The 144,179-nt window shown below is 38.4% G+C and overlaps 3 protein-coding genes and 1 non-coding gene across 5 annotated transcripts in view; 3 read left to right on the forward strand and 1 right to left on the reverse strand.

Moving 5' to 3' along the window:
• The first annotated feature begins 30,233 nt into the window (after window positions 1-30,233).
• Window positions 30,234-110,232, forward strand: MAP3K1 (mitogen-activated protein kinase kinase kinase 1). The gene is made up of 20 exons (XM_017548689.2): window positions 30,234-30,734; window positions 73,252-73,402; window positions 76,603-76,803; window positions 81,744-81,944; window positions 82,340-82,456; window positions 82,831-82,979; window positions 87,941-88,062; window positions 88,661-88,742; window positions 88,850-89,033; window positions 90,995-91,273; window positions 94,735-94,856; window positions 96,473-96,564; window positions 96,840-97,029; window positions 97,326-98,607; window positions 99,276-99,428; window positions 100,370-100,532; window positions 101,632-101,763; window positions 103,027-103,169; window positions 103,863-103,994; window positions 107,760-110,232. Exons 1-20 carry the CDS (start codon window positions 30,253-30,255, stop codon window positions 107,907-107,909), a joined length of 4,527 nt encoding a protein of 1,508 aa, XP_017404178.1. The 5' UTR covers window positions 30,234-30,252; the 3' UTR covers window positions 107,910-110,232.
• Window positions 73,804-73,911, forward strand: LOC119474131. Its single transcript, XR_005203422.1, has one exon. It is a non-coding gene; the product is annotated as a small nucleolar RNA U13 (small nucleolar RNA).
• Window positions 110,233-124,964: 14,732 nt separating the features above from the next.
• Window positions 124,965-132,077, forward strand: SETD9 (SET domain containing 9). The gene is made up of 6 exons (XM_017548692.2): window positions 124,965-125,437; window positions 126,860-127,227; window positions 128,374-128,497; window positions 128,893-129,008; window positions 129,887-129,992; window positions 131,538-132,077. Exons 1-6 carry the CDS (start codon window positions 125,340-125,342, stop codon window positions 131,623-131,625), a joined length of 900 nt encoding a protein of 299 aa, XP_017404181.1. The 5' UTR covers window positions 124,965-125,339; the 3' UTR covers window positions 131,626-132,077.
• A 1,929-nt stretch (window positions 132,078-134,006) lies between these two features.
• MIER3 (MIER family member 3) overlaps window positions 134,007-144,179 on the reverse strand; it is a 36,574-nt gene continuing 26,401 nt past the window's right edge. The window contains exons 10-13 of one of the 2 annotated variants that reach the window (XM_017548691.2): window positions 142,986-143,077; window positions 138,313-138,440; window positions 138,089-138,231; window positions 134,007-137,980 (exon numbers count right to left, since the gene is read on the reverse strand). In XM_017548691.2, the coding sequence (XP_017404180.1) occupies window positions 137,523-137,980; window positions 138,089-138,231; window positions 138,313-138,440; window positions 142,986-143,077 (821 nt within the window). In that variant the 3' untranslated portion in view covers window positions 134,007-137,522. Of the gene's footprint in view, window positions 137,981-138,088; window positions 138,232-138,312; window positions 138,441-142,985; window positions 143,081-144,179 lie in introns of both variants that reach the window. The other variant, XM_017548690.2, reaches the window with a different exon arrangement.

Below are 144,179 nucleotides of genomic sequence, written 5' to 3' on the forward strand. Positions count from 1 at the left end.
AGAAGCACAGTAATGCTGAAATAGCCGATCTGATCAATGAGACAGTTACTAAGTGACTAACGGGCGGGCCTCTGCAGAGCGAAATGTCCCACATATCTCAAGCAGGATAGCTTGAGATTTCATCATGCTACTCAGAATGGCGTGCATGTGAAAATTTATGAATGGATTCTGGTATTTTTCATTTAATATTTTTGTGCTGCAGTTTACTGTGAATAAAAAACAGAAATCGAAAGCACAGAAGAGAAGGAACTACTGTATATGAAAAGAATCATGACAGTTATTAAGGGGAATACCAAAAAGTGAAAGTTATAGGTTTTGCCATTAGATTTGTAATTTGGTCAAGAAGAAATGCTTAAGTACCTTAAACATAAATTGTTTAAATTTATACATTTATAAACATAAATTGCAACATAGAAAAGCAACACAAAAACAGACAGAAGAAATGGATGACCAGCGGTCAAATCAGTAATATAAACACTAAGTAAACATAATGTGGCTGGGCACGGTGGCTCAGGCCTGTAATCCCTGCACTTTGGGAGGCTGAGGCAGGCAGATCTCTTGAGTTCAGAAGTTTGAGACCAGGCCAGGCAACGTGACAAAATCCCATTTCTACAAAAAATACAAAAATTAGCTGCGCATGGTGGCATGTGCCTATAGTCCCAGCTACTTGGGAGGTTGAGTTGGGAGGATTGCTTGAGCCCAGGAGGTCGAGGCTGCAGTGAGCAGAGATTGTGCCTCTGCATTCCAGCCTGGGTGACAGAGTAAGACCCTGTCTCAAAAACAAAGAAACAAAAATAATAATGCTTTCAGGAAAGAAATCATTGCAGAACAAAATCGTGTGTGTGAAAGTTTCATTATTTAACTAAGAAACACTGAAAGAGCCAAACACAGCAGCCTCACAACACTCTGGCAAGAGCCTTCCCTTGCTCCAAGCCTCCCCTTGCACCAAATTTGTAGGTCAAAACTATTGGTTATTTACATGTCTTTCAGATAGTGAACTAAGATCATCAAGTGAGGAATGATCTGGGTAAACAAGCTGTGCTTGAAAAACCGGAATGCAGAGAGTGCCTTGCAACACCTTCCTGAGAAGAGGAAATGGGAGGGAGAACAACAGAGATGAAAACCTGGAGCAGATTAAGGGGTGCATCAGAGGATCAGTTTCTGGGGAGACTTAAAATATCTATCATTTGAAATATTGATAATAGGGTGCCATTGAATTCAATGTTTAAAATTTATTTCCTCGCTTTTTAAATACAGGTGTCAAGAGCTGAGCTTATCATGCTCCTCAGCTCACTGCACAGTCCTCAGACTGTGGAGGAGCCCTTGTTCCTCTGTGTATTCATTACTTCTTCCCTTTTATCCCCATGCGTCACTCACTTTTCCCCCTTCCCTCAGAGACAGCCTTTCGGCCATGTTTAATGTGTATGGTGACATTTACATGTGTTCTTACAAAATGCATATTATAGTTTTGCCTGTATTTTTGTAGTGGCTTCATCAAGATATCATTAACATGCTATCTAATTCACTCATTTAAAGTGTACAGTTCAGGCCAGGCATTCTCATACCTGTAATCCCAGCACTATGGGATGCCAAGGTATGAGGATCACTTGAACCCAGGAGTTCAAGACCACCCTGGGCAAAAAAGCAAGCCACCATCTCTTAAAAAAAAAAAATAGCCAGGCATGGTGGTGGGTGCCTGTAGTCCCACATATTCAACAGGCTAAGGAGGGAAGATCCTTTGACTCCAAAAGGTCAAGGTTGCAGTGAGCTATGATTGAGCCACTGCACTCCAGCTGGGTAACAGAGTGAGACCCTGTCTTCAAAATAAAATTAAATTAAAAAGTGTACAATTCAGTGGTTTTAGTCTGCTCCCAGAATTGCAAAACCATCACCACAATCAATTTTACAATATTTATGTCATCACACACACACAAAAAAAAACCTATGCTCATTAAGGAGCCACAACCCATTCCTCCCTCTGCCTAAACTCTGGCAACCACTAATCTGCTTTCTGGCTGTATGGATTTGCTGATTCTGGACATTTCATATCAGTGGAATCATATTTTATGTGGCCTTTTCTGTTGTCTTCTTTCACTTAGCAGGTTTTCAAGGTTAATCCATGTTATAGCATTTATTAGTACTTCATTCCTTTCTATGGCTGAACAGTATTTCATTGTATATATCTATCGTATTTTACTTTATCTATTCATCAGTTAATGGACATCTGGGTTGTTCTACCTTTGGACAATTATGAATAATGCTTCTATTAACATTCATGTATGAGTTTTTGTTTTGACCTATGTTTTCAATTCTCATGGGTGTATACCTCAGAGTGGAATTTCTGGGCCATATGGTAACTCTACATTTAATAATCTGAGTAATTGTCAAACTGTTTTCCAAAGTGGCTAGATGATGTACACCAGCAATTTCTTTACAGTCTCACTGAGATGGACACTCACTATCTATCCATTTTATTCTAGCCATCATAGTGGGCGTGGAATGGTATTGCATTGTGCTTTCGGTTTGTATTTGCCTGATAGGTAACAATGTTGGGCATCTTTTCATGTGCTTCTTTCCACTTGTGTATCTTCTTTGGAAAAATGTCTATTTCAATCTTTTGCCCATTTATAAATTGAGTTTTGTCTTTTTATTATTGAGTTGTAAGAATTCTTCATCTATTCTTGATAGAAGTCTTTTATTAGGATTGTCTTTTCGATCTCCAAATAGTGTCCTTCAAAACACAATTATTAAAATTTTGATGAAGTCTAATTTGTCTGTTTTATTGTTGCTTGTGGCTTTAGTGTCATACATAGGTTTATTTTTGGATTCCCAATTCTGTTGATCTATATGTCTGTTTTGATGCCAAATACCAACTCTCTTAATTACTGCTTTGAAATATTGTAAGATTTGAAATCAGAAAGTACGAGTCTTCAACTTTTGTCCTCTTTTTCAAGATGGCTTGGGTGCATATATTTTTATTTCTAACATAATTCTCTTTTTGAGATAGAGTCTCGCCCTGTTGCCCAGGCTGGAGTACAATGGTGCGATCTTGGCTCACTGCAACTTCTGCCTCCCGGGTTCAAGCAAGTTTCCTGCCTCAGACTCCCAAGTAGCTGGGACTACAGGCGCATACCACCACACCCAGCTAATTTTTTTTATCTTTAGTAGAAACAGGAGTTTCACCATGTTGACATATTTCATTTTTTAACCACGTGTCCTTTTTATAGTTGATTCAAATCAAAGTCCCAGTAATAATTGTATATAGAAACTGCTTCTTCCTCTTTTTAGAGGTATTCTGCTCATTTTCTTTTTGGGATTGACGTAGACCCGAAGGCCCACTTGCTAGAACTGACTGAGGCAACCCTCTTGAACAAAGCCCTTTCTGTGATGGTGGCAGTTTTTCCTTCTTCCTCAAAGTCTGTTCTTAGACCGGGTCCCTTCTCTTGACATCGGTTTTGGTTTTTTTATTTATTTTTTTTTTTTATCTTAGAATTTTGTTAAACCTCTTGAGATCTTTGGGACAATTGCTCTGTCTCTGATCAGTCCCTTTGAACTGCTCAAACTGAAACTCAGTGAATGCCTTAATAATAGACTTTTTTGGAATATATTAAAATTATATGTATATATGGCCAGGCATGGTGGCTCATGACTGCAATCCCAGCACTTTGGGAGGCTGAGGCGGGCAAATCACTTGAGGCCAGGAGTTTGAGACCAGGAGGGGCAACACGGCAAAACCCCATCTTAGTAAAAATACAAAAATTAGCCAGGCATGATGGTGCTTACCTGTAATCCCAGCTATGGGGAGGCTGACGCACAAGAATTGCTTGAACCCAGGAGATGGAGGTTGCAGTGAGCTGAGATCACATCACTGTACTCCAGCCTGGGTGACAGAGAGAGACTCAGTCTCCAAAAAAAAAAAAAAAAATACATGCACACAGAGACAAGAGCACAAATCATAATGATATTGCTATGTACATATATATTTAATTTATGCAAATAATATTGTGAGAGACAGAAACATATATATGTGTGCATATCTGTTTTTCACATAAGTTTACACATACAACTCCTTTCATAACTGGCAAAATGTAAATTTGATTTGGATCCCCCACAGACTGTATATTTTAATTACAAACAATGCCTTGCCAGTTTTTTGGCACCAGGCTATCTCTGTTGACTATTTTTGCGTCTTGTGGAGCACAGGTTTCCTGGTGCCACCACAAGGGCTGTGCCACTAGCCCTGAGACTAGTGGCCAGCTATTGCCTGATGCCATTTGTGATTGTCAGCTCAAATTCTGAAAGCATAGTAATGTGTAGTGAGTGGATTTACCCAGAATGAGAGATTTTGTTATTTTCTAAAATTTTAAACTGTCCAACATATATCTCAAGAAATTATATTTTAAAAAACAGTAAAAAAATAACTTTCCAAAAGGCTGAAAAAAGTGAGTAACATTTTGCTCACATAAAAATCATGGTGTTTGGAGAGGAGCCCTCTGCCTATTTTGAACAGAGTTACAATGTCCATGCAAGTCACCTCTATCTTGGCTGAATGGGAGTGGCCAAGGCTCTTTAGATAACAGTGACAGAAACCTACATGACATGACAAACAGCCCAAACAAGAGAGCATACTATTTATGCCCATAATAAATCATTGGCTTTATATCGCTTATGAATGCCCTCTTAGTATTTTGGACATAAATTGAGGTATTCAGTTTTTATTAGTATAACATTGATATTTTTTACACGCTCACTAGATGAACACTGACCAAATTTTTAGATAATACCTGTTGGGAAAATGCTGAATTATTAGCATGCCTGAAAATCCCACACATTTCAATCCAAGATAACCTTATGCCAGTTTTCCATCTCCCATCAGAGGAGTTGCAAAAGGGTCAGAAGAAGTTTGGTTGGAGGGCTGGTGTGAACAGAAGCCGAGATTTTCAGAAGGTGGCCACTGTCATGGAAAGCAGTTGTTCCAGGCTTATGGAGGGGCCAAGAAGAGCACGTTCAAGGGGTTGTCTGATGTCAGGGCCATTGTGATTTGCAAACCACCCCGTAGGTTTCACCAGTGAACAAAAGAGGACATTTACAGATACAGATCACCTGGGAATTCTGAGCGTGCAAACGCACAGATGAAGTCACTAACTTACCTGACACTTTAGAACAGTGCAAAGCACCAGTCATTAATATTGGAAAGGAGATGTTATGATACAGGGGTAATCTTGATAAATACACATTCCCAAGAACAAACCTCCTGCTGTGTATAGAGGGGTTAGGAATAAACCCTGGGCTTCCAAGGAGTGAATTCATAACCACAGAGGAGCAGAACTTGTTGACGACATTTAGAAATTGAAAACAGCAATATAACAGCTAACACTTTAGGGGAAACAAAATTGTTTCATTGGATAAATAGTGCCCATAAACATGTAAATGCTGATTCCTTACACAACTCAAATTACAATTCATTCTACTGGGAGGATGGGGGTGTATCTTGAGGAGGGAGGAAGAAAAGGGAGCTGGATCCTCTTCTACTCTAGTGAGAAGACAACGGAGAATGTCTGGAATGAAATAATAAGTGGTGACACAGTACATTAATACATATGTAAAGATAAACATAAAAATAATCAGCCAAAGGAGAGGAGATGACAGCAGTTATCTCTTTAGTAGGGTGTGGGGCGGGAATGTGGGAAGGGAAGCAGAAGACCACTACTTTTTATAACAAAACTTACAGAACTATTTGAGCTCTTAAACCACTTATACTGATAAAACTTTTTAAAAGGAGGAGGCGGAAGAACAAGAGGAGAAGGGAGAGAAATTGAGACAATAAATGAGTAAACTGTCTCAATAATCCAGGAACAACTAAACTCTGGTAAAAGGATGGAAATGGGGAAAATAGAATTGAAAGGAGTTTCTTAGGAAACATGGAAAAGATTTAGTGCTTGAATGTGGAGAATACTGAGATACTGATACTGAGATGGTTGAAGTCTCAAGCCAGTGTACTGGGAGTATAGGATATGCTTAGACAAAAATAAACTAATATATTGCACACATTGTCAATCTCATGCAATTAGTGCAGTATATACTACATTGTTTTCTAATTGTGTAACTGTAGAATTTAGCACTTTATTTGCACAGGGCTATCAGTTTCATGAATTGCATCATAAACATGATCATTACGTAGTGTCCACAATTGGCGAATAGCACAGCATTCCACAATGGACAGTGTAGTTCAGAGGGAGAATGTGAATGGGATTAGAAAAGAGGGAAGGCATTATGAATGAAAATGGTTGGGAAATAATTCCAAAGGAAAGAGAAGATGAGCAGGCAATGGGTCTGTTTGTTATAACAGTCGATTTATCAAACAATCAATTTGCCAAATGACAAATTTGCTAAAATTTGTCAGAAAATTCATTTGCAGCTATGTCACCCCAAGAGACATCCACATAACCAGGAGCAGAAAAGGACACAGGTATCTGAACTGTGAGATTGGTAGCCCAAATTGATAGATATTTGACAAGTCTAACAAATCTCTAGCTACAGTGCTACAGTACAGCTTTAAGGAAACTAAAATGTGGGCGGAGTCTCCAGTTAATGTGATAAATTGATGCCTCAGCAAATCAGTTTTTGGAATCGATTTTTGGTGAACTGGCTTGTGGCAAACTCATTGCCAATGAATTGATTTTTGCTGTGTGGGCCTGCTTCAGCATCTAGAATTGAAATGTGTAAATATTGATTCCATTCTGCAGCCCCAACCCAATGATCTTGAATCCTTTTTTACTGCAACCTGCAGTAAGGAATACACTTTACACCATCACTACACACACATGCACACGCACACACACAAAACAAAAGACTCACATTGTCCTTACTCAGACATCAGACAATCCACTCTGATTTATTTTCTATCGTATTTCTTTTCTTAAAAAAAAAAAAAAAAAAAAAAGCTGGCCTAAACCTGAAGTTTAGAAAACCTTATAACAGCAAACCTGTTTAACCTTGATTATATAGTGCAAGGCCAATATTCCTATAGAACCAAACAAATATGTTTAACATATTTGGAGAAAATAATGATTGTAATTCCAGCTTCGTGTTGTGATACAATCCTCCACTGCAATGGGCTGTGCTGCTCTAAATCTGCTGTGGGACTGTGGGGAGATCTTGCAGCTCCAGATCCCTGGTATGTCTGTCATGGCCCGACGGGGGGCTGGTTAAGGAGCCAGAAGGGACATAACTTGATCCTAAGATACTCACTAATTGTCCCTTCCTTTTCTACCAAATCTGCCTGTTTCTCTCTCCATGGCTAGAACTTGCCATCTGCCACCTTTAGGAGCTGCTCTTTTCCTTATTGGACTAATAAACCAAACACCATCTTAAGCGCCTCACTTCCTTTCCTGTCCTGAAATCAAGTCACCAATCCTTTGAGGTTTCTTAAATTTTTTGCTGTATTTGCATTATCCTCTCCCCTCCTCCCCCCTCCGGGACCCTGGAGGAAAATACAGAACTGCACATGAGTTCTGGTGGTGGGTTTTCAAGTGCTATAAAGTTGATTCATCATCATTTCAAAAAAAAGCCAGACTTGGGCTATACTGACTTGGCTTTTGGGTCATCTAGCTAAAAACCACTATTTTATGATGTAATTTCTAATTCAGTGACAAGTGTCAAAGGGGAAAATTATTTTAAAAAACCATATGCCAAATGCTATTGTATATCTCTTCATTTCACCATGCATTTAAACAAATTAGATACTGATTATTCTTCAAGTATAAAATGCTGAAGGCCTATTCTGTCCTTTTGAGCTCAATTAAATTTTTAATTACTCAGTAAAAGGAGGCACATGGGAAAGGAGAGGTGCCATTTCACCAAGGACTTTTTCCAAAATTAAGAGTTGAAGAACAATGAGATTTTCATCTGCTACTGTTCACTAATGATGAAACAATGCTTTTTTATGAGCTCATTTTGTTCTCATATTTTTTCAGTTTTGACCATCTCCATTTGTCTATCTCCAATGGACTTGTATCAGCCCTACTGAAAACTAATAGCAAAGATTAGCATCAAAACCAAAGAATAAGTAAAACCCTTGCCTGTTTTCAGGTATTCACAATTTCTGGGATTATATCCTTTGCAGCTGGAGCTTTCCATATTGGAGTCAGCCCAAAATTTAATTTAGGGAGAAAGTTTGATTAACATTCCTTCAGTTACGAGTCCTTTATAAAGCAAAGTGTTTTCTTGGCACCTTTGTTAGATTTTTTTTCCTTCCTTATCCATGCAAGTATTTTTAGAAGAAGGAGGAGGAAAGGATGGAGCCAAACTTTGAAACAGACTTACTAAGAAGGTGAATGTAAAGAACTTAGTTTGCAAAGCTGAGAAAATATCAAAGTGAAAGCAGTATATCATTATTTGAGTACCCTGAATATCTACTATGCAAGTCGGATAATTTTAGTGAAATAGGTAAAAATCTGTGCTAAAACTCCAGTACCCTGTTAAAACATAATGCTAATGAGAAGAGATGGCAGTTATGGACCCTGTTTGAGTTATGCAGCATCATTCAAAGAAATTCACTTTTGCCACCAACTAACCTTTTAACCCTAGCAAACTGCTGGGAAATGTTGTGCTACTGCTCGAAATAGGACTGGTTGGGGACGGTGAGTGATTATTACACTATCGCTATGCAGAAGCCCTTCAATTGCATGGTACCTGATAGGCACTTGATAAATATTTATTGACTGATTAAGCGATGCCTGACTGTAGTACAAAGAATATATTTATTCCTCCTGGAAGCAGCAGTGTGTAGTGGAAAAAATACTGAATTTAGAGTTAGAAGCCAATCCTACCAATTTGCCAGCTAACTGATTTGGGAAAAATACTTTTAAAATCTAAGGTTCTATTTTCAAGTCTGTAAAATGGGAAGAATTATGTCTACCTTAAAGAAGGGTTGTGGGAGAATTAAATGGGGTGACAGTATGCAAAATGCCTGACACACAGGGGTTTCAGCAAATGCTAGTTGAATTGAATTCTAGATTACTTATTCTCTGGAAGGGGCTCGTCTCTAATTTTAGTCTTTCCACCAATAAGTTTGATACGTTTAGTTTGTTCTCTGGATTATTGAGTAGTCCTCCTCCCTTCAAAAATAATCAACTCATTTTGGGCAAAGTACAGAAGCAAGTAAGAATAAAAGGAATATTAAATATTGCAATGGAAATAAAAACAATTAAAATCTTTGTGATATGAATAAGCTCACAGAGCAGTCCAGGCTCTTTGGTGTACATTGTTAATGAAGGCAGTGAATCCAATAATGTTAATAACTTCCCTATGTAAGGGCAATTGCCGATTTTCACAGAGAACCCAACCCATTGTAATTTTATGTCATCCTCTTATTAAGAATGGCCTCTTGACAGTTACCTAAACTCATAGTATCATCCTTGATTAAATTAATATGAGAAGTATGAAAAGTGCTGAGATACTTCCTTTCAAATAAGATGAAAACAGCATCCAAGGAATAAGGAAGAAATACAAGCAAAGTGGCCAAAAATCAGCTGAGTTAGCAGAGGCCACTCTATACAGATGCTCAGCAGCTCAGGAGACTGACAGCTCCCCTGTATGTGATAGGCCAGCCAGTTTGGGAGCTGCCCCTTCCTTCTGCCAGACCAGATGATGATTAGCAACTGACATATGAATAGGAATAGCTGGGCCTGGGCCTGAAACTGCAGGGAGGGGCATTGGTCCCAGCCAACAAGCCTGCAAAGCAGTTGGAGAATAGAAAAATGCAAATGTCCTGAGTCTCCCAAGCCATCAATTCAGAATCTAAGTACCAGTATATAGTCAGCTGTTTCCGGAAGATAAAGAATTACTTTGAGAAGCCATTTAAAAATCAGCCTAGCATTGTTCTTATATTTCAGAAGATTTTTTATTTCCAAAAACATTCCTATAGAATATCACCCCTGAACATTTTAATATTTGAAAAAATTTTAAAAACCTAAATCTTCCTGGAATTAGGTTCTACTCAATTTGTCAATATCCTACTGCTAAAGGAGAAGGTGAATCATTAAGACGAAATTTTGGGAACCTCTGAGATATCAAAAGTGATTTAAAATAACATGAACAATTATATTTCCGTGGTCTTACTTTACCTAATCAATGGTTTCTTCCCTTTAAATGAGTTAGCATACCAATGGTTTCACATATACTAATGAGCTAACAACAATACTCATGTATTTTTATACTAATCTGTTTAGAAATAAAGAAGGTAGCCAGTGATTTCACCAGCATTTGAAGCACTCCACAAAGAAAAATCATTCTTAGTTTTATTTTGCCTCTCTCAGACTAGGATGGGATATGACTTGCTCTGTAGTCCACAAAACAGAGGGAAGAGCTTCTGTCTCAGCTTCCACAGATTACCATGTTCTACTACAGTTGGCCCAGCAGATTCTCTGCCCACTAAATCATCTGAAGCAACAGATGGGTCCCACAATTGCCAATAAATATTTGTGAAGGGGGAGGCTCTCTGCAGAGATTTCCTGTGTTTTAGAGCTTTTGCTACAATGACACTTTTCATTTTTCATCTTAGAAATTATTCTTCTTTGTAATTTGAGATGGAAGTCAATGATGAGAATCATCTCAGGATGTGCAGAGCAGTACTAAACTAAGTCTAAACACCAAGATTCTCTTATCTCATGAGTTGTTTTCAGTTTGTTTTTTTAGCTGAGCACCTCACATCCTGGTCTACCTTTTACTTCTTCTCTGGCTACAGCTCTATATGGCCCCACAGCATCTCACTCCAGCCCCACCCTGTTACCTCTCACTTCTGCCCCAGGCGAGGGTGCTGGTGGCAAGCCGATTACCTTCTGCACAGGCACAAAACTTGAAATGTGGAAGGGTAACACCTCCTGGCACAGCACTTGTCCAGTGAAGACATGAGTTGGTGGGTAAATGCTACTCTACCCTCTCCCACATCTCTGTGTGGAAGGTGTAATGCAAGGCACCTTCCACACAGCTCCCCAGAAGGGCCCAAAGGGACCGAGCCTCAACAATCCACGACGGTGGAAATCAACTGGATAAGGCCCCCCTGGCCTGGCTTTCCGCCTCCCTCACTCCTGTTTCCCCATCTCAGAATCTGCTTTCAAGGGGCACAGATTGAACTCCTACCAATGGTGACTGTTTCTTTTTGTCCTCAGCAATATCAGACATTATCCACTTTTTAAAATGTTTTCAGTCTGTCAGGAAATAAATCTCACTGTTTCAATTTGCACGTGTGATTATTAGTAAGTTGGAGATATCACATTTTTAAAAATCACAAGTAAACCACAATAAAAAATCAGTAATTTCTCTTAAAATTAAAACAAAACAAAACAAAAATTAAAACCAGCACTTCGTCGCCTCTTCAACCCTCCCTCCCCAGATGAAGGTATTACTTTCTGATTTTCACACCACAAATATGACGGCAAGGAAACAACATACCAGAAGCCTTTTCCTACTACTTTATAGCTCTTGAAATGGTAAGACAGAACCAGGAAATGATGGATATTATTTGAATTGGGGCCTTTGTCTATATGTGACAGACTTTCATAAATGGATAGAACTGGACTAGGTGCTAAATATCACCAAGAGGAGTATCCTGACTTAGAAAATGGAGATACTGACTCTAGCTCCAAGATGGCCAAATAGGAACAGCTCTGGAGTGCAGTTCCCAGTGAGAACAATGCAGAGGGTGAGTGAATACCACATTTGCAGGTGAGTTATTACTGCCCACAGACCAGGAGATTCCTGGGCTGAAAAGCACTATGAGTTTCCAGCATGGCTGTTTCAGTGGTGCAGTGGGTCTCCATGCAAAAACTCACACAAATCAGGGCAGCCGTTTCAACTGGTGCCTGGAATGCCTGGAAGACAGAACATCCCATTCAACTGAAAAAAAGGGAGCTGAAACAGGGATCCAGATGATCTGGCTCAGCAGGTCCCACCCCCCAAAGACCAGTAATCTGAACCTCTCTGGATTGAGAGTTTCACGGCAAGAGCAGCTGGACCCAGGATGGGCCAGCTCTGTTGGGGGAAGGGCATCAGCCATTACCAAGGCAGTCCACCATTACTGAGGCAGTCTGCCATTAACAAGGCAGTCCACCATTACAGAGTCAGATCATTACCGAGGCAGTTCTAACTATACCTCTATAAACAAAACCACAAGGAGGTTCACACAGCAGCTGGGCAGAGCACACGGCAGCTCAGCAACGCCTCTGCTGGCAGACCGTGACTAGGCTACCTCCTTGCTGGGCAGGGCAGCTCTGAAAAAAGGCAGCAGCATGTCAGGAACTTATAAATAAAGCTCCACCTTCCTAGGACAGAGCAGCTAGGAAAAAAGGCAGTTATGAGTTCCACTGCAGCTGACTTAAACATACCTGCCCAGCAGCTCTGAACAGAAGAACGGAGCTCACAGCTCAGCATTTGAGCTCTTATAAGGGACAGACTGTCTCCTCAAGCAGCTCCCTGACCCCCGTATATCCAAAGAGTCACCTCATAAAGGAGAGCTCAGGCTGACATCTGGCAGGTATCCTTCTGGGACAAAGATAAGAGAAGAAGAAACTGGCAGCAACCCTTACTGTTCTGCAGCCACTGCAGGTGATCCCCAGGCAAGCAGGATCTGGAGTGGACCTCCAGCAGCCCTACAGCAGAGGGGCCTGACTGTTAAAAGTAAAACTAAAAAGCAGAAAGAAATAACTTCATCATCAACAAAAAGGACATCCACTCAGAGACCCCATCCGAAATCACCAACTACAAAGACCACAGGTAGATAAATCCACAAAGATGGGAAGAAAGCAGTGCAAAAAGGATGAAAAAACCCAAAACCAGAACACCTCTCCTCCTCCAAGGGATCACAACTCCTCACCAGCAAAGGAACAAAGCTGGATGGAGAATGAGTCTGATGAATTGACAGAAACAGGCTTCAGAAGGTGGATAACAACAAACTTCTCTGAGCTAAAAGAACATGTTCTAACCCAATTCAAAGAAACTAAGAACCTTGAAAAAAGGTTTCATGAAATGCTAACGAGAATAAACAGCTCAGAGAAGAATATAAATGACTTAATGGAGCTGAAAAACACAACACAAGAACTTTGCAAAGCATATACAAGTTTCAATAGCCAAATTGACCAAGCAGAAGAAAGGATATCAGAGATTGAAGCTCAACTCAATGAAATAAAATGAGAAGGCAAGATTAGAGAAAAAAGTGTGAAAAGAAATGAACAAACCCTCCAAGAAATATGGGATTATGTGAAAAGACCCAATCTACATTTGATAGGTGTACCTGAATGTGATGGAGAGAATGAATCCAAGCTGGAAAACACTCTTCAGGACATTAGCCAGGAAAACTTCCCCTACCTAGCAAGGCAGGCCACTATTCAAGTCAAGGAAATACAGAGAACACCGCAAAGATATTCCTCAGGAAGAGCAACCTCAAGGCACATAATCATCAGATTGACCAGAGTTGCAATGAAGGAAAAAATGTTAAGGGCAGCCAGAAAGAAAGGTCAGATTACCTACAAAGGGGAGCCCATCAGACTCATAGCAGATCTCTCAGCAGAAACCCTACAAGCAAGAAGACAGTGGGGGCCAATATTCAGCATCCTTAAAGAAAAGAACTTTCAACCTAGAATTTCATATCCAGCCAAACTAAGCTTCATAAGTGAAGGAGAAATAAAATCCTTTATGAACAAGCAATTGCTGAGAGATTCTGTCACCACCAGGCCTGCCTTACAAGAGCTCCTGAAAGAAGCACTAAACATAGAAAGAAACAAGCAGTACCAGCCACTCCAAAAACGTATCAAATGGTAAAAAGCATTGACACAATGAAGAAACTGTGTCAACTAATGAGCAAAACAACCAGCTAGCATCAAAATGGCAGGATCAAATTCACACATAACAATTTTAATCTTAAATGTAAATGGGCTAAATGCCCCAATCAAAAGACACAGACTGGCAAATTGGATAAAAAGTCAAAACCCATCACTGTGCTGTATCCAGGAAACCCATCTCACATGCGAGGACACACATAGGCTCAAAACAAAGGGATGGAGGAAGATATACCAAGCAAATTGAGAGCAAAAAAAAAGCAGGAGTTGCAATCCTGGTCTCTAATAAAATAGACTTTAAACCAACAAAGATCAAAGGAGACAAAGAAGGACATTACATAATGGTAAAAGGATCAATGCAACAAGAAGAGCTAATGATCCTAAATATATACGCACACAATACAGGAGCACCCAGATACATAAAGAAAGTACTTAATGACCTACAAAGAGACTTAAACTCCCACATAATAATAGTGGGAGACCTTAACACTCCACTGTCAATATTAGATCAACGAGACAGAAAATTAACAAGGATATCCAGGACTTTAACACATATCTGGACGAAACAAACCTAATAGACATATACAGAACTCTCCGCCTCAAATCCACAGAATATACATTCTTCTCAGCACCACATCACACCTACTCTAAAATTGACTTCATAATTGGAAGTAAATCACTCCTCAGCAAATGCAAAAGAATGGAAATCATAACAGTCTCTCAGACCACAGTGCAATCAAATTAGAACTCAGGGTTAAAAAACTAACACAGAACTGGACAACTTCATGGAACCTGAACAACTGGCTCTTGAATGTTGACTGGATAAACGATGAAATGAAGGCAGAAATAAAGATGTTCTTCGAAACCAATGAGAATGAAGACACAACATACCAGAATCTCTGGGACACATTTAATGCAGTGTCGAGAAAAAAATTTATAGCAATAAATGCCCACATGAGAAGCAAGGAAAGATCTAAAATCAACGCCCTATCAACAAAATTGAAAGAACTAGAGGAGCAAAATCAAAAAAACTCAAAAGCCAGCAGAAGACAAGAAATGACTAAGATCAGAGCAGAAATGAAGGAGATAGAGACACAAAAAAACCTTCAAAAACTCAATAAATCCAGGAGCTGGTTTTTTGAAAAAATTGTCCATTTTGGACAGACCACCAGCCGGATTCATAAAAAAGAAAAGGGAGAAGAATCAAAAAGCAATAAAAAAAAGATAAAGGGGATATCACCACTGATTCCACAGAAATACAAACTACCATCAGAGATTACTACAAACAAATCTATGCACACAAACCAGTAAACCTGGAAGAAACTGATAAATTCCTGGACACTTGCACCCTCCCAAGCCTAAACCAGGAGGAAGTTGAAACCCTATAGACTAATAACAAGGGCTAAAGTTGAGGCAGCAATTAATAGCCTACCAACCAAAAAAAGCCCAGGTCAGATGGGTTCACAGCCCAATTCTACCAGACATACAAAGAGGAGCTGGTACCATTTCTTCTGAAACTATTCCAAACAATACAAAAAGAGGGAATTCTTCCCAAATCATTTTATGACACCAACAGCATCCTGATACCAAAACCCGGCAAAGACTCAACAAAAAATGAAAACTTCAGGCCAATATCCATGATGAACAGAGACGCAAAAATCTTCAATAAAGTACTGGCAAACTGATTGCAACAGCATATCAAAAAGCTTATCCATCATGATCAAGTAGGCTTCATCCTGGGGATGCAAGGCTGGTTCAACATATGTAAGTCTATAAACATAATCCACCACATAAACAGAACCAAAGACAAAAACCACATGATTATCTCAACAGATGTAGAGAGGGCCTTTGACAAAATTCAACAGCCCTTTATGCTAAAAACTCTGAATAAACTAGGTATCGACAGAACATATCTCAAACTAATAAAAGCTATTTATGACAAACTCACAGCCAATATCATACTGAATAGGCAAAAACTGGAAGCCTTCCCTTTGAAATCTGGCACTAGACAAGGATGTCCTCTCTCACCACTCCTATTCAATTTAGTATTGGAAGTTCTAGCCAGAGCAATCAGGCAAGAAAAAGAAATAAAGTGTATTCAGTTAGGAAAGGAGGAAGTCAAACTGTCTCTATTTGCAGACGACATGATTGTATATCTAGAAGACCCCATCATCTCAGCCCAAAATCTCCTGAAACTGAGAAGCAACTTCAGCAAAGTCTCAGGATACCAAATCAATGTACAGAAATCACAAGCATTCCTATACACCAATAACAGATGTAGAACCAAATCAGGAACGAACTGCCATTCACAATTGCTACCAAGATAATAAAATACCTAGGAACACAACTAACAAAGGATGTAAAGGACCTCTTCAAGGAGAACTACAAACCACTGCTCAAGGAAATAAGAGAGGACACAAACAGATGGAAAAACATTCCATGCTTATGGTTAGGAAGAATCAATATTGTGAAAATGGCCATACTGCCCAAAGTAATTTATAGATTCAATGCTATTCCCATGAAGCTACCTATGACCCTCTTCACAGAACTGGAAAAAAACACCTTTAACTTCATGTGGAACCAAAAGAGAGCCTGCATAGCCAAGTCAATTCTAAGCAAATAGAACAAAGCTGGAGGCATCACGCTACCTGAGTTCAAACTATACTACAAGTCTACAGTAATCAAAACAGCATGGTACTGGTACCAAAACAGAGATACAGACCAATGGAAAGGAACAGAGGTCTTGGAGGCAATGCCACACATCTACAACCATCTAATCTTTGACAAACCTGACAAAAACAAGCAATGGGGAAAGGATTCCCTGTTTAATAAATGGTGTTGGGAAAACTGGCTAGCCATGTGTAGTAAACAGAAACTAGACCCCTTTCTGACACCTTACACTAAAATTAATTCCAGATGGATTAAAGACTTAAACATAAGGCCTAACACCATGAAAACCTAGGCAAAACCATCCAGGACACAGGCATAGGCAAGGACTTCATGACCAAAACACCAAAAGCATTGGCAACAAAAGCCAAAATAGACAAATGGGATCTAATTAAACTCCAGTGCTTCTGCACAGCAAAAGAAACAGTCATTATAATGAACTGGCAACCAGCAGAATGGGAAAAAATTTTTGTAATCTACCCATCTGACAAAGGGCTAATATCCAGAATCTACAAAGAACTAAAACAGATGTACAAGAAAAACAAACAAACCCATTCAAAAGTGGGCAAAGGACATGAACAGACACTTTTCAAAAGAAGACATTTATGCGGCCAACAAACATATAACAAAGTGCTCATCATCATTGGTCATTAGAGAAATGCAAATCAAAACCACATTGAGATACCATCTCACGCCAGTTAGAATGGCGATTATTTAAAAATCTGGAAACAACAGATGCTGGAGAGGGTGTGGAGAAATAGGAACACTTTTACACTGTTGGTGGGAGTGTAAATTAGTTCAACCATTGTGGAAGACAGTGTGGTGATTCCTCAAGGACCTAGAAACAGAAATTCCATTTGACCCAACAATCCCATTACTGGGTATATATCCAAAGGATTATAAATCATTCTATTATAAAGACACATGCACATATACATTCATTGCAGCACTGTTCACAATGGCAAGTACCTGGAACCAACCCAAATGCCCATCAATGATAGACTGAACAAGGTAAATGTGACACATATACACCATGGAATACTATGCAGCCATAAAAAATGATGAGTTTGTGTCCTTTGCAGGGACATGGATGAATCTAGAAACCATCATTCTCAGCAAACTGACACAAGAACAGAAAATCAAACACTGCATGTTCTCACTCATAGGTGGGTGTTGAACAATGAGAATACACGGACACAGGGAGGGGAGCATCAAACACTGGGGTCTGTTGAGGGCAAATAGGGGAGGGACAGCAGGGGGTAGGGAGGTAGGGAGGTTGGGGAGGGTAACAGGGGGAGAAATGCCAGATATAGGTGATGGGGGGATGGAGGCAGCAAACCACATTGCCTTGTCTGCACCTATGCAACAATCCTGCGTGTTTTGCACAAGTATCCCAGAACCTAAAGTGCAATTTTATTTATATATATATATATATATATATATATATATATTTTTTTTTTTTTTTTTTAAAGAAAGAAAGAAAATGGAGACACTAAGACCCAGTGACGAGAAGTAATGGAGAGACCCGCCACCTGTGACACAGACAAGGGTAGCCCTGGCCTGGAACTGGTGACTCTTACTTTGGTAGTTTTCCTGCTAAATCATGCTGCCCTTTCTTCAGAAACTGATAATTTGGCTTTCCCAAAACATCCTCCTTCATGGTGTCTTATAAACGACATTTACTATTGAAATAAGAAATGTTGTAATTTCACTATAAAGGCATCACAAAGAACTATTTAAAAAAAAAAATTCAGAGACATGATATCTTTGTAGGAAACATTAAAATGGTGAGCTCCAGAGAGAGCTTTCTGAAGTGCCCCAGACTGCAATTTATTACTGGAATACTGGGATCCTAGTTCAAAAGTGACATAACATATGTGGTCGGCATGAGTGTCTAAACTACATAAAACAAAACTGACAGTTGCTATTGCAAAATCAAGACCAATAAATAGGCTGGGTGCAGTGGCTCATGCCTGTAATCCCAGCACTTTGGGAGGCTAAGGCGGCAGACCACTCGAGATCAGGAGTTCAAGGCCAGCTTGGCCAACATGGTAAAACCCCATCTCTACTAAAAATACAAAAATTAACTGGGTGTGGTGGCGCATGCTTGTAATCCCAACTACATGGGAGGCTGAGGCATGAGAATAGCTTGAACTCAGGAGGCAGAGACTGCAGTGAGCCAAAATCCTCCCACTGCATTCCAGCTTGGGTGACACAGTGAGACTCTGTCTCAAAACAAACAGACCAAAAAAAACAATTAATAAAAGTGTCAGAGATCTTAAAGTTTTTAGAAGCCTGTACCCACCAGCATAAGGGAGCCTGGAGATCTAGCTCTCACAAGAGTACATTCCAGAGTTAACTTCATCTCTTTGAATATGTTAGAGATTTACCTTAAGTTTTTACATGTATAGTTTTGATGTATTATAATAAAACTATTTAAAATAATGAAAGTTAAAAGTCATTAAAGGTGATTCGTATATTTAGAACAAGTGACTTTTAAATGCATAATTTAAATCCTTTTATAGTTAGCTAACCTATAATAACTCTGTTGAGTTTGTTTCAGCCATGTATTATTTCAGCTAGGGAAGAGCTAACATTTGCAAGGAACCTACTAAATTCTTTATTATTGTTGTTGTTATACATTAAGTTCTGGGGTTCCTGTGCAGAATGTGCAGGTTTGTTACATAGGTATACACATGCCACGAAGGTTTGCTGCATCCATCCCCCCATCATCTACATTAGGTATTTCTCCTAACGCTATCCCACCCCTAGCCCCCTACCCCCTGCTATCCTTCCCCTAGCCCCGTACTCCTCCCTGTGTCCATGTGTTCTCATCACTCAACATCCACTTGTGAGTGAGAACATGCGGTGTTTGGTTTTCTGTTCTTGTGTCAGTTTACTAAGAATGATGGTTTCCAGCTTTATCCACGTCCCTGCAAAGGACATGAAATCATCCTTTTTTTGGCTGCATAGTATTCCAAGGTGTCTATGTGTGGCATTTTCTTTATCCAGTCTATCGTTCATGGGCATTTGGGTTGGTTCCCAGTCTTTGCTATTGTGAACAGTGCTGCAATAAACATACGTGTGTATGTGTCTTTGTGACAGAATGACTTATAATCCTTTGGGTGTATACCCAGTAATGGGATTGCTGGGTCAAATGGTATTTCCAGTTCTAGATCCCTGAGGAATCACCACACTGTCTTCCACAATGGTTGAACTAATTTACACTCCCACCAACAGTGTCAAAGCATTCCAATTTCTCTACATCCTCTCCAGCATCTGTTGTCTCCTGATTTTTTAATAATCACCATTCTAACTGGCTTGAGATGGTATCTCAATGTGGTTTTGACTTGCATTTCTCTAATGACCAGTGATGATGAGCTTTTCTTCATATATTTGTTGGCTACATAAATGTCTTCTTTTGAGAAGTATCTGGAACCTACTAAATTCTATGCATTTTAGGTAATTTCAACTTTATTTATTGCTATCCCCTGTACTACTTTGAGTTCCTCCAAAAGAGGACCTTCAGATGGGATTCCAATTCAATTAGTTGATTCAGGAGGAGAAGGAAACTCTACAAGGGAGTGGAAAAGTGAGTCGGAAAAGCCGCCCAATAAAGGTGTTTTTCCAAACTGCCTAGTACTGTGGGCGATTAGAGCTTAACCCTTCTGGAAAATAAAATCCAGAAATCATGGTAGAATATACCCAAGTTATCCTACCCAGAGGGCAAGAGAGTTAGTATGTTGGTCAGTGTTTAGCAGCCAGCTCTGGGAGAATGGGAGAGCTTTGATTTGTAGCATTTGCCAATTTCTGTGGTGTAAATGCTCCCAGTGTGGCCAATTTGAAGCTACAGTGTACCAATGTGATATCACCGAACTAAGAGTTGAGAAGAGGTACACACTCTAGGCTCTCAAGTTGATGCAAGCCACCTCCAGCACGCCATCTGCAACTCGTGTCATTGGCTAAGGACTGCTTAGGATCAGGAGCAGAGCCACTTCCAGGCAGCTATATACTCAGCAAATTGAGCTTCACAGGCCAGACAGATACAAGTGCTGCCATAGAAATCTAGCTTACGTGCACCAAAGTAGTGGTAAGGTGAGAGGAAAAGGGCGAGGCCCCAACAGTGAATGCTATATCACTGTATTAATGATGATTAAAGTGTGTACAGCTTGCCCAAAGATCACACAGTCATGGACAAGTTGAGATTTAAACACAGACCTGGCTGATAGCAGACCTTTCTGGTCTATGTTACACTGTTCATCCTCTAGAAAGCTGTACATCTCACAATGCCTTAGTGAACAAATAAAACTGTACTGTATTACTTAGGGTCGATTAGTCTGCTCCAACAAGTAGATCTAAATATGCAATGGCTCAAGACAAAGGAATTATATTCCTGGGTGAGAACTCGAGTCGTCTAGGGGACTGTCCTCCATTCAGTCATTCAGGGACCCTTTCGCTCTGTTGCTTTGCCATCCTCTGGGCCATGATAGCCATCTGCATTCAGCTGTGCCATTTCTTGAAATCTGTGGATCACATGTTGTTGATGAGAACTAGTTGCATGGCCATACCTAGCTGCAAGGCAGGCTGGAAAACTTAGCCACTGGCTAGGCAAGTGCTTCCCCGCTACAGCTGTGTGGCAATGGATGGGGAGAAGAACTTTGGTTGGCAGCTAACCCTCTCGATCACAGTTTCCCATAGAGTCTTTAGGATACTATTGTTTTCCATTTCTCTGTATAATGAACTTAATATCTATAGTAATTAAAAGGTAAATTTGTTTTCTAGTTTACAAAGAATTTTCAAAAATAAGATTTGAAACAGCTTGGCACTTTGGGTTAAAAAAAATAATGCAGTGTGTGGTATCCCTTTCTCTATTCAAAGGGGTGTGTACTGGTGAGTGAAGATCTTCATGGTAACATTTTCACTTGAGAATCTTAAGGCATTAGAAAATGAAAGCTGTATTGAAACAAGAACACTGAAAGATCTCATAAATATGTTTCTCACTAAGAAAACAGCAGCTAACCACAGAAAAACAACAAAGATATTTTACATATGTTACGTTATCATAATGGATACACATTGCAGCTTTGAGGTTAAAAGAATGGGCAGTGGGCCCAGAGTGTCTAAGTTCAAATCTCACCCCCACTGCTTCTGAGTAGTCTTGGTTAGGTTACTTAACCTCTCTGCTTCAGTTTCTTCATCTGGAAAATGGAGATGACGACAGTGCCTACCTCACAGGGTTATTGTGTAGATTAAATAAGTTAACATATATGAAGCACTTATCACTGTATTGGCATATAGTAAATGTTTAATACATTTTAGATTTAATGATCATTTTAAACATCTTTTGCTCTCTAGAAACTTCCAGGATCCTCTTCTCCAAACCTTTGAGGTAAGTTTTGTGTTGCAGGTGGTACACACACCTAGAGACATTTTTCTTTCTTTTCATGGTCTTCTATCCAAATATTTAATGCCTTTTGATTGTATGACCCCCACAGTCTGCTTCTCAAAGTTCCACCTCCTCCCTCACTCTACCAACAATCCCTTCTCCTCACACAGGCCCCTGAAGTGCACTTCTAAGGCCTGAGTTTACTACCCCTCATTTTCCTTAAACTTTCCTGACTCTTCACTGCAAAACTTTCTGCTTCTTTTCTGCTATTCTATTTTTCTGCCTTTTAGATTCCCAGTTTCCCTGATCCCCCATCCCTGCCAATTGCTCCCACTAAGAGGCTCAGTGATTAGAATATATATAGAGAGATAACTTCTTACCTTTTTCTAAAATGAATGCACAATTAAATTCACAGATGAGGTGGTTTCATTTCAAGGAAAGGGAACTCCCTGTTAGGGAGGGAGTTTTGTGATTAAAGGTCAAATCCTAAGAACTCTTAGATAGTTGGAGTTTCCTAACCACCTAAATCAATTCCGGTTCACCGAGCATCTACGGCATGCAAGGCACTCAGGGACACTGGGAGGTGAGATGATGAAAACGAAATAGTCCTGCTCCAGGGTCTCATAGGAAGTAGGAAAAGTGCACACAGACACAAATGGCTCCAACGCAAAGCAGGCTTTGTAAATTTCCAGAGGAAAAGGGCATTGTGTCTTGTTTTCTCTACTCCCAGCACCTCTTATTTCTCCCAGAATAGGGCCAGCCCCTTAGCAGGTGCTTAGCAAGTACTTCCCTTGGACCTGGGCAGGAGACTACCTCTGGCCCTGTGTTTTAGGTTTTGTGTCACAAATTCGTAAAAAGAAATTGACTCAAGAACACCCAGCTGCCCTGATCACTGGGATCTAATGCACAGTGGTGGCTCCGCAAACATCTGCTCTGCCGAACAACGCCATTGAGCCCCAAGGAAGCGTAGCTTCATGTGCCTTGCCCCAAGCCTTCAAATATCAAGAAGTTTTGTAGATGTTAATGCTGCCACTGACGTTGGAAACAACATCACTTTGGACGCAGGGAGAACCTCACTGGTAGAAGCGTTCAGTAAAAGCAGAGACAAATGCACTAACTTGTCAAATCTCTTCCCTCACGTAACAGAAACGCAATGGATTCCTGGATAACACGGCACATCCTGGCTGTCTGAGAGTCCATGTTCTTGTTTCCCTTTGTGTTCCATTTCATGGATCCCTAACTGCTCACAATATGTGAGCAATATTAACGACATTTGCGCACAAACACTAAGGAATATTTTGCAATATGAAGCAATATGTGTGACTTAGATTTGTATTTATATAGATTTGACAAAACATTTAAAATATGTTGTCCATCCATTAGCAACTATGTCGATCTTGAATGCTAGAAGTTCAAATAGTTTTATTTTAATAAAATATTTGCTAATAATCAAATTTGCAAATTTTTAAAGTTCAGCTTTATTTGAATCATTTTTATTTAAAATTTTGATGTTTGTCAAATTTGTATTTTGAATTGATTCTTGGCTTTTGATAATAATAGATGATTGGATTGTTTCAAGTGACTAACCACAAATTCTGTGAAATATCTTATCATAAACAACAGAATTAATAATTTAGTTGAATTAAAGCTAGAAAATTAATTTCATAAAAAATATTTGCAAATGACGTGTCTTTATTCCTTATCCAAACATTGTCAGCCCATCAATGTGCTGCAATTAAAGACAACTGTCCTTGATATTTTGCCATAGCAGTCATATAAAAGCCATAACTTTACATATAATATTCAATTTTATCTTCATAAAAGTATACTTATCAAAGTAGGAACTTAGAACATATTTTACTTACTGCTGGCTTACATTTTAACTTTTAGCTTCTGGACTGGGGCACTTTCAGCCTGCTTGGTGCCAGGGGGCTGCCTACATTTTAACTTTTAAATAATTAAAAATGTTGTAAGGGGCCTCCATATTATCACCCTGGCCCTGCAAAGGTTAGGAAAGGAGTTAGCCCAGGGGTGGTGGTAGTGAGGGTTTTACAGGTGAAATGGATTTAAGGAAGTGTTTTTCAGGAGAAGAGGAAAGAGAGCATGACATATTCCTAACTAAGGGGAACAGATATTTGTGGCTGGAGCCCGGGCCTCAGGACAGGATGTACTATGGTGATAACTGAACTGTCAATGCTAAAAAGTAAGGGAGGTGATAGACTGGGAGTTCCATGAGGGTAGGAATCATACCTACTTTGATCTCTAGGGTATGCACAGTGTCTAGCACATAGGAGGTAATGCACTTGGTATTTGTTGAATGAATCAAAGAACGTGGATCCCATACTCTATGCAATGTGGAACCATTAAAGGGTTTGAGGAGAGAGGACAGAATCAGAACTGTAGTTGAGAAAGGTAACTCCAACAACGATGGCTAAAATGTATTTGGAAAGGTAACTACTAGAGGTGAAAAGGCTAATTTTCTTAGTTATGTGTTGCTGCAGTCATGCATCACTTAATGACCGGGATACATTTGATACATTCTGAGAAATGCATCATTAGGTGATTTTGTGAACATCAGAGAGTGTATGTACACAAATCTAGATAGTATAACCTACTACACACATAAGCTATATGGTATAGCCTATTGCTCCTAGGCTACAAACCTACATAGCATGTGACTGTACTGAATACTATAGGCAGTGTAACACAATGGTAGGTATTTGCGTATCCAAACATATGAAAACATAGAAAATGTACAGTAAAAATATGGCATTATAATCTTCTGGGACCCCATCATATACGTGGTCCTTCATGGACCGAAACATCATTATGCAGCGGATGGCTATAATTTACATCCATTGTGTTTTTCTTTATTTCCTAAACATACACATGTGGATTATTTTTCTTATATACTAATTCTGACCTAATCAAGCATTTAACAATCCATAATACTCATTGGTTTTAGGTACTATAGTTCTAGCTCTGCATTGTCCAATATGCTAGCTACCTGTGGCCTTTGAGCACTTGAAATGTGGCTAGTCTGAATTAAGATGTTAGAAATGTTCTGCAAGAGGAAAATACACACCAGATTTCAAAGATCTAGCACCATAAAAGAGAAACTATCTCATTCGTAATAATTGTACATTGATTGATTACCCATGGAAATAATTTTTGAATATGTTACATAAAATAAATTATTGAAATTAGTTTCACCTGGTTTCTAATGTGTCTACTAGAAAATTTAAAATTATGTACGTGGCTTGCACCATATTTTGTTAGACAGCATTCCTCTAGAGTATGACAATTTTTAAAAATTTTTATTTATTAGTTATTTATTTCTAGAGACAGAGTGTTGCTCTGTGGCCCAGGCAGGAAGTGCAGGGTTTGTGATTATGGCTCATTGCAGTCTCAATCTCCTGGGCATAATCCATCTTCCCATCTCAGCCTCCCGAGTAGCTGGGACTACAGGTATGTGCAACCATGCCCAGTTAATTTTTTTTTTTTTTAATTTTTATAGAGATGAAGGTCTCACTATGTCACCCAGGCTGGCCTCAAACTCCAGGCCTCAAGCAATCCTCCTGTCTTGGCGTTCTAAAGTACTGGGATTACAGGTGTGAGCCACATGCCCAACCCCACGCAACTTTTTATATCTCTTTATGGCAGCTTTGGCCCCAAAACAATGGAAACCGATTGCAAAGTGAAGGTGCAAATGTTGCAAAGGATGCAGAAGTGAACAGAGCCGATAAAAGTGGTCCTGAACTGCTCAGGTCACATGCAAAGTCTTATGAATGCAGGATTCAGCAGAGTGGGACCAGGAAGTTGGTAAAAGGAAGAAAAAACTGGCAAGGACACTAGTCTAAAGAAAGTAATTAGGGATTACAGGAGGACCTTGGGAAAATGTATGAACCCTTCAAATACTTTTTGCAAAGATGATAGCCCAGACTAAGCCACAAAGGTCAAATGGAAAAAGAATATCTCAGCATGCATCAAAAAAAACAGCAACCACGATGGCCATTCAAAGAATTCAAAGAATCAGTGCAGGATTGTAAAGTGAGAAGAATTTTGCTAACTCTTAGGCAGATTAAATTTAATAAGTTGTAGTTGTATTCTTAAATATAAAATCCCAATTCAAGTACTTTTCATTGTTTATTACAAAATTTAGTTTTTGATTTTAGGAACATGCAAAGACATGCAAAATTTTTAGAAGGTTTATTAATTAAAGGGAATCACATGTATCTCTTAAGTATTTTACCTTAGTTTAAAACATATAAACAACAGTATTTTGTTTTGGTTGGTTTGAGGATTTTTTGCCCAATATTTGGTTGTAGGGCCTTAGTCTTTTGAATGTGAGCCCACTGTTTATAGAGTTCCATGTATCTTTCGCACTGTCAACAATATTCTGTTTTAGTTTCTTTAAAGCAAAGTGAGTACTGACAGATAGCTGCAAAGCAAATTCTAGGCTTGAATGCTTTCTTCCCAATCTTTCACAGTGGTCATATCCACAACTAATCTGACAGATTTTTTTCAGTGCCTTGCCTCAAAGACTTCCTATTAACATATGGTAAAGGAAGAACACTCTTTTCAGTTAAACATGTCCTTTGATTATTTTTCTCCTAAAAAATCAGTATGTCCATATGCAAATGCATAACGACAACTTGAATATTCGCATAGGTGATTAAAATAAAAATGACTCAAAGCATCAAAAACTATTGGAAAGACCAGCACTTAGGTTTCCCCGTGGTGATATGTGGTGGCTGGGAGGAAGTTAGAGAAATGTAAGTAGTTGATTGTGCTGCACTGGGTACTGCCTCACTTTGATCCACAGTTTCATTTTCTCTTAAAGCATTTCACTTCATTTTCACTGGAACTTTCTTTTTGCACACACATACTCATGTTTTATTAATTTAATAATCGTGTCCTATTTAATTAAATTTCACAAGGAACATTGTAACAGGTGGAATCAAGTTTGGGAACAAGTACAGTGGATTCTCATGAGATCCATAACTCACCTACTGGGAACAGAAGTATGCAGGTGCACACCAGCTGCTGGCCTGAGCATTTATTGTGCTGTGTTACCCCTCTGCATGTTGTACACCACACAGTAATGGCTGGTATCTCTTACTGGATGAGTCAGCTAAACAGAGGCTGGTTAAGAGACCTTCTACTATAACATTTTCAGTGCCCTGGTAAGGGGCCAATTATCCCACTGATGACAGAATTTTCTGACTTAGAACATCTGAAAACACCTAGGAAGTGTGCTGTCTGGAAAGAGCATGCAGAACCAAATTATAGCCCCAGCACTCCTGCAAGTATTCCACAATAAATATTTATAAGCTTGAAAGAACACCAGCTTTTATCCTATTCTTAAGGTTACATTATTCTTTTATGTTTATCTAAGATATAGATCTCACAAACAGCTATGAATGTGTGAATAGATTCACATACTGATAGATCTGAAATTCTACCAATCAGCCTGATAAATACCCACGCAAAAAATATTTGTAGATTGGAATATTTTATTTATTCATTTTTGTAGAAATGGAAAACAACAAACAACATCCTCAGAGGAGAAAAATTCCTGCATGTGCACAGTAGGTGCTTAATAAATTTATGATGAATGATGTACAGACTGAAATATTTCTCCCAATGTATATTATGTCTGCTCATTCTAATATTTGTGATATTTATGCACAGCGAGGAAATGCCCAGTGTCAAAGTGGATCCTCAATGTGAATATGGTGTAGGAGCTGAAGTGTGATGCAGGCAGTTCCCAGAAGCACCATGTGGAAGCAGTGATCTGTAATGCACCAGTAAAAAGTTTACTAAAATTGTCATGAAATTGCAGGTGTGAAATCACTGCAAGGTTTATATCCCAGTGAGGACAGAAATAAAGAGCTTGGAAATAGGAACTGGAGCTTTCCATCTAGAAACAACCTTGGAAGGAATTCAGATCTCCTGTATGTCATTAAAGAAATCCTATTTAGACAATTCAGAGCCAATAGTACTTGATACTTGACATCCACCTCTCTGCAGTAACATAAAGCAGGATTGAACAGCACCAAAACCAGAGCTAGAGTCTTAATCACGCTTAAGACTCAGAAACTTTGGTAGCAATCCCATACAGTTAAATGTTCCTCAAAACTTCCATTAACATATGGCAGAAGGAGAATACTCTTTTCAGTTAAGCATGTCCTTTGATTCTCTTTAAGAAAGCATTGTGTCCATATGCAGATGCATAATGACAACCTAAATATTTACATAAACAATTAAAGGAAAAATATGATTCAAAACACCAAAAGCTATGGGGAAAGACCAACACTTAGTTTTCTCCATGGTAATATGCGGTGAATGGAGGAAGTTAGAGAATTGTAGCTAGTTGATAGTGTTGCACTGGGTCGTCCTCTCACTTTGATCCCCAGTTTTAACCACTGTACAGTCAAAAATCTAAGTTTTGCTGGAATCTCGTTTTTACTTTGCTACTCTGGCTAAAGTCTTCCACTTACTTTTCTCACTTACAGGTACCTGAATATGTGTGTGCAAATTTTTAAAAGTCTTTAGATCAAAATAGGAACAAGGAAAGTTGATCCCTTTCAGTTTAGGATTTGGTGGGTGTGGCAATCCGGGAAGACCTGGGAAATAACTACTGTTTGGTTTGGATGAGACATTTGACTGCCTTTAAAAGAGCATATAATTATAGCCTAAATGTAGACTTAATTTTTAACAGATTTATCTGAACTTTCAAAATTTGTACCGTTGGATGTAACGATCTAAAACTATCTTATGGGAGATGTTACAGCAGTTTTCAAAACATTAAGCTGATATGAAATCTGGACTTTTAAAAACCCCTCTAGTCTAACCTGGTTACGCAGTTAACATTGTATCTGGCAAAGGGGCTTTCATTTTACCTACTCTCAAGAAGTCAATGGAATTATTCTGTAAATAGTTCAGGCTTTTGTCTAAATATATGAAGACTGACAAGATTATCTCCGTGAGAATCTGCACCCCTCCCCAAGCCTCCCCTCTCCTTAATCAGGTTTCACGAAGTAAATGTGTAGACGCTGCTCCTGGGTTTTGGGAGATTCCCAATCCTAAACAAACCGGCTGGAGGAAAGGAAAGGAAGAAAGAAATTAACACAACACAGAAGGTCTCCTTGGTTGACAAAAGGTCGAAAATCAGTAAGGTGTAAATGTTGCTTTTTCCATCCCAAAGCACCATCTCACGTAGGAGTACAGGGAGTAGGAGGACTCGGAACGCCGCGAGGGGCAGCCGGGCCCTGCAGGGGTGGGGACAGAGGGAACCCGGCTGGTGGCCCGACCCTGCGGGGAAGAAGGACGTGCGGCGTGAAGCATCGGATTCGGGGAGGGCCAGGACCTGGCCGAGGGTGACATTACCGAGCACTTCCAGGCACAGCGCTGGTTCCCTCCCCAGTCGCGCTCTATGTAATCCTATACAGGACTGTCTTTCCCAAAGTCAGCCAAAGAAAAACTCCAGCTCGAAGGGGACACCCGCCTCCCTTCCTCGCCCCCACGGTTTCTCAGAGGCTGTGGGGACTTGGTGCCGGCAGGGGGTGGCTGTCCCTAATCAACAGCTTCAGGATGTAAGGTATTACAGAAAACTTTGAAGTTTTGTTATTCGTAGCACAGGGATAGGGGTGGGACAACAGAGAAGGAATGTTTTCTTTTCAAAAGAAAACAAAAACAAAACTTTATTTTCCTGCTCTGCGGCAGCCTGTCTGCTGAACGTTCACTTGCTTTCGGTTTGCTGCAGGCGACGGTCCCGGGCGCCACCTGCGCGTCGGTGGGAGGCTGCTGGTCCGCGCCGAGTCCCCCGACGCCCGCTGCAAAGGGCAGTGCGAATGACAGACAGTAAATCCTCTCGCCTACGTCCCCTTTAGGCACCAGAAACCCAAGTTGGAACTAATTCTTTCTTTCAGAAGCGGCAACTCCCCTTCGGCGAGCTCCCGCGGAGCCGGGCGGAGATTGCGGAGAGGAAGCGGCGCAGCGCTGCTGCCGAGGCTCTTCCTTTCGCCGGTGCGGCCGGGACTACCTGGCAGCGCGGCGCGTGCAGCGCGCAGAGTCCAGAGCGCCCCCGCGCCCGCCATCCCCCAGTCCACCTCTCCAGGGCGACAGCACAGCCCACTGCCTCCCACCTGCGGCCCCCTGGGCGCCCTCCGCCCACGCCTCCGCCGCAGACCGGACCCAGCGCGCCCGGCCGTCTGTGGGTCCAGGCCCGGCGCCCAGCGGGCCCCGCTCACGCAGTTGGCGCAGGAGGCCTTACGCTGGCGGCGCAGTGCCCGCCCCCTGCGCTCTCCCCGCCCCCTCCCTCCCTCGCAGGGGCCGAGCGAATGTAGCCCGCGAGAGAAAATGGCGGCGGCGGCGGGGAATCGCGCCTCGTCGTCGGGATTCCCGGGCGCCGCGGCTGCGAGCCCTGAGGCGGGCGGCGGCGTAGGGGCCCTCAAGGCGAGCAGTGCGCCCTCGGCGGCCGCGGGACTGCTGCGGGAGGCGAGCAGCGGGGACCGCGAGCGGGCGGACTGGAGGCGGCGGCAGCTGCGCAAAGTGCGGAGTGTGGAGCTGGACCAGCTACCGGAGCCACCGCTCTTCCTCGCCGCCTCGCCGCCGTCCTCCTCGACTTCCCCGTCGCCGGAGCCCGCGGACGCTGCGGGGAGTGGGACCGGCTTCCAGCCTGTGGCGGTGCCGCCGCCCCACGGAGCCGCTAGCCGCGGCGGCGCACACCCTACCGAGCCGGTGGCCGCGCCGGACAGCGGCGCCTCGAGTCCCGCAGCGGCCGAGCCCGGGGAGAAGCGGGCGCCCGCCGCCGAGCCACCTCCTGCAGCGGCCCCCGCCGGGTGAGCAGCGCGGCCGGGGGCACTGCGGGGACTTGGGGGGCGGGCAGAGGGCAATGAATGAATGCCGGGCTCCGTGCACGGCGTCCCGGGGCTCAGCGCGGCGAGACTACGCGCCGCTCCCCGGGACCCGCGCCCCTGAGCACCCCCCGACCTCTCCGGAGTCGGGCGGCGCCCCGGATCCAGCCTGGGGGACCGGACGGGGACGTGCAGAAGAGTTTGTTATTGTTTGTAGACATGTGACAGGCGTGCGAGCCGCTCTGCGGGGACCCGTGGCGAAAAGATGTGGGGGGCCACGGCTAGCTTTGTGGGACTCCCGGAATAGGGGCTCTCCTAGGAGCCGGGGGGCGGGGCACGGCCCTGCGGCGGCGCCCCCGGACGGGTGTACCCGGGGCCGGGGCACTGGGGGGCGAGGCCCGAGCCTGCGGCGGGCGGTGGTCGGAAAAGGGGCGGGTGGAAGGGGAGCCCGAGGTCGAGTGGGGAACGTAGAGGGCCGAAGAGAAAGCAGCAGGTCCCCGCGGCCGTGACAGGCAGAGCTCCTCGGCCCGCCCGTGGCTCTAGTCCCTAGGCAGGTACCGGGGGCCGGGCCCGGACGTAGGCGGCGCGCCCCCAGCGCCGGTTGCAGGGCTCTGGGCAGACGGCTCCGTAACGCCTGTCAAAGCGGTGCGGCGGGAGGCTGCACTCTCGCGGGGGCTTGCAGTCTTTTAGGAAGTGCGGTTTGTCTAATTGCGGCCCCCAAGGGGCTCCGACTGTTCCTGGGAATGCGAACTGCACTGCTAAGACTTGAGTGACTTCTGCTTGGAGTTTGAATTTGGCCTTTGAAGTTTGCATTTGGCGGAGTGGTGTAAGAGCCAGGACCGGATGTGTCAGCCATTCAGTTTCAAAGCAGTGGCGGCTGCTCCCCTCAGCCCCTCCGGCTTGGCCCTGGGAGCGCGGCGCGGGTGCGGTGCTTCCTGCTCGGTGCCACGGGGTGGGCCGCCCGCTGAATTCCAGGGGCCACACAGCGCGGTGGGCTTCGGCTCAGATGCGTCTTCTGATGCATATGAAGTACAGTATGTGTAAGGTAATTTAGACCAGCGGGTCATTGACCTCGCCCGTTTTTGGCTACTGGAAATTTTTATGTTAAAGGAAATTCTTTTAGGTGTGACAGCTACGTCCTGGTTTGTTTGTTTGTTTGTTTTTTTTTTTAACATCTGATTAACATATGCAAAGCACAAAGTCTTGATGGTATTTTGAGTTGCTGGAAATGTTTTTGTGATAGTCCCTTGTTGCCCTGTAGAATTCCCTGACCTTTAGTATGGGAATAAAGTGTGTCATTTTGTGAGAAGAATTTGACAGGAGTCCTTGGTTTGGATTAATTATCTAAAGTGATCTGGCATATTTTGTGCACTTGGTTATTTGCTTACAATCACGAACCGTTTATTATTTGGAAGTCCCCTTCCTCCCCCAGCAAGAACTAAAAAATATGCTCTGCACTGTACCATGGCACTACTAATAGGAAAGGAGATTTGTGACTGACGATAGTTTTGTGTGGGCTTGTACATGTAATTTATTCTTACTAGAGTTGTGTACCTCTACAGTTTCCTGTTTCTGTGCAGATTGTATTAAAACTTAACTGGAATAATTATTTGAAGGATACTGAACTGAACTTCAAATGAACTGGATACAAATTTTTAACCCCAAATATTGAGAAATTAATTGTATCCTTATGAGACCTAACTTTGTGGATACAGTAAATAATTTAGCAAACGTCAGCAATTTAGTCCTCTTAATGAGCTGTGAATATAGAAGAGCATGCACTGTAAAAATAATATACAGAAATTGTTTAGTGTTGTCTCTTGACACAAAATAAGAGGACTAAGGTGAAGGCAGATAGAATGTAGGGACTAAGTAATCCATGCTTAATATTTGCGTTTTATAACCGAGGTTTTTTCCCCTTTGCTTAAGGTGTGGATTATAATTGCACAGTATAAGAAAATAATAGGCTGATAAGGATAATCATTTTTAAAAAATTATTTTTAGTAGCCAGAATACTGTTGGCTTATCCCAAATATTATATGTAAAGATTTCATTTATAGTAAAACTTTGATTCCCTAACCTTATGAAATAGAGTGATTTTTTTTTTCCCTTAACAGTGGGGTTGAAATTCATTTGAATCGGTTGGTATAAGACTGTGGGAAAAGGGCTTGTGTCTCATTTGTGTATGTGTATTTTATGCTGCATGTTGGTTATGATACATAATTACCTCTAAATTAAAACTTTAGAAAAAAACGTTGATTATAGCCAACTCAATAAAATATCAGTTGAACTTTATGTTTTCCTTTTTTTTTTTTTTTTTGACAATTGTTAAGTTACATTCATACTTCTAAGAGGAAAATCTGAGATTTTGAAATAATTGAGAGTTCTGTGATTTTTTTTTTAAATTTTAGAATTTCCGTCTGATATTTGGATGTAGAAAATACACTTGTGGATTAGAAATTATATAAATAATACTCATATTAAAATGGAAGATTTTAAGTTTGTTCCTCTTGTTCAGGTTAATAGCTGAAATCGGTGAAAGTGCCTGTAAGTGGCGCCCAAGGGTTTGGAATTTTTCCTTATATTACAGAATTTAGGGGCTTTTTCTTCCTATTTACTGACTTTGAAGAAAAATTACAGTGTTACTCTCCATTGAACAGGCTATTGTGAGTTTGGTAGATATAATTACCCCATCCTATTTTTGTAACTTAAAAAAACCAAACTATCAATTTGCTGGTCCCATGAAAGGACAAGATATGCTGTACTTGTTAATGTTAGTTTTTGTTTAAAACTAAAGATATTTCACAGGCTGCTTTTATATCCTCATATAACTCTCAGATTTCACTTCCTTTTTAAAACTATTAGGCTAAAAATATAATTTAGTAACCTTTTACTAAAGAGGAGGTATAAGAGCATTATTACCTAAAAATTACTCTTAAAATATTAAGTTAGTGACTTTATTTAAAAAAAATAGAGGTGGTCACATAAGTTAGTCTTCCATGATTTTGTACGTTTTTAGTTAGGAATGGTCTTAGTTTCATTTTAAATCAGGTAAGAAAATTAATGCATTCTTCAAAGATTAACCTTATTAAATATTCTAGAAGAGAAATATCAGAGCTAGAATTGTTGCCAACTTTTCTTTTCATATCTGATTTTGGCAAGAGTGACTGGTTAACCAACATTCCTTAATATATGATTTCCAATACACTGTAATAACTCCATTTTGTTAGATACGAAAAACAGGAAGTATCCCTGTTCATTGATATTCTTTTATGACTTCCATGGCACCTCAAGCATAACATGTTGTATGTTTTAGAAATGGCCACTGACTTGTCAACTTGCGAATTTCAAAATGTGGGAAGAAAGGAGTGTTCTTTTGCTTTCAACAAGAGCCAAAAAAAACCAGCTACAGCTTGCCTAGGCTGGTTGGCTAATCAGTCCTTGACACTAGCAGTGTGCATTCCAAAGGTAGAAATGATCGGGTGGCAAGGTAGTTAATGGGGAATGGATTACCTTGAGGAAAAGTATGGGGCATTCAGAAGTGCTCTCAGGTAGAAAGCACCACTTTTGCGTTTTTTACCCAAGTTATCTTCTTGGGTTGAGGGCTATCTCTTACACAGATGGCAATGGGAAAATGTGTCATGGAAGAGTAATAGTCTCTTAGTGGCTGCTTGGGAACTGCAGTTACACCTCCAATCTTGGAATTCTTTGCTTCTATCGGATATATCAAATATATTCCTTAGACTTGGTTGTTTTCCTTAGTTCTGGCCTCTTTTTATATCCTAAGTCAAAAGCTAAAGCAACTTAAACATGCAAATGGTAGAATATTAATGTGAGGAAATGTGTAAGATTAGGAATAACCCAAAGTTGTCTCTAAGAAAATATTTAAGAACATGTTTCATGACAAAATAAATAATCAGGGCCAGAATTAGTAAATGGTTCATTGCAAAGCATGAGATGAGTCAGGTACTCTTTTCAAATTGCAAAAATATATTATGATTATTTAATTTAATGTTTTTTGAGATGGAGTTTCTCTGCTTCACCCAGGCAGGAGGGCAGTGTGTGATCTCAGCTTCCTGCAACCTCCTCAAGGGTTCAAGCAGTTCTCTGCCTCAGCCTCCCGAGTAGCTGAGATTACAGATGCCCACCACCATGCCCAGCTAATTTTTTGTATTTTCAGTAGAGACAGCATTTCACCATCTTGGCCAGGCTGGTCTTGAACTCCTGACCTCGTGATCCACCTGCCTTGACCTCCCAAAGTACTGGGATTACAGGCATGAGCCGCTGTACCCGGCCAATGTATTAGGATTTTATCTGCGGCTTAAAACATATTCATTGAGCATATAGATGTGTCTAGATAACTTTTATATAATCACCTTTTTTGCCTTCTCTGTGTGTATAATATATATATTATACATCTTTATATATAATCACATTTAATCATCATTGCAGCTCCCTAAGATAGTGTAATTTCTGTTTGCTAGAGGCAAACTCATCTGAGATGGTAAAGCCTCATGATCACACAACTAGAAGACAGAGCTAGGATTTAATCCCAAGTCAGTCTGACTCCGCAGAGTCCATTTCTTTACACTACTTTATGCTGCTTCCATTTTCTTTTTCAAATTAATAATCAAATTAATTGATTATTTTTAAGGAGAAAGTTGTTCTGCAGGCATTCTAATAGACCATGAGCTAGGTCTCTACCCTGTGCTACGTTTTCCTGCTAGTATGTATAATAGGTATGTTTCTGTAACCTGGCCTTTTATATGTAATACAAGTAAACTGTATTTAGATCACCCTATCATGTCAGCCAAAGAGGATTAATCATTAGTGTTGAATGTTTCTTACATTTATTGATTTGTGCTGTATTAAGTCATAAGTGAAAGGAGATAAAGAAGCTAAAATTAACATGGTTCATTCATGGTAATCACACAGAAGAGAAACTTTTACTATTGCTAGACCCTACCCCTTTGTTATTGTTTTAGATTTCATCCATTCAACATTCATGAACTTACGCAAGGTGGTGGTCTGGGTGGTGGAGAAAAAGATCATGAGTACACAGGCTGTTTCTGTTTGTAGGTTGTAGTATGAGCATGTTTCACAATATCATGTTAAGTGCTGTAAGAGAGATGGGATGCAGAAGGGATACAGCATATTAGTTTCAAACTCTTTTTGCCTACTAAGAGGAATATATACAAAACTGCATGTTCAGGCATTATTTCTTTTTCTTGCAAGAGAAAATTAAAAAGGAGTTGGGGGAGCAAGAAATTCAACATCTGCTAATAGCTAGTTTTAAACTTCCAGTCTTTATTATTAGTAACAGCAACTCTGCTAGTTGGGAAAACAACTGGGGAAATGTAAAATATGCTCTAGGGCGTAAGAGATCAAGAAGATAGCCTTGTTTTTATTTACTCTATGGCATGTCATAGTTGATTTAGGTATGTTTGGTATGGAAGGTTCTGTATTGTTAGTGATTGAGTCCTTTGGAAAACCAAGCTGGTTAATTTAATTGAGATGTAGAATTGTTAAAAGTTATCAAGTATATATTTCTGAAAGTACATATGTGTTACCTGGGAATTACTAAGCAAGCCATCGGACCTCTTGAAGACTTGAAACAGGCCCTGGAGCCACATGGTACAGCCTACACAGTACTATAGCTAGTGCATTAACTAAGTTTATCATGTAAGCATAATGGTGATGGATAATGATGATGGATAGATGTGGAGTGAGGAGAGGGTCGCTACTGGGGTGTAGGTGGAAGATTTGCTGTTGACAGATGTTATTATTACTTTTCTTTTTTTATTTTTAAATTAGAAGTGGGTTCTCACTGTGTTGCCCAGGCTGGATCAAACTTCTGGGCTCAGATGATCCTTCCACATAGCTGAGACTACAGGTGCAAGCAACTATGTCTGGCTTCACTTTTCTTCATTGCCTAAACAATAATTTAAGTGATATGTTGTCACATAATCTTCAAACTGGTCTTGTGGTATTCTGAATACTAAATATCAGTTGTTAACAGACGAGGAATTTTATCTGATTCTTTGCACCATCTCCCAGCATCTAGATTAGGGTCTGGGAACCATGAATATTAGGTGCCCAGAAAGGTTAACATGAATTAATTTTCCCAAAATGGTTAAATTAGCATATCCGAAGATTAAAATAACTTACTGTATTGTGATTTTAATCATGACCTAGGTTAAGACAAGTTTTGAAGGCAAGAACTGTTTTTTAGGAGTTTTTGTACATCGTTTGGTATGTATGTATGTGTGTATGTATGTATTTTTGAAATGGAGTCTTGCTCTGTTGCACAGGCTGGAGTACAGTGGTGCAATCTCTACTCACTGCAGCCACTGCCTCCTGGGTTCAAGCAATTCTGTCTAGCCTCCTGAGGAGCTGAGATCACCAGCATGTACCACCATTCCCAGATAATTTTTGTTTTTTGTTTTTTGGTTTTTTTTGTAGAGAAGAGGTTTCACCATGTTGGCCATGCTGGTCTTGAACTCCTGACCTCAAGTGATCCACCCACCTTGGCCTCCCAAAGTGCTGGGATTACAGGAATGAGCCACCGTGCCTTGACGATTGCTTGATGTTTAGTAGCAGTAGTTGGCATTTAGCAAGCAGTCATTGATAATATTGACCAATTACATATATAATGTGAACTTTCTAATAATTAATGTTTTAATGACTAAGTCTAGTTACAAAATAATTGGAGCCATACTCAAACTGTCAGATATTGAGAAAATTGAATTCCTGATGTTTGAAAGTGTCTAGTTGTTTGAGTTAATTGGTAAACCCTCCTGATTTTCTTCTTAACCATGACACTTCTGTGACAGCCCATCTTCATCCTGTTGAACATTGATGCTAGAAGATCCCCAGGGTGATCCTAGGCCTTCATTCTGTCTCCTCCACCCCCACACCTGTCTCATTAATGCCCTTAGATTGGTTATGGCCCATTTACAAATGATTGCAGAGTTTATTATACTGACCGTGACCTCTCCTAAAGTCCAGACCTATACCTGGCTACATGACATCTACACAGTCAGGTGTCTAAAACCAAATTCATGACCTTCCCTAAACCTTCTCCTAACATGTTTCCTGCTCATTAAATGGCAGAACCAGAACCCAGGAGTCACCCTTGACACCTCCTTTCACTCCTCAAATTCAGTCCTTAGGTGCTAGCAATTTGACTTGTTACTGCACCCTTAGCCAGGTGCCCACTGTCTCTCATTTCCCCTAATCTAGTAGCCTCCTTGCCTGCTCCTTGTGTCCTTTCTCCTTTGTAATCTGTTCTCTGTATTAGGTGGCCAGAGTGATCATTTCAAAATGTAAATCTGATCATAACTTCTTCCCTCCAGAAAACTAAATTTAGTTTAATTTTAAAATGTTCACATGCCTTCCATTTGGATAAAGACCAGGAAATCTTTAACATGCCTGACCGAGTCCCTGCCTGGTCAGGCCCCTGCCTGCTTCCTCCAGGCCCATCTCAGCTCACACCTGCCCTTGTTCCATGGCAGGGTTGCCTGCTTTCATTTCCTCAGACTCACTCACCGCCTCCTGCTATAGGGTTCTTGCCTGCACCCTCTGCCAGGAACACTGTTTCTCCACAAAGTCAGCTCCTCATTGTTAAAACCTTAACTCATTGACACTTCCTTAGGGAAGCTTTCCCTGATCGCCCAGGCTGGCCTTGTAGCAAGGTGTCTCTACTGTCAGTGTGCTTTTACATGTGTTACCTCATTTGATGAATGACTGCCTTCCCTCAGAAGACCGAAGACTGAGTGGGCAGGGCTTGTGGTTGGGTAGGGACCTAGCACCCAGCAAAATGCCTGACATAGAGTAGACACAGTAAATATTTGTTGAGTAAATGAACGAGAGGGATAATGGGATGGGCATGTTCAAATTAGGTGGATTCACAGTTTTTCCTGTTTAGTCATAGTTTAGGACATAGTTGAAAAGGTGTTAAATGGCAAAAGTCCAGATTATTGGTGTTTCCACATTGTAAATTTGTGATAGACTTGTTGAGAGCTATCTGGACTTGTAGACATGCCTAGTACCTCGAGTGAAATAGGACAGCTTAATGTGGTAGAGAGCAAATAGCTATACTGCATGACAACGTTATAGGGAAGAAGAGTCTGCTAGGTATACATAATTATTCTGTACTTACTAGGCAATTAAGAATGTGTGTGTGTATATATGCATTTATATATATATATATACACACACATAACATCTGTGTGAGTAAATATACATATAAAGGTGTCATATATAAAGGTGTCATGCATTAATATAATCTTAAGGTTCTCAGAATGTCATCTAAACTTAAGATACCACTTTTAGAATTCTTGTCTCAATAGCCCTACTTCATCCAAAATTCATTAATTTGATCATAATTCAACTTGGCATAAATACAGGTTCACATTTGCATTGAAGAAAATATTTGTTAGGCAAATACTCCATGAGATTGTAGAAGCCAAGAACCCATGTAACTGAAAACGTTTTAAAGTTTACTGTTGGTAACTAAACCCAGCAGCCTCTCTTATCTAAAACATGGGTTAGCACTAAGAAGTAAGAAAAAATGCTCTAAGCAGCCAAAGGCCCTGTAACAAAATATGTGCTTTTGAAGCTCTTTGATTTTACACTTAGAAGAGTTCCCAGGACATTTGCTCAGGATTGACACTTAAGATGTTGTTCTTGCAGTCTTGTTCATGTGGTGTCCTTGACATGCAGCAGTTAGAAGCATCCAGTTAGAATGTGTGGCAACATGAGTCCTGCAAGAGGCAGGTGCCCCAAAGGCTGCAGTGTTGGCAGACCTGACAGAGGAGAAAGGGAGAAGAGGACGTCAAAACATTGCATTCGGGGTCCACCTGGCATTGGTACAATTAGTTCCAACTGGGTAGCTTCTGCCATTTAAAAATATACTCAGTGAAGCAAAGTTGGAAAGCTTGTAATACAGATTTAGGAAAATTACTATCCAACGTAGTTACAGAAAGTGTCTTGATCTTTGAAGTGGTAAACCTCTAACTTTTCTATGAGATGTAGTTCTGTAGCCTTGATGATACTGAATAAATATGTACTTTAGAATTACATAAAACTGGATGCAAGCTCAGCAAGTCTTATCGATTATCTGTGTGTAAAAATCTTTGTTGACCTGAGTCATTTTATACCCTGCAGTTGCTATAAAATGCTTAATAATCACAACTACCACTAAAATATACTGATCTTTTCCTTTTTTTTGTTTTGTTTTTGAAACAGAGTCTTGCTCTGTTGCCCAGGCTGGAGTGCAGTGGTGCCATGTTGGCTCACTGCAACCTTCGCTTCCTGGGTTCAAGCCATTCTCCTGCCTCAGCCTCCTGAGTAGCTGGGATTACAGGCACCTGCCACCACATCTGGCTAATTTTTGTATTTTTAGTAGAGATGGGGTTTTGCCATGTTGGCCAGGCTGGTCTTGAACTCCTGACCTCAGGTGATCCACCCACCTCAGCCTCCCAAAGTGCTGGGATTACAGGTGTGAGGTACTTTTTCTTATGTTGCAGGTAGCTGGGCACTAAGTTCCACCATTTGTAGCATTGACCAAGTCACTTAATTACAGCAAGATTTTTGGTTAAATGAGATGGTTACTTGGGAAAACATTCTTAATGACTACATGTTCTTAGATGATACTTACTTGTGTTTTGAAACAGGCATTTCACAGTTTATTCTTTTCTTTTCCCCCTCAAAATATCTTCATCAGGATACTTCGATCTTCATCAAGACACTTTGATGAAGATATTTGTTAGGAAGTATCTTTATCTTCATCAAGATACTTTGATGTGATGAAGATACTTGTTAGGAAGCAAGTTTCATAATTAGGAAGCAATGAGATTGTTCTTCTTTTTAAAGATTGTTCTTTTATTTAAAAGAATTGCAGCATCTAATTTTATATAATTCTAAAATATATCTTATTTATTCAGTATCATCAAGGATACAGAACTGCATCTTACAGGTAAGTTAGAGATTTACCACTTCAAGGATCAAGGACTATATCTTGTATGTAAATACTTGATGGATTTCTGTTGGTGCTTTTAAAATCTTCTTGGGTAACAGGAGGCAGAGGTTGCAGTGAGCTGAGATTGTGCCACTGCACGCCAGCCTGGGCAATAGAGCAAGACTCTGTCTCAAGGAAAAAAAAATCTTCTTGGGTAATAAGCCAGATTATTTTCATTGAATCTTAAGTTTGTTTTTTCTTTTAAGTGACAGATTAATGTAAATATTAACATTCCTGAAAAAGTTTTAATGTTTTAATCTAAATTTATTTTGAGTTTTGAAAAATATGTTTCAAGTATTCCTGTACACTGGCATTCTCTAGGCTATTAGACAATATTGTTACAAGGCCCTCAGGGTATTTCTGGTATTCAGAATTTACAGAATTAAACTTCATTAATAAAATGATTGAACAGTCCTTTTGAAAGCAAACAATTTTTTTAAATTTATGTTTTTATCATTTAACAAACAGGAACATATTATACACATTGCTATACAAGTTGCTTTTTTCTTAACAATGTTTTGTTATTTTGGTGAACATAAAGCTATCTTTTTAATGCCTGTGTAGTATTCCATCTTGGGAGTCTCATTAATGAACCAGTTTGCTATTTGTAGACATTTACATTGTTTGCTTTTTGGTTGTTATGTTATACTTCAGTGATTACTCTGGTAGATTTTCATATAGTTGTGTGTGTAATTCTGTAAAATAAATGTTCAGAAGTGAAATTGCCGAGTCAAAGGGCATGCATATTTTAAAATTTGACCATATAGCCAAATTGCCCTGGAAAACGCCGTGTCAGTTGATGTTTATCTCCCAATATGTGAGAGTGCCATTGCCCACATTCTTGCCAACATTGTGTTATCATCAGTCTTTCATTTTTGCCAATCTGGTGGATAGAAGATGGTTTCTCATTTGAATTTACATTTCTTAGTTTTGTTTTTTTGTTTGTTTTTTTCAGTATTGGGCATCTTACATTTATTGACAATTTCATACTACTTTTGTGTATTTCCTTCCACGCATGGAAGAGGTTTTTTCCTTATCGATTTATAAACAACTCTTTGTATATTAGGAATAAGCTATGACATTTGTTGCAGTTGTTTTCCTCCACTTTTGTGTTATGATTTATGACTTTGATTATAGTATTTGTTTCCATTAAAAAGCTTTAATTTTTTGTTTTCAAATTTCAGTTCTTTCTTTTACAACTTCTGTGTTTAGGTCCGATAGAAAGGCCTCCCAGAGAGGTAGTGCTTGTAGTGATTAAGAGAGCAGATGCCTGGGTTCTACTCAGAGTTTCACCATTACTAAGCCATCTAACTGGGTAGTTACTTAACTTCCTTGCACCTTGGTTTCTTTGACTGTAAAATGAAGATAATTATAATACCTACTTTAGAGTTGTTGTGAAGACTGAAAGAATTCATGTTTGTGTGGCTCTTAAAACAGTGCTTGGTAAATTCCAAACACTATATAAGAATACCGTATAGTATTGTTATTTTTTTTTAAAGGTACTTTCATCTCAAGTCCATCTGAAGTTTAAGGGGTGACTTAGGGATCATATTTTATTTTTTCAGCAGGTTGGCTTGGTAACCCAGCACTGTTTATTGAGTTAAAATATTTATCATATACAGAATTTTCAATATATTTGAAAATTCTCAAATGCATTTATTTTAGATATTATTCTTGCTCCAGGTGTCTAGATTCTTAACCAAATTTCAAGTTTTGTACAAAGAGGAAAGCTAGCCTTTAACCAGAAAGAAAAGGATTTGTCATGAGATTATTATCAGCTGTATCTCTGCTGACTCATTGATATTTTGGTGTCTAGGATATCTTGGTTTTCTGACAGAATCCTGCATCCAACTTTCTCCAGGATAGTTCCTCCAGGAGAGACCCCTGTTGCCAGGCACCATGGCAGCCAAATGTCCAAACTGCATCCCTGCCCTGCTCAGCCTTTCTCTCCTTGCATTCAGATCCCCATGTGGTTGAGGGTGCCTGTCAGGGTAGACACTGCCACTGTCTCTCATTGCTGTGCTCTTACTCTTGAGCTTTCACACCTTCAGCTTCCAGTCAGTCACCAGTTCTGTTGTTACCACTGTCCTACTAGCCTAAGAATACGTCCACCTTTCTCCGCTGCCATGGCTGCTAACCCAAAGTCAGGCTACTGTCAACCTTTTCTTTACCCTCAGAATAAAGTCCAGACTCTGAAATGCGCTTCACAAACCCCTAGCACTCAGGCCTCTGCTCACTCTCAGCAGCCCCTCAGAACAGCCTGCTCCAGTCATTTGGTATCGTGCTCATAGTTTTAGTTCCCCAGCTGATCCTTCTTTTTTTTTTAAAGAAAACAATTTTTTTTTTTTAAGTATTGGCATTAATGCATAGATAAGGCATTTGAAATGGTGTCTCTGGTTGGACTCTTGACCAGCTGAATTCCACCCCTGTCTGCAGCTGACCCTTCTTTCTCAGCGTGCCCAGTGCTCTTACCTCTATCTAAAATACTCCTTCTATCTCCGTGTGAGGTTTTGTTTTTATTCCCTTTGTAATAAAGAATTATTGGTATTCCACTAAAAAATATGGCTCTGTAGAAGTCAGTGCTATACTGTGAATTCTGAACTCTGGTTTACAATGTTCCTCCATATCTGAGCTAGATTTGCTACTTTTAAGCCTTTTTAGTTTTTTCTGTATCATTGTACATGTCAGGTCTTTCTGAACAACGGTGTTTACAAAGAGATGTTTGTAAAGCACACATTATTGTAAAGTGAATCAGATTTTCTTGTTTTGTGTTAAAAGCTCAGAGGTGTGGTCTCAGGGAAAAAATGTTGCTGCCAACCCACATATTACTGTCCTTGAGAATAATCCAAGGCCTTCACAGGTCAGACAACAGATATGCTCAGATACTTCAAGCAGAGAGCTTGATGACAGTGTAGGAATCACAAGGTTTATGATGAGCCTCCAGGGACAGGGTCCCAGCAAGCTGACAGATTATAGGTGAGCATGCACAATATATGTGCAGGTTACTCACATCCCTTTTTGTTGGATCTGTGGATGTTCTTTCTTGAGAAATGACAGGACAGAGTAGTAAGCATGCTAGGGCGAGTGTCTTCAGTCCTTCTATTAGTTCTGAGGAGGAGATGTCCATGCCTTCAGGAAACACTCCCATTATGAGCTGTCAGCCAGGCACTGAGATGCTAGGGACACAACAGGAAGGAAATCTCCATTCTGCAGTCACAGCCGGTGGAGGAGCTTACCTGATGACAAAGACAGTGCAGGACCCAGTCCACTGGGAGTGGAGGGGGCATCAGGAAGCTTTTCTGGTAAATGTGAGTTGGAGCACCAGGCTAAGTCGCGATAAATGTGGAGGAGTAAACCAGGTGAAAGGAGCTTGCAAGGAGGTTTTGTGGCCTAGGGGTGGGTGGAGAACACACAGACCCAGAAATTAGCAGTCTTGGAGCGGCATGGATAACTGCAAGTATGGTTCAGGTAACTCAGTCAGAGTGGAGGCAGGGTGCAGGGACCAAGCTGGGACACAGTTTCTGGCTGTGGCTAGAGAGACAGGCAGAGCTGTCTGCCTTGTATTGCCCCCACTGGCCAATCCTTGGATCTCAGCGCTTAGGACAAAATGAAAAAGTCTTTGTAATTTGACAGGTAACCACAGAGCATTAAGAAGTGGGTCAGGAGGCCCCAACAGAGCTGGGACAAGACAGTCTGGGGTCACAAGTCTGGGAGCTGTGGCTGTTGCACTTCAGTAGCTCCATGTAGTTTCACAGGTTCACAGACTGGGAAGTGTCCTCATGGCAAAATGAATCCCATCCACTGTGGTCCTGAATTTGGTTTTGGAACTGCATGTTTCCATTTCAGATCGTACACTGTAGTGATAAGAACCTGGGCCCGGCTGGGCACAATGGCTTATGCTTGTAATCCCAGTACTTTGGGAGGCCGAGGTGGGCGGATCACAAGGTCAGGAGTTTGAGACCAGCCTGGCCAACATGGTGAAACCATGTTGAAACCCTGTTTCTACTAAAAATACAAAAATCAGCCAAGCATAGTGACGGGTGCCTATAATCCCAGCTCCCCGGGAGGCCGAGGCAGGAGAATCACTTGAAACTGGAAGACGGAGGTTGCAGTAAGCTGAGATTGCCCCACTGTACTCCAGCCTGGAAGAGCAAAATTCTGTCTCCAGAAAAAAAAAAAAAAAAGAGAACGTCGTGGGCCCAAGAAATCAGATCTGTTAGCTGCTTGGACTCCAGGGAAGTCATTTCTCTGAACCTTGAATTTCTTGTCTCTAAAATGGGGTTGTTGGTGGTATAATGAAGCACCATTCTTGTTCCAGAAAAGTATTCAGTTAATACTAGCTATAGATAATACTCCTGCAAGTAATTATCTGTGCTCACTACTTAAACCTTTACCTGTACAGATGAGGATGAGGTAAAGAGCCTTCCTCAAGTTTGCCATGCAAAGGCAGTTTGTGTAGATTATGCATCATCTTGATAACAATACGTTTTCCCCTCTTATTTTGAAATGATTTACTAGAAAAATAGAAAATAGCAACTTTCAAAATTCTGTGGTATGGGATAAAGCGTCTCCTTAGGGTTCTCATCTCTGTAACCTAATGCAGGTTTCTCGGTCTTGTTTTCTCATCTGTGAAAAGAAAAGGTTGGTTTACATAATCTCTAAGTTCCCTTCAAGCTCTAGCAGCTCTCCAAAGATTTAACTTGGTAGTTATTTCTTGTGGCTGAATTTAGCTGTAATTATTGAAATAACAGTTTTTGAACTTACAAACCCTTAAAATTTTAAACCCCCGGTTTAAAAACAACTATAAAGAGAAATGTAAATGAAAAGCAACAAAGGCTCAGAAAAAAGAAATCATATTTGTTAAGTAACATTAAGTGATGAGAAAATATGTTTTTAAAAAAGCTTATAACTGCCAGGAGAATATAATTTTGCAAATTGTAGAAAATAAATTAGGTCAAAGTCGTTAGCATGTTTGTGTTTAGCAAAATACTACTTGGGGCAGTTTTGAAAATAACTTTAATTTTTGACAACTGCTGTTAAAAGCTATCTTTTTCTTCTCACTGTTAATTGTGTAAAGAAGGGACATTCTGGGATATAACCTCTAAAAAAGCAGTCCTTTTACTTCTTCCTTTGTTTATAGAGACTTTTTTGTAAATAAACATATATATGCATCTTTTTTTAAGTTAAAAATGCATCGCTTGGTAACAATCACATTGCTTCCTAATGTGTCAAAATTCACATTTAATTATATTTTGGGGGCTCTTTTCACATAATCTGGACAGAGTTGACAGCTGCTGGAAAATGCAAATACATTTCACTATTAATCCTTTTATTTTTCTTCTTTAATAATTTTGGGCTCAAGTTCTAAAAAATTGTGACTTTCAAATAGACTTGGAATAAGGCCTTTTAACTGATGTAATCATTGTAATTGCACCAACTTGAAGCATTGTCACACAAACCTTCTTGCCTATTGCTGTCTTTTCTCTTTTCTTTCTTTTTTGAAACAAGGTCTCATTCCTTTACTCAGGCCGAAGTGCAGTGGCATGGTCATGACTCACTGCAGCTTCAGCCTTTCTGGGTTCAGTTAATCCTGCCACTTCTGCCTCCAGAGTAGCTGGGACCACAGGCGCATGCCACCATGCCCGGCTAATTTTTTTTTTTTTTTTTTTGTAAAGAAGGGGTTTCGCCATATTGCCCAGACTGGTCTCCAACTCCTGGGCTCAAGCGATCCACCTGTCTTGGCCTCCTAGAATGCCAGGATATCAGGTGTGAGCCACCATGCCAAGCCCCCATTGCTGTTTTTTATACACATAACTGAAACTACTCATAATTCATTGCAGAGCACACGGACATTCAGCAGTAATTACTTTCTGTCTTAGATTCTTGATAGTAAAGAATATTTGACCTTTCCTGCTTCTACCCCAACCCATACTCGGTCTTACCATTGTGATGAGTTGTTAGATATTTATTTGGGTCACTTACTATGTGCTGCTAGCCTGTGATTTCCAGATAAGGCTGTCGTCAGGAATAGAGCAAAGTCTTTTGAATCTTGGTCACCTCAGCACCATTCTCTAGCTAGTTGTGACTGATGGTGATAACTGGCTATAGGTTTTGTCATCAGTATGTAAGGCAGCTAGACTGTCATCTGCACAATGCAAACTGAAATCTTCCTGCAGTTTTTTAAGTGGATAGTAGGGCATTCCCTCCTCTGCAAGAGGATTTGCTAGGAGAGGTTTTAAATAGTGCCAAAGACACATGAGAACAAAGCCCCTGCTTTGGGGTTAAGGTCCAAAAAAGCAGTTTTGGCATTACTGTATAGAGAAAAGGTGGTTTATGCTCAAGAATGTTTCGCTTTTTCTTCTTCCTTTTACTTCTTGGACCAAGTGGTGATGATAAGATATAAAACCATTAGTGTCTGAAGTACCTCTGAATCCAGCAGCCTTCTAAAGAAATGTGATCAGAATTATATTGTGTAATATAATGCTTTCTTTTCGCTGAAGATTCCCCCAAAATACTGATAGATGCCACAGATTTTACATACTTAAATTGTGAATTTAAAATTTAAAATGTCATAAATTTTAATTACTAAAAACAAATTAGGAGGCAATTCTTATCTACGTAGAAGACTCTGTTGGCCATACCCTAATCCAAAATGAAATTGTTTTTTTCCCAAGCTCTGTCTCTGTTTCTTGTAGCTCTCTGCCTCTGTCTTAAACACATAGACGTACTACCTCTCCCACCCCCGTACATATACAGGTCTTGCTAAATTACTGTCTTTTCATTCCACATGGCCAAGCTGTTTTGGGACTTGGTATTCCAGGATCTTCCGTAAGCCCCTTACAGGGGTTCTGTGCTGTAGAAAAGTTGCTATAGTGCTGGTACACACACACATTTTCCTGTAAATTTCTCAGTTCTCTATTTAAAAATAAACATTTTATAAATCATTTATTGAGCATAGGGTTTGTGTTTGTAATTGAACATTACCCATCTGCTTTATACTTTGGATTACCTGTACTGTACCTTTTACTCCTAGTCTGACTTCCTGTCCTCACACTATTGGGTATTTAGAGCACATAAGTTAAATTTTATATTGGCTAAAGAGTTTAAAAATCTGTCACAAAATTTAGCCCAAAGACACAGAAAGTTTTATTCTGTCATTTACTGTTTTTTTTTTAATACCTAATCTAGGTTTGATTTTTTTTTTTTTTGTAATGCACTATGAGAGATTGCCTACATTAAAAGCATTGGTAACAGCACTTAAATGTTTTGTAATAAGTTTCTGCTTAAGGAATATGATATATTTAAAATGTTAATTCATTCTTTCCCATATGCTTAGGCAGCCATGTGTGTCAGGTCTCTTCAAGTACAAAATAGCCTCTTTTTTTTTAAACCCATGAAAATGGGTTAAAATGTAGGATTTTTTAAGGATCATATGTGTGAATTTGAGATTCAGAGACTGCAGTCACTGCCGAGACCTGAAAGCCATCTCCATCTCTCCTCTGTGATTAATATGTGTCCCCTGCGATTCTCACCTGCAGGATTAGGAATAGGAAGGGAGAGCATGAGGGAGAAGAGGGAAGGTGACAGAATCCATCTCAAACCAGTGAACTCCAGAACCTAATCAGGCTTCTTTCTAGGCAGACTCTGAGGGAGGAAGACAGACCACAGAATACCTAGCCCTAATTTTTTTAACCCATGATTTCTAATGTTGATCTGTTTGTTCATTTTGTAATTCTAGTTTAATTAGACCAACTATCAGGCAGGCATTTAGTTTGCACTTTCGAAAACGGAAACTTATGCGTTTATTAAATGATATTCAGAATCATTTCCTTTTTCTATTAGAACATTGAACAGTCCTTTTGAATATTCTCATTTACGTCAAGATCTTTATGATTGCTTATGTAGGACTAATGCAAAAATTAAATGAATTCCATGAAAATTCTTTTTTGACTTCACAAGAGTTAAAGAGACCTACTCTGTGTGAGGTTTTTGTAGATAATACTTTGAAAACCAAAATTACTCTGCTACCAACAGTTTACTGTGTCTGTTAAAGTGAAAAGCCTAATTGAATTGCAGTTCAAATTCAAGAGTCTAGACATTCCTTGTGGGCATATTTGATTTCCTCTTTCTCCTTTTAGCTGTTGGAGAGGGAATTGCCAGGTGTCTTTAGTGGAAAGATAATCAGCCTGCTCTCCTGCTTATTGTGGTAGATGAACTGTTAGCACTGGCTCAGGCTTGTGAGACTTTTCCCCATCACTGTCTTAACACTTTGGCAAGATTTTGCGTAAAGTTACTTTATTTAACCTCTTTTGAGTTTGACTTCATCTGTAAATTAGAAATGATGATACCCTTCCTACTTACAGAATTTGGGAAGAGCAAATGAGATGATGAATATATAAACCTACCCTTTCAGAAGGGTGAAAGTAAAATACTAGGATTTATGGTCATAGCATTTTAGAATTCAAAAGGACAACCTCCTGACTCTAAGCAATGCAAGTGGCATGAAAAAGAGGATCAGCCGTTGTGAAGAGATTTCCTACTTCAGTACAGTGCCAGGTCTGGGACCCAGCCTCAATCACCCTAATTCATTGTCACTCTCCTACTGTACTTATCTGAAATAGCAATGATAGTTAACTTCCTCTGTGCTTGGTACACTGGATGCCTTATATGGATTGTCTCATTTAAGTCTTACATCATCCTCATGAATTTTGATTCCCATTTTACATATGAGAAATCAGAGACTATGAGAGGTGAAGTATCCTGGCAAGGTGGTAGCACAGCTAGTGGGCGGTGAAGCCTGAAACCGAACCTTAGCAGTTTGACTTCAAGCCAGTGTTCTTTATGATTATCTTTGCATAATTTTTAAATCCTTTTTTTAAACCAAGAGATATTTGTTTAATCAGAACACAAATTTTACTATCTTGGAGGAAATATTTCTTTGTCTTAGCTTTTATTCATTCTTTACATAGTGTATGATGAAGTCAAAATCATATTTTGTGATGACTTTTTAAATTATCTCTTTAGGTCTTCCAAAAATATAGAAAACATTAGTGAAGCATTTTAACATTCTTTTGTTTTTATATGAAGTTGTTATAAAATAAGGCAAGTTACAAACACAAATACATTTAAATTTCAGTGTTTTTACTGTGCCAGGGGAAAGACGAGGCTCCAGGCAAAAATATGGTTGAACTTTGTTAATACATACATTTTTGCCAGCAAAATTGGAGATATGCTTGGTGTGCACGTTCATTAAAAGCAGTAATTGTTAAGTTTTGGAGTACTTCACAGAGTGCCTGCCCAGACTGTCTTACATGCTTCACGGTTGGTGGGAATATCTCAGAAACTGAGGCAGCCTATGTAGCCTTGCACAGTGGTAAGGGGAGAGCAAACACTCCTGCTGCTGTCTATGCACACACTCCCTCCTCCTCAGTGCCTCAGCTCACACCTGAGTATCACAGTCCCTCCTCCTCAGCGCCTCAGCTCACACCTGAGTATCTCTGTGCATGCCTCCAGGGAGCTTCCTGCAGTACCTTGGACATTTTGAAATGTGTGTCTTTACAACAAGACATACTTCTTAAAGCTCTTTACAAATGGGTCTGGGCAAGGAGCTAGTTTTCATTTCCAGTTATTTTAAATTTAGTCCTATTTCATACTTCAGCATTCTTTTAATTAATGTGTTTTAATTAAAATAATTATTCTTGGTAATTATTCTTGGTTGGTAAAATGCCCTTTTATTAATTTGAATAAAGATGATATCTAAGGCTAGCATCTAGTATTAAATTATGCCTAGATGGACTTCTGTTCATTTATTGTCTCACTAGTGGTTGTTCTTTACTAGTGAAATAAGTTAACGAATGCCTGTCTGTCACATATGGGGCCTTTATTTTGTGTTCAGCAGGTACCTTCTTTGATAATTATTAAAAGAGCTTAGTGGCTCTGAGAGAATACAGTAATCTGCCTGACCCCTATGCCATCTTAACAAAGGAGATTATCTTTTAGTTTATAGAAAGGTCACTCAGGTAAAACTGAAATCTCCTTCAAGGCAAGATAAATATCTTTATCCTTGCTTGTGTCTCTGACCAGCCATTATTTTTTCTTCAATAATAATAGTTTGCTATTTCACAAGTCTTTTATGTGGGCTGCTTATGGAAGGAAACTTAAACACTATCACTTCAGCTCAATATGTGTTTACTGACATACTTTTCTATGTGTATGTACTATGCTAGGAATTGAGTGAGCCCCAGGTAAATGCTGGAGCCAGGGAAGGTAAAAGAGAGTTTATTGTGTTCTCTAGCTAGTTATTAATTACTTGTAGCTAATTTCATAAGAAACTCTTGGAGGAAACAAGGGTAGTTGTAGGTTCTACCTGGATTTGACAGCATTATATGTGTATGCTGGATATGAGGACAGTGTGGTGAATACTGCCTATTAATTGTGCTTGTGGGCAGATCATCATCAGATCAGGAGTTTGAGACCAGCGTGGCCAACATGGTTAAACCTCATCTATTACTAAAAATACAAAAAATTAGCCAGGCATGGTGGCAGGCACCTGTAATCCCAGCCACTCGGAAGGCTGAGGCAGGAGAATGGCTTGAACCTGGGAGGCGGAGGTTGCCGTGAGCCAAGATGGCGCTACTGCACTCCAGCCTGGGCAACAGAGCAGAGACTCTGTCTCAGAAAAAAAAAAGAAGAAGAAGAAAAAAGGTGAGAGAAATATTGTTGTGCTTTAATAAAGGCTTTTAAATTAAAACGTGAGTTGACACCCCAGCCAGAATACCAAGGGTGATGGTGTCACACTCCTGAAAATGCTTTTATTTTGAATATTTTATTTATATACAGCTTTTAAGAGAATAACTTGTATAAAATAAGATACTTACTTTTATATCTTATTACTTATAAGTAATACTAAGTAATAATACTTATAAGTAACTTATTTTAGTTATTTTATACAAGCTAATTATTAATGGTAATTCTTCGTGCAGGCTTGAAGTTTCATGGCCTCTATTGTTTCTCTCCAATGATACCTTTGCTCCGTTGAACCTTAGATGGCTTAGAATCTGGGGCGAATGTTAAAGATTGAGAAGTGAATGATAGTTCTATTGGCAATTTTAACTCCTTGATAGGTAGGTCTAGGCTCATATCCATACCTTAGAAAGGGTAGCAGGGAAATATTAGCTCAGCTTCCCCCCGAGAAGTGCCAGTATTTCCTGGAAAAGACCTGAAGAGGATCCCACTGAGGAGCCTGAGACACTGCTGGTTAGGAGACAGGAAGGCGGGAAGAGGGTTTTTTCCAAGGAACCAGTGGTCCGCAGTAGCAGTGCTGCTGGCTGAGGGCTACAGAGGACAGGTTAGTAAAGTGCTGGGAGCGGGATGTACTTCATTAAGGGATGAAGGGGAGGTGCGGACGCATAGGCAACTCTGGAGAAACCTGGAGGAGGAGGGAGATGGGAGAGAAGTAGAAGCCAGAGTGTCTGCAAAGATGAAGCATTTTGGGGTTTGGTGGTTTTTTGTTTTAAGGTGAAAGGGGGGAAATTTTACAAGCTGAAGAGATGGCACAAAGAGGAAAAAGTTTTATTTGTGGTTAAAGTAGTGAGCATGGTGTTCTGAAATGTCATCATTTCTCAAGGAGAAGGCAGCTTGGAGGGGGTTGATTGGTGGTTAATAGGAAGCCAGTCTGTAATGAAAAGCTTGCTATGCTTTTGAAATAGGAAATTTATAGATAGGAATGTTTGTGTTCTCTTTGTTTAAATTATTGTAGCTTGTGATATAGCAAAACATTCAACAAATTTTGTAAAGAATTGGTTATATGCACACACTAGGAAGATGGCAGTGATGAAACAGACAAAAATCCCTGCTCTCAGAGAGATAGCATTTTAACAAAAACGTGTTTATAAGTGTGCTCAGAACCCATTTCATGGTTTCTGCTTGGTTTGTGCAGTTCCTCTAAGAGACCATCCCTATCGCAAGTTCTTCTGAGAATTGTTTTCCGTCTGAGCCCTCTGAGTGGCTCTTGTGTCCGTCTACCCTCTTCCTAATTGTCACTTTAAAATGCCTCAGAAATACTCTCTCTCTCCATATTTCAACTTGGTCAGCACATGTACCTGACTAGCAGCCAGTCAGATTTTGGTGTTGATGACATAGGTGTGGCAGTGCACTGGGGGAGGTAATTGAAGAGTATTTTTTGGTAATAATGAAATGTCAAAGTTTTAAAGTGATTAGTTTTTAGAGAAATTAATTTCAGACCTATTTAGAAATACCCATATAGATGTTACTTATTCTGTTGCATACTGATAGGCTTTCTTGGATGGAAAGTGGTAGATATGTGATTAATACTTTGGCATTTTTGCAGTTTATCTTGCTTCTGCTTTGGATTGGGGGTGACTTGTTACTTATATATGGCTAGTGTTGTGGCACTCCCTAAACAGTTTACTGAAGTTTTGTCTTATGTATGTGACTGTCATATTATGACGGCAGAGTTGCTGAGAACAGCTCTATTGTCAAACGTTTTGGCCCCATCCACCCAGCACACTTGTTTTAGAGGACTGAAGGAAAGGGACCCAGGGGTGTCTGTGAAGACTGTCATCCTAGTAATGCTTACTTGGAACAGTGAACAAAATTGATTCATGTCTCAAGTCTTTTGATTTACCTTAATCCATTTGAATTTTGTGTTTTAGCCACCTTAGTATCTTTAACATAAAACCATCACGGGGTACCCCTCTTACAAATCTTGGAATAAAATTGCTACTCTAGAAAATAGATGCCCCATTTTTCATGCTTATGCTCTGGTTTCACATGTATCCTGCCAGCAGTATTCCCCCACCCCAAGCTAGGAGAATGTGTGTGTGTGAGGAATCCGGATTCAGAGTTCCAGCACTGCCCCCCCAGACATGCTGACCCCTCTCAGCTAGTTCCCTTTCTTCCTCTCAGGTTGCTTCCCTGATAGGATACCCCTCATGGCTTCTGAGTCTCCCCTCCCAGCCACAAAATCTTTGAATCCCTAAGGGTTTTTTTCAAGGCATTTTATTGCTACTAAACGTGGGAAAAATCACCAGCAATTAACAAAATTATAGACGTGGGTAAGTTCCTAAGTTATGTTTTCACTGAAATATGCATGAATCCAGACTCACGGTTCTTAGCTTCTTTACTGACCATCTCTTAGTCTTTTCCTGGGGTTGAAAGCTGTCATTTTTCCCAAGAGTGGTGTGGGAGCTATTCTCTCTTTCCGCAGTGTCCCAGGACTAACAGTAGATACTTGGCATACACAAAGGCCTCAGTCAAGCTTATTTACATCTTGGAGATCTTTCTGGTGTAGATCTATGCTCATATTGGAAAGGCATTGCTTCCTCACAGCCTTCTATGTACAATACTGGGCATTTGGGAGTCGGTACGGCTGGATGAAAGATGAGTAAGACAAAGGCCTCGTTCTCAAGTAGAAGTCCAAGGGGAAAAGATCAATCCATTCTTTTATTCGGTACATATTTATTGACTACCACCCTTGTGCCAAGCTTTTTGCTAGGACAGGAGACATGAACTTGAAACCCATTTCCGTCCTCAAGGATCTCACAGTCAAGAGTGGGAAACAGATAAGAGGCTATTATAGCAGTGCTCTTTGCTGAGTGAGGACTGAGAAAGGCTTCTTCACACTGAGCTTTAGGAGACTTGGCCAGTGGGGGAGGGTGAAGGCAGCACCTGGGATGGTTTCTCCAAGGGAGGCAACCCTAGAGCTTCAGTAATGAGGTGGACCCTACAGAGTACTGACACCAAGAAATATGCCTAAGGAAAACTAGATAAATCGGAGGTTTTATTTTTATTTTTTTGCTTCTTCTGTAGGCTAGGCATTGCATTTCAACTTGGTCAGCATGTGCACCTGACTAGAAGCCAGTCAAATTTTGGTGTTTGGTTTTATTTGGTACATATTTATTGACTCACATTTTATATAGCAAATAAAATAGCAAACTCACATTTTATTAGCTGTCAGTCTTGTTTTCATTTTTCAGCTTAAAAGTTTTCAGGTTGATAACTTTAGTTCAGTGTCAGTCAGAGTGATAACAAATTGAGTCAAAGCTGCTTTTAAAAAGAATATACATATGCATGCTTATGAAAAAGAGCTACTGTCTTGTTTTAAAATGGAGTAATACGGTTTCTGTATTACAAGTACAGTTCTTTGCCCCATTTCCATTCAAATTGTCTTTTATCTCTGAAATCATTAAAATTAGAAAACAGTTATGATGAATGTCTTTTGAAGCATATACTAAGAAAAGTCATAAGTCAAAACCTGCCAGTTTAAAACAAATGCAATTTGGTTCTGTGAAATTGTAGCTTTTGCTATAGTGAAAAGAGACTGGCATATTTATGAACAACTTCAGGATCTCATTGAAATGAGGAAGACATTATTTAGGAAGACACTAATGATTCAGACTATATTTAGGACAGGATGTTGGAGTTAATGTGCCTTCTCTTTCAAGTGATTAGTGGGCAAATGACATCTTTGATATTAATAGTTGCCTGAGTTAACATTTTTAAGGAAAGAGTGCCACCTACTGAATGAGGAGCTTTTGTTTTCTCCCATCCAATTCCAAGAATCTTGTTTCACTTTGAATTCTTAGTAGGTGGCATTTGCTGGGTGGGCAGTGATCCCATCTTCCAGTGGATTGACTAGGGTAGCTAGGATTCTTAGAGGGAGTTTATGCCCTCAAAACCAGGTGTAGAAACACAGCCTAAGCATAAACATGATTCAGCACTTGGCAAGTCTCAAAACCTTCCCATCATGTTAATGTACTCACTGGGCCAAAAGTTTTTTGTTGTTTTTGGTTTTGTTTTGAGCTAGGAGCAAACGGCTGGGAGGAAATGAACTATTCCAAAAAATAATTGAAGTTGATTGAGGAGCATATGACATTGGTCAAGATCTTCTGGGGAGACTTCATTTTCCTAGGGGATATTAGTACAGAAATTGCTTGATCACGACTTGGCCATAGGTCAGTGGAGGGATTCCCAAAGTCAAGTTGCAAATCCAAAGGCCTTCTTCAGAGTAATCCATGTGGTTCTCTTTTGGTAGTTCCCAACAATAACATATTATCGCATCAGTGAAAGGTTGAGAACATGAACAGCAGCAAACACACCAATATCAGAATTAAGGACATCATTTGAGAATTTCATGTAGTCATAATTTTTGTATATTGGCACATTTTTGATGTTATGGCTTTATTTACTACGAGACATCAGTCATCTCCAGCATTTTCCACTTATAGATTGGATTATGCAAGTAATGAGTGAAATTTGAAGGAGGTGGACTATATGCTAAATTGATTTATTCTTGCTTATGTGTAGCAATTAATTTTATAATCCCTGAGGGAAGATATATAAAGACCCTGAAGTGAAATAATATAGTAACAGGTATTAGCATTCATTCCACATGAAATATTTTATGCTTTCTAAGCCAAATAGGTCAAGTTTGTGTCCTGAACACTGGATGTTATTAACCAATGGTAGTTGCCTTTTTTTTTTTTTCCCCAGTTAAAAGGATAGCAGGTCCTTCAATAACATTATTTAATTCAACATTTTGAACAGTTTTGCTAAAAAGTTGATGAGGAAAAAGAAATCCCTCTGGCAGGGGCTACTGTATGGAGTTTGTACATTCCCCCCATATCTGGGTGGATTTTCTCCAGGTACTCCAGTTTCCCCCCGACATCCCAAAGATGTGCACATTAGGTTCATCGGCATGTCTGCAAGGACCTAGATTGAGAGAAAGTGGCTGTGTGGTAGTGCACCCTGCAATGGGATGGCATCCTAGCCAGGGCTGGTTCAAGGCTGGCACCCTGAATTGTTGGGACAGGCTCTGGACACCTGTGACCCTGAACTGGAATAAGTAGGGAAATAATTATCTTACTTGTTACGAATGTTTCTTAAATGTATATTACACCTCATATTTTTTCAGTGTATAGCATTAGAAGTGTTTTGGGTCTTTAGAAGTTTGGTAACGTTTTTGTTACCAGAAATATGCCACATGAGTAGATGTCAATGGCAAGTTACAAAGAGTCAGAGTTTCTCTTGTAACTTGCCATTGACATCTACTCATGTTACTTAAATAATAAGGTTTTTTGGTTTTGTTTTTAGGGATTTTGTTTGTTTGGTTGGTTGTTTTTAAGATGGTGTCTTGCTGTGTCACCCACGCTGGAGTGCAGTGGCCTGATCTCAGCTCACTACAACCTCTGCCTCCCAAGTTCAAGTGATTCTTCTGCCTCAGCCTCCTGGGTAGCTGGGATTACAGGCACGTGCCACCACATCCGGCTAATTTTTGTATTTTTGGTAGAGACAGGGTTTTACCATGTTGGCCAGGCTGGTCTCGAACTCCTGACTTCAGGTAATCCACCCGCCTCGGCCTCCTAAAGTGCTGGGATTATAGGCATGAGCCACCGCACCCAGCCAAATAATGACTATTAATTGGCTGAATAGCAAGTATTCTCTGAAAACATATCTTTTAATAATACAAAAGCAAAAATATTTTAGCAGTAACTGTGTTTTCAGATTAGCACTCAAAAAAACTATTAAGACTTTTAATATTGTGTTGCAGCTTTTCTCCTTTTTAAAAACACAAAACCCTAACTTCTATAACTTGACCCAGATTAAGCATTTCTGATACCATTATTCCAGATTATGAGAAAAGTCAGCTGTGTGATTACAGAGAGCTCTGGCCTGAAGCAGTTATTAATAGAATTCAGATTGGGATATCAGAACAACTGGAACTGAAACTTGGTCTCAGAGCCGCCATGTTCATGTCTCATTTCAGGCTACTGCATTGCATCCTTTCGACTTATAGCAGTTAAATATGCAAAATTGATGTCTTTCTTTTTTTTTTCTTGATAGCACGTTCTCAGTTCACTGTAACCTCTGCCTCCCAAATTCAAGTAATTCTTCTGCCCCAGCCGCCTGAGTAGCTGGAATTACAGGCATGCACCAGCACACCCAGCTAATTTTTGTATTAGTAGAGATGGGCTTTCACCATGTTGACCAGGCACGCTGTCTGACGCCTGTAATCCCAGCACTTTGGAAGGCCGAGGCAGGCCGATCATATGAGGTCAGAATTGTTAAGTCTTTTAAGAAGGAGACGTTTGTGGCTTATTCATGTAAAAAAAAATCCAAAAACTAGAGGAGTTAATATTTTTCATGTAAAACAATCTTAAAATCTTTGTGCTCTCTACTTTCTCTTTCTCGAATGTTCTACTTGACAGTTGTCTGAACTTTCTGAGAGCTTTGACAGAGTCTTTTACATAATACCTGCCCCTCAGTAAAGTTTGAATTGCTGTGATAGTAAATATTGAAGTAGTCTAAAGTTGGTAACAGTATGTCCTCCATACTGATGTATGTTCCCCGTATTGATATACTGCCTGAGTTAGTTACAAGGGGTCTGCGGATCCACATATCTACTGCATAGATGGTGATGATACCTTAAGGAAGGATTTTCACATTTGAAAACATTGAGAGCCACTGGATTATAGAAAAACAAAGAATGTTTTACTCAAAAAACTGTTGAAAGGTACTCTCCAGATTTTACAATTAAAATGGTCTGTGGGTCCTATTTAGCTTTCTATCTACTGATGGAATCTGTCTACCTGACAGGAATAATATTGATATAGCAGTGGTTTATCAATGTTAATGAATTGTAATGTTCACATGGAATGACCCTGAGCTATCTCATCTTGTAGTCTGATCTGATTTCATAGGTTCTTAAGTTCCAAAATGGTTGTGAATTTCTTAAGAGCATGTCATGCTAATGACATAATCAGGACTTGATTATGAATTTCTGGACCCCTGAATCCTGTCATTTTCCTTTAGTTCCATGAAGCTTCCCACAGTTTATAGTAGTTGTTCAGTGGTACATGTTTATTTTTAAGGAAATATTTCAAGCATGCAGAAAAATACAGAGGAAATATATTAGATAGTAGTATAATAAACAGCCATAAAACCTTCACCTGTATTTAGTAAATGTTAATATTTTAGTGTACTTGCTGCAATGCAGTTGGATGTGTATTTTTTAAAGGAACCAATATTAAAGAAACTAGTCGAAGCCTCCTTTGTCTTCCAGCTAGACCTTCTTCCCTTCCTCCCTGCCAGCAGAAGCAGCCTTGTACAGCCATCTTCATATTCTGAAGCCAGAAAAAGTAGTTTTATTTTGCTACTGTCTTTTGTTTTTCAAATAACTTGTTAAAAGAAGTTATGAAACAGCGTAGTGGAGGAGGAAGACAGGTCTTTGAAGCCAGAGAGAACTGGTTTTGAAACTCAGAATTCTCACTTACTAAACTCCTTAATCTTTCTGCAAGTTTCTTTATCTGCCCTATGAAGATGAGGAGTCTTACCTTTTAGCCTTGATGAGATGTAAAACCACTGTATGGGCAATACCTAGCATAGTACTTAGAAGAGGAGGCACTGCAGCTGCTAGCTTTAATAGCAGCAGCGGTAGCAGCAGCAGCAGTAGTAGCAGCAGTGATATTAGTAATTCCGTTTATTGTGTGCTACCATGCACTTGGTGCCATCGTAAGTACTTCATCTTCATTTAAAAACTGAGGTAAGAATTAACTGTATGTGAAAGACTTACAACAAAGTATGGCAGGTAGCAGGTGAATCATTAAGTATTAGCTATTATTGTTGTCCCTGTTTTACAGGAGAATAAATTAATGGGAGGAACTCTAAGAAGTTAACTTTCTTCTAAGTACTTCACATATATATTAATTCATTTAATCCTAATAGCCACTTTATATGGTAGATACTATTATCCCCATTTTATAGTGAGTAAATTGAGGCACAAAGAAGCACTTCTACCAGGATTGCACAGTGGATTAGTTAGAGCTCATATCTGAACCCAGGTAGTCATGCTTCAGAGCTCATGCCCCTGGTCACTGTGCCATACTTCTTGTGTATGTCGTATGACTTCTTAAAGGTAAGAAGTCCTTCTCTACCCGATCCCAGGAATGTATCTATCTTTCAGGTGGTACGATCTCTATTGACTAAGAAGCCCTTCCTGGTTTTGTTGTAGATGCAACACGCTTCCTCATGTGACCCCACCCTGGTAGAATGGGGTCATTTTGTTAGAAGCTACCCAGATTGGATTGGTTTGGGTGGCTGTTGCTCCATAAGTACCTTTAGCAGGCTCTTTACCCCCTACCCACCAATTCTTCCTGAAGTGCCCAGTGTAGGTCTTATAGGCTGAATTTGGCCAGTTACCCAGTAGCCATCTTTGGTCAGTACTGCTTTCTGGCCATTGCCATCACCTCCTTCAGCCACGTTGGCCTCACACCCTCTTACCTGCTTCACCTACCAGTCCTGCCAGTAACGCCACCATCAGTGCTGAAGATGCATAATGTTCCCACTTTGCAGAGCTCCAGGGTCCTTGTAATAAAAAGAGAACCATTCCCCAGACCCATTTATTTTATTTTGTATTTTGAGACTTACTTGTAACCATATGGAGACATTTAGAGTATTAAATTATCAAGATTTCTTTGTTGTGTTGTGTTGTGTTGTGTTGTGTTGTGTTGTGTTGCATTTTGCTCTGCTCATGGCTTTTTTTGCCTTCACCCCAGACCTGAGAGCTTGTTAGAGAGTGAGTGGACTGGGCCAGGAGCAAATCTTTGTGACAGACTCTGTCCTCTGCTAGTGGTTGGATTGGGCCAGGCTTGAATGTCTGATGCCCCCTTCTCTTAGGGTAGGTTCATACACGGAGACTGCCCATCTCGCTGGCTGTCTAAATAATCTTTTCTCCCCATATTATTTTGCATTCTTGGAGCCTTTATTGCACTACAGACATGCTAAATTTTGTAATAGCTTAAGAAGTATTAAGACATTAAGATAGCTGGTGTTTTTCTCTGCAGTTTTCTTCTTAGAAATACTGGCTTACTGGAGCCAGAGGCTCTGTAGAGATGTCCCAGTACAGGTTTCTTAGAGTATGTTTCAAGGAACACTGCACTATCAGCGATGCTCTGCTAAAAAAGACTTCCATGCCAAGTAAACATGATGAATGCTGCATACCTCCTTTTTCATCTTGGAGATTCGTGACACATGGAGGTCTTAGTAGAGGCTCTGTGCTATCCTGTGATAAAGCCAACTAACTTCATTTTATCAAGTGTTCCCTAATCTGCAGAATCATGAGATGTTTAGTATTATAGCATATTATTTTTGCCAAAGCTATGTCTTCTGTTTAAAATATCTTTCGGCCTTCACCAACTCTATCCCTGCCAGTTCTGTTCTTTAAAATTATTCGGGCATCACCTCCTCTGTGGATCTTTTCAGGACTCTCCTAGATAAAATTAAGGATAGAGATCATTCCACCCTTGGAACTATTTATGAGATGTTAAATACTTTTATTACATCAGAGGTGACATTGTGTTTTCTTGCTTCTGTAAGACAAAATGATTGGAGGAACACAGACTCTGTTTTATTGATTCGTTTTTTAATTTTTCTTCTCTGTTGCCTGGCCAGTGCTTACACGTGGTAGGTGTGCCAACATTCATTGAATGGAGTGGTTTGCTAGCATTCAAAGCATAAAGAAGAAAAGCTGCATTTGTCAGGAAGTCATTCTTCCTCATTCTGAGCATCCCAGTTAACATGCCTTTCCACCAGCTGGAAGAAAGTAGTATAGTACTAGCCGTTCTGTGGAATTCTGAAAGAAATCCTCCTAGCAAGCACTGTAAGAGGGCTTTGTGTGCTAATTCCGGGTTATCCCCTCTTCTCCATTAATCTCAGAGCATTAAAACCAATTAAGGGCTTTTTTAAAATGGAAGGTATTCACTCAAAATATTACATATCTAAAACCTCTTCTTAAAATACAGAAGCTATAAATTTCGTTAGTGGGCTAAGAATTATAGTAAGTTGTATTATGCCATAACCTACATATACTAACAGACCACTTTCCTAAGTATGTACTAGCCCTGTTCAGTTGACCACTTACAAGTATACTCAGACTGCTCTGTCACATTTCCTCAAAGATAATTAGTAAGCATAGGAGAAACATACACTGCAGCCTTCATGTAACACTGACTTGGAATCTTTTTGACGAAAACCCAAATGGTGAAAGAACAGAAGTTTTCATTCCATTGTGTCATGGATTCTGTACCAGTGTCCTCAGATAAGGGCAGGATCCACTGCCTTGCTGAGAACTCCCCCACAGTAGTAGTGTAGGAAGTTCCAACTTATTTCTCTAGTGTAGTGTAACATCTTTAGGTTTATGCATCAGTTGTCTTGTAGACATTCCCAGCCCTCTATTTGTCAAGTAGCAAGGGGGAGTTCTTGAAATATACATGTAGACAAAAACTGTTTTGTTTTTAAAAACATACTTTTTCTTACTTGCTGATCTGTTTTTAACAATTAGGAAGGAGGGTGCTCACAGTGTTTCATTTTGTTAACAAAGGTTTCTAAAGGTTTTTCCTCACGTACCAAGGACACAACAAAGGAAAGAATAAACAATGGAATTTTTAGCACAGAGTATCAAAAGAATACAAGCTTTTGTGGGTTTTTGTTAGAAATGAACAAATGAGAAATGGGACCATATTGATCTTAAACTCACTCTATTGGGTGCTTAGAAAATAGTTTACATTAAGCCTGATTGATGTTCTGAGTTCCTTCCCCCAAGAAGATGGGTGGAAGAGTCGTGGTATTTAGAAGTACTGTTACAAAGCTGATTACTCTGATGAGTGATAGAAGTGTTTTAAATAAATATTTAGACTAAGTAGTAAATATTCCCAAGACAGCCAGTAACTTTACAGTTTGTCTATCTTAAATTGCAAAACAATGTTGTTTTTCTGTCACTAAGGTTTTTATATATTTACTTAGATGATGAATCATACAGAATCACCAAACTCATATTTCTGTTCAGGTCTGACTATTTTTACAGTTTTCACTTGTCTATGTAAATATTACCCATACATTATAGTTAATAATTTGTGATATGTCAGCGGATTTCATTGAACTTGAGTCTTAGGTTACAGCGGAACTAACAACATATTGGTTTCACTCTAGTCCCATTTGTTTTCTTTTATGCCTACACACCAAGGGTGTTCACTAGAAAACATGCCTGCCTTCACTTCTTGCAGTTTCTCTTCAGCTGCTCTTTAAAAAATAGTTGTACCTGACTCAAATTGCTGGTTGTCTAGGATCTTCATTTGCTACCAAGTAAATTTGCTTACTAACTTGATTTGTCTTAACTCTTTTAGTTTTCTTTAAAATCTTTATCAATTTTAAGAGTCGTTACATATTCTTGATTGTTTCTGCACAGCTATTTCTCCACCATCCCCTTCTCCAAAATCTGTTGTATATTTATTTGTCTTGTCTGGATTATATTTCCTCCTGGCAAGTTTTGACTTCTGTTGCAGTTTGACATTTTCTTGACTTGTCAGTGCTCACGATTGTTTCCATGGTGTAACAAAATGTACATATTTAGTTTCATTCTTACATACGTTTGTTGATTTTTCTGTTCCTCTATTAATACATTTAGAAGGAAGAACTGTTCTTTTTCCAAATTTGGATTGAACATCTCAATTCTGTTATTGAGTGATATAATCAGTAATGTCTATTAGATTGATTTATTGTGTGTGGTACATTAATAACTTGAATGTGGTAGCTTTTAATGGAATCTGCCAGCTACATTTCTGAGAGACAGGAGTGTACCAAAGAATCACCATAACCAAGCTTTTGTACTGCTGCCTTATTTACTGTCTGGGACTAAGCAGGTGTAAAGAGATGATTTAGAAAATCTTTTTGTATTGTATCTTTTTCTTAGTGTTTATCTGGGCTTCCCCTGGGGGGAATATAGCCCCTTTTATTTGATGATACTTACCCTATTTAAACATGTCCACCTGAAAGTTTAGCCATAATGTTTTACCTTAAATATGTCAATGACTTTGGAGGCTGTTGAAGCATATCCAAAATGTTTGTATGTTAACTTAAATGTAAAAGGGACTTGGCCAGACGTGATGGTTCATGCCTGTAATCCCAGCACTTCTGGAGGCCAAGGTGGGTGGATCACTTGAGGTCAAGAGTTCGAGACCAGCCTGGCCAACATGGTGAAATCCTGTCTCTACTAAAAATACAAAAATTAGCTAGGCATGGTGGTGGGCATCTGTAATCCCAGATACTTAGGAGGCTGAGGCTGGAGAAGCTTGAACAACCTGGGAGGCAGATGTTGCAGTGAGCCAAGATCCTGTCACTGCACTCCAGCCTGGGTGACAGAATGAGACTCTATCTCAAAAAAAAAACAAAAAAGTAAAAAAGACTTACTTACTTTTCCTGCAACGTGATTTCTCAAATTCATATTTGAATATTTTTATGACTATTTGTGGTCAAGAAAGATGCCTTTTAATCATAATCTTGAATAGAGTTTTTAAAAAATGTACTCATGCCAGAAGACAAATGAGAATCTTTTTTCACTTAATAATGTATTCTCTACTCATAATAGTGACAACTGGTCTACAGTTGTCAGTATTTTATGCAGGCATTATTTTATATGTTCCAGTGGTTTGTGAAATTTTATAGTACACTGAGTTTGAGTTACCAGTGATAATTTACTTAGAAATCCCTTCAAGTTTATTCAGTATTCCATAGAGGATCAGTTGCTTTAAATATATGCATACATTTTGAGCATATAAGAACGTTTTCGTGTAGGAGAACTGTACAGTTAATATACATTTTTTCTTTTTGGTTCACTTTTCTAAAGGGAGATTTGGGCTTGTACTTTACTTCATAGACTAAGTCAAAGGTAATCAACTGCAAAAGAAATTCATACAGAGTTGTCACTTTTAAGAATGATTTGATGCTAACTAGTAGCTCTCTGCCTTTATTATAGTTGCCTGATGATTGTTAAACTAGTCTCTTAAAAATGTACTAATATGGAAGTAGTAAAAACTTTTGAATATTCTTCCTTTTCTCATTGAAGTTGTTTACCTTTTCTCTTTGAAATTGTTTACATGTTCCTAGAGACTAATTTATGGTGGAAGTTGTTAAGGGCTATGTGTGTCCATTATGAGTGATGTTATAACATCTGCATGGTGTTAATTCTTAGATCTTTGTTAATTAGAAGTGATAACCAGCTATTCTTGATTCTGAATCAGGGAGTGTTTATCAAGCCCATGACATCTGTTCTGGGTGCTTTGTTCCTAGCTGCAGGACAGGGAAAAGGCCCTGCCCTCAAAGAATTTACCCTTTCCTTGTCTAGTTCAGCTGTGTTTACAGTATGATTATCTGTTAATACATTGTCTTATTTTAATTTTGGTTAATTTTATACATGTTATTTATGTTTCTATACTGTGTTCTAGTTTTCAAAATCCTGTAATTTGTGCTGGAGAATACTTTTAAAACTCAAAGGGAGTGGTATTTTAATGGAAACTAATCCATGATTTCAGGTAAATGGATTTACTGTGCACGACCATGTAGAATATTTTATAAATATGAGTCAGAATCACTAAGGTGGTATTAGACTGCTTATATTCATTGTTTATAATTAGTTGTATTATTGTCTTTGTTACTTGACTCTCATATTACTTAATTGTTGATGTGGTTAATCAGAACATGAGCTTTTTGAGGGTGAATTCTGTGCACATATCTTTCAAAGGCCTAAATAGGAAGGTTTGCACACAATACTTGAGATAGTTTTTCCACCGGTAAAGGTTTCTGATACAGATTCAACAAATTGTAAAACTGATTAGACCATAGCCATACCCATTTTAAGAAATAATCAGCTGGGTGTGGTGGCTCATGCCTATAATTCTGGCACTTCGGAATGCCATGGCGGGAGGATTGCTTTGAGCTCAGGAGATCAAGACCAGCCTGGACAACATGGAGAAACCCCATCCCTACAAAAAATACAAAAAAAAAATGAGCCAGGCATGATGGCTTGTGCCTGTGGTCCCAGCTACTTGGGAGGCTGAGGCTGAAGGATTGCGGGAACTGGGAAGTGGAGGTTGCAGCAAGATTGTGCCACTGCACTCCAGTGTGGGCATCAGAGCCAAATCCTCCCTGTGGGGGAAAAAAAAGAGAGAAAGAAAAGAAAGAACCCTTTGTTGTGCTAAAGAGAGGATATTTACCTTATGGGGGAATAAAAGTAGTAGTGCCTGTTTCTGGTTATAAATAAATAGAAGTTTTGCCATCTTTAGTTCTCAGGGTCAAACTTTACTGAATAAAACCTGAAATAAAATCTTGTGGAAGCTAATTTTCAGAATGTGAGCCATTTTATACATTGTTACTTCTTTATGTCAACCTACCTATGTTATAAATGTTGCATTATATAAAGATGGAAAGTTTGCCCTTCCAATGGTTTATTTAATTCTCCTTGCATAGAAGAAGGGGTAGGCCAACAGTTGGCAAAGACATTATATCTCTGGAGAAACTAGCTTACTGAAAATTAGAATTGTCCTAGTATTGAGATAAAAATATTTTGGTTTTGTTTGCAAGTGCCTCAGATCTAGGTCAACAGATTAAAAGTACTTGTAAATATTCATTTTCCTTTGGTTCTTGAAAGACACAGACTATGAAATCACTCATATCTGCGTGTAAGTCACAGTATTTTTTATATATAGACTTTATCACCTTGAACATGTAACCGAATCTCCCTTCTTACCCTTTTTCTCATCTGTAAAATGGGGTAGTAAGAGCCGTGTCCCATGAGAATTGAGTAACCCATGTGGCTGTTAGCCCTATCCATGAGAAGGAATTGTCGGCCTTTCTGTTTCATTAGGCTCTCCCTGTTCTCCCCTAAGTCATTCCTGCTCTTGTCCTTTACCTGGAACTTTACACTTTAAGGGTCCCACAATGGACCAAGATCGTTTTGGAAGGTGGTTCCTCCCTTGCTCTCCTCTATCAGTAATATGGCTTATGAGGTTGGTAGTGTGTGAATTTCTGGTGCTACTGAAGGCCTCACAAGTGGACCTTAATTAGGTAGCTCTGAATTGTACCTGTCCTAAATAATCTAATGTATTTTCTAGGGTTCCTTGATGTTCCTTGGACACCAAGAGAATGAAGATATGAAAACCTTTATTATTTTAAAGTTAAATCTCATTAATTTCTAGAAAGATTTTCTACGATCATAAGTCTTAATTGCCTCTATTGCAGTGAAATGCTCTAATAATGAAGATACTTAATATGCTTTATATGCTTTGTTAATCATTATAATGAAATAGTCACGGTTGTGAAAACTTAACAAAACTTTTTGTATTATTATCAAATAGGTATCAGCACAGGTGCTGACTTCTTGAAAAAACAAACTCAGATTGGGCAGTGAACACTCAGCAGTGAAGAGCACAGGCTCTTGAATCATTAGCCTGTGGGGGTTTGAATCTGGCCCTGCTCCTTAGTTATAAACTGTGTGACCTTGGGCATAACCCAGCCTCCCCAAGCCTCCGATGGAAAAGACCTCCACAGGGTTGCTGGAAGGATGCAGTAAATTCATACGTGTAAAGCACCTAATGCATTGTCTGGCATGCAATGTAATTTTTCTTTGATGACAGTCTGGCAGTTATTTCTCCATATCACTAATTGTTGACAGGCATAATATTTCCTTCCTAAAGATGAGCCATTTATTAAATAACTTAAACATTATAGTAGACCGGTAGGATTATACTTTTGAGTGTTTATTAAATGTCCCCTGTGTGCCAGGCATTGTGCAGAACTAATGTTTTAATCAGACTCTTTGAGGCTGCAGGGAACAGAGATGGGTTAAAATTTATTTCATTCCAAATGAAAGAATCCACCAGGAAGTTTCCTCCATTGCAGCATGTACACTTGGCCCCTGGAGAACTAGTCATTCATATCCAGGGCGGTATAAAAGTGGCTGTCATCATCTAACAGCTTATCAAGGGACCCAGGTACAACTGTTATGTTAACTTTTGTTGCTCCCCCATCCTTGTCTTTCTTCTAATTTCTCTCTCCCTTATTTCTGTCTCAGTGTTTCTACTTATTACCTTGCTCTGTTTCTCTATAAGTACCTCTCTTCCTGCAGTGACACTATTTGTGTTTTACTTTCAAACTCTCAGAGAGAGAGATCTGACTCAGGCATGCAATACCGTTCAGTATAGAGGGTCTTTGGACCAAGGAACATTCCTGGACCAGGCATCTGTGAACTGTGGGATGGATTCAGATGTATAAAGCACCTTGAGCATTAGCCACCACCCTTAGAGCTGGGCAGACCCCCTGGCTTCCCAGAAGGAGCAGTGTGTCAGGTACCTTTTGTGGCCCATCCAGGACATTGGGCAGTGTGATAGAACAATGAATAAGAGGTAACCTGTCCTGGAAGAGCTCACTGTGTGGAGAGGGAAGGAGATACTTAAACATACACTTAATTTTATGATATATTATAATTAATATTTGCCATGTAGGGAGAGAGCAGCTAACTGCCATAGAATGGTGGTAGGAAATACTTCATTGAAGCTATATTGAGATGGCAAAGGGTATTCCTGGAAGGGAAAAAAAAAATCATCTGCAGAGACGGGTATAAAATATCTTAGTGTGCCGGGTGCGGTGGCTCAAGCCTATAATCCCAGCACTTTGGGAGGTCGAGGTGGACAGATCACGAGGTCAGAAGATCGAGACCATTCTGGCCAACATGGTGAAACACCCTGTCTCTACTAAAATGCAAAAAATAAGCCAGGCATGGTGGCAGGCACCTGTAGTCCCAACTACTCGGGAGTTTGAGGCAGGGGAATTGCTTGAAACCGGGCGGCGGAAGTTGCAGTGAGCTGAGATCACGCCACTGCACTCCAGCCTGGGCGACAGAGCAAAACTCTATCTATCTATCTATATATATATATAAATCTATCTTAGTGTATTTATGAAGTTTTTTTTGTGCTACGAGAAGAGGGCCATAGTTGGCATTTAAGAGGCTCCAGGAAGAAGGTCTAATTTACAGTACTGATTAAGATGATTAGACACAAAACTAGGAGAAAAAGACCTTACAGAAGAGTAGAGGAGAGATCTACAACAGAGCACAATCAGCAGTGGCTGACACCACATTATAAAGGGAGGACTGACTCAAGTTTCCCTGAGAAAGGACCCTTGAAGCATCTTGGTTTTTAGCAGATGAGTTTTGTAGGACTAGAAACCTAACGTCAGGGAGTAAGGGTTCTTTTGAAGTTCTGTGTCAGTCACAAATTCTTAGGAATCTAGAAACCAAAACTGAGAAACCTCATGTTTCCTAAATAAACTGGAAATGAAGAGAAAGCTTGATCTGCAACAATGCTTACATTTCATATATTTTTCTGACCACAATTTTGTTTATTTTTAAGTCTTCAAGGTAGTTTCTCAAAATACATTGTTTTGCTAAAATCTGTTATTTTTTTAAGGTCAAAAGTATATAAGCCATTATTTTATTTAAAATAGGTATATTTCTAGGTGATGGATTTGGCAAAAATAACTCCCCAAAACATTCATGTTTAACTAACATGAATTGGAGATGACTTTCCCAGTGACTTCATAGCTATCTGTTTAGATTAGCTTTGGTTAAAAAAATATTTTTTTCCTGCTATGGCTGTGAGATTTAACTGGATGACAAATCACTGCTGTATACATATATACATACATACATACATACACACACTCATCTGGTAAAAATAAAAACCCTAAATATGCCTGGTTTATGGAAGATTATTTGTTAGGATTATAACAAAAAAGTATGTAACAAAAAATTTCACACTTTGGTTTCCATTTCAGAGAGAAATTAAACAGAGTAGATATGATTTATTCCTGGCAAATAGAATAGGATTTACTTTATATTTCATTGATTCTAACATCCCAGTAGTTATAAGTTGTAACATTATTTTATATACCATGAAGGAAAAAAAACCTGCCAGTTAAATGACAGTAACATTTGATTACAAAAGGCATTCAGATTTCAGATATTAAAATGTGAAAAAAAATACACATTCTAGAATTAATGATATAATTATTACAAAGAGACTAGGAAAAATACTTCGGCTTATATTTGCAGATTAGGAACAGTGAAAATTGTTCTGAATAACATCTAAATTGCAAATTTAGTCTTAAAAATAGAGTTATTAAAAAAGTTAATAACAAGACTAGTCGTTAAAATTTAAAATTAGGAAGGCTGTAGCACTGCCAGAGTTAATAAATACTATTCACTTAATATATGTTCATACTTATGAGCCAGACATGGTTAGATATTCGATACATAGATGGATATAACATTTGGTCCCCTCACTCATGGAGCTTACAGTTCATAAGAGAGGAACAGTTAGCAAACTGCGTTAACCATGTTAAAGGAAAAATACAAGTGCTGTGAAGGAATGGAACTGGGAGTTCTTAATTTGAAATTGGGAAAGTCTCTGAGAAATTAGGGAAAACATAGACAGAGGGTAGAAATTCGGTAAAAAGTAAGCAGGAAAGGAAGCAGCCTGTTTAGAAGCCCTGACTAGGAAAGATCTTGGGGTTACTGAGAAAGTGAAGAAGGGGAGGTGCAGGTCTGGTGATAGGAATTGAGGTGAAACCACATAATGCAGGGCCACTTAGGCTGGGCTAAACATTTTGGATTTTAGTCTAAGCCCAGGGGGCAGCCACTAGAGGATTTTAATGGAGGAAGTAACCCTAGCTACACTGTGAAATCTGGGTAAGATTCAAAGTTGAAGAAGCTCAGTTAGGAGCCCATTGCTAGTTCAGACCAGGTTAAGTTAGCACTTTGACCTGGGTAGGGGTGTGGATAGAAGACATGTTTTTTAGAAGATTATTTGCCAATATTATCCGAAGTCTTAATTTGTCTACATTTTTTACCAAGCATTTCCGTTTCTGGGTGTTTATTCTAAAGACATAATCTCAGCCGGACGTTGTGGTTCATGCCTGTAATAGCACTTTGGGAGGCTGAGGTGGGTGGATCACCTGAGGTCAGGAGTTCGAGACCAGCCTGACCAACATGGTGAAACCTCATCTCTACTAAAAGCACAAAACTAACCAGGTGTGGTGGTACATGCCTGTAATCCCAGCTACTTGGAAGGCAGGAGAATCACTTGAACCTGGGAGGCAGAGGTTGCAGTGGGCCAGTTGCACCATTGCACTCCAGCCTGGGGAACAAGAGTGAAACTCCGTCTCAAAAGAAAAAAGAAATCTCATAGTACTTAAACATTAATAAGGTAAAAAGAAATTTTAAAAATAATCTCAGATGTGTATTAAAGTTCAGGTACTAGAATGCTCATCCCTGTTATTTATAATAAAAATTGGTCTAAAAGATTATAGTATTTTCAAACAAATGGAGAGGAAAGAGACAAATTAGACTTTAGGAAGTCCACGCCATCCAGGAAGATTTGTTTAGATAAGGAACGTCCTTTGTTTGTTTGACTAGGGGCCAGGAACAGAAACTGAAAATGCATAACAGAGAAGAGATACTCCTGAAACAGATTTGAGGGAAGAGAGAGAAAAGACGATCAAGCACCTTGGTCTGGGAGTGCAGGAGTTTCTGGTATAAAAATGCACTGCGGTTCCACTCTGAGGCTCACTTTTTTGAGTACTAGCCTGGGAACTAAACCACCTCTTGCAACATTGTTACTGTAAGGGGAAAGGACTTTTCATACTAAAGACTTGGAAGTGAATTTTTGGTATGCAGTCACCACATAAATTCAGTTGCCCTACAAAGCCGAGCCTCCTGGAGTAAGTACCCACTGAGCAGGATGGATTTTTTGGAAGACACGTTATCCCCTGTGTTCTTCACTCCTACCTCTTTTTCTCTCCCTTCCTCTCCCTCCTTTTTCTCCTCCCTTCTTCTCTGCCTTCTTCCCTTCCCTCCATCCCGCTTCCTCTTTCCTTCTTTCTCCTTCTTCCCTCTCTCTTTCTTCTACAAATACCCCAACATTTATATTTTATAATCAGAGCTTTAAAAGCAGCCACACACAAAGAAGTAAATGAGATAATCCTCCTTTTTTCATACTTTTAAAAAATATTGTATTGCTTCTGTGTAACAGTATTTATGTATGTGTGTGTGTGCGTGTGTGTGTTGGAAATATTTTATTTATTTTTTGAGATGGAGGCTCACTCTGTCGCCAGGCTGTAGTGCAGTGGTGCGATATTGGCTCATTGCAACCTCCACCTCCTGGGTTCAAGCGATCTTCCTACCTCAGCCTCCCAAGTAGCCGGACTACAGGCGTGCACCACCACTTCTGGCTGATTTTTTTGTATTTTAGTAGAGACAGGGTTTCACCATGTTGGCCAGGATGGTCTCAATCTCTTGACCTCATGATCCTCCTGCCTTGGTCTCCCAAAGTGCTGGGATTATAGGTGTCAGCCAGCACTCCCGCCCTACTCTGTGGTCTTAATACCCATTTTTAAGTTTCAAACCAAATGTTATGTATTCTTTGTATTTCTAAAAATATCTAGGCCAGTCTCTGATACAGAGGTGTTAATATGTTGGTTTGTACCTCCCTCATTGTCTTGATGCTTCAGTGAAACCAGTTAACCATTTTCTTTCTAGTGAATTTTTAAGTAGTTTCATAGTTTCTTCTTTTCCTTTTTTTTTTTTTTTTTTAAAAAAGCTGGAAAATTCCTAGAGGAGTTTGAATTTGTCTTTTTAGTAAACTTGAGGTTGTTGTCTGTGGTATTTCCTTGAGTATTTCCTTTTCCTATGAGTGTAAAAAACTGTTCTTTAGCTTTGTAGACTTTTCAAAATAGTCATTCAAACTAGCCTCATATGTTTTAAGTTGTTACTAATCCCAAGCTGTAGTTGTTTTAACTGCATCCTTATGAATCAGGTTTTCAAATCTATGCGTATTCTGTGTGCATGTATGCTCATGCGGATGTGGATGTATTTTAAAATTCGTGCTTTTTGTGAGCTTGATGTATTGCCTATTAGACTCTGTAGAGTTAATTCTCAAAAGTTCTTAGTTTAGAGATTGTTTTCTTCTGGTAAATCCACATCATTTTATGAAGTAAAGATCAAATGTTTGTACTGGTTAATTTTTATTCTTTAAGTGTAGAGTACCCCAAGTGCTTTGTCATGAAATTACTGTTCTGTGAAAATACAAATTTAATCATGTAGGCTATGAAAAATTGTTTTGGGATCATAGACAATGCAGTTAAGTTTCACTTCACTTAATAAATATTTTTTGAGCTTATTTCAGGAAAATGAGCATATCCACCAGATTCTATCTATATTGACTTAAGTTACTGGAAATCCTGGGATAAAGTGTAGTAATACACCCTTCTAAATATTTGTTATATGCTTGGGTGGTAGAATTAAAAACAATGCAGTCTCAGTGAATATATTTGTTAATATAGTGCTTAATGTCTTGGCTTTCATTTTGTTAACTACATTGGAACAAAGGTCTGCATTATATGTGTCAGTAGTATATAGTTCAGAATATTTTCATGCTTTAAGTCATCTGGGGTTTTCAGCAGTTGTCTTTATTACATGTCCATTGGAAGTATAAAATAGAACTGTCCGTTCTGTTTGTTCTTGGAAATTATTTTTCATACATACATTTCTCATTTTCTTTGCTTCTCCCTCCGTTTTAGTCGTGAGATGGAGAATAAAGAAACTCTCAAAGGGTTGCACAAGATGGACGATCGCCCAGAGGAACGAATGATCAGGGAGAAACTGAAGGCAACCTGTATGCCAGCCTGGAAGCACGAATGGCTGGAAAGGAGAAATAGGCGAGGCCCTGTGGTAAGTGGCTATGGCTTACCAGCTGTAAGGAAGAAAGCATAGGAGGAAATGGAAAATTAAGCATAAATAGATCCTCTTGTAAGCTTTTCTTCTTCATTTTAAATGTAGTTTTATTTACTTGATATTGTGGTCATTTGGAAGAAACCATAATTAAAGCTGTGCTCACTATACAGCTTAAACTGTTCTGGGAACTTAACTGTTGTGTTTGGTGGAAGCGTACATGCTTAAACCAAGACTGCCCTCTCATGTCAATATCTAAAATCCTTTCATTGGAATTTTATACTGTACTTTGTAAATTTGAAAAAGAATTTTTCCAGTTTATTTTAGATGTTTATCTCTAAGACAGGATCTAAGGACCTTAATTTCAGAAATCTTCTAGGAAAGAAAATAATTGACCCTTGATCCTGCAAAGTAATTCATAAGTGTAATGATTGGGTTTTCACATGCATGCATAAGATATGCCTTTCCCCAGCTTTGTTACAATGTCAGCATGTTACCCTCATCTGACATGAAAAAAGTTTAATAGACCCATGGGGATTAAGATAAATTAAAAATGTATGGGGTTTGATGAAAGAAAATCTAGAATCCTAGATTTTAAAAAGCAGGGATACTCCATCCTTTGCTATAGGTATACAAATACTTTTTTTTTTTTTTTTGAGGCAGTCTCACCCTGTAGCCCAGGCTGGAGTACAATGGCACAATCTCGGCTCACTGCAACCTCTGCCTCCCTGGTTCAAGTGATTCTCCTGCCTCAGCCCCCCGAGTAGCTGGGATTACAGGCGTGATCCATTGCCCCCGACCAAGAATACATATTCTTATAAGAATATCATCATAAAATGTGTGTCTTAATTCTTAAAAAGGAAGAAATATTACAGTATCCTAGCACTAATCTCCACAAGCAAGTTTGTGTTTATTTTGTTCTTGTAAAACAGATATGGCAACTTAAAATTTATCTAAACTTTGGCAAGGGTCTAAAGTACACCCCTGCCAAATCATTGCCTGCCCATATACCTATTTAAGTTTACATTTAAATTAATTAGATGTAAATAAAAGTAAAAATGGTGGGTAAAGCTGCTGGAATGGTGGGTAAAACTGCTGGTGCCTTTTCCCAGTTTAAGCCTATGACTGTAGAAAACCGTATTCATTATTGCTGTGTATCAGCCATTAAAGAAAATAATGCCAGTTACACTTGATAATGCCTTTGATAACGAAATAGAAATTAATTTTATTAAATCTTTCAGTCTCACTAAGCACATTTCAAATGCTCATTAACCACATGTGGCCAATGGCTACCTTTTGGGCAGTGCAGGTTTGGCACATTTCCATTGCCTCGGAAAGCTCTCTTAGATGTGTAGTACTGACTTGTGTCTGACTTAAATAATCCCTGACTTGATAATCCCTGCAGCTTTGGATATCCTCATCCCTGAGCTGCAGTCTGTCAGGAATATTCTACCCACTGGTTCTAATTCTAACCCATGGAATTATACAGAATAAATCAAATTGTTCCTTTCCATACCAGTACTTTAAGTTGCTGTTGGTCCTGTCTTTACAGCTAAGTTGCCACATTTCTTCCATTTATTACTCACATGAGGTGGTATGGTGGGAACCCCTCACCATTTTAGCCATTCATGCCAGAATATGAATATGAAGAAATTAAGGATATATCTTAGAGAAGAGAAAGTGCTATTGAAACATCTTGTAGAAGGTTGGCAGTTAAAAGGGCATATTTCTACCCAATCAATATAAAGACCCTTTGAATGTGCTGCTTTCTGAGCTCCTTGAGCTGGAGGTGTTCAAACAGAGCCTAAATCTTTTGAGAATACCATAGAGCATAAATCACAATATTTTAAAAATGGGCCAGCCATTTGTTCTTTGTTACACATGAACTAAGAATATCTAGTTCTCTAAGACAAAATTTTGGTTTTTTCCCTGTTCACTTTGTAGCAAATACCTAAGTACCTTGTCTGTATATAGACATGAGTGAAGAGGGAGGAGATGTGTGGAATAAGATGCATAACACATAGTCTTTAAGCTTATTTATGCCACCCTACATTTTATGGTTTAAAGATTTCATCTTATCCTTCAGTAAAGTTTATAGTCTACTTGGAAGGTCTGATTTTGTTTGTGTTTATGCTTTAAGTAAGTTGCATCAAATCCTTCTTGAAACATAAAGTGTAAGTATCTCCAAATGGGACAATAAGACATACATAATAAGTAGAGTAATACATGCAGTATCACAAAGCAACTTGTGACCAGGTGTGCCAAATGTGTGGGATGGACAGAAGAGCAATAGAGACTTAGGAAAGAGAAAGAATGTCAGGCTGGTAGGCTTCAGGGAAGTTTCATAAAAGGAAGAATTTTAACTGATCCTTAAAAGATGGGTAAGTTTTCCTCATGTGAAGGTATACTGCCTGAAATGCCATAGGCTGGAGATTAGTATTAAATTAGGAGTAGAGTAAGTGAAAACGCAGGAGGAAGAAGGATCAGACAAGCCTTTGGTCATGGCTAGATTAGGTCTGAGAGCCCTAATTTAAAAAAAGAAAAAAAGGGCAGGTCTTGTAAACTGCATTTCTGCTTGAGAAGTTGGTCTTTAAACTTCTAGCCTCTTTTAGTTTTCTGAGATATATATCTGACCTATTGTAGTATAACATTGTGAAAACACACACACACACAGACACACACACACACAAAAGCAGGGCAAAATGATTGCATAGTCACCAAACTATTTGAAATTATGCCCAGTGCTGTTTCAAGATCCTACATTTTGTCAAAACAAATAAAAAAGAAAATATCTAGATCTTTGGTCTAGTAGTTGAATAAGTAAACTATAGAAGTTATGAGTGCTTATTTTTCACATTTGTTTAATAACCTTTGACTATTGGTTTTGAGTATTAAATGAGTTAGGGTGTATAATAACAAATAATACCCTTTCTACAGTTTTGTATGCATTACAAAATTGTAATGGAGGAGGTTGCATTTTAACTAGTGTTAAATCCTAAATGACTGAAATTTATGTAGGTAAAAATAGTCTTTTACATTAATAGCTTAAAGTAATACTAAATAAAAATTGATATGTTGTCTTATATACTGGTACAGTATTTCATAAAGAAAACTCATTGTTTATTTCCTAGTCTATGATATTTACATTGACTTACCTTTTGTATTTTTAAGTAATCAAATGTTGGAATACTTTGATTCAGGTGGTAAAACCAATCCCAGTTAAAGGAGATGGATCTGAAATGAATCACTTGACAGCTGAGTCTCCAGGAGAGGCCCAAGCGAGTGCGGCTTCACCAGCTTCCAAAGGCCGACGCAGCCCTTCTCCTGGAAACTCCCCATCAGGTCGCCCGGTGAAATCAGAATCTCCAGGAGTAAGGCGGAAAAGAGTTTCCCCAGTGCCTGTAAGTTAATGTTACAACGAATATGTTTTTATAATTTTTAGATTCATTTATAACAAAGAAAAGACTGGCCAGCCATCTGTTACAACATCAGTTTTCAAAATACGATCTGCAGACCGTTGAGGGTGGGAGGTGGTTCCTGAGACCCTTTCTTTGGTCTATTAGGTCAAAACTAATTTTGTAATAAAACTTGCATGTTGTTTGCTTCTTTACCTGCATTGATATCTGGAATGGTGGGTAAAGCTGCGGGTGCCTTTTCCCAGTTTAAGGCTATGACTGTAGAAACTGTGTTCTTTATTGCTATGTATCAGCCATTAAAGAAAAAAATGCCAGTTACATTTGATAATGCCTTTGATAACAAAATAGAAATTAATTTTATTAAATCTTGACTCTTATTAAATACATGCCTTTGTAATATTGTGTGTGATGAAATGGAATGCGTGCATAAAGCATTTCTACATACCAAAATGCAATCGTTTCTCGAGGAGAAGTATTTGTGCAATTGTTAAGAGTTGCAAGCCAAACTAGTCATTTTTTTCATGGAACATGAAATGTGTGACCAACAAACTATGATTATTTAGATTTGGGTATTTGGTAGACATTTTTTTTAAGATGAATTAAATGAAACTATCACTTCAAGAAAAAAACTTAAGGCTGGGTATGGTGCCTCGCACCTATAATCCTAGCACTTTGGGAGGCTGAGGCAGGTGGATCACCTGAGGTCAGGAGTTAGAGAACAGCTTGACCAACATGGTGGAACCCCATCTCTTCTAAAAATACAAAAATTAGCCAGGCTACTCAGGAGGCTGAGGCAGGAGAATTGCTTGAACCTGGGAGGCGGAGGTTGCAGTGAGCCCCGAGATTGTGCCATTGCACGCCAGCCTGGGCAACAACAGCGAAGCTCCATCTTAAAAAAAAAAAAAAAAAGAAAAGCAACATAAATATTTTTTCACCAGTGTTAAAAGTTGAGATGTCAAAGCAAAAATTAGAATTTTCGAAAGGTATTATCCTCCACTATGAGCTCAACAGCTTCTCAGTGCTTAGACTTTTCTAATCAGATTGGTGACAACAGATGTGATTCTTTTCATGTTGTATAGTGAAATATGTGAACATTTGAAAGATATGTGTAACTTAGAGAATCAATATTTTCCAAATGATCAGTGCATGCTAATAACAAAATCATTCATAGATAAAAGATCCATTCAAAGTGTAAAACACACCATTTAGATTTTTGGTTTGTTTTTGAGACGGAGTCTTGCTCTGTTGCCGGGCTGGAGTGCAGTGGCACAATCTCAGCTCACTGCAACCTGTGCCTCCCGGGTTCAAGTTATTCCCCTGCCTCAGCCTCCCGAGTAGCTGGGATTACAGGTGCACACCACCACGCCCGGCTAATTTTTTGTATTTTAGTAGAGACAGAGTTTTACCATGTTGGCCAGATGGTCTCAGTCTCTTGACCTCATGATCCACCTACGTGCCAACACCCCCAGCTAATTTTTGTATCTTTAGTGGATATGGGGTTTCACCATGTTGGCCAAGCTAGTCTCAATCTCTTAACCCGGTGATCCACCCACCTTGGCCTTCCAAAGTGCTGGGATTACAGGCATGAGCCATCGTGGCTTGCCCACCATTTGGATTTTTAATGTGCCAGTAGGAAAAGTTTGTTTATATGGTTTCAGATTTCATGTTACAGCTGGGTTTAAGAAACTCTTTTTTGAGCTTTGGTATAGTACCAAAGAATATTCATCATTCTTTGAAAAGGTGACCAGGCTCACACCTGTAATTCCAACACTTTGGGAAGCCGAGGTGGGCAGATCACTTGAAGTCAGGAGTTCAAGATTCCTTCCTGACCAACGTGATGAAACCCTGTTCTCTACTAAGAATATAAAAATTGGCCAGGGATGGTGGCAGGCACCTGTAATTCCAGCTACTTGGGAGGCTGAGGCAGGGAGAAATTGCTTGAACCCTGGAGGCAGAGGTTGCAGGGAGGCCAAGGTTGCACTCAGTCGAGATAACGCCACTGCACTCCAGCCTGGGTGACAGAGTGAGACTTCTCCTCAAAAAAAAAAAAAAAAAAAAAAGGCTGTTAAAATAGTTTTTTCTTTTACAGATACGTATCTGTGTGAGGCCAAACTTTCTTTCATATATTTTAATCAGAACATCAAATCACAGTAAATTGAATGAATAAACAGCTATGAGAATCCAGCTGTCTTCTATATTAAGCTAAACATCAAAGAAATTTGCAAAAAGATAGATGGTAAATTCATATGAGAGAGAGACTTCTAGTGGTGGAAATGCATATTAAGACTCACTTTCTAATTTTGAAGAACAAATGATTGAATGGAAAAATGGTAGAAATAGTGACCACAAGGGAAATTTGGGGTTTAAGATCTGAAGTTGTTAAGGTACATAAATACATTGAAAAGTACATTTAAAGCAAAAACATTTTATAGTAAAACCTGATGCCCAACAATAGTTGTTGGCTCTATGTTGAAACACCTTTAAATTAGCTATTAATTTTTTTTAAACTTAAAACAGTAATCAGTTATTAGCTCACGAATCTGCAGATTGGTCAAGGGTTAGTAGGGGTGGCTTATCTCTGTTCCCCATACATGTGCTGAAGCTGGACTACCCAAGACTGTGTCTTCACTCACAAGCATTATTGCTTCAGCTGGGATACTAGAACACTTGGGGGGCTGTTGGCATCTCTTCCTAGTGTGAAGGCTGAGTCACAACAAGAATTGTTTCAGAGGTCGCAACATGCAAGCTCTTCTCAAACCTCCACTTGCATCGTGTTTGGTAATGCCTTATTGCCCAAAGCTGGTTATTACATGCTCAGTCCCAGAATTGATGTGATAGGGAACTACACAATCACATAAATACTGGGTGACATGATACATGGGGGCTATCAAAGTGAAAGTTTACTGCAAATATAAACAGAACAGAACTGTGTCTTCCTTCTCCACACACCACCCCCAAAACCCACTTTGGGCATATATGCTAGACAAAGTTACCCCCTCATTCTTTTTTAACAACTGTTACATAGCCTTTCATTAGCTGGATAAATCATGGTTTATTTAATGAATGATACACTAATGAACATTTATAATCCTTTTAATCTTTTGTTACTAAAAACAATGCTTCAAAAGTATTTTTATACATACATCATCTTGTACATCTGTGTGCCTGTATCTGTGAACATATCCATAGGCTGGATACCTAGCAGGTCAAAATGACGTGTCTATATGACTGGCTTTTTTGTTTTTACTTTTTTGTAACTGCTTTTTTTAAAAAAATGGCTTTATTGATATATAATTAATCTATACAATCCTGTTTAGATTGTAGAATTCAGTGTTTTCCAGTATATTCACGGGGTTGTGTAGCCATTATTACAGTCAGTTTTTAAACATCTTTATTACCCCAACAAGAAATTCCAGACCTATTAGCAGTATTAAAGCAAAATAGGTAGGAGGCCATTAGCCTGGGATTGCTTCTACACCTGGAACTGAAACCAAGCTTTAGCCAATCACAAACAGCCCACCTGCTTTAGCCAATCACAAACAGCCAGCCTATCTGTTGTATAACTAGGGACTTATAACATCATGCCCAAATAAGGCAAACACCTGCTGTAGCCAGTCAGCCGATTGCTTTGCGTTGCTTTGCTTTGCTTTGTGTTTGGCCTGTAAAAGCTGACTATTCAAGGTGCTAGATCAGAGATCTCTGAACTTCTTGTCGTTTTGAGTACCACTTGGTTCATGAATTATTTTTTGCCCAAATAAACTCTGTTCAATTTATTTTGTCTGAAGTTTTTCCTTTAACAATAGTCTCTCCCAACCCTAAGGAACCACTAATCTGTTTTCTCTATATATATCACTTGCCTATACTGGACATTTCATATAAATGGTATCATTTAATAGGTGATCTTTTATGACTGGCTTCTTTTGCTTAGTACCATATTTTCAAGGTTCATCCATGCTATAGCATGTGTTAGTACTCCATTTTTAATTGCAGAACAATATTGTATGGATATACCACATTTTGTCTGTTTGTCAGTTGATGGACATTTGAGCTGCTTCTACTTTTTGGCTATTATGAAGAATGCTACTATGAACATTTGTGTACAGGTTTTTATGTGGACGTAAGTTCTCATTTCTCTGGAGTTTATACCTAGGAATGGAATTGCTGGGTAATATAGATAATTTGTGTAACATTTTGAGGAACTGCTATACTGTTTTCCAAAGCAGCTGCACATTTTACATTCTTGCCAGCACTATATGAGAATTCTAATTGCTTTGTGGTCTTACCAACATTTATTACCTTTAACTATTTTATTAGGGATCCAAAAAACCTGGAATTTCCACTGGTAATTGATGGAACGACCAAGTTCTAGGAAAATTAGTATAGTGAGAGTGTTACATATTACCCTCACCATAGGAGAGTTTTTGTCGGCTTCCACTAATTTGTTTTCGTTGAGGAAGAGGCAGAGTGTACCCTGGGAGACATTCTGTGGCAGTGTTTGTAAATTACCAGTTATGGAAGATTAATAAAGCCTTAAATAGATGCCAGGAAGTTGGATGTTTAATTTTTACTACTAGACACAGCATTCTGCTTGCTTATGATGTATACTTTTTATGCTTTTTGTTTTGGTTACATAAGATGTTTCAAAGAACTCACATGTTTATAGAATAATTTATAAAATTATCACATGGTTATCTCTGTCAACCAGATATTTATCATCATTTATGGGGATGATCGAGATTTTAAAAGTTTACTTGAGATGACTATGTCAGACAAAATCATTTAGCCTTTATTCCATAATGTTTTAAATATGGCATTTTTTTCAGAATATAATCTGCCACATAACTGTCTCATATGACCTTCTTTGGATAATAGTTTCTTAATTAAGAAATAAGAAACATACCTAATAAAAGAAAAATGTTGTGAAGTTTCAGAGTGGCAGAATCACACCACCCCGAAGAGCCCCTTCACCAGATGGCTTCTCACCGTACAGCCCTGAGGAGACAAATCGCCGTGTTAACAAAGTGATGCGGGCCAGATTGTACTTACTGCAGCAGATAGGGCCCAACTCTTTCCTGATTGGAGGAGACAGCCCAGACAATAAATACCGGGTGTTTATTGGACCTCAGGTAGGATTCATCTCTATTTTGTATGTCGTTATTAGTAGTATATGGTACTATTTCAAATTTATATAATATTCTTAAATTTAGATGAATTCCCTTTAGTAAAGAAAAGTAAACTTAAAATGTATTTTAGACTAATGTTTTTCTTTAATATGTTTATGAGGTTTTGACTGTCTTAATATACTATAGAATTGAAATTTGATCTGTTTAATAAGTTCAATGAAAATGAAAGATTAAATCATGGAGAAGATAGCTGTAGATTTTTCTTACATACAAAGATAATGAAGAATATGAATTAGTATAAACTTTTAAAAGTTGGAAATACTGTAAAAGTGATAAATTTAGAAGTTCTAATGAAGCACAGACTTATTAACCTGTTGGTTTTTTTTTTAACTCTTCAGAACTGCAGCTGTGGGCGTGGAACATTCTGTATTCATCTGCTATTTGTGATGCTCCGGGTGTTTCAGCTAGAACCTTCAGACCCAATGTTATGGAGAAAAACTTTGAAGAATTTTGAGGTAGTTTTTAATAAATGCTTAGAGTAAAATTGTCAGCATATCCTTACGATATATTCTTAAAATTTCTCCTTCAGCATTAAATTTAGGCAGTGACCATTTTAAAGATGTGAAGGTATGTAAAAATTAGTTGATGCTTATAAATAGTTCTCATATGAGATATTTACTAAACTTTTTCTTCTAGATTGAAAAAAAAAAATCAATAAAACTAACCTGCTGTAAAAATGTTGTCCTTAGTGAATTATAATATGTTCTTATTTTTGAAGCTCTTTATGAAAAAAATATACAAATAAAAGATAAATAATTCAGCCTCTAGAACTTTTCATATGTATGACTATTGCACAAATATCATTGTTACTGTCTTTTTCCAATGTTAGGTTGAGAGTTTGTTCCAGAAATATCACAGTAGGCGTAGCTCAAGGATCAAAGCTCCATCTCGTAACACCATCCAGAAGTTTGTTTCACGCATGTCAAATTCTCATACATTGTCATCATCTAGTACTTCTACATCTAGTTCAGAAAACAGGTTAGTACTTTCAAAGGATTTCAAACCATTAATCCAGTGTTACTTTTAAGTTTAGTGGTAATTTTTTATATCTACTTGTTAAGTTGCTCTAAAATGATTTAATTATTGAATCTTGGCTTTCAAGTTAAAGTCAAAGGTGAAGATATTAAAAGTTCTCTGGGCATGGTGGCTCATGCCTATTGTCCCAGCACCTTGGGAGACTGAGGCAGAAAGATCGATTGAGCCCAGGAGCTGAAGACCAGCCTGGGCAACATAAGGATATCCCATCTCTACAGAATTAAAATAATTAGCTGGGTGTGGTGACACCTGTAGTCCCAGCTACTCGAGAGGCCAAGACAGGAGAATCACTTGAGCCCAGGAGTTCAGGGCCCCAGTGAGCTGTGATCACACCACTGTACTCCAGCCTGGATGACAGAGCAAGACCCTGTCTCTTAAAAACTGTGTGTGTGTGTGTATTTTGTTAAAGGTCATGTGAGAGTGTGTGCATGTATATAGACATTTTGTGCTAAAAACTACAGTATTAATGTGAATCTTCTTTCTATATATTCCTTTATTGGTTTTAGCATAAAAATTAGATTTTTAAAAATTACTTCATAAAGGAGTACTGCTCCTCTTACCAGGGCACTTCCTGTATTATTCCCCAAGTGCCCATTTTGAGAAGCACTGGTCAAAGTGGTTAAATCCTGTCGTCTTCCTATCAATCTGTTAAGTATTGTAACTACCTCAAAATTCAAAATGGAAGAGTGATGGGGTTGTAACAAGGGTCCATTGAAGGGAAGAGAGGTTTTCTTCATCTGTGGAAAAAGTAAATGTGTGAATTTTCTTAATTTTGATTAAATAAATTAATTTTAGAATCAGAGTTTTATGAGTTTCGGGACATTGAAGATTTTCTAGTTTACATAGTTCAGTGACACAATGATAAGTGAAGCCAAGAGATTATGCAGCTTATTTGAAGAAAGACATTAACTTAGGTATCTTTTTCTTACCTCTTAGCTCTTCTAAATAAAATGAAAAAAATGAGCCTTATTTCTCCAGCCTCCTGACCCAAACTTATTCTAGAGCTGTTCTCCTTTTTTTTTTTTTAATTTTTTTTTATTTTAAGAAACAGGACCTTGCTCTGTCGCCCAGGCTGGAGTATAGTGGTGTGATCATAGCTCACTGTAACCTTGAACTCCTGGGTGTAAGCGATCCTGCTTCAACCTCCCAAGAACCAAGACTGCAGGCACCACCACACCCACCAAATTTGTTTTATTTTTTGTAGAGGCAGAGTCTTGCTGTGTTGCCCAGACTGGTCTGGATCTCCTAGCCCCAAGCATTCCTCCCACCTCAGCCTCCAAAAGTGCTGGGATTACAAGTGTGAGCCACCACACCCAGCCCCTTTTTCCTTTTGAGTGACAATTCTGTAACTTTTTATTGTGGAGAAAAATAACAAGTGTTTAAAACTCAGTAGCCAAAGTTAAAAAGTTTCTCTCTGAGGTTTAAAAAAAATTTTATTTTGATTTGCATGTCCCTGGGGGAACCACAAAAGTTGTCTTGATTACTGAGATTGTACTATATAGTTAGGTAGATTTTTGTTTCATTATAACCACATATTTTTATATCTATAATCAGTAAAAAGAAAATACAGAGGAAATTTATCTGGAGAACTGATTACATACAATTTTAAATGGTATGCCAGAAATAATAATAAAACAATTAGGGTAAACAAATTGAAAATGGAAGGCAGAGAATATTCACCAAAAAAGAAGTTTAAGGGCTAACAAACATGAAAACTGTTCAGTCAACCTATTAACCAAAGGCTTGTTTTTAAAAAAAGATACCAATTTTTATTTACCAAAATAATGGAGACTTTTTAAATGATGTAACTCAGTTATTGTAAGAATGTGCTTGATTGTATATAAAGCAGTATAGCCTTTTGAAGAAAAAAGTAATATGCCTTTTAAAAATATTTACATTTATTGATCCAGTAAATGTTCTTCTTAAGTTTAATTTGAGAAATGCACAAGCCTTACATATGTAACTTTCTTATAGTATTGTGGTGAAAAATTAGAAACAATTTAAGTATCCAACAGCAAGTGAATGATTAAATTAGAGTATGTCCATGTTATGAATGTCATCTGGGCATTAAAATTATGTTTTTGGAGAACATTGAATAGTCTGGGAAGATGTTGATAAGTGAAACCAAATCTAGGTCATAATATATTATGCAGGAACCCAGTTTTACATAGAAAAGGTATTACAGGTATGTAAAAATTGGAAAGAATAAAAACTTTAATGTTATTAATAGGAGGTGTTATTATAGGTAACTTTTTTAAAACTTTTGTGGGCCATTGGGTCTCTGTTGAAACTACTCAGCTCTGCCCTTATAGCCTGAAAATAGCCATAGACAATATATAAATGAATAGATATGGCTGTGTTCCAGTAAAACTGTATTTACACAAGCAGTCCACAAGCTGATTTGTTTTCCTTATGTTACTCCCTGCTCTATACTCATGTGATTTTACTTCAGAAAAAAAAAGAAACTGTGCTAAAAAAAAAAATGCCTGAGACTGGGCACGGTGGCTCATGCCTGTAATTTCAGCACTTTGGGAGGCCAGACCGGGTGGATCACCTGAGATCAGGAGTTCCAGACCAGCCTGGCCAACATGGTGAAACACAGTCTTTACTAAAAATACAAAAATTAGCTGGGTGTGGTGGCATGTACCTGTCATCCTAGATACCCAGGAGGCTGAGGCAGGAGAATTGCTGGAACTGAGGAGGCAGAGGCTGCAGTGAGCTGAGGTCGCGCTACTGCACTCCAGCCTGGGCGACAGAGCAAAAAAAAAAAAAATCTGAAATGTCAAAAAAAAAAAGAATAAAGATGTTTGTAGTGGTTTCTTAAAGTGTAAAAATATGGAAATAGCTCAGATGTCCAACATTAATGGATACTTAAAACAGGATCTATCTGGTCAGTAGAAAATTATGACGACATTAAAAATTATGTGGTGGAAGCAACACAAGTGTCCATTAGCAGGTGAATGGGTAAACAAAGTGGTATATACACATGGTGAAATATTACTCAGCTTTACAAAGAAAGTAAATATGATACAGTGTGGATGAACCATTAGGACATTATGCTAAGCAAAATAAGCCAGTTACAAAAAGAAAAATAATAAGTTGCACTTATAATTTGACTAAATTCTGAAACTTTATTTTCCTTTTATGAATAAGTTAACTTTGGTGTAATTATTGGAAGAGTTAGTCGACCTTGGATTATTTTTGCCATGAATATTTGTATTATAGATTGTTGTTTATATCATTTCTGTAATGCTTCTGTTAATTTTTGTTACTACTGCATGCATATTCTGACAGTTTTTCCCCATCCTAAGTAGCTCCATAATTAGGAAAAGAGGTGAGGCAGGTACATCAGGAGGGAGAGGCTAGTAAATGTGCCTTCATCTCAGGAATCATGCATTATGACTTTGCTGACTTGCTTGATTAGCTTTTTGGAAAGCTTTTTGTGCATTTGGGGAACTGTTATTTTGCTGCCAGTTACTCAGATCTGTTTTTCAGGGAAAAGTAATTGTAGTTTTTGCCATTACTTCTAATGGAAAAATTAGGGGCAAGCCTAGCTTAACGGACTCTGGAATTTATAGACGTTGTAAGTTATGGCATATTCTTGTTGGATAAAAGTATAATGATAGATCTGCCACAAACTGATATCATGATTTGAGGAAACATATTTAACATCCCAGAGCCTTGTCTTTATATTGTAATGGAAATACAGTTATTGATTTTAACAGCCATTTCTCAAATCATGAAGATTTAAACAAAAACATTTGTGAAATAGAAAACTGAAGCCCTCTTTTTCTAGCCTGGCTGCACACAAAATAACTATTGTTAACTATTTAATACAACTTTTAAAAATTATATAAATCAAGGAATGAAACTCTTCTTTGTACAGTCCATACTTTGGCAGACAAACACATGCACACAAATTACCCCATCCGTTTTTCTCGCAACTTTCTTACTGTTTTTAAACAAATACAAAGTCATGCCATATGTTCTGGTGTGCAGTTTTGTTTTATTTTTAGTTTATATATCTAGCATATTTTTCCAAGTCATTACCAAATCACATACTTTTTTCTTTTCATGGCTGTATAAGATTTTTGATACACCATAATTTATTTAGCCATTGCCTTAATTAATATACATTAAGTACACTTGCAATTTTGGTTTACATACTTAAAATACATAAGGATAGCATCCTAGAAAATAGGATTTTAAGGTCATGAATATATACATGTAGTATTTTAAGAAATGCTAACAGGTGCTTGGGTTTGCCATAATTTGTTAAACCTCTTTTTGCTATTCATTTGGTTGTTTTGATTTTTTTCATTATTCTAAATAGTACTGCGATGGACATTTTCATACGTACATCTCTCTGTATTTCTGTTTTCTTATGATACATTCCTGGAAGTCTAGGTGAAAGATTGTGTACAAAATGTAACATGTTTCTAGATTCATTTCTAGGAAAGTTGGACCAGTTCATACTGCCACCAGAAATTTCTGAAATAGGCATTTAAATTTAGGATGTGGAATAGATGAGTCGAAGGTCCTCCAGTACTTAATTTTGAAATTGGTACCATGTAGTATATTTTTGTACATAATCAAACCTATTTGTTTATTTAAAAGGTAGAATAGCAGAATTTGGGGGATACAAATGTTCTAAGATTGCAGTCTGTGTATTGAATTGTTTTCATAACAAAGAAAGTAACTCACACCTACAATCTATAAATACTTGTGTGTTGATCTGATTTTAAATTAGTGTATATTAATAGCATAAATATCTCTTAGTTATATAAGATGCTCTTAAACAAGAATTTCTAATTATTTATATTCTAAACAAGTAGAGAGTGTTTTTAGCATATTCTGCTTTATATTCTTTTATGCCTAATACTTTTTCTTCCCCTTTTCTGTAGCATAAAGGATGAAGAGGAACAGATGTGTCCTATTTGTTTATTGGGCATGCTCGATGAAGAAAGTCTTACAGTGTGTGAAGACGGCTGCAGGAACAAGCTGCACCATCACTGCATGTCAATTTGTATGTGGCTCTTTTGCTTCCTGTGTTTACTCAACACAGTTGCTCTCTGAGCTAACTGTGTTATTTAAGATTGTAACATTGCTTGAGGGGAGATTGGTGAGAGAATTTTTAAAAAGTATATCTAAGTATGTGAAAAGTTTTCCACAGATGGGAATGTAGGATCTTTAGGAGATGGGCTGTGTGAGCAAAGACATGCAGTAAAGTATGATATCTGTGATAATGGGAGAAGTACACAGAATTAGAAACAGTTTCAATCTGGAAGGTATACATGAAGGGAAGGAGATGAAAGAAGACCTGGGCAGGCATTACAGAAAGGCTAGCATCACAGTAAGGTTTGGAAGGACGTTACCTGGCAATCAAATAGGGGAGAACGTTTTGAAAAATAGTAAACAGAGTGTGTTATCAGAACAAATAAAATAACATTTGCATATCAAAATGATTTAACCTGCTGTGTTTACTTGCTTTCAGATAAATAATCAGATTATTTTTGAGGTTCCTTCTATATAAATCCTATCGTAATTATTATAAATAATTATGACATATGAATAATGTTAAGCATTTATGTTTTTTGTAAGATTTTGTTTATGTAATTTTTCAGGGGCAGAAGAGTGTAGAAGAAATAGAGAACCTTTAATATGTCCCCTTTGTAGATCTAAGTGGAGATCTCATGATTTCTACAGGTAATAATTTTGAAATAATGAGATGTGTTTAATTTTTTTTAAATTCTCGAAGTGTGGTTTAAGTCTGTTAATTTTTTTAAAGCAAGTTTTGTTATTTTTCATTTTAGCCATGAGTTGTCAAGTCCTGTGGATTCCCCATCTTCCCTCAGAGCTGCACAGCAGCAAACTATACAGCAGCAGCCTTTGGCTGGATCACAGAGAAGGAATCAAGAGAGCAATTTTAACCTTACTCATTATGGAACTCAGCAAATCCCTCCTGCTTACAAAGATTTAGCTGAGCCATGGATTCAGGTAAGTAGTTATTTTTCGTTTCTCAAAGAAATATTTGTAGATCAGTTAATGTGTTTGTCCCCTTCCCTCAGTTGTTTATAATTTAATACTTTTGCTTGCTCCTGTCATGACCCCTATTCCGTTGGAAATTTTAATGTTACTTTTAATATTAATACTATACTGGTTATTGTACAGCTTCAACTTCAAAACGTCTTTATGGTTTCACTTCACTTATCTAGAAACATCTCTTCCTGAACTAACAGACATACAGGGTTATTCAAGGATAGAAGAATAGAAACCAGAACCCTTCAATGCTAACTTTTCCCAATGTTTAATCCCCATTCCTGCCAAGAATTTTTATATTTATTTGCTACCATTTAAAATCAATTACTCCTTTCCATATCATAATGTTATAAATAATTGCTGAGCAGATGAATAAGACAAAAAGTGGTGTTTACCTTGAGTTTATCATTTTTATTTGTGAGAATAGTTTCCGTTCCTTTACCATCTCTTTTGACTGGTCCTCAGTAAGTAGGGCTTTTTTGTCAGCTGGTTTGTAATGATATTCTTGGTTGTGGAATGCTCAGTCTATTATTTTTTAAATGTGGGATCTAAAACCAGACAGGTCTCTCTAGTAGACAATAATGAAGTAACATAATTATTTTCAATAATCTGTTAAATTCCATTGAATACAAATAAATTTGAGAACAGATGCATTAACACATTGAGCTTATATATCGTTAGGATTTGTTTCCTTTTTCTTTTGTGACCAGTACAGTCCTGCAGCTTTGGAATTCTCTTAGCATATTAGCAACCCATTTATGAATCTAATAAAATCTGCAAAAATATTAAACACATATTCTTGTATCTAGTTCATTAATGAAATTTAGTGAACTGTTAATAGGCCCTCACCTGCCCATTTATGACCCATCAAAAAGAACTCTGAAGTTGATTCTGAGCTATTAGATGCCATTCTTTCAAGGATATGGTCTAGTTTGTTTTGCGTAAGCTTTAGATTGGACTAGGCTCTATGTTCTTAGCTTTTTATTAAGCATATTAGGTAAGACAGAATTAAAACCCAGGTAGTGGTACACTACTCAACAGTACCAGAAACTCACTATATTCTAGTTGGTTCATTCTCCCATAATATCCCTTTATAACAAAACACATGTAAATAAGTATGTCATGATCTGTTTTTCCAAAAATTGTGTTTGTTCACTTTTAATATTTAGACATTTTTCACATGATAAATTATCTTGTGTATTAAGCTTACTTTTAGCTTTGGCCCATAATGTCAAGACCATTCACCCTTTCCTTATTGTAGGGATTCTGTGGCATGTTGTTGACAACTGTAACAGTATATACCACAATTCTAGGTCTACCATTATACTTTGCTTACTCTAACACAAGCATTTTTTTCTTCAGTTGTTTGATTGTTCACATCATTCATTACAGTCCTACCTGTTTTGTCTAGCTTTTTAAACCTTTTTGTACAGACAAAAACCAATTAAATGCTTTTTGCTTATTGCTGTTGTCTGTAAGGGAAATACTCTGTATCTCTTGAAACCTTCTCCCGATACCTTTCTTGATTTTTTTTTTCTTAATCTTGCTCCAATTTTTCTCTTTAAATACTTTAATATGAATATGGAGTTGAGATTTTCACAGTTTTTTGGGGTTTTGGTAAGCATGGGGGATAATATAGGCACAGAATGTATGTATAACCATCTAATGACTTGATGGAATTTTTTATTAATTTTACCTGAACTAATAAGTATTAAAGACTTTGGATAATTACCAGTTAAACTTGAGTATAAAATTCTTCCTTATGATGTTTAAGTGGCTGGACATATTTGAAATTGTGTAGTATGGTAAAGATTTAAGAAATGTCCAGTTTTTATGTAGTAATCCAAAATGATGCTTAACTCAAAACTGCATGCATAAGCTTTTCTTTACATTGAATTCACTGTGTGTGTTTGATACAGGTGTTTGGAATGGAACTCGTTGGCTGCTTATTTTCTAGAAACTGGAATGTGAGAGAGATGGCCCTCAGGCGTCTTTCCCATGATGTCAGTGGGGCCCTGCTGTTGGCAAATGGGGAGAGCACTGGAAACTCTGGGGGCAGCAGTGGAAGCAGCCCGAGCGGGGGAGCCACCAGTGGGTCTTCCCAGACCAGTATCTCAGGAGATGTGGTGGAGGCATGCTGCAGCGTTCTGTCAATGGTCTGTGCCGACCCTGTCTACAAAGTGTACGTTGCTGCTTTAGTAAGTAGCTTTACTCCATAATCATATCATTATGGGTTTGGGGTTTTTTGATGGTTAGTAGATAGTGTTTTTAAGATACAGTAAAGCTACTTTACCTACTTTTGGGAAATCCAGATTTTATTTTTGTTCCATAATCCCAGGAAATTACAGTTTTTCTTTTATTCTTTTTATTTGAATGTTGCTGATTTCATTATATTCAGGGTTTCCAGTGTACTGTTTCGCTTTTTTAGTTTTAATGTTTTAAAGACTTTGAAGGGGTATCCGAGGGAGAGAATACAGTCATGGTTTCTTACTTTCTGTTTCTGGTTGGACCAGTAAAGCTCCTTCCTCATCCTCCTTTTCCGCTTATCACTAGAAACAGAAACAAAACCATGACTTCAGGCTGCTAAAAGCCTAAAACAAAGCAGAACAACAACAAATAAAGCGAGTTGGACCAGCTTGCTGATTTGTAAAGACTGTTTTAATGTCTTGCTGTTCATATCTTTACAGTTTTCTGAGCAGATACCTTGTATATGACCAAATTAAAAATGCTTTTGGGGATGGCAAAGTCATCAACGTTATTCTGATTGTTAAAAAAAAATTATCAAATATTCAGGAAGATTTGTTTTTAATAAACATTTTGCTTGATTTTTAATAAACATTGTTGTGTAGAGATTCAAAACCTTTTCTTTGAAAAGGGTTCTGTGAGTTGCTTTTCCAGTTTAACCTGTTAAAAGTTCTTTCATGGTTGGGCTAGAGTGACAAGGAGGTAATTTAGGAGACTAATTGGACTTTTCTCCTTTCTGAGTGTATGTCTCTTTAGAATAGGGCTTCTCAACCTCAGTACTATTAACATTTGTTAGATAATTACGTGTTGAAGGGTCGGGGGAGAGCCAGGGACGTTGTCCTATGTGTACTGTGGCAGCATCCCTGGCCACTACCCATTAGATCACCAAGAGCAAACCCACCCCCACACATTTATGCCCCAGTCATGACAGCCAAGAATGCCTCCAGGCATTGCCAGATATGTCCAGGGGTCCAGACTGCCCCCAATTCAGAACCACTACTTTAAAATAATTCTTATCTAGTCTGTTTTTAAAAGTCATTAGTCTGTAAGTTTCCTCCCTCAGTCTTTTTCTAATCCATCCTCTAACAGTTGGGCCTAATGAATCTTCTTGAGAGAGAATACAGTATGACAGTTATGAACATGGGTTTGGAGTCACAATTGAGTGATCTCATAATTTATCATTTCAACTACAATGCTTGCATAATGTGCAGGTTAAAGTGGGACTAGCCTAGGCAATCCGAACACATGATCAAGATTGTAGAGACAGACCTTGATTCAAATTATGATTCTCTTTTTTGCTAGCACAGTGACTTTACAAAGGTTACTTAACCTCTCTTAAATAAACTTCATTTTTCTCACCCATAAAATAAGGAAAATACCTCTTAGATTTGAAATGAGATTATGTAGAGACTTTGAACCATATGCCTTTCGCATTGCAAGAACATTGAATATTATGTAATAGTTATTATTTCTTAAACACAAGTTTGATTATCCCTCAACTCCTTTAAAAACCGTTAGAGGTTTCTGTTTCTTCAGCTGCATTCCTAAAGCATATTCTGTGGAAGTTTGGCAGGGTTTGAAAAGTTCCCTGAAGAAAGAATCCTGTGTTCACTTAAGATTGGTAAACACTGGGTGACACAGGATAACTAGGTCTGTTGACTGAAAGGCTTCTAGCATCCTTCAGTAAGCTAGTGTACATTGTGAACCTAAAAGATCAAAAGGTAAAATGCATTGTTTCCCAGAGTTATTTTCATGTAGTGTCTGGAGGGACCAACATACTATAGAATAAAGAGCAATTGGCCCAACATTTTGCCTCTTACTATTTTCCAACACAAACCTTCAGGCATACTTGACTAAATATAATCCTTTTTTTGTCAGTTCCTTTTCTGCAAAGCCTTTGCCATGTTACTCTTTTTGTATACACCATAACTGCCTTACTATCATGGTTATTTCTTCTTAAGTTCAGACTGTTTCCCAACTAGCTTATGAGTTCCTAGAGTGCAAGGACCACATGAAAGATACCAGGCTCCATGGAGACACAAATGGCTCCTGCTGTTAAAGTTCACCCTTTCCCTTTCTTCTCACCTATATCTCCTTCCATTCTCTTTGTTTTTCCTCTCCCTAACTCTCCATATGTAATTTTTTTTTTCTGAACCATTTGAGAGTATTTTACAGGCATCATGACACTTTCTCCTCGAATACTTAAACATGTAAACATGTGTTTCTCAAAACCAAATACATTCTTCCATATATTTTTCTATATATAGTCAGCACAATGGAAAACTGTGATTAACATTAATCATAATACTGTTTTGTACTATAAAGGTTATACTCAAATTTCTCCAATTGCCCAACCAGTGCCCTTTATAACTAAACTGTAGACTTTATTCAGATTCCACCAGTTTTTCTGCTGTTGTCTTTTTTCTGTTCCAGGATCCAATCCAGGATCCCACATTGCATTTAGTAAGCATGTCCCCTTAATGTCTTCTCATCCATGACAGTTCCTCAGACTGTCCTAGTTTTTCATGACCTTAACAGATACTTTCGAAGTGTACTGGCCAGTTACTTTGCAGAATATCCCTCAATTTGGGTTTATCTGATGTTTTCTCATGATTAGGTGGAAGATACATATTTATCACAAGAATGCCACAGAGGTGGTAGGCCCTTCTTGGTGCCTCAGATCAGTGGGTACATATGTCCATGGCTTTTTATTATTGGTGATGCTGTCAGTTAAGGGAATGTCTACCAAGTTTCCCTGCTGTAAAGTTAGTATTCATAAATATCTTGTGAGAGATACTTTGAGATTATGCAGATATCCTATTTCACGTCAAAATTCTGTCCACTGATTTTAAAAGCATTTGTGGATCTTACCTACTGCATTTATTACTACACCATTAAAAATGGTGTTCTAATGGTGATTTTCTATTTTCCTCATTCCTTCTACATTAATTAATTGAAATTATGCTGTAAAGAAGAGCTTCTCTGTTTATGTACTATTCAATTTTTAATTTACATCAGCGTAGGCTTCTGGGTATTCATTTTGTTCTGTGGGTTGCAACCCAGTACTACCATCATTGTGTTGTTGCTCTAATTATTCCAGCCTTGACCATTGGAGCTCTTTCAGGTTGGCTCCTGTTCTCATTTTCTTTTTAAAAATAATTTTGTAACTTTTCATCTTGAAGTGAATTCAGACTTTTAAAAATTGCAGAGAAAAGAGTTCAGAAAATTCCTTCCTACCCCATTCATTTATTTAGTTAGTTGTTTGTATAATTACAGATGCATGGAATTCTTATTCTATGGGTTATAATTCATTCCTATCTTCACTTACTTTGTCCCTCAAATTGTCTCAAATTAGGCCATTATCTCTGGTGCCTTTTAAGTGTACATAAACTGACCTTCAGATTTTTTTCCTCAGAAAACATTGAGAGCCATGCTGGTATATACTCCTTGCCACAGTTTAGCAGAAAGAATCAAACTTCAGAGACTCCTCCGGCCAGTTGTAGACACCATCCTAGTCAAATGTGCAGATGCCAATAGGTAAGGTTTTGTTGATGAACCACTTCAAACCACCTTGTCTTAAAAGTGCCTTGCAGCAAGCCTCACACCTAGTGAATGTCTGATACATTTTATTAAATGAGTCTTTGAACATTGTATTTTAATCCAAGATTTAAAAATGAAAATGCAGCACTTAAAGCTCTTAAGGACTGGGGAAAAGAACTGCCAGCAAGTAGAAGCCAGGCAGACAAACTGCATGGATCTCCACATTATTGTATTGTGATTTATTCTCTTAAATAACATTCATAATCTCAAGTCCAGTTGATAAGAACGATAGTTGACATTTATATTCATAAGGTATAATCTCATTTTTGAGTACGGGTTACACAGGATAGGAACCAGTAAGATCATTACAGCTACATATGCCTTAATATCAGGATAAAAATTAACATACGCATCTCATTATTTTCAGTGTAATGGAATTTTATTCTAAATTATGACGGTTTTTGTCAAAAAATTTTTAGATTTTTTTTTATATTCCTGCAATATCCTTGAAAATTGTCAGGAATCAAGAATAACCCTAACTGGAAAGAAAAATATGAAGTAGAGAAGTGAGATACAGTGACAGTAAAAATGAGTGCAAGCCATGCTTTTTTTAGACCAATGGTTCTCTTTTATTTTTCCCTTCCATAAAATAGGAGGAAAAGATCACTTTTCATTTAATAATCACAGCTCCCATGAACAGTTGTTTGGTAGTTCCTGTTTTTTTTCTAACCCAGCAGATCTTGGCTAGCAAGAAGTACTGAATCTCCCTTATGTTGTCTCTTCCATTTCACCCATTTTGAGTTCTCTCAGTACCTTTCTCTTCCTCTTCAAGTCATAATGACTTAGTTTGCACGGGATCTCAAAAATTAGGTGCCTACATTTAGCTAATTTCTCATCTAATGAAGTCTGTCTTTTGCCTCTGTTTTCTCTATAGATTGAAAATGTTGGATGTTTTCTTTTCGCTTAGGGAAAACATTGTAATTATTTTTTTAAATGGGCAAATTATCAAGCAGTTTGCAAAGTGCATAGGAAAATGACAGTTTTCAATATTAGAATAGGTATTTTTCTGAGAATTCAGTGATCTCATGGTGTTTGTTGTGCTGCTCACTTTCTGAATTTCTAAAGTTTGGTTGTTTACCTGGTCACCTGAATGACTGAACATCAGAAATACTGTAGAGAGATTTTATAATATTCAGAACCTCATTCTGGCTATATAAGGGAATGTAGGATTTTTGGATGGAAAGATTTTGTTTTTAATTCAAGAGATTCTTAGTGAAAGTTCAGAAATCAAAATGTCAGGGTCCTTTTTCTTTTCTTTTTTAAACAAAATATGATAAGACTTTTATCTGATTTGGTATTTAAATCAATACTTAGATCCATTGTTGAAGATTCTGTGCTTAACATAGATGTATGTTAAATTTATGAAATTAGACCTAATGAATGAATATTACTATTTATGGTGACACTGTTAATGTGATTTCAGTGGTGGAAAAGTAAACACTTCTGAAAACATTATTTCTCCACTTTTTCACAAGGCACTGCATTACTCCTCTAATAGTGAGTAGTATTTTATCCAAGATCCAGGATTGATATTGTTTTTCTTTTGCTTTTAGCCGCACAAGTCAGCTGTCCATATCAACACTGTTGGAGTTGTGCAAAGGCCAAGCAGGAGAGTTGGCAGTTGGTAGAGAAATACTAAAAGCTGGTAATAACTTTTCACTTAAAATAAATAGAACTCATTTTATCATGTTCCTGAGGAGCTTTATCTAATCTCATAATCTCTCATGAAGCAGTTACAGGATTTTGAAGTAATTTTATAAATTGATTCATTTTGTTACAGTTAGATATGTGAATTAATCTGAGACAGAAATTCTTTAAAATAGTTTAGAATATTTTTGTTGGCTTTATACCATTTATGTCTTGTTTTAGATTTTAATATCACTATTTTTTAATCATTTATTTTTACTCTCCTTTTTGTAGGATCCATTGGTATTGGTGGTGTTGATTATGTCTTAAATTGTATTCTTGGAAACCAAACTGAATCAAACAACTGGCAAGAACTCCTTGGCCGCCTTTGTCTTATAGATAGACTGTTGTTGGAATTTCCTGCTGAATTTTATCCTCATATTGTCAGTACTGATGTTTCACAAGCTGAGCCTGTTGAAATCAGGTAATTTTTCTTCTGAAAATGTATTACTTGTATCTTCCTACCCTTCCTACATCCTCCTTAAGAATGACACATTTTAGATTTATGAAAGACTCAGAAACTACAGAGCATAAGTAGGTTGCTGATACCTTAATATTTGGTTGACATATGAAACCCTGAAGTCTAAGGTGTTTAATTTAAAATTTATAGATACTTTATGCTGAAACGGTTTTTGAAGTATACACCCTGTAAATTACTACCATTTTTTAAGTACTTTTCAGTAATCAGAACTTACATGGTAATGAATTTTTTTCTTTCAGGTATAAGAAGCTGCTGTCCCTCTTAACCTTTGCTTTACAGTCCATTGATAATTCCCACTCAATGGTTGGTAAACTTTCCAGAAGGATCTACTTGAGTGCTGCAAGAATGGTCACTGCAGTACCCCATGTGTTTTCAAAACTGTTAGAAATGCTGAGTGTTTCCAGTTCCACTCACTTCACCAGGATGCGTCGCCGTTTGATGGCTATTGCAGATGAGGTGGAAATTGCTGAAGCCATCCAGTTGGGCGTAGAAGACACTTTGGATAGTCAACAGGATGGCTTTTTGCAGGCATCTGTCCCCAACAACTATCCAGAAACCACAGAGAACAGTTCTCCTGAATGCACAATCCATTTAAACAAAACTGGAAAAGGATTATGTGCAACAAAATTGAGTGCCAGTTCAGAGAACATTTCTGACAGACTGGCCAGCATTTCAGTAGGACCTCCTAGTTCAACAACAACAGAGCAACCAAAGCCAATGGTTCAAACAAAAGGCAGACCCCACAGTCAGTGTTTGAACTCCTCTCCTTTATCTCATCATTCCCAATTAATGTTCCCAGCCTTGTCAACCCCTTCTTCTTCAGCCCCATCTGTACCAGCTGGCACTGCAACAGATGTCTGTAAGCATAGACTTCAGGGATTCGTTCCCTGCAAAATACCTTCTTCATCTCCTCAAACACAGCGCAAGTTTTCTCTACAATTCCAGAGAAACTGTCCTGAAAACAAAGACTCAGATAAACTTTCCCCAGTCTTTACTCAGTCAAGACCCTTGCCCTCCAGTAACATACACAGGCCAAAGCCATCTCGACCTATCCCAGGTAATACAAGTAAACAGGGAGATCCCTCAAAAAATAGCATGACACTTGATCTGAACAGTAGTTCCAAATGTGATGACAGCTTTGGCTGTAGCAGCAATAGTAGTAATGCTGTTATACCCAGTGACGAGACAGTGTTCACCCCAGTAGAGGAGAAATGCAGATTAGATGTCAATACAGAGCTCAACTCCAGTATTGAGGACCTTCTTGAAGCATCTATGCCTTCAAGTGATACAACAGTAACTTTTAAGTCAGAAGTTGCTGTCCTCTCTCCTGAAAAGGCTGAAAATGATGATACCTACAAAGATGATGTGAATCATAATCAAAAGTGCAAAGAAAAGATGGAAGCTGAAGAAGAAGAAGCTTTAGCAATTGCCATGGCAATGTCAGCGTCTCAGGATGCCCTCCCCATAGTTCCTCAGCTGCAGGTTGAAAATGGAGAAGATATCATCATTATTCAACAGGATGTAAGTATAGATTCTTTAAGAGGTTGGAAACCTTACTTGGGGCTGGGCAGTGACTCACACCTGTAATTCCAGCACTTTGGGAGGCTGAGGTGGAAGGATTGCTTGAGCACAGGAGTTTGAGACCAGCCTGGGTGACAAAGCAAGACCCCATATCTACAAAAAATTGCTTTAAAAATTAGCCAGGCATGATAGTGCACGCCTGTTGTCCCAGCTACTCAGGAGGCTGAGGTGGGCGGGTCACTTGAACTTGGGAATTTGAGGCTGCAGTGAGCTGTAATTACACCGCTGTACTCCAGCCTAAATGACAGAACAAGAAACTCTCAAAAAGAGAGTTTCCCTAGACCATGCTAAAATCTAATTCAGAAACGTTGCTTCTAACATGAGTTAATCATTGCAAGCAGGTTTTTCCACATAAAATTGTTAATTATACAACAATAGCATTTGTACTGTTTAGCAATATTTCTTGCCTATATAAAAGGCATTTCCGGTTAATTCTATAATGGTGATCATTTTTGCATTTGACATTGGTCACCAGTGCTTTCCATTCAGAGGTCACAATTATAGGTGGTTTGGGAGGCCAAACTGAACAAGAATAATATCTTGCCAGACTAATTTCACAAAATCTTACTCCTTTAACAGTAAAAAGATTGCTTTCATTTAATATGTAGACACCAGAGACTCTACCAGGACATACCAAAGCAAAACAACCATATAGAGAAGACACTGAATGGCTGAAAGGTCAGCAGATAGGCCTTGGAGCATTTTCTTCTTGTTATCAGGCTCAAGATGTGGGAACTGGAACTTTAATGGCCGTTAAACAGGTAAATATCTAGTGAGCATATAAATGAAATCATGAAAGGAAGCATGTTCAATAAAAACAAAAAATATGTCCACGTGTGTGTACTTTAGTTCTTTAAAGTTTGAGAAACTTGAATTTCAAAGTAGATGTTTCCAAAGTACCAGAAACATCATGAATTCTGTTATTAAAAGTTGAGGCCGGGCGCAGTGGCTCACGCCTCTCATGCCAGCACTTTGGGAGGCCGAAGGTGGTTGCATCATTTGAGGTCAGGAGTTCAGGACCAGTCTGGCCAACATGGTGAAACCCTGCCTCTACTAAAAATACAAAAATTGGCCAGGCATGGTGGTGGGCATCTGTAGTCACAGCTACTCAGAAGGCTGAGGCAGGAGAATCACTTGAACCTGAGAGGTAGAGGTTGCATTGGTCCAAGATTGCACCACTGTACTCTAGCCTCAGCAACAGAGCAAGACTCCGTCTCAAAAAAAATAAATAAAAGTTGAAGTATGATTATTGTAAGACTATAATATCAAGATGGCCTTACAAATGTTTTTTGGTTTTGCTTTTTGTAGGTATTAGAGGTGTGGTTTTCAGGTACTTCTTTCAGCTCTGTACTGGTGGAGTGCCATCTTGGGGTTTCATTGGTTTACTTTTTATAATGAGCATACTTATCCTACCTTTCATTTTTAAATCATGTTGATTCTTCCATATTTGAGCTTTTCTCATTTTTACTCTGAGACTACTGGAATATTGACTGTATCCCAGCATTTTTATCATTTTTCTGATGTTCACTGCTGCTTAAGCTAGATTCTTAATTTTTAAAAGAGTTTGACTTTTTTTTTTTTAAGTACGCTGCATCCATGAGCATAAATGCCATCTAATATATATACTAGTTTGCATTTGTTCATTTTAGATCAGATTGCTAGTGAAAATATGCAAAACTTTGAACATGTTTATTTGATACAGGTGACGTACATCAGAAATACATCTTCTGAGCAAGAAGAAGTGGTAGAAGCATTAAGAGAAGAGATAAGAATGATGAGCCATCTGAATCACCCAAACATTATTAGGATGTTGGGAGCCACGTGTGAGAAGAGCAATTACAATCTCTTCATCGAATGGATGGCAGGTATGTTAATGTTTTAAATTACAAATATTAGTACATGGATTTAACTTTCTCCAATTAAATTTAGGAAAAGCTGGTTTAGTTAACATTTATTTTTATCAAATAGTTTGGGTTGGTTTCTAAAGACAAATCACCCCTAATATATTTTATGAACCACAAATACTTTGTTTTGTCTTTCATTTAATATAAATGAAATATTAACTACCTCTACCTTTTAAATTTTTCCAGTGTGTTTTTAAATGATTGTGTAGCATTTTTTTTTAAATACCTGATATGTATAAGATCTGTATACTTCCAGGTGGCCATGATAAACTGGACAGATGAGGAAGTGTTTTAACATAATATAAAAACAAAATTAACATATAACTTGAAAGCTTATTACAAGTAAACTGGCATGGAAACATAAAATTGAACCTTGTCATCTGCTGAAATAAATGAAGACTGAGTTTTATTTTGTATTATAAAATATATACAATAAAGTGAATGACCTGATGTGCTGAGCAGATTGTTTGGTTTAACTTCTTAAATTTGGGTGTGTATTTTAAGAGTGTGTTTCTAATTTACCAATCAGTTCTTAAGTACGTTATCTGTTGTTGGTCTTCATAAAGATTTACACTTCGGCAGATAGGTTGACTTATAAACACTTTGAAAAGAGGCTAGATTTGTGACATGTTCAGGTCAGAGCTAGTAGATGGTAGGATATGAAGCCTAACTCTTCTGTTCCTCCTCCATTTAGCATTCTCTGTCTGCTAAATCATGTTAACATTGTATACTTCAGTCATTATTAAAGTAGCTTTGTATATTTTGAGAAAACAGAGAAGTGAATTGTACATTTCAAAAATAGTTTCGTACAAAATTGTTAACTTTTACATCTTTCTGAAGTCTTGACCCTTCAGTAAACTAGTTCCCTGAGGATTCCATGAAAATGTCACCTAATTAATAGGTCTTTGAGATGATACAGGAATATGTTAGTTTTGAAGTGTTGTTCTTCTATTTCAGATGCAAATGTGAATTCATGCAGTGAAAACTTTAGAGACAAAAGTGTAATAAATACTTCCAATTCTGGCTTAAGTTTATTATAATTATTTCTATTGTCTTATAGGGGGATCTGTGGCTCATTTGCTGAGTAAATATGGAGCCTTCAAAGAATCAGTAGTTATTAACTATACTGAACAATTACTTCGTGGCCTTTCATATCTCCATGAAAACCAAATCATTCACAGAGATGTCAAAGGTAGGAATTCTTTTCATTATTATCTAGTGACAATAAAAAAATTAATGTAACTTTAAAATTTTGGGCCAGGCGAAGTGGCTCACACCTGTAATTCCAGTAATTGGGTAGGCCAAGGCAGGCAGATTACTTGAGGTCAGGAGTTCAAGACCAGCCTGGCCAACATGGTGAAACCCCGTCCCTACTGAAAATACAAAAATTAACAGGGTGAGGTGGTGCATGCCTGTATTCCTGGCTATTTGGGAGGCTGAGGCAGGACAGTGGCTTCAACCCAGAAGGCAGAGGTTGTAGTGAGCTGAGATCATACCACTGCACTCCAGCCTGGGTGACAGAGCAAGACTCCGTCTCAAAAAAAGAAAAAATGGACGTTTATGATATTGGGATATCATAAACTTCTTTTAAGAAAAATTCCTTCAAATCTTTTGTAGTTCCCTTTCTTTTTCTTTTCTTTTTTTTTGAGACAGGGTCTCTGTTGCTCAGGATGGAGTGTAGTGTGGCAAACCTGGCTCACTGCAACCTTTGCTTCCTGGGCTCATGTGATCGTCCCACCTCAGCCTCCCGAGTAGCTAGGACTGTTGGTGTGTACCACCATGCCTGGCTAATTTTTTATATTTTTTATAGAGATGGGGTTTTGCCATGTTGCCTCCAGACTGATCTGGAACTCCTGGGCTCAAGCAGTCCTCTCGCCTCAGCCTCCCATAGTGCTGAGATTACAGGCGCAAGCCACTGTGCCTGGCTTCAGTTTATTTTTCTCAAGGAAATTTGGTTTTCTGTCATCAATTTTTTTAGCTAGTATTTGACATAATGTATTGAAGTAATTTTACAACTTTTTTTTATTAAGCTGTAATTATGAGTTCGGCACATATGCTTTGAATTGGTCTAGATCAGTATGTTTCAACAAAACTGTCTTCAAATGTAAATTAGGCTAAAATGTAAATTTTGGAGAAAGATTTTGTTGGAAACCATATTAAAGGTTTTCAACACTTATTCTTTAAAGTTTCACTAAATCTCTTTTTTGATCTCCTTGTGCTTTAATACTTGTTTTTCAGACTTTCCCTTTGAGGCGTTAGATTTTACTTACAGTAGAGAGAGCTGTGTACCTTTAGCAAGAATGAAGTGAAAGGAAAAGAAAATAACTATCTGAACCTCTGACATGTAGTTCACTTCTTTCTTTCGTTATTGTCCTATTTCATTAGTATTTTACTGTATTTTTAATGTGTTCTTTTGTTTTTAACATACAAGGTCATTTGTTGTGTTTGTTGACAGGTGCCAATTTACTAATTGACAGCACTGGTCAGAGACTAAGAATTGCAGATTTTGGAGCTGCAGCCAGGTTGGCATCAAAAGGAACTGGTGCAGGAGAGTTTCAGGGACAGTTACTGGGGACAATTGCATTTATGGCACCTGAGGTGAGAAGCAGCTTTGAGTATGATGAAAAAAAGTATTTTGGAGTTCTGTGTGACAGCATTATACTAAATTATCTTGCAGTAGTATCCAGTATATAGTTGCCAATTAGAAGTCCATGACCCTTAAAATATGGTTTTGATAATAATGTCTTTGATTTCAGACCCTTACTCCTGACCTTTCTTTGTCTTGACAAAATTCAAAAAATAGCTTTTAATAGATTTGCTTACGGGCTGTTCCTAATAAAGAATTTTGGGGTAATTTATAGCAGTTGTTTTGTAGTAAACTCAAAGTGCACATAACAGAACTTTTTAAAAATGCTGTCTCTCTATTCTCAAAGGAGGTGAGCACATAAGAGAGGCAGGTCCTGTCAGTAGTGGAAGAAGTTTAAGTGTTGCTCTTCTAATTGTTGTATTCATATGCAGTAACGATTTATTGTCTTCTTGCCCTATCATTTGCTAAGAGCAAAATTCTTTGACTTGACTCTGCTTCAGAATCTCCAATTCTCCAAAACAGTTTTGTGCTACCTGGAAAATTAAGCTCATTGATGAAATAAATTAGATATTAGGAAATCCACATAATTGCTGTTTGTATCAGTTTTTTTTCCCTAAAGTGAAAAAAGTATAATCTATAACTACAAAATGGCCTTCTCTTTTTCAAATGAGTCATATTTCCAAATTAACTCTGATTTATTTTAGGTACTAAGAGGTCAACAGTATGGAAGGAGCTGTGATGTATGGAGTGTTGGCTGTGCTATTATAGAAATGGCTTGTGCAAAACCACCATGGAATGCAGAAAAACACTCCAATCATCTTGCTTTGATATTTAAGGTAATTGTGAGATAAAAATTACTTCTTTGTGCTAAAAGGAGTACAGCAGAATTTGGCAGGAGGCAAATTCTGATGGGTTCTCCCTAACAATCTAGCATGAAGGTAAATAAATAGTCTGTATATTTATTCAGAGGGTTTGATATACAACTTTTTTATTTTAAGATGGTGTGAAAGCAATACAAATTCAGTAAAAACCATACGTTGAATTTTGATTTTTTTCTGAGCTAGCAATATGTAGTATGATATACTCTGATGATGCCAGGCAGTGGCAGTGAGCCACAGCTCCCAGTCAGCCACACAATCACAAGAGTAAACAACCAATACTCTATAGTGTACTGTGCTGTTAGGTGATTTTGCTCAACAGTAGGCTAATGGAGGTATTATAAGCACATTCGAAGTAGGCCAGACTAAGCTATAATGTTTGGTAGGTTAGGTGTATTAACTGCATTTTCAACTTATGATATCATCAACTTAAAAGGGGTTTATCATGACATAACCTCAGCATAAGTGGAAGAGTGTCTGTGTATGTGTATATTTCCAGGAGTTGGTATTGTCAATGGTGTTATCAGTGTTAGTGACATATATAGTCATATCTTGTTATTTAAGGTAGTTATGCTTTGTTAAGTTACTATAGACACTTAATTAGCAAATACTATAACAGTACTAGAAGAAATATGTAGTGCATATATTTATATGTGTGTGTATACACACACACATCCATCACTTTAAAAATGTGAGATTCAGCCGGGCACAGTGGCTCACGCCTGTAATCCCAGCACTTTGGGAGGCCAAGGTGGGTGGATCATGAGGTCAGGAGTTCAAGACCAGCCTGGGCAATATGGTGAAACCCCGTCTCTTCTAAAAATACAAAAATTAGCTGGGCATGGTGGCAGGCACCTGTAATCCCAGCTACTCAGGAGGCTGAGGCAGAGAATTGCTTGAACCCAGGAGATGGAGGTTGCAGTGAGCCAAGATCACACTGTTGTACTCCAGACTGGGCAACAGAGTGAAACTCCCATCTCAAAAAAGAAAAGTGAAATTCTTCATGAACTTTAGATAATTCAAAATTTTTTATATCTAATTTACTATTTTCTTTTTGTTTTTTGTTTTGTTTTTGAGACGGAGTCTTGCTATAATGCCCAGGCTGGAGTGCAGAGGCACAGTCTTAGCTCACAGCAACCTCCGCTTCCCTAGTTCAGGTGATTTTCCTGCCTCAGCCTCCCAGGTAGCTGGGACTACAGGCATGCACCACCACGCCCAGCTAACTTTTGTATTTATAGTAGAGACGGAGTTTCCCCATACTGGCCAGGCTGGTCTTGAACTCCTGACCTCAAGTGATCTGCCCACCTCAGCCTCCCAAAGTACTGGGATTATAGTTGTGAGCCACTGTACCTGGCCTAAAATTCACACAAAAGTCAGTTCAGTTGCCAAATCCTGTTCTACCTACCTTTTTATAACTCACAAATCCACTCTCTGCTTTTCCACCATAGAATAGGTAATGGTTGAGATTTTCAGCTTTTCAGTAGACATGTGATAGTTGAAATCATGGGCTTTGGAGTCACCCTGACCTAGTTTTAAACCCTGGATTTACCCCTTAATGGCCGTGTGATCACAGGGAAATTATTTTTTGTGTCTACTCTCCATTTTCTCATATGTAAAACTGCTGCAAGAATTCTATGAAGCACATACTTAATAGGAATACCATGAAGATAAACAAAATTATGCCTAGGCCTTAGTCCCTCAGCCTACACAGCTCCACCTGCCATCACCTCCTCCAGTCCTCCCCACACTTACCATAACCTCCTCAGTCACCTCTCTGACAATACCTGTATCACCTCATTTCCTCTGTTCTTTCAGACTTCCCATGTCCCTTTTCCACATGGATCAAATTCTTAATCTCTTTAAGGCCCACATCTGTGCTCCTCCTGCTTGGGCACCCCCTTCTTAACTCCTTCCACAGATTCTTGTAGCACTTTAGTACGTACTTGTTTCTGACACTTTGTTTCTTGTATCCTAGTTAGGTTCCTATATTGTCTCCTTTTCCAAATTAAGTCTCTTTGAGGTCCATTCACATCTGCTTCATTTTTTTCCTTCCAGAGTCTTAAACAGAAGTTGCTCAATAAATACTCATAACTAGGATCAATTTGAAAGTTTGATGTCATTTTCAGAGTTTTGGTGAGCCCCTGGGAACAAATGGAAATGATTTTTAAATTGGCACCATTCATATTTTAACAGATTTCATTGCATTCTCCTTCATAGGTAGAGTTTAAAGAGAATTGTATTGTAATATTTCCCGTTTTCTTAATTTGGAGTAAATACTTTGAGGTCTTTGCAAGCACCCCAAAGAGATAGAAAAACGGCTTTCTCAAACACTTACATACCCTGTTTATGGTAGTAAAAGTTGCTATAGCACCTTTTTTTAAGAGAATGATTTGGCAATATCCAAATCCAAATTTGGATTTTTGGCAAAATCCCAACAACAAAAAAAAGTGCCAGAATTTAAATGCACTTCTTTGACTCAGCTATGCCCATTGTTAGGGATTTACTCTAGATTACCTCTAGAAGTACCAAGTGCCAAGTACAGGATTATTCACTCTACTCAAGAAAGTAATTAAATTATCCACACAATGTAAAACTATATAGAAATTAAATGAGTGTAAAGCTGTTGATGTTTAGGAATTGCTACAAGATGCATTAGTAGGTGAAAAGAGCAAGATACATAAAGTGATCCTGGCCAAGCACAGTGGCTCATGCCTGTGATCCCAGCACTTTGGGAGGCTGAAGTGAGAACATAGCTTGAGCCCAGGAGTTGGAGACCAGCCTGGGCATAGTGAGACCCTGTCTCTACAAAAAAAAAAAAAATTAGCTGAGCATAGTAGCACCTGCCTGTGCTCCCAGGTACTCAGGAGGATATGAGGTGGAAGGATCGTTTGAGCCCAGGAGGTCAAAGCTGCAGTGAGCCATGTTCACACCACTGCACTTCAGCTTGGGTGACAGTGAGAGAGAACCTGTCTCTAAATTAAGTTTTCTCTTTTGTAGACATTTTAGAAAATCTATAGTCTGTGAAATATATTGGCCTTTTTTTCTCCACATACACAGAAAAACCAAAAACACAAATTGTCAGCAGTAAGTGGTTACATTTGAGGAAAAGGAAAAGGGATTTCATTTTTTGTTTTGTATTTTTCCTTTTTGTGGTGTGTAAGATGTGTTTGTATCAACTGAGTATATCTTCATATAGGATCACAGACCTTATAGGATTTTTCTTTATATTACTTTGCCTTTTTTAAGCCAAAGCATTTATGAAATTACTGGGGTAGGGGAAGGAAAGAGTTTTGTGATTAGGAGTGGGTAGGTGGGTTTAAAGTATTCAGACGTAAAATTTATTAAAAAGTCATTCTTCATAGTGCATTTGATACTAAGAATTTGTCCAACATTGAAGGAAAAAAATCAATGCAGTTGTGTTTTCTGTGTACTAAATTGGCTATTCAGGTTTAGTCTTTCTTAATCTAAATAGCTGTCTATGCTGAAGAAATAGAAAACGTGCAATAAGAACAAACCATCTTGGAGGCCAGATATGAAAACAGAATTCCTAGGAGTGAATACTTTCTCTACCTAAACATTGATAGCAGAAAGTCCTCCCACTTCTGCTTCAATTCCTCTCTGTTCAGGATATGAATATAAGGATGATGAGGTATATGCACATGTGTTTCTATATCAGAAGTTCCAGTTGTGCAAAGCTTTAACACTCTGGCTCTTTCTCCACAGATTGCTAGCGCAACTACTGCTCCATCGATCCCATCACATCTGTCTCCCGGTTTACGAGATGTGGCTCTTCGTTGTTTAGAACTTCAACCTCAGGACAGACCTCCATCAAGAGAGCTACTGAAGCATCCAGTCTTTCGTACTACATGGTAGCCAATTACACAAATCAACTACAGTAGAAACAGGATGCTCAACAAGAGAAAAAAACTTGTGGGGTACCACATTGATACTACTGGCCATGATGCCACTGAACAGCTATGAACAAGGCCAGTGGGGAACCCTTACCTAAGTATGTGATTGACAAATCATGATCTGTACCTAAGCTCAGTATGCAAAAGCCCACAACTAGTGCAGAAACTGTAAACTGTGCCTTTCAAAGAACTGGCCCTACGTGAACAGGAAAACAAGTTTGCATGACTAAATGGCAGAAGCATAATTTTATTTTTTTGGAGCACTTTTTCAGCAATATTAGCAGCTGAGGGGCTCAGGATCTATTTTAATATTTCAATTCTTCTTCCATTTCATATAGTGATCACAAGCAGGGGGTTCTGCAGTTCCGTTCAAATTTTTTGTCACTGGCTATAAAATCAGTATCTGCCTCTTTTAGGTCAGCGTATGCTATGAGTAGCAGTACATACATATATTTTTAAAAGTTGATAACTTCTTTATGACTCACAGTTGGCCTTTATTTTTAAATACTTGGACAATTGTGGCTCATTGTGCATTTTACTGTTGGCCCATTCATTTCGTTTTTGGAAATTATGGTTCTGTATTTTCATTTTTACGATTATTTTTGTTTAATATTCAGGGAAAGGTGATCTTTTCAAACCAGAAAAAAAAAAACTAGATATGAACTAGAGTTCATTAAATATCTTGCTATCGTAAGAGTTTTTTAAAGTTCAGACTTAATTTTGTTTTTTAAATTGGAATACAATAAAGTGCTACCTACATTTACAGTCACCACTCTTATTGTGCAGGTTAAATATAAGTTAACTAAAAATTAACTGTTCTCTGTGATGAAGCTCACAACCAAGATCAAGATTACCTTAAAATTTATTTGATTTTTTAGATGTTTTGGTGTCTTTTGTCAAACTGTAGGACATTTCACAACATGTAAGTCTTACTCTGCATGTAATCCATTCTCCTTCACCACTGGTAATAACATATAGCTGCCATTTTCCTTTTACCATGCGTCATCTCTTTACAGTAGGCCTAGCAGATCATTTTTTTTTTTTTTTTTTTACAAAAATTAATTAATTACTCAACTACCAGTCAATAATGTTTTTAAACAATACATTTGCTTTGAACTTGGAAAATGTGTTCAGAAAGACAAGTGGAATTGAATTTCGCTTATACACTAATTCCTTGGATTTTGCACAGTTATCTAACAGTTTTAGTCTGGAGTTAAATTCAGATGCATGGAATCTTGAAGGAAAATGGTAGCTTTTTAATCTTTTTGTGTATGTGTTAGTCTTTTAAATCAAGTACTGATTATTAAATACAACTTTGAGATTTTTAGTTTTAACTCTTCAGAAGCCAGTGTGAAATAGAATTGGTTATTCTCAAAGACTCAGGATAAACTAAATAAGCTATATAGAGTACATTTAAAATGTACAACACAAATTGGAAATAAAATAAGTTACAAGATAAGTTTACAGGGATATATTGCTTATAATTTTTAAAAAGGCAGTTTGTTTTTTTTATGTGAATATGTTTCTTAGTGAAATTTTACATTCCTTTGTTTTGGAAGATTGGCAATATTTGAAGAGTTAAAAATAGTACAGAAATGTGAAGTTTGGTAGCTCTAAATGTGTTGTACTTGACTTTCTTGTTTGTTTTGTTTTGTTTTGTTTTGTTTTTTTGACTACTTAGAATTTTCACAATTCTAATAAGATTGTTTCCAAGTCTCTCATGTGCAAGCTTTAAAGGATGCACTCTTGCCATTTTATGTACTGGAAGATCATTGGTCAGATGAATACTGTGTCTGACAGAAATGTAAACTGTATAAACTGAGGAACCTCAGCTAATCAGTATTACTTTGTAGATCACCATGCCCACCACATTTCAAACTCAAACTATCTGTAGATGTCAAAATCCATTGTGTTTGAGTTTGTTTGCAGTTCCCTCAGCTTGCTGGTAATTGTGGTGTTTTGTCTTTTGTTTTGTTTTCAATGCAAATGTGATGTAATATTCTTATTTTCTTTGGATCAAAGCTGGACTGGAAATTGTATCATGTAATTATTTTTGTGTTCTTAATGTTATTTGGTACTCAAGTTGTAAATAACGTCTACTACTGTTTATTCCAGTTTCTACTACCTCAGGTGTCCTATAGATTTTTCTTCTACCAAAGTTCACTTTCACAATGAAATTATAATTGCTGTGTGACTATGATTCCTAAGATTTCCAGGGCTTAAGGGCTAACTTCTATTAGCACCTTACTGTGTAAGCAAATGTTAAAAANAAAAAAAAAAAAAAATGGAAAAAAAAAATCTCTGGGTTAAGAAAATTTGGCTTAAATGTATCCTTTGTTATTTTAAATATATTGAGATATTTTAATTAAAATTTTTACCCCATTGAACCGATTTTATAGTATTTGTACCTATTTTGATGTTTTTGTCTTTATAGTAAATAAAAGTTTTTAAACAATTGTTGTAACTTTTATTTTGAAATAATTTCATACTTATATAAAAGTTGCAAGAATACCACAGAGAACTTCTGTATACCCTTCACACAAAGACCCCAGTCAGGTTTCGCCAGTGCCTATTTATGTCCTTTATATAGCAAGACGATCCAAACCAGGATCACAAGTTGCTCTCAATTGTCATGTTTCTTCAGACTCATTCAGTCCAGGGCCATTCCTTAGTTCTTCCTTGACCTTAATGGCCTTAATTTTTTAAAAGATTTCAGATTATTGTTTTATAGAAGCCCCTCAAATTGAGTTTGTCTGATGCTGCCTATTGATTAGATTCAGAGTATGCACTTTTTGCAGGAACATCACAGAGGTGATGCAGTGCTCCTCTTGGTGTATCATGTCAGGAGGCACAGAGGTGGTTTGTCCCATCACTGGTGATCACTGCAATAGTAACACTATAGTTACTTTTTTATAATTAATATCCACCTTTATAATTAAAAATATTCTTTGGGGGCAGTATTTGAGACTACATAAATATGTTTCTTGCCCAATTTTAACACTCTGCTCTTAGCTTTTTTGCTTGAATATATTTGATGGCTGCCAAATGGTGATCTAGTTCCTTCACTTTTTTCTTTGCAGTATTTTGCTGCAAAGAGCTTTCCCTTCTATTTATTTCCCTCCCATTTATTTATCATGTATTATCATACATTTGTTCAACTTGTTGCAGATTTGCTCAGTTGTCTGAGAGCTAGATTCTCTATTGTAGGCAAGCCACCATTATTCTTTGAACACTTCCATACTTTGAGCCCCATCTTGTGCGATGTAAGGGCCAGCCATTTTCCCAAAGAGCCCTGATTCCTTTGATGGAGAATGGTATTTTAAAACCAAGATCTAGCTGCTAGATAGGCTGAATGCTACTGGGTGTCAACTGCTGCTTGGTGGAGCTAGAATACCTATATATGAATACACAGTTTGTTGGCACACACTTGCAAAATATGCATACATACACCTACATACACATACAAAAACCATGAGCTCAAACCAACTTTCCAATTGCAATCCAACACCAACAGGGTTCATTCAAGCTTTCCCTCTTTCCAAATTTGTAACTTCCTTCTTAGGCAGTGAGAATCATGGCTCCGATTATTCCCAATATAATGACTTACTTAATTCTTCCCCACCTCCCTCCCCCACGTAACCAATCTCTGTGCAGGATGGTCAATGTTGCTGAGTTCAGAAGCCATTTTGTTCCTCTACATTGGTTTCAAGTTTCTGTATAATTTGATTTTTTCTTTTTTTTTTTTTCTAGAGACAGAGTCTCGCTCTGTTGCCCAGGCTGAAGTGCAGTGGCATAATCTCAACTCACTACAGCCTCTACCTCCCAAGTTCAAAGGATTCTCCTGTCTCAGCCTCCCAAGTAGCTGGGATTACAGGAGTACAGCACCATGCCTGGCTAATTTTTGTATTTTTAGTAGAGACAAGGTTTCACCGTGTTGGCCAGGCTGGTCTCGAACTCCTGACCGCAGGTGAACCACCCGCCTCGGCCTCCCTAAGTATAATTTGATTTTAAATGTACATCTTTTAAATAGGTTCTGGATATTTTTGCAAAAGGGTACATTTCTGTCACTTCAGAAAAATATAACTTGAAGAAAAATTTTTGCTTCAGATGAATAGAATCAATTCTATTGCTCCTCAGTTCTATTTAAATGATATTGATAATTTTATAAAATGACAGTCTTCAGGTCAGAATCCAGAAAAATGTTGGGGTATTGTGCTCATATGGAAATGCCGATGCTTGCATTTATGAACTGATGTAAGTCATTTATTATAAGACAGTGCATGAAATAACTACAGTCATCAGGGAAAACAGTGACAAACGGAAACTTACACAAATTGCTGTCTTTCTATGTTATGACATGGTTTGTCCGTTTTAAATTATGCTATAAGCATAAATGCCAAGTTAAGTTGGCATAAAGGAAAGGATGGGCCTCTTAAAGTAGGTAATGATGGATGTGGTGATTACAGGACCTGAGATACAACCTGGTTTAAGTCTGGTTCTGCCACTTACCTGCTATGTAACCCCCATTTTGACTTCTGAACCTCCATTTCTGCATCTATAAAATGAAAGTGACAGTGTTGTGGGAAGAGAACCTATTTAAATGGCCTAGAATAGTACCCGGCATGAGTGAATGCACAATATGTGTTTTTATGAATGAATGACCCAAAGGTCACAGACTCAAAACACCCATGAGACTAGATCCCCAGGAAGGCTTGTGGCAAACCTAAAAGTTTGAGTCAATTTCATGTACAAGGGAGGCCATAGTTACCATGTCAGAATGAAAGCCCCGTATTGTCAAATCCTCTAAATTTTCAAGAAAAGTTGGAAATCTGGATTTTAGGTGCAATTTCCTGATGTTTAAACATTAAAAACTAATTTAAATCCTTATTAAGAACTGTAAACACAATTCCTTAGTCTGGCCTGTGGCTGACTATCTTTTGACCTCTGACCTGTGTCCAGGCTTAGAAAACAAAGGAAGTAGAAAATTAGAGGGGAATATCAGCTTTGGGAAATTGGATGTAAGACTTTTTGTCGTCGTCTTTTTTTTTTGAGACAGAGTCTCGCTCTCTTGCCAGGCTGGAATGCAGTGGCATGATCTCAGCTCACAGCAACCTCTGACTCCCTGGATCAAGCGATTCTCCTGCCTCAGCCTCTCAAGTAGCTGGGATAACAGGCACACGCCACTATGGCCAGCTAAATTTTTTGTATTTTTAGTAGAGACGGAGTTTCACCATGTTGGCCAGGATGGTCTCAATCACCTGACCTCATTATCTGTCTGCCTCGGCCCCCTAAAGTCCTGGGATTATAAGTGTGAGCCACCGTGCCGTGCCTAGCCAAAACTTTTGTCTTCTAAGATGTGAGATGAACAACACTGGAGATGCTGATTACAGATGCTAGGAAGCTTACCTCTGAAGAGAAAATTAATGTCTTAACTGTACCCACTAATGTGAAATGCTTACCACTGCAGCTCAAGTATCATGCTACCAAACATTAATATGCATATGTAGCATTTAAATATACTGTCAGTGTTAGAGTTAACTTTGTAGGTTTTATTTTGCAATAGATAACTGTGTGCAAAATCTATTACCAAAAGAACTCCATCAATGACTGAAGCCAATTTCATTAGTTAGTATGCAACCTGACATCTCTATACCCCATGCCTCATGGCTCTCAGTTCATAGCTTTTATCAGATCTGTAGAAGTAAAATTAGCCAAAGCTGAAATGGCAAGGACAAATCCTTCATGCCCCAAAATTCTTTTTCCCACAATGCTGACATTCCTGTTAGAGTTTATTTTTGAGATAACTAAGTGATCACTTCCCTTAAGTTCAATTTGCTTAATAAGATTTCTCAACACCTTTGTAGACATACTGAGAGAATGAGGATTGTAGCTAGAGTGAAACGGAGAGAAAGGATAGGAGAAGAAATAGAGATGGGGAGATACTGAAAAATCTTTGGCAGAGAGTGGCATGATTGTATTTGTACGTTAAAAAGAGCACCCTTGCAGCATCTTGAAGAAAACTTGCATGGGGCAATACAAAAGGCACGGAGAAATTCAAAAGGCAATTGCAGTAACCAGATGAGAAATTATGAGCGCCTAGGTAAAGGTAGTATAATGGGAATGAGGAGGAAGAGATGAATCTGAATGATATTAAAACAGCAGAATTGAAAGACTGTAGAAATGATCTTGGAGGAAGGGTATGAGGAGGATGGAGAATAACATCGAGGATGTGTCTGCTATCCAGGCTTGGTCACCTGTGTGAATGCTGGGGCCGTTACTGATACAAGGAAATCACAGGTGGAGTAGATTGGAGGACAAAATGTGCTTTGGACATGTTAAATTTGAGTTGCCTGGAGGATATCCAAGTAGAAGTTTCCAGTAATATTGTACATGTACATCAGTACCTCCAGAGATACTTTGGTTGCAAATAATAAATGTGGAAGCTATCGACATATAAATGGTAATTGAAGCCACTGATATATCATGTAGGGTTGTACTCAGCTGCATTTAAAAGTGACCGAACTACATAGTCTACAAATGAGAGAAAGTAAGCAGGTCAGGGCCAGTGCATTAGGCCTAGGGTGTCATCGATGTTGTCATGCTTTACCTTTCCACTTCACTCTTCTTAGCATGAGGCTTTTATCCTCAGGCTCCAACTCTGGTCTCCAATCTACAATCGGGGAAAGAAAAAGGAGATTCAAAAGGTATTGCCTATATCAAGAAGACACAAACTTTCCTAAAAATCCTTAGGAAATTTTCACTCACATCTCATTTGGCTAGAACTCCCTAGGTGTAAGGAAGTCTGAGAAGAATGGACATCAAGCAGGCAACTTTATAGCATCTACCACAATGAGTGACAAGGCTAACGGGAAGAATACTCAGGAGAATTCTTGTTCAGTGAGAAAATATAACCAAGACCAGCGCCCCGATGAACACCAAGATTTAAGGCATAGACAAGAAGCAGAATAGATAAAGGAGACAAGAGCTCACCTTCAGAAACTAGAAATGCACAGGGTCAGGGAAAGCAAGAGAGGGGAATGTTTTAAAGAAAAGTCAGTGATTTTAAAAGCCACAAACATCAGCTAGGATAAGAACTGACGTCTCAGAAGGTGAATGGCAAGGAGCATTCCAGTGAAGCAGACTGGAAGGAAACATGATCGCAGCTGGGCAAGCATGGTCATGGAAATGATGTGCATAACCTACTTTGTGCCAAGGCAAGATGGGTCAAAGAGTGGTAGTCATGGTCCTGGAGGTGGCAAGAAGGATGACAAGGACAAGAAACTAGAGTGGAGAAAAAGAAGAACCAACTAGAGTGGAGAAAAAGAAGAAAACCTATGCCAATATTGGGGGTTGGACAACCAAATTCAGGAAATTAAGGACTCTGTGGAGCTTCCTCTCACCCATCCTGAATATTACAAAGAGATAGGTATAAAGCCTCCTAAGAGGATCATTCTCTATGGTCCACCTGGCACAGGTAAAACCTTGTTAGCCAAAGCAGTAGCAAACTAAACCTCAGGCACTTTCTTGAGAGTGGTTGGCTCTGAACTCATTCAGAAGTACCTAGGTGATGGGCCCAAACTCATATGGGAACTGTTTCAAGTTTCTGAAGAACATACACCATCTATCCTGTTTATTGATGGAATTGACGCCATTGGGATAACAAGATATGACTCAAATTCTGGTGGTGAGAGAAATTCAGCGAACAATGTTGGAACTGTAACTGTTGAACTAGTTGGATGGATTTGATTGTAGGGGAGATGTAAAAGTTATCATGGCCACAAACCAAATAGAAACTTTGAATCCAGCACTTATCAGAGCAGGCTGCATTGACAGGAAGATCGAGTTCCCCCTGCCTGATAAAAAGACTAAGAAGCCCATCTTTCAGATTCACACAAGCAGTATGATGCTGGTCTGTCTAGGAGCAAAAGTGAAGAGAATAACATGGAAATAATATTTGGCCTATTATGCAACATCCAGAAGAGGGCAGCAGAGTAAAACTTTTCTTTAATATGACTGACTGCCAGCCATCTGAAAATCAAAGGTTATCTTTCTCAGGAACAGAGCAGAAATCTCAGTGTTCCCCTTAGAATACTGAAAAACTCAAAGCAATCACTAAAAGTTCCATTTTTCCACTCTAAAACACAGATTCAATGTTTATCTATTGTACAACACGGTGTTCCTAGTCCCTCTATCCCCTTCCAACAGTCTACAACAAAAAGAAAGGCTGTAGCAAGATGCTTGATGCCCTTTTCTGGTCTCTTGTTCTCAGAACCACTCTGCTATCAGCTGGCAGGGCCATCCATCCATCCATCTGTATCTACCCATGCATCTATCCATCCATGCATCCTGCCAACCACTGTTCCTCTTAGTTTTTCAAACTCTATTTCCAGCTAGTACTCTGCTTAAGAACATCCAGTGACTATCTACAGATCCCTCAAATGTCAATATTTTGTAATGGTCTGACCTTACCCTGCCTAAATCTTTATTTCCTACTATCCCTAATGCAAAATTTCTGTTCTACTCCTTTCATTACATTCCTGCTCTCTGAATCCATTGTGTTTGACCCCACCTCTGCACCTTTTCTCATACCAGTGGTTTTCAAACTTTTTGTTCTCAGAGCAGTCAAGAAGTGCTGCCACAGAATCTTCCAGGTGATTCTCAAGACTGCCAAAACCAGCTGGTGTACTACACACCTATATGGGGCATGCTGCACAGTATAGTCCTGATTGATTGGTATATTTATTACATTTTTTTTGCAGTTGATGGCAGTAAAGTGGCCAGAGGAAAAGGTAGCTTTTGCTAATTTATACAAAGGCTAGCAGAGACCATTTTATCCTCCTTTTAATGCAATATTTTAGGTCCTGCAGCACAAAATTATTTTAAAATACTTTCTAATTTCATCAATATGTAATATACTACTATAATTCATAGAATGGTATTAACTACAACATTCAATGACATGTCACATATTTTCCTTCTCAAAATTTTGAATAACAACATGTGGTTCTAACGCTCAATTTCCCAGATATTTTTGTCTTCAGACCCCGTTACACATTTTTTTTTTTAGACAGAATCTCGCTCTGTCACCAAGCTGGAGTGCAGTGGCCCAATCTTGGCTCACTGCAACTTCCGGGTCCCAGGCTCAAGTGATTCTTCTGCCTCAGCCTCCAGAGTAGCTGGGATTACAAGCACTCACCACCATGCCTGGCTAATTTTTTGTATTTTTAGTACAGACGGGATTTCACCATGTTGGCCAGGCTGGTCTTAATCTCTTGACCTCATGATCCACCTGTCTCAGCCTCCCAAAGTGCTGGGATTACAGGCGTGAGCCACTGCACCCAGCCCAGACCCCATTACACTTTAAAATTATCGGGAGCACCCAAGGACCTTTTGTTCATGTGGCTAATAGTTGCTATTTACTGTATCAATAGTAAAATTGATAAATGCATAAAAATGTATTAATTCACTAGAAATAACTATTAAAACCTATTACATGTTAAATCAGATAACATACCTTTATGAAAAATAGCTATACTTCACCCCTGAAAAAATAGGAGAATGGCATATTTTATATTTTTCCAAATCTATATAATTTTTTCTTTTGAGAGGGAATCTCACTCTGTCACCCAGACTAGAGTGCAGTGGCACCATCTTGGCTCACTGCAACCTCTGCCTCCTGAGTTCAAGCAATTCTTGTGCCTCAGCCTCCCAAGAAGCTGAGATTACAGGTGCCCACCACCATGCCAAGCAAATTTTTGTATTTTTAATAGAGATGGGTTTTCACCATGTTGGCCAGCCTGGTCTCGAACTCTTGACCTCAAGTAATTCACCTGCCTCGGCCTCCCAAACTGCTGGGATTACAGGCATGAGCCACTGTGCCTGGCCAAATCTATATAATTTCTAACTTAATAAAAGGCAGCTGGATCCTTATTTCTGCTTGTGCATTCAATCTGTTGTCTTATCACACATCAGGTAACTTGTAGAAAACTCCACTGTACCCTCAAGAAAGAATGAGAGTAAAGACAAATACATCTCACTACTATTAAGAAAATAATTTTGACCTCATAGAGCCAGGCCACATCTGAAAATTGCTGGCTTCTGTTATCCCTTCCACTTCTCTTCTACTTCTTTCTCCTTGAAGTACTCCCCAACTCCAGGAGCTCACACTGAAATTCTATTGTAATTAATATTTAATTTTTAGAAATTATGTGTTTTCCCAAATAGACTGTAATATATTGAAGTTATACCTAAGCATATAGTTGTCAATGAATAAATATTTGCCAGTTATGTTACCCACATTAGATTATATAGCTATTCAAATACCCTACAGAATATCTGCCATCTCTAAATATTATCTCTCTTCCAGCACAGAATTGTGAAATCAAAAGTTGTGCCTGCTACCTCCTCTATCCCCTGACACCCAATACACACACACACACACACACACACACACACACACACACAATTTCCTTCTCTGTGTTGGATCATTCCCATCAACACACAAATACGCTATAAGATCTTTTATCTTATTGAATTCTTCTCTGCCTTTGGCTCCATTTCTCTTCCTTTCTTTCCACAGAATTTACCAAAAGAGACACACACATTTGTTTCCCATTCCTTACCTCACATTTGCATCTCAACATACTCAAACACACTCAAACCTATCACCAAAACTGCTTTTGACCAAGTTATTAAGGGGTCTGCATTTTTTGACAGGTGACTTTGTGGTCATTGCTCAATCTGTGTTCTCTGCCATCCCCTTTTTCTTCCTAGGTGATCTCATCCAGTGCTCTGGGTGAAGATTCTATTACCAACTATGGCTTTGGAGCTCCAGATGTGAGACTATTCAACTAGTTACTTGACATTTCTTGGAGGCATTTCAAAACTTCACCTTCCCATATCCAATCCATCGGCAAGTCCTGTGAGTTCCTCCAAAATAGAATCCTAATCCATCCACCCTCTGGTCCAAGCTACCATCGTCTCGCTTGAACTATTGTATTGCCTCCTAACTGGCTTTCCCAGTGTGGTGATCACCACATAATATCCAAAGTGATCTTTTTAAAACATGAATCAGATCCTTTCACCCTCCTGCTTAAAAACCTCCAGTGGCTTCCCATTACTCTAAGAATCCCAACTCCTCCAGGACTTGGCCTCTTCTCTTTCTCCCTGACTTCATCTTTCCCTTTTTTTTTACTTACCATGTTCCATAACCCTTTTTTCTTGCTTAAACATGTCTAGCTCCTCCCTACTCATGCTTGCCCATTTGCATTGCAATAAGGAATACCTCAGGCTGAGTAATTTATAAAGAAAAGAGGTTTATTTTGTCTCAGTTCTGCCAGCTGTATAAGAAGTGTGGTGCTGGCATCCGCTCCTGGTGAGGCCTCAAGAAGCTTCAAATCATGGCTACAGGCAAAGGGGAGCTGGTGTATCACATATAGAGAGAAGGAGCAAGAGAGAGAGGAAGGACATGCCAGACTTTTTTCAACAACCAGCTCTCACATGAACTCACATAGCAAGAATGCACTGATTACCATGAGGACACAACCAAGCCATATGTGAGAAAGCCGCCCTCATGACTCAAGCCCCTCCCACCTAGGCCCATCTCCGACACTGGAGGTCATACTTTAACATGATGATATTTGGAGGAGAAAAGAGCCTCAAACTATATCACTACCTCAAGTGCCTTTGCATTTCCTATTGGGAGATGCTTCCTCTTGAGAGATATCTCCCCGTGGATATTTTCAAGTTTATTGCCTTCTTATCACTTAGGTCTCAGCCATTCATGTCATCACCCTATCAAAAATTGCTACCCCTAATCCCACACCATGTGACCCACATAAAGAGAGTGGGGTCCCAGCAGGAAACAGATAACACAAGCAAATTAAGACAATTTGAAAAGAATTGTGTAACAGCATGGACAGAATGAAAGGAGACCACAAGGAGATTGTATAGAACCATGGAGCTGGCAATGATGGAGTGCTGTTACCATCCACAGGCATGAATGACACCCGGAAACACAGAAGACTACATGAAAAGGATGTCTGGCTGAGATATAGCCAGTACACGGAGACCAGCACCTCACTCTCCTCTCTTCCTGCAGTTTCCTGCCAGTGCGCTCCACTGGTCGAATCCACTTGGACACAGGAAGACAAGGGACCTTGTTGATGTGCAAGCCAGTCAGTCCCTCAGGGTGTGGACAGTGGATCTGGAAAAGCTACATTAGATATCCAGCCTACTGTCTTCTCTTTATCCTGCCTTAGTTTCTTCAAGGCATTAATCACTGTCTGACATTATTTATGTGTTTACTTAGTATCTGTCTCCTGCATAGAGCTCAGGACATAGTAGGAGTTCAATAAATTATTAAAAAATCAAATTCATCTCATTTTGAACTCTGGAAGTCGCAATCTACCCAGGGATATATGCCCTATTTGTAGATACTGAAGACACTGATGTTAAAGATTATTTTACCAGCCAGGTACAGTGCCTCATGCCCGTAATCTAGTACTTTGGGAGGCCAAGGTAGAAGGACTGACTGAGTTCAGGAGTTCAAGACCAGCCTGGGCAACATAGTGAGACTCTATCTCTACAAAATTAAAAACTAAAAACTTAGCCAGGCATGGTGGTGTGTGTCTGTAATCCCAGCTACTTGGGGAGGATAAGAAGGGAGGATTGCTTGAACCCAGGAGTTAGAGGCTGCAGTGAGCTATACCCTGTCTCAAAAAAGAACATTTTTCCTACACAGTAATTTTGTGATTTATAGCATAAATGGGCTTTCAATAGAAAACCACAACACATACATTCTTATCTTCAATTGGGTAGAATATTTGGGGAAACTGGAAACAACAGGAACTGGGAAAAAGAGTCAGAAGAAGAGGGTAATTCTGAATAGCAGCACATCTCCCTGCCCATCATGGTGAATCTTTTGCTTGCTATATGTGATATATTATAAAACTGTCTGCCAATTTGTCATTCTTCATTCATCTGTATTTAAATTGTTATGTAAATCATTAAAGACACAGATGATTTAAAAGACACTATGAACCAATGACCTACTTTTTACATAACACGAAACCCAACAACTACAGAATACATATTCCTTTCAACTGAACACGGTATATTCACCAAGACAGAGTGCATGCTAGAACATAAAACAAGTCAATAATTTAAAAGAACTGAAATCATTCACGTTTTCAGACCACAGTAGAATTAAACGGAACACCAGTTACAATAAGATATCTAAAAATCCCAAATATTTGGAAATTAAAAACACATTTCTAAATATTTCATGGATTAAAAACATAAATCACAAAGAAATTAAAAAAAAACATTTTGTACTAGATGATAATGAAAACACAATATATCAGAATTCCTGAGATTTGGCTACAGTAATACTTGGAAGGATATTTATAACTTTGGATGCTTCTATTAGAAATGAAGGAAAGACTAAAATCAGGGACCTAATATTCTCCTCTAAGAAACTAGAAGAAGAAGAGAAAAATAAACCCACCACAGTAGAAAACATAATAAAGATAAGAACAGGCTGGTCATGGTGACTCATGCTTGTAATTCCAGTGACTTGGGAGGCATAGGCAGGTGGGTCACTTGATGACAGGAATTCAAGACCAGTTCAGGCAACATAGTGAGACCTCATCTCTAAAAATAAAAAGAAGAAGGAAAAAAGATAAGAACAGAGACCAACAAAATGAAAAATAAGCAGGGAAAATTAATAAAGTCAAAAGCTATATCTCTGAAGATTGACAAATCTTTTCAATCTTCGTCAATCTTTAAAAAGATTGACAAATTCAATTACACTGATTAAGAATAAAACACAAATTACCAAAATCAGGAATGAAAGTGGGTTACTACAACAGATCATACAGACACTAAAAAGCCAGTAAGACAGTATTTATGAACAACTTTATAGCAAAATATTTGACAACTTAGACAAAATCAACAACTTTCTTGTATGCCACTTAATACATCCTGGATTGACTCAGTTTAGCAAGTCAGGTAAATCTAGAGTATGCCAAATTATCAAACACAGTCTGAGAGAAAAGCCTCTAGAGTTTGCTAACATTCTATACGATATGAATGAAATAGAGACATTGGTAGATACTCTATTTCTTTCAGAATAGAACAAATTAGTTTCACAGCTACTGGCATTTGGCTGTTTTTTTTTTGTTTGGTTTTTTTTTTTTTTTTTTGGAGTCCTCCCAGTTTCCATCTTTTCTCTTGTTTGTTTCATTGTCTGGAAGCTTTCCTTGACTTTTTTTTTTTTTTTTTTTTTTTAAAGTTAAAGTTCTAAAGCAAACGTTCTTGATTACCATGTTTTATTGGGAGGAGGAAAAATGGTTTTATTGTGTCACTATTTCTTGCTTCCAGTAGGTCAGAGAAATGGCAGCTGGATCCAGGAAAATGAGAAATTGGAGCAGGCGTAGAAGTTGGCAGCCTACAGCACATTGGCTTCATCTTTTTTTTTTTTTTTTTTTTTAAAGCCTCCCTTTTCTTTGTCTTTCTCTGATTTATATGCTACAAAACCAAAGATAAATCCTGTGTTTGTAAGCCATTTTCCACATTGTTCATCTAATAACCCTCTGTGTGGCAGACACATTATTTTTTTCCATAAACTGAAGCACCACAGAGGTTAAGAATGACTTGTCCATTTTTGTATATACACCGTATCTACCCATTCTTTTATTGATAGACATTTCAGCTATTTACACTTTGGGACTTTTATAAAGTTACTAGGAACACTCTTGTACAGGTTTTTGTGCATTTGTGTTTTCATTTTTTTCCAGGTCATATAATAGGTGAATGTTTATTAGAAACTGCTCACCAGTTTTCCATAATTTTTTTTTCACCAGTTTGCATGCCTACAAGTGGTGTCCAAGGGTTATAATTCACTACATCCTCATCAACTCTCAGTATTACATCTTTAGTTTTAGCTACTCTTGTGGGTTTGTAGATGTAACTCGTTGTGGTTTTAGTTTGTATTTTCCCGATAGCTTGCAACTTTGAGCATTTTATTATATGTGATCTGGCCATTTGAATATCTTCCTCAGCACCAAAAGGAGTGAACTATTGGTACTCACAATAACAGGAATTAATGTCAAGCACTCTGTGTTGAGTTAAAGAGGCCAGACACAAAAGAGAACTACCGGATGATGCCATTTTTACAAAATGAGAGAAAAGACAAAGCTGATGTGTAGTGGCAGAGGTCAGAATGGTGGCTGCCCAGGGAGCTGGAGGTGTGGAGGTGGTGGTGATGGTCGGGTCGTTAGAGAAGTCTCTGCGGGTAATGGGAGTGCTGTTGATCTTGATCTGGGTGAAGATTACACAGGATTTGTTCCCTCTGGCTTCATGAGCTCAACCTGGGCCTGTGCCAGAACACCTCTGTGTGTGCTCACTGAGGCCAGTGGCTGGCACGCCCTGCTCCAGGAGCCCAGGAGGAGGCCAGAGAAGGGGGCCTGACAAGCCAGAGAGCCACAGTGTGTCTTCCGCCACAGCGTTAGCGTTTGCTTCATCATATCACTAAGCAAACCCACTTCACCCAATTGTTCATTTTGTGCCTTGTACAAACTTCCCTGGTAGAGAAAGGGAGTAGGCGCTGGAATCCAAGCTGCAGGCCCTGGCAGTTTCAGATCCGAGCAGGTGCCTCTCCCTAATCATCCTCTGAGAGGGAAGCCTTTAAAGAGTGTTGTAGAAAGTCATGCTGTAAGCTAGCATGGCATTGTGGCTGATGTTGGGTCATAAACAGCTGTTCACAAGCAGTTTGCCTTGGTACTTGTTGAAATGGCAGCTTCTAATCACTTCAGTTCGGAGACATCTCTTCCTAAAATAGAAGCACATTTGGGAGGTGTTTTTTTTTTTTTTTTTTGAANAGTGCGGTGGTGTGATCTCGACTTACTGCAACCTCCGCCTCCCAGGTTCAAGCGATTTTCATGCCTCAGCCTCCCGAGTAGCTGGGACTACAGGCATGCATGGCCACATCAGGCTAATTTTGTAGTTTTTGTTTTTAGTAGACAAAGGGTTTCGCCATGTTGACCAGGATAGTCCCGAACTCCTGACCTCAGGAGATCCACCAGCTTCAGCCTCCCAAAGCGCTGGGATTACAGGCGTGAGCTACCGCGACTGGCCTTGGCTGAATTTTTATTAGATCTGAGCTGTTCAATTTCAACTTCAGTTTACGATTCAGCCTCACAGGCAAAGAATAGAGGAAATGATACCAACGTATTTATCTATCAATAAACACTTGGTGATTTGAATGTGATTAAGGGATTCCTGTAGTTTGCCCCCCTTAAAACTGAACTTTGTCCAAACCTGTTCCAAATATGTCCGCGCGCGTGTGTATGCATACGTGTGTTCGGGAGGAGCAGTTGGAAAGGTCCTTTTAAATTTCTTCTATAGAGGGACTACTTCCCATCTCATCCTATGAGATCCACATTATCCTAAATTCCAAAGCCAGATTAAGACAATAACACTACAAGAAAACTATGGAACAATATATCTCATGAACACAGATGCAAAACTTCTAAATAAAACTGCCAAATTGAATTCAAGAACATATTAAAAGGACAAAATCACCTCTGGTTGCTTGAGGGATTGGGGAGGGGCTGGATCCCTATCTTCGTTGTGGTGTCGAAAACCTATCAAATTGTTTACTTTAAATATGTGCAGTTTATTGTACCCCAACCATACCTCAATAAAGCCGTTTTTCAGAAACATTTGCCCATACAGTTTTGCCTTTGAGTGGTTGGGAAAATGAAGAGAAAAACGAGTGAAGACAGGACATCATCGCATTTTGTTCTTACGCCCAACCCGGTAAGTTTGGGAACACGGGTTCACGCTGGAGAAGCGGTGGTGTCTGGGGAGGACTACAAAACTCGGGTTCCCGAAGTGGGGCTGCTCCGGGGCCACGGAGGGAGGGGGAGAGAACGTCGAGAAAGAGGCAGAGCTCAGGGGAATGGAGGATGGAACACAGAGCGCGGCCGGGACAATGGGGCAGGCGGGCCGTCGTGACACAAAAACGGGGCGGTCCGCTACCGGGATGCGGTCTCGACGGCGGGGTAGCCCCTGAGCCCGGTGACTCGTTGCCCGCACCCAGCGCTAGCGCGTGAGCGCGCCCGCAGAAGCACCCGACCGACTGGAGGAAGAGAAAGGGGCCAAGGGGCCCTCCTTCCAGCTCTACGCCGCTCTCATTCAGAGACCTGAGGTCAAGAAAGGGGAAGGACGGAGCCCCGGAGCAACAGAAGTCAGGCGCTGCCAGGGGCACGGAGGGAGGAGCCAGGGGAGGGCCGCCGACCGCGGCTCCCGCTCCTCCCCGGGCCGGGGCGGACCCGAGGCCTCGATCCGCCTTCCCCGCGCCGTCCTGGTCACGGCCCGCGGGGGTGCCATGCCGGGACGCCTGCTGCGGGGCCTGTGGCAGCGATGGCGCCGTTACAAGTACCGCTTCGTTCCCTGGATCGCGCTGAACCTAAGCCACAACCCGAGGTGAGAGGGCGCGGCGGCCGGACGAGGAGCTCCTGCCTTCAGCTCCCAGACGCCACCACTGCTGCGGGACGGAGGCGGAGAGCCGGAGGCGGACTGGGGGCCTGAGGCGGGCGGGTGGAGCCAGAGGTGGGCGGGGCCTGATGCGGGGCGGAGCCTGTGGCGGGGGCGGGGCTGAGGGGGGCGGGCCTGGAGGGCGGACCCTTAGGCGGCTGAGGGGTTTAAGGACCGCTGGGCAGTGGCGGGCGGGGTCAGGGGAGAGCTGGCGGCCTGTAGCGGGCGGTGGCTTCAGGTGGGCGGGGCCTATGGCCTCTTTCCCAGTATCCGCCGCGCTACCGGGCGCGCTAGGCCGGGTTCACCTTCGGGAGATGTTACCTGTTCTTCCCTATTGCTTTCGGCGCTGACTGGGGCGCTTGTATCTGGGCAAAAAATGGAAAGTTTTTTAAGAGACCGCTCTTACCGCGTGAGAGTGCGTGGCCTTTTCTCCACCAGGGCTTAGTTAGGAGCTTGAACTTCCTCAGAAAAGCGAAGCCAGGGTTTATTTTCATAGTTCATGGAAGTACTTCACGTGGTGAAGGCAGCCCAGTCCAGCCAGGCTGTGAGAATAGCGTGGAGTAGCTCGCGCGTTAAGAATGGGCAGAACAGCACTCAAAGCAGGTCGGAATGATGGGTTTGGGATTGGAGTGCGTCCCGCCGGCATTATTAAGGACGCACTAGTGATCAGCAGCACAACACCGTGCTTACCAGAGAAGCTGTGCCTCTCTGAAGTCAGTGTCCGAAAAATAGGGAAGCAAAGCGCTTTCCCGAAGTTGCATACTAGGGAAACAGACCAGTTGTATCATGACTACGGAACTGTGAGGCGGGAATTACAACCTTTATGTTCAAATACAAATAGTCTGAAAAGAGAATGGTTATGAAAATAAGAGATGCAGTTATTAAAGACGTTAGTACTGCTGGAGGGAATGCCACAAAGTATATGATGTTCAGTATGTCTTTGAAACTACAAGGCCATTTTTTAAAAGCCATTGAATGTGAGGTCATTCATTCTCACTGTGATGACCTTCAGCTTGGCTGTTGGGTGTAGTGCCGGAAAGAGCTGAGCTTCCTTTCTGCCTCTGGCTGTCCTGCTTACTGGCTTTGAGACCTTGGTCAAGTTCCCTAGTCTGCAAAAATGGAATAATGTAAGGACCCCACAGCGTGTGTTATAGAGTGGGCCTTTCATAAGTACTGGCTACTTGGGTGGGAAGTGTTGGGAGTTAGCTAACTAAAGCTCCACCAAACAATTCTTTTCTGAACTGTTTCCAGCCCTTCACACACATGAGAATAAGCTTATAGTTCATTAAGTCCAGTAACCCAGAAAGTATGCAGATAGTTTGGCTTTTATCCGTTGAAGGGGCAGTGAATAGAAACTTTTCCCATTTTCAGGACCCTCAGATATGTTCCAGAGGAATCCAAAGACAAAGTTATCTCAGATGAAGATGTCCTAGGAGCATTACTGAAAGTTTTCCAGGCTCTATTCTTAAATGATTTCAATAAACAATCAGAAATCTTGACTGTGCTTCCAGAATCTGTTAAATCAAAATATCAAGACTTACTGGCAGTTGAACATCAATGGGTGAAACTGCTTGAAAACAGACATCAACAGCAAAGTATCTTTAAACCAGAAGAAATTCTTTACAAGACTTTGGGTTTCAGTGTTGCCCAAGCAACTAGCTCATTGATTTCTGCTGGAAAAGGTGTCTTCGTTACTAAAGGATTGGTACCAAAGGGCGCGGTCGTATCTATGTATCCTGGTAACAGCACGATTAGTATTATACTTTGCCAAGCTTCTTACATATTGATAAATATAAGTTCAACAAAATACCCAGCCCTGTAATCCTTAGAGTAAGAGATTAAATTGAAAACTCGAATTTCCATAGATTTTTACAATTCTAATTTGGAAATTAACTGTTTGTAAATTGTTATGTGTTAGAAAGTATCCTGGAGTATTTGCTGGGATAAATGCATTTTTTTAATTCCAGGAAATCTTTCTAGTCAATGTTTACATTTAGAACATAGTAAGACCTACTTTGACAAATTGCTTAAAAAGCACTCGAGAAAAAAGTCAGTTTGGTTTAATAGCTAAAGATCAAAATGGTATGGATCAAAACGTAAAAAATAGTGTTTTAACCCATAAATCACTCAATAAAGACCTTCCTGCCCTTTCTATACTTGGAAAGTAAGGCAATTTCTGGGTAAAAGATCATTGACTAAATGCTCAATAGACAACATTATGTGTTAAACTAACATTATGTTATTTGGTATAGTGGAAAGTGTGTGTGTGAATATTTGAGCCAGATAGACCCATGTTTTTAAAAAGTAATTTTCTTGTTTTTGAATTTTACATTCCCAAGCAAGGGAGTTTCAGTTTCCTGCTGTACAAGTAACCTAATTGTGTGAAGACTAAATAGAATAAATAAATTAATACTAAAACAAGTTTAGTAAAAGATGAACATGCCTGGAACATGGGAAGCACCCAGTAAATATTTTCTGCTTTTGTTTTTTGCCAGTGAAAGGAGAAACAGCCTTAATGTCAGACTCATCTGTTCCCATATGTGTCTATATTATTTAATTATTAGCAAAGTAAATTTCTTCAAACTCTTTAGATGTCAAGTCACATTCTACTTAAAACATGTGTGTGTGTGTGTGTGTGTGTGTGTGTGTATCACTTTGTAAAACTGAGCCTAAAATGTGACGTTCATATTATCATTAACCAAGGTGCCCATATTCTATTTTGCTGTGTGGATAAATTGATTCTCTGCTCTATGTGCTATTGGACATCCACTCTTTAAAAGGGGGAAAGTAACTAAAGAGAATGTAATTATGTTTCAGAGAAGAGTTCTTATCACAATGCTTATGCTTTTTCATATTACTATAATATTTCTTTGGTTGTATAATAGGTACAGTATATCAGAAGTATGAGCCGATCTTTTTCCAGTCCATTGGAAATCCATTTATTTTTAGATGCCTGGACGGGGTACTCATTGATGGGAATAACAAAGGAATATCAAAAGTTGTGTACAGGTAAGTGATGTCCATGTTCAAATTTAATTATAGGAGACAGAACCACAGTTACCACAATGGTTATGACTAACAGCATTTTTACTTTATTTTTTATAAAAAGAGATGGAGTTGCTGTGTTGACCAGGCTGGTCTCAAACTCCTGGCCTCAAGCAGATCCTGCCATCTCGGCCTCCTGACATGCTGTGATTACAGGCTTGAGCCACTGCACCTGGCTCAGCATTTATACTTTAAACAAAATTCTGTTTAGATAGTTGCTGTGTAACAACTCAGTTGCCCTATTGATTATATAAAACTCTTCGAAAAAATACACTTGCTTAATTCTAGTGTTAATTTTATATTTTTGAATTCTATTTTAAGATACAGATGCATTAGCTAATGCTTTTCACCTATTTCAGATCATGCAATGGGAGGGATCGACTCGGCCCTTTAAAAATGAGTGATAGTACCTGGCTAACGTCAGAAATTCATAACCCCCTGGCTGTGGGACAGTATGTCAACAATTGTTCCAATGGTAAGAAGGCATCATGGGGCTGTGAGACAAGATATGGCAATGGCTAATTCTACTTCTTTGTCACATGACAGAGTGCCAAAGGCGGTTGAGTATAACATGTAATAAGCTAGTCAAGTCCTTAAGCAACTATCACTTTTAGAGGGATGATGTCAGAGAATTGGGGGAAATAATGATATACATTATTTATAATTCTTTAATTTACTGTTTTTCTTCTGATTTTGTAGTGAATATAGGCAACTGATAGCAACTGCCCTTTTGATCATTATTATTTTAGCATTTTTAAAATAGAAATTACTTGGTCAGTGCTCAAGATAGCTTTACAGATAAATGACTAGACTAGTATCTGCTTTCTGTTGCTAAGTTTGTGAGTCACTATATCTTCTCTAGGACTTGACTTTCCCATAGGTAAAAGTCTGATTGTTTGATTACATTTAACATGGGCTTTGGCATTAGTGAGAAACGAAGTCCAAGCCTGACTCTTTTATTAATATTTAACCTTTAATATTTCTGAGCCTCTATTTTCTGATATATAAAAAGTGAACAATAAAACATACATATATGTTTATTATGTATGTTGGTACATATTATCCAAACATATGCTTATTATATATGTTATTTATGCAAAAAGTAAATAATAAAACATGTTTTATATATGTCTTACTTTTTGAATATTTTATTTTATATATTTATGATTTACTACATATATATCTAAAAATATAAATAAGTAAATAAAATCTAAGTGCCTAGAGCATAGTAGTAATTATTTTGAGCATGTTTTGATAATTTAGAAAAACAGATATTAAGTATCATAATTCAATTCTGTTTTCCATGACCTTGTATAATGGTTCTTTTTCTAAAAATTATGTGCTCATTCCTAGACAGAGCAGCTAATGTCTGTTATCAGGAATTTGATGTGCCTGCAGTTTTCCCTATAGAACTGAAGCAATATCTTCCAAACATTGCCTACTGCTATGACAAACAAAGGTTAGTTTGCTAAAAGAGCATTTCATATCTTCTGTCTTATGCTATACTTAAAAAAATATAGAAGGAAAAGCTATGTAGAATTTGGGAGTTTTTTTAGTGAAAAATTATAACTTAGATTTTTATGTTCATCACACCTTAACGTGTTAATGTAGGCTTATTTGAAATTGAAAATTTTCCTTAAACCTAGATCATTCTGCTTATTTTTACCCATTTTTATTCTATGGTAATACTGCATAAGTATCCACCTTAAAGTTTTTTCAAGTGATTCTGTCGTTTTTCCTACCCACAAAATCTTCAAATATATTTTTACTTTGATCATTTATAATATCATGTTCTCTACCTTGTATGAAAGCACCCAGTTGAAGAAAGAGGCCAAATTATATGATGATTTTTTTGCAAATTTCACTATTAGATTCTTAATAATGAAAAAAAAAGGACTATATCCAGAAGACACATATTTTAATGTAGCATTTATTTTCTGTTCATTAAGTAGAAAGTCTACTGAGAATATTCAAATAACAATTTTAAAATATAGATAATTCTGGAGAGCTAAGAGTTCTTTGTTAACAGTGATGTAGAAAGGTATCTTTATTATTTCACTGAGTTGCTAGCAAACTTTATTTTATATAGGATTTATTAAATTGTCCTTCTAAAGTGAATGATATTTAAAACATGAAATATTTCATATACTTAAAACTTGAGGCCAGGCATAGTGGCTTAAACCTGTAATCTCAGCACTTTGGGAGGCTGAGGTGGGTGGATTGCTTGAGCACAAGAATTCAAAAACAGCCCAGACAACATGGCAGAACCGCTTTTCTACAAAAAGTACAAAAATTAGCTGGGTGTGGTGGTGCACACCTGTAGTCCCAGCTACTTGGGAAGCTGAGGTGGTAGGATCCTTGACCTTGGGAGCTGGAGGTTGCAGTGAGCCAAGATGGCACCATTGTACTCCAGCCTGGGTGGTGACAGAGCCAGATCCTGTCCCAAAAAANAAAAAAAAAAAAAAAAAAAAAACTGAAAACTTGATAACTTTTGCTTTTCTGCATGTATATGTTTGTGTGTTTATCAATTAGCTTTTCTTAGCCATATACTCCAGGGCATGTTATTAGAACTTTGAAGGTGTACATGTAACAATATCTTATGATGTCTAGAAAAAAGTATTTTTTTAAATTCCAATTAATTTTAAGTAATTTTATTTTTCAGAATATAAGATACAAATGAATAAAAGAAAAACTATAATGTCATTTTAAAATCCTTTTTGTGATACTAGTTTTGGGGGCCTAAACTTAGAAACAACATTGTCAGAAGAAGTAATCAGTTGTATAAACATTGATTTGTTATTTTTTAAACGATATAGACATACTCTCATTTAGAATACCTGCATCAGGGATAAGTACTCTTTCCTCATGGAAATCAAACATATAAACTAAAATGTAAGGAACCTGAGTAAAGTTACATTTATAAAACCCATATTGGTTATATTAAAAATATGAGCTTATATTTATTAATGTTCCACCTTTTGTATATATTTCTTTTTGTTTTCAGCCCACTTCGATGTGTTGTTCTTGTCGCACTTAGGGACATCAAACAAGGAGAAGAGCTTTTTTCAAACTACTACACAATTGTCAGCTAACTCTGTGAATCAGAAATTAGGTTTTCTACTCAGCTACTGAGTTAATTCTAAGTATTTTTTTTGTTAATCACTTCTCTGAATTCTACGTGTAGAACAAATATTTTGAGACCTAATTGGAATAGGAATTTTTTATGTTTTTGTTGATACTATATTTGTTCCAGTTTCATGATAAAAGCTATTACAATTCAAATTTGCTTCATTACAATTTCAAATTTGTAATGCAATTCTAATTTTAATTGGTTTTCACCTGAATACACAATAGCTTATTAAATTAAAACCTACTACTTGAACTTATAATTTCAATTTTTCTTTTGTTTATTTTGTAAGCTCTGTGATTTATAAAATTGTAGCCCAGCATCAGCAGTTCTTGTAGTACTGCTGATGTATACAAACTTCTGTAAAAACTTTATTTTTACAGAATCGAGTAAAAAATGTCTGTTGTGTTCTCATGAGTAAATTGGTGTGTGTATATATAATGTAAAGATGGCTCTAGCTGGGTAAGGGGAAAATGTGAGGTTATTATGCTATTGTCTTTACTCTTTGAACATTTTCACAGCAAAGAAAAGGTGAAAAAAAAAGTGCAAGATAGTGTTGGTGGGAGGGACACTTATTCCACGTGTTTCATGTCTTCATGTGGAGGCTTCCACTAGTAATGTTCCTAGCCTCTCTCTCCACTCACTGGAGGAAGACTGATGACTGCCTGATTATGTTTGAATAACTAGGCACCCATGTCCTGTACCCTTCTAGATCCTTCTCTGTGGACTCTGCCTGCCAGCAGAAAAAAATGTATCCTGACAGTTCTCTGCCTTGTGCAGAGTAGCCTGTAGCCAGCCCATCCAGTGACAGTGAGTCTAGGTGTAATACATTAGCAAGCCAACCTGGCTGCAGCCCTGAAGCTACCTTCCCCAGTTTTATTAGCAATAGTTACTTTGACCTCCATCAATCTGACTCCAGCTCTCCGAGTTCCAAACTTGGATAGGAAAGTGGGTGTTCTTGACTGGGCTCCTCAAATCTTCATGGAACCTATAGAACTATATTCTGACCACCTTCCTTACAATAAGCTTTACTCACCTAGTTTATTGCAATTTCAGTAGCCTCTCAGTCGCCTTCCTTATTTCCACTCCTATCCCCCTTACACAACATATTGCCAAGTGTGATTTTTTCAAATGAGTCAGGTCTTGAAAGACCCAGCTCAAAACCCTCCTCCTGTCATGAAGTCCTTCACATGCATGATCTGCTCATGACCTGAGCTCCTCTCCTGTTTTCCCCTTGCTCACTCCACCTGGCCCACACCTGCCTCCTGGCCACTCTTCGAACCTCCCAGGCACATTCCCACCCCAGGACTTTTGCACTTGTTCTGCCTATAAACATCTTACCTCAGATAGCCACAGAGTTTGTTCTCTCCCTTGCTGTCACCTCAGTGAGGAGCATTGCCTAATCACCCTATTGAAATTTATAATCCCTCAAGGCCCCCTCCCAATATGTTCCTCATTCTACTTCCCTATTCTCTTTAGCACTTACCATCAGCAAGCTCAAGAAGCATACTCTAGTTGGAAATTATGGCCAAAATGACTCCTAGTAACCCAGATGTAACGAGATAATCCTGCTTCCACAGGCTTTTCCATCTCCTAAAGCCTAAAGTACTGAGCTCTCATATGGCACTTGGTTGCATTCTTGCTGTATTCAAAATATGTGTGCTTAACCCCACTCTGAAGGCATTTATATCGTGTCTCCACCACAGAGCCCTACACGCTAAGGTCCTTTGGTGTCTGAGAAGGAAGGAATGTAACCAGAGCAGAGGAGTCAAGGTTTTTGCTCTCCTTTTATCCCTTTCTTGGCCTTGTACAAACTGGGTATTATGGGCAGTCTGATCACTGCATATTAAAAATGGAACTACATAAAGCTCTGGTCAGAACAAATGAAATATGGGGACAAACTTGTGAAATAAGGCCAAGATAGTAGCTTTAGCTTGAAAAGATGTTTAGGAAAGATATGACTAGAGTCAATCAAACTATGAATAACATGGATAAGGAAGACTAGTTGACTGCAAATATAGACTAAGTAATATTTGATCAAATTTCAGATACGTCTTCCTAAAAGACAGTTACCTAAAACAGTGTTTGAAACATAACATTCGACAAATGTTTCCTGAATTAAACTAAAAGTATAATCCTTACTTTGGACTTTTATTATACATGGAAAACTATTATAGAGGATTTAAAGAAAACATTTAATCTACCAACTTCACTACCTATCATGTATCTTATTTACTACATGTGAAACCAATGTAACAGTGGTATAATAGCTACCTATTTGGTATAGCTTAAAATTCATTAAATAACGTATCTATTTTTGGCAAATATCCACACAAACCAAGAAAAAAAAGATTCCCAGATTTTTATTTCTGGAACTGTACACCAGGTATTAAAGTACAACAAATACAAAATAATGCTAAAAAAAATCAGTGTTTATGTACAAATATTAAAATCAATGCAACAATAGCAACTTCCTCTTGAACATCTGATACTGAAACTTGTTCTGATTGTCACTAATTTATCTCATACTCACAGGGTACTTACTTCAAACTGGGACAACTGAAATCACTGGTCATCTAAGAGGAATATTAATATCTACGATATTTAACAATAAAACTAATAGTTTCCTCCATTTAGTGAAAAAATTAGGAACTTTTTAAAAAACATAGTAATGTCAATATTTTATAAATTATTTCAATTTCCATTTGTAGACAATGTGCTTTGAAACTCTGGGCAAACAATCTCCTTGGTGGTCAGGATTATTCGTTAGTTTACATTCAAAGTTGAAATATTCACTAGAGACTTTGGTTAAATTAAATAGTATCACTACGTACTATTAGATCTGATGTTCTCAAATATTTACGACCCTCAACATTTTAAAAAGGAAATGATTGCACAACTCTTTGACCTAATTGTACAGATTTTAGTATTTTTTAAACAGTAATTTACATCCTTCAAGTAAATTCAGCAGTTGACCATGACAAGAGGAAAACTAAACATTTAAAAAGCTAGCATGAAAAAGATGAAGTACAACTAACAAATGTATTGCTATAATCACAGCACCAGTTACACTTCTAAATGAATCCACTGTCCTCTTCAAATTCCCTGTACATAAAAGATATATCAGCCAACACTGCAACTGCTCACCATAAGTTTTTGGTTTGTTCATAAGAAAATATTGCGGCAAAGGAAAAAAAAGAATTTATCACAGTTTCTTATAAGAATTGTGCTTAACACTTGATAATAAAGGCATTATTGTTTCTTCATACGACTGCAAATCAGTTGTTTTCTTGCTTCCAAATGCAATTCTTTTAATAAACAGTAACAAATTCTCTGTTAAGATGTTTAAACTGAGAGAGAGAAAAAAACAGTAAATCCAGCTTTTAAAAGAAAATTCAATAAATAGCTATTTTACATGGATAAAGTCATAGTGGTACAATTTATGAATGTCACATCAAGCATGCACAAAAATGGTATTATACATGACAGAAGTAGTCAGAAAATATTGAATTAGATCTAAAAAGATATGAAGAATTTACACTTATATACAAAAATCTTGCAAATTATTGCCTCATTTTAACAAGGAATTAAAAGTAAACGTTACCAGCTAGTTAGCACTCTCTAAGAGGCTAAAATCAGATTGGCATTTAAAAATCTGTTAAACTAGCTGGAATTTATTTTTCTCTCATACCATCTTCTGGATTTTGGTCAAAAATCTTTATTTAAATAACTAAAGTGTCCATTCAACTTGCTGATAATCAAAACTTTAGATAAGAAACACTGTTTCTATCTTATATCAAGACCCCAGCAATGCATAGATAAACTGAATATATTACTGCATCAGCTACTGAGAATGGGCATGTTCATTTAAGTGCAACTGGTATTAGCATTCAGTCATCTTTGTGTAAATTATTTATACAGACCAGCCACTGTAAACCCAGAGTAAAAATTAAAGTTATAACAATGGAAGATTATGGAAGATTATGGCCAGTATCTTACTAAATTATAGAAAGTGTACTGATTTTTAATAAAAGAAATAAGGTTCAAAGTTTAGCACAACAACACAGCAATTAGAAGCTGACAACTTGAATAAAAATATAAGAAAGCAACACAGAGCCCAGGCTACCCATTATTTACTGTGTGCATACAGGAATGCTATACTTCAGATGTATAAATTAGAGACTGATTTTAAGTTATTAACTACTTTTTGTCCACTGTGCTAAACTAAATTTTATAGTAATGTGCTACTGCATAAACACTTCAAAGCAATCTTCATTAAAATGCTGCAAAGAAAAACAATACACGTCATCCAAAATGAAGGATGTCATTGCAGTTCACAGTTTGTATAATAAATACCCTCCCTTTCGATCACTAAGATCACTACATCCTATCTACTCATCAGCACAACCTTGAAGCAAATTATACCTACAAGTATCAGCAATGCAGCCAAACATTAAGGTTTTTTGCAAAGCAACTAGTAAAAATCAATAATTTTAATTAAGACGGTACAGAAAAGGTCATTCTCTATTTTAACAGTACTATAAAAGCAAAGATTACATCCTAATACTGTATTACACATTGTTTAATTCCCCTTATAACTTAAAAATGCATGTTTATAGCGCAAAAATGGCCAAAGTTTAGGACAATGGCTTCTCATTCACAATATTTGGAATAAAAATAAAACTGAGTTTGAGACACATCTGAATGTCTATCACTTTTTAAAACTTAAGTGGTAATGTACCATTCTGTTTCAGATAGGAACTCACATTTTTCTTGCCAACTCTTCAAGCTTAACAAAAAAGCTTAAATATACTTCAAGGTTCTACTGCATTAGGTATAAAATCTAGAAGTCCCTCTAAATATTAACACTTTGAACTGCAGTGCTACAAACAACTTAAAAGGTGTCCCAAAATGTAAACCATTGAGTGGCAATATCCTAGGCATTGTAGACTGTGCCTCTGCGAGTCGACTGCCTCAGGAAAAACTAAATTATCAATGACTGGTATGAGTTTTTAAGATTACAATCTTGACAATGGTGGACAAAACCCCATCTGAGTACCACATTTTTCAAATGCCAAATTTTTAGCCAATAAATGACGTTACACAGAAATCTCCTGGCAGTAACATGACCAATTCTGTGTAAGGTAGCCCTGGTCTGGAATTTTGAAACAGGATCCAAGCAAGCGTCTTCATTATTTGCACACAGTTCCTCGTGCTGGCTTCCATAAAGATGGACTTGCTGTTTTGTAAACTGAAGTGCTCTAGTTGAATACAATGAGAGAAGTTTCCGTTTTTAAAAAATCCTTGCATGTTTGTGCAGTTTAAATAAACCTACCCCTGCTTTTATTAATTAAGAAAATAAAACCAAAAAAATGCTACATTGAGCAGGGATTGGGATCGGTACCTGTAAACATTGTTATTCCACTGCATCCATTACGGCAAAAGGAATTTACACAAAAAGAAGCCACACCATTCAGTTCAGAAGATCTGTGCTGGTTTTGAGCTGGTGGCCTCTGTCTACAGGTTTTAAAATTGGGAGTGAGGGCAGTGGGGAACAGAAAAGAATAGAAAAAGGGAGTGGGGAAGAGGTATTGGGAGATGAGGAAGAGAGAAGCAGAGCTTAAAGCTGCACCACAGAGTTCAATCTTAGTTCCCAACTCTGCTGATCATAGTTCATTTCCACATTTATGGATTGAAAAATGAAAATACTCTTGATAAATCAAGATATAGTTCTATACATACTGACATCACTGATGTCATAGTGAGAAAGGTTCAAACTTCCAGTGAAAGACTATGCAAACCTGATAGCTCCCCTCAAGTTCACTGCTCCTGAACACGCAGTTTCCGGGCTCCTCACTCAGGTCACTCAGAGTGCAGGGCCGCGTGCTGATGCAGAGCATGGGCACTGATGAAACCATTGGTCTCGTTGGCAGACAGACTGCCAAAGTCAGCCACCGAAACAGCCATTTTGGCACTGGTGATGTGATGTGTGTGATTTTCAAAGTCCACACCCAGGTTATTTACAGAAACTTCATTCATAAAGGATTCAGGGACAGCAATGCCCATTTTCAATCTTTTTGCTGGTCTCTCTGACTCTTCACTGCACATGTTCATAGGGTTTAGCTCCGAATGATAAAATCCAGTCTCAAATAAATTAAAACAATCACTTTCCCCATTGCTGGGCAGGGTGAGTAACTCTTCTGTTACAACAGGCACATGATTAACTTGTCCACGGGGTGTGTTGCCCAGTGGAGGAAAGCTATCATCCAAACAATTCACATCTGTGGGGTCGCAGACGGTTGCTACACTGTTGGTCAACGCTAAAAAGGAATGGAAAACCGTTTAAGTGAGTGGTCCTATGAAATGAAACAGAGGACACAATTTTGCAACAAGCTGTTCTAAACAACACAAAAAGATCTTCATTTTACCTGTCAAATCACTGGCAGTGAAGGAGTTGAGAATGTTCAGCTGTTGATCAGGAATAGGCTCAGGCCGGTTAGAAGTTAAGGCTGAAGCATTTACCGTCCCACCCAAAGCTTCTGTTTCATCTACTAAACGATCCATATAGTCCCTGAAAAACACACGCCAGTAATTTTATGACTGTACATCACAGTTAAAAATAAGTCTTTGACGTCAAGCCCACAGTACTTACGTAACTCCAGGGTGATGGTTATATCGTTTTTTCCCAAATCTTGTCTGTTGAGCAAAGTAATCATAACGTTCAGATTTCTTCCACATATAGTAGAATGCTACACATTCAGCAACTGTTCTAGTTCTCACCTAATGAAAAAGTTGAATTTTAAAAAAAAGAACTCAACCATTTTTGGGGGAACTTTTCTTTTCTAAAACACTACAACTTCAATCTATGGGTCTTATTTTTCTATCTTCTCAATTATAAAGTTCTGAACATTTTTATTAGTGGAATATTTAATAACGAGGCCATTTTCAAAAGCCCAAGCTTTTTAAAAAATCAGAATGTATTAGTTTATAAAACAATTGTGAATCCAGAAATTATCTCACACCTTTACAGAAAATCCTAAAACCCTGGCATCCTTTACTTTTCTTCACTGAACTCTGTGATTTTGACTACAGTGAGGGTTAACTGTGGATTAACTAACCCCTGAGAGGTCCATAAATGGATTTCACTGGGATCTATTAATTCACAAAATTATATTTAGATACACTTTTCTGGGGATAAGGAATGCAGCCTCATCAGATTGAGTTTCACTTTCCAAAAGAGATGAAGAACCCTTGGCAAATGGACCGACAATCTATAGCATCTGGAATTTAAGATGATTTACTAACTAAAGGCAGGGCTTTCTCCCTCCAATATGTTTGGCTTTTAGATCCAACGGATTTTGGAAATAACAAGAATAAAATTTACGCCTCATCAACTTGGCTCCACACCCAAACCAGGGTTCCACTAACTACATACAGCCACAGATATGAATTCAGATGTATGAACAAAATTCTTCATCCTTATCCAATAAACACTTTCTCCCTTGCTTAATCAGTACCCAATAAGGAAGTTTCAGTATCTCTATCCTGACTCCTAAGTCGTGATATAAGATTGCTAATATAGAAACAAGCTTTTTAAACCAAGAAATACAGTATACCTTTCAATAAACATCATTAACTATAAGTCTTCACAGAGAATGCAGGCTTCGTGGGGCCACAGACCTTTTCTGTCTTATTCAATGATGTATCTCTAGTGCCTAAAACAATGTCTGGTAAGTGGAGTGGAAGGACGTAACTGTTTACGGAATTAATGGATAGAGTAAATTTCATAAGTCATTACAAAACTGTTTTATTTTTACTTAAAAGGACAATCCAGACTTCTTTAAAAATGTTCTATTCACTAAATTATATGCTTTATCTCATCTTTGAGAAACATTAGGTTTTCAAATATACAGAAAGTGTGAAATTTTCAGCATCAATACTGGAAGGTCTAGCTAATGCAGTAAGACAAGAAAAAGAAATACAAAGTATACAGATTGGGAAGGAAGAAATAAAATTGTCTCTGTTCACAGGTGACATGACTGTCTATGTAGAAAACTCCAAAGAATCAACAAAAAATCCCCTGGAACTAATAAGCACTTGCAGCAAAGTTTCAGGATGACAACTGAAATCTGAAATTTAAAATATAAGACCATTTACACTAGCACCCCAAAATTAAAATACTTGGATATAAATCTAACAAAATACATGCAAAATCTATATGAGAAAAACTACCAAACTCTGATTTAAAAAATCAAAGAAGAACTAAATAAAGAAATACTATACGCTCATGGATACAAAGACACTTCATTATTAAGATGTCAGTTCTTCCCAACTTGATCTACAGATTCAGTGCAAACCCAGTCAAAATCCCAGCAAGTTATTTTATGGGTTTCAACAAACTAATTTTATATAGAAAGGCAAAATACCCAGAATAGCCAACATAATACTACAAAAAGATAAAATCAAAGTATCGACACGCCACAACTTCAAGATTTACTATAAAGCTATAGTAATCAAGATAGTATGGTATGGGGGCAGGGGGAGAGAGACCAACAGATTTAAGGAAGACAGAGCCCAGAAATATACCCCAGAGATACAGTCAACAGATCTTTAACTAAAGAGCAAAGGCAATTCCATGGAGGAAGAATGTCTTTTCTACAACTGGACATCCACATTAAAAAAAGAAATCTAGACAAAAGCCTTACTCCTTTCAAAAAATTAACTCAAGATTAATTATAGACCTAAATGTAAATGCAAAACTATAAAGCTCTTAGAATATAACTGTAGAAAATCTAGGTGACCATGGGTTTGGCAATGATTTTTTAGATAAAATGCTAAAACTTTTACTCTGCAAAACACACTGGTAAAAGAATAAAAAGACAAGCCTGAAAATGGGAGAAAATATTTGCAAAACATCTATCTGATAAAAGAATAGAATCCAAAATATACAAATAACTCCTTAAGCTCAACAAGAATACAAACCACCCAATTAAAAACTGGGCAAAAGATCTGAATAAACACCTGAAAAAAGACATACAAATGGCAAATAAGCATAAGAAAAGTTGGTCAACATCACACTCATGAGGAAATTACAAATTAAAACAATAAAGAGATGGCATTAAAAACTGTTACACTGGTGAAAATCCAACACTGACACCACTAAATGCTGGTGAAGATGTGAAGCAATAGAACTCATTCATTACTGTTGGAAATACAAAATGGTACAGCCTCTTCTGAATAAACATATTTTTACCATTCTATCCTGTAATCCTTACTCCTTCATATTTAGCCAAAGGAACTGAAAACTTACATCCACATAAAAGCCTACACATGAATATTTACAGTAGCTATAATCATAATTGCCAAAACTTGGAAGCAACCAAGATATCCTCTAATAGTTAAGTGAGTAAATACACTGGTACATCCATATCATGGAATACTATTCAGTGATAAAAAATAATGAGCTGTAAGTCTGAAAAAGAAAACAAAAACAAAAAGCCCCATGGTAAAAACTTAAATGCATAGTGCTAAGTCAAAGAAGCCAATCGGAAGAGGCTACCTACTGTAAAATTCCAATTATATGACATTCTGAAATGGCAACAGTACAGATAATAAAAAGATCAATGGCTGCTAGAGTTTGTTGGTGGGGGGAGGGGGAAAGGACAGAGGAAGAACAAAACATGGGATCTTTAGATGAGTGAAACTACTCTGTACGATACTGTACTGGTGGATAGATATTACTATATATTTGCCAAAACACAATGGAATGTACAACAAGAAGAGTGAACTCGAATGTAAACTATGGACTTTAATCAACAATAATGTATCAATACTGGCTCATTAATTGTAACAAATGTATCACACTAATATGAGATATTAATAATAAAAGATATAATAATAACTATAGGGGTGGAAGGGACATATGGGAACTCTATACTTTCTGGTCAACTTTGCTGTAAACCTAAAACTGCTCTAAAAACTAAAGTCCACTAGGTTTTGTAAAAGTGTAAAATACTGATCTACCCCCCCAAATACTTCAGAACCCTGCCTTTCTTTAGATGAAAAGAGGAAACAAACGAAGCATATTTTAAAAATTATTCCAGCTATTCTAATGAATATATGTATATATTTTAAATAGACTTTAGTTTTTAGAGTAGTTTCAGGTTCACAGTAGAACTGAGCAGAAAGTAGAGAGTTCCCAAGTTCTCCTCCTCTCAACATCCTACACTGAAGTGGTACATCTGTTAAAAATCAATGTACCTACCTGACACATCAACACCCAAAGTCCATGGTTTACATTAGGGTTTACTCTTGATGTTGTAGATTCTATGGGTTTTGACAAATACATAACATGTCTCTACCATTACAGTATCACACAGGATGGTTTCATTGTCCTGAAAGTGGTCTGTGCTCTGCCTATTCATCTCTCCCTCCTGCCTAGGCCCTGGCACCAGTGATCTTTTTATTGTTTCCCTAGTTTTGCCTTTTCCAGAATATCATATATTGGGAAACCTACAGTATGGAGTCTTTTCACATTGGCTTCCTTCGCTTAGTAACATACATTTAGGATTCCCCATGTCTCCTTGTGGCTTCTTAGCTCAATTTTTTTTAGTGCTGGACAACAGTCCAGTTCTAGAGGTGCCACAGTTTACCCTTTCACCTCAAAGGACATACAGGTTCCTTCCAAGTTTTAACAATTATGATGAAAGCTGCTATAAATAAACACTTTTGTGTGGACATAAGTTTTCAATGCATTTGGATAAATTCCAAAGGGCAGGACTACTAAATTATATGGTAACAGTATGGATGGTATTGTAAGAAACTTCCAAGCTATCTTCCAATGTGGCTTTACCAGTTTGCATTCCCACAGGTAATGAATAAGGATTCCTGTTGCTTCACATCCTTTCCATCATTTGGTGGTGTTAGAATATGTTTCTAGTTGTTTTGGTAACAATGCTTCTTCTTTCAGCAACAGCTGTTCTCACTGCTGAACAGAAATTATTTTGAGGCCACAAACCTCTGAATGGCTTGATAAGAAATGAAAGTCAAGGAGAAATGAGAGTGGGACTTCCTTAAAAATACAGAGAATCCACTTTCTGTGTTAACTGTTTCTGTGAAAAGATATGTGAGCATACTATCAGCCATCCCATAAGCAGGCTGTGGCATCTCTGAGCAAATTAGTCATGTTAGAGTGATATCTGAAATGCTAATGGCAGGGGAACATTAATAAGTTGTTGCTTTTTTCCTCCTTAAGTAACTTATAAATGAGTTGCTTACATTCACTGTAATTGGTAATTTTTCTCTGTACTAATCTGCCCAATTTACCTTATTCTTCTGTATAAGATGAAAATCTTTTCCAAAAAGCATGAGTGCATGTTCAAAGCTTCGGCATTCTTCTTCCGTCCATGCAGTCATTCCTTCTAAAACAAATTTCAAATAAAATTTGTGGGCCCCAAAATTCCTTATGTGAATCACTGATTTATTTTCAATATGTCTTCCCTGTAAAAGGTAATAAACTCTCTCTCCCTCTCTTTTCTCTTCTCTATCTCTCCCTCTCCCTCTCTCTCTCTCTCTCTCTCTCTCTCACACACACACACACACACACACACACACACACACACACACACACACACACACAAATTCTGTATGCAAGAGATTTCAGTTAGAATTACCAGAGGTATGCATACTACAGATCAAGTCTAGAATATAAATATATAAACCCTGCTTTTTTCTACTACATTATGGGATATAAGAGTTTAACATTTTTCTGTAACATGCTTGTTTTTCTAATTAAAAAAAAAATTTTAAACAGTGAGCATATTTTTTAAATAGAAAAAAATGTCTACCTCCTTTACAGGGGGAAAGCAGCTCTGTTTGGTCTTACACCAAAACCACAAGTTCTAGCCAGGTAAAGTGGTTCATACCTGTAATCCCAGCACTTTGGGAGGCCAAGGCAGAAGGATTGCTTGAGCCCAGGAGTTCAAAATCAGCCTGGGCAACATGGCAAAACCCCATCTCTACAAAAAACAACTTAGCCAGGCATAGTGGCAGGCACCTGTAGTTCCATCTACTTGGGAAGCTGAGATGGGAGGATCATTTGAGCCCAAGAGATCAAGGCTGTAGTGAGCTGTGATTATGTCACTGCCCTGCAGCCTGGCAGACAGAGTGAGACCCCGTCTCAAAAAAGACAAAAAATAAAACCACTTTTAATTAGAGACCATAAGTAAAGTATAATCAATACGTATTTATTTAAAAGTGATGTGTGGAGTGCTATACTCTGGAAATAAGAAACAGTCCATGTGCTCAAAATACTAAATCCCATTTAACTTCCCAGCAGATGTTGGTGATTTCAGTATCTACTTGGGGCACAGACCTGGAAAGTCTTCACAGAGTCATACCCTAGACTTAAGAGTTAGTTATTACTCATCTGTTATCTCTGAAGTATCTCATTTGATACTGAGGACCAGGTCCCCAAGGCCATTAACAGTAGTCTGTAATAAAGCTGAAAAATAGTTTGAA

This window comes from Cebus imitator, unplaced genomic scaffold, assembly GCF_001604975.1.
Source record: "Cebus imitator isolate Cc_AM_T3 unplaced genomic scaffold, Cebus_imitator-1.0 Scaffold213, whole genome shotgun sequence".
Classification (NCBI taxonomy): Eukaryota; Metazoa; Chordata; class Mammalia; order Primates; family Cebidae; genus Cebus; species Cebus imitator.

Bases quoted from the DNA above. Each gene is read 5' to 3' on its own strand.
- MAP3K1 (XM_017548689.2), top strand. From the start codon at position 30,253: ATGGCGGCGGCGGCGGGGAATCGCGCCTCGTCGTCGGGATTCCCGGGC. The intron at 30,735-73,251 runs GTGAGCAGCGCG...CCTCCGTTTTAG, and splicing joins CCTGCAGCGGCCCCCGCCGG to TCGTGAGATGGAGAATAAAG. The intron at 103,995-107,759 runs GTAATTGTGAGA...CTTTCTCCACAG, and splicing joins ATCTTGCTTTGATATTTAAG to ATTGCTAGCGCAACTACTGC.
- SETD9 (XM_017548692.2), top strand. From the start codon at position 125,340: ATGCCGGGACGCCTGCTGCGGGGCCTGTGGCAGCGATGGCGCCGTTAC. The intron at 127,228-128,373 runs GTAACAGCACGA...GTTGTATAATAG, and splicing joins GGTCGTATCTATGTATCCTG to GTACAGTATATCAGAAGTAT. The intron at 129,993-131,537 runs GTTAGTTTGCTA...TTTTGTTTTCAG, and splicing joins TACTGCTATGACAAACAAAG to CCCACTTCGATGTGTTGTTC.